The 121,896-nt window shown below is 43.6% G+C and overlaps 6 protein-coding genes and 1 long non-coding RNA gene across 13 annotated transcripts; 3 read left to right on the top strand and 4 right to left on the bottom strand.

Moving 5' to 3' along the window:
• Positions 1-8,205: 8,205 nt before the first annotated feature.
• Positions 8,206-14,736, bottom strand: hadhb (hydroxyacyl-CoA dehydrogenase trifunctional multienzyme complex subunit beta). Its single transcript, XM_030110617.1, has 16 exons — positions 14,651-14,736; positions 13,602-13,674; positions 13,347-13,388; positions 13,163-13,259; positions 12,939-12,983; positions 12,078-12,177; positions 11,911-11,998; positions 11,300-11,487; positions 11,015-11,195; positions 10,699-10,820; positions 10,533-10,612; positions 10,086-10,133; positions 9,856-9,943; positions 9,517-9,591; positions 8,756-8,920; positions 8,206-8,632 (listed from the first exon to the last, which is right to left on the bottom strand). Exons 2-16 carry the CDS (start codon positions 13,666-13,668, stop codon positions 8,597-8,599), a joined length of 1,422 nt encoding a protein of 473 aa, XP_029966477.1. The 5' UTR covers positions 13,669-13,674; positions 14,651-14,736; the 3' UTR covers positions 8,206-8,596.
• Positions 14,737-19,235: 4,499 nt separating this feature from the next.
• On the bottom strand, positions 19,236-33,724 carry gareml (GRB2 associated, regulator of MAPK1-like). Its single transcript, XM_030110429.1, is given in 8 exon segments — positions 19,236-20,581; positions 21,386-21,431; positions 21,434-21,554; positions 24,030-24,880; positions 25,437-25,602; positions 25,703-25,833; positions 29,684-29,824; positions 33,469-33,724. Coding segments are annotated over 8 exon segments (2,151 nt in total). The 5' UTR covers positions 33,581-33,724; the 3' UTR covers positions 19,236-19,998.
• Positions 33,725-36,962: 3,238 nt separating this feature from the next.
• On the bottom strand, positions 36,963-38,921 carry atp5mj (ATP synthase membrane subunit j). Its single transcript, XM_030110431.1, has 4 exons — positions 38,803-38,921; positions 38,021-38,144; positions 37,630-37,650; positions 36,963-37,108 (listed from the first exon to the last, which is right to left on the bottom strand). Exons 2-4 carry the CDS (start codon positions 38,142-38,144, stop codon positions 37,095-37,097), a joined length of 159 nt encoding a protein of 52 aa, XP_029966291.1. The 5' UTR covers positions 38,803-38,921; the 3' UTR covers positions 36,963-37,094.
• Positions 38,922-54,528: 15,607 nt separating this feature from the next.
• Positions 54,529-60,651, top strand: LOC115402298 (nesprin-2-like). The gene is made up of 13 exons (XM_030110810.1): positions 54,529-55,400; positions 55,506-55,664; positions 55,753-55,903; positions 56,016-56,174; positions 56,310-56,477; positions 56,555-56,656; positions 56,837-57,040; positions 57,212-57,417; positions 57,565-57,672; positions 58,578-58,869; positions 59,631-59,809; positions 59,919-60,234; positions 60,469-60,651. The coding sequence occupies exons 1-13, from the start codon at positions 54,529-54,531 to the stop codon at positions 60,649-60,651; spliced, it is 3,099 nt and encodes a 1,032-aa protein (XP_029966670.1).
• A 984-nt stretch (positions 60,652-61,635) lies between these two features.
• On the top strand, positions 61,636-62,405 carry LOC115401406 (uncharacterized). Its single transcript, XR_003932950.1, has 3 exons — positions 61,636-61,756; positions 61,976-62,146; positions 62,238-62,405. It is a non-coding gene; the product is annotated as an uncharacterized LOC115401406 (long non-coding RNA).
• A 3,635-nt stretch (positions 62,406-66,040) lies between these two features.
• LOC115401404 (nesprin-2-like) lies at positions 66,041-105,251 on the top strand. 6 transcript variants are annotated; one of them, XM_030109559.1, is made up of 66 exons: positions 66,041-66,171; positions 66,753-66,908; positions 67,108-67,349; positions 67,446-69,474; positions 69,586-69,920; positions 70,014-70,158; positions 70,496-70,696; positions 70,820-71,079; positions 71,165-71,315; positions 71,689-71,832; positions 71,918-72,049; positions 72,178-72,360; positions 72,481-72,618; positions 72,744-72,929; positions 73,061-73,183; positions 73,261-73,443; positions 73,572-73,685; positions 74,474-74,572; positions 75,039-75,101; positions 75,927-76,349; positions 76,489-76,586; positions 76,666-76,801; positions 77,692-77,772; positions 77,988-78,137; positions 78,231-78,431; positions 78,647-78,739; positions 79,148-79,330; positions 79,585-79,755; positions 79,912-80,046; positions 80,894-81,093; positions 81,766-81,898; positions 82,050-82,232; positions 82,819-82,968; positions 83,117-83,293; positions 83,382-83,537; positions 83,649-83,804; positions 84,112-84,282; positions 84,475-84,608; positions 84,735-84,918; positions 85,823-86,005; positions 86,106-86,219; positions 86,309-86,463; positions 86,703-86,850; positions 87,154-87,248; positions 88,807-89,038; positions 89,149-89,343; positions 91,290-91,391; positions 91,796-91,951; positions 93,958-94,116; positions 94,372-94,538; positions 97,736-97,898; positions 98,198-98,391; positions 98,599-98,749; positions 99,065-99,247; positions 99,333-99,470; positions 99,786-99,977; positions 100,097-100,388; positions 100,501-100,572; positions 101,554-101,669; positions 101,759-101,885; positions 101,977-102,179; positions 102,335-102,511; positions 102,629-102,757; positions 102,971-103,162; positions 103,265-103,347; positions 103,463-105,251. In XM_030109559.1, the coding sequence occupies exons 1-66, from the start codon at positions 66,058-66,060 to the stop codon at positions 103,668-103,670; spliced, it is 12,639 nt and encodes a 4,212-aa protein (XP_029965419.1). In that variant the 5' UTR covers positions 66,041-66,057; the 3' UTR covers positions 103,671-105,251. The 6 variants fall into 6 exon arrangements, with proteins under 6 accessions (XP_029965419.1, XP_029965421.1, XP_029965422.1 ...); XM_030109561.1 differs by having other exon boundaries at positions 85,826-86,005; XM_030109562.1 differs by having other exon boundaries at positions 78,231-78,413.
• Positions 105,252-108,593: 3,342 nt separating this feature from the next.
• Positions 108,594-117,069, bottom strand: esr2a (estrogen receptor 2a). 2 transcript variants are annotated; one of them, XM_030109567.1, is made up of 8 exons: positions 116,677-117,069; positions 116,383-116,549; positions 116,129-116,245; positions 114,888-115,196; positions 114,139-114,277; positions 113,029-113,162; positions 112,024-112,207; positions 108,594-111,901 (listed from the first exon to the last, which is right to left on the bottom strand). In XM_030109567.1, the coding sequence occupies exons 1-8, from the start codon at positions 117,066-117,068 to the stop codon at positions 111,649-111,651; spliced, it is 1,695 nt and encodes a 564-aa protein (XP_029965427.1). In that variant the 5' UTR covers position 117,069; the 3' UTR covers positions 108,594-111,648. The 2 variants fall into 2 exon arrangements, with proteins under 2 accessions (XP_029965427.1, XP_029965425.1); XM_030109565.1 differs by having other exon boundaries at positions 116,371-116,549.
• Positions 117,070-121,896: the final 4,827 nt, after the last annotated feature.

The following is a 121,896-nucleotide window of genomic DNA, read 5'->3' on the forward strand; positions in this document are numbered from 1 at the left end:
ATTACTCACAGCTTCAATATAAAAAACTATCCTTTTGAAATGTTTGAAATGCACGTCATTTAAGAGGATCACAACAGATACTGACTGCCTTTTCAAAAGTGTTGCGTTTATATATTTTTGTTCAGTCTATTTTTCCCTTGGATATTTTTCCAACATTTCTCACTTCCTGGTTACACATGAAAATACAGGAAGCTGTTATAAAGCCGAGCACCAGGGAGGCTGTGATTATCGTTTCTTATTTTGAGTATCATTGTCAAGGTCCTGCATGTTCTGCAAGGTCCTGCTCTAACACTCCTGATTGTCATGAGGTTCTCAGCAGAGCTTGATGACCAGATGGAGACATGTTGAGAGAATAACACGCTTTAAACTTGCAGCTGTTGACACCACTGCATCACTGGGCTCCAGATTCACCCATTGTTTACCTTTTCATCTACCAGTGCAGAAACCTGCTGACATCTCCCTTTTTTCCTAACCCTAACCCTGAGGAAGGGTGTCAGGACTTTAGGCTCTCCGTGAGCCTGCCCCTTGGAGGGACGACAACCTTTGACCTCCTTTTAGAGCTGAGCACCTGGGAGGTGTGGCCCGCTGCTCAGTGTGTGCTCTCATTGGCCAAGGTCATTGTGCAGAGCACAGAATGCAGGCAAGAACAAGAGCTACCAACACAGCATGAGATGGATACAGAGAGAGAAGGAGGCTGAGACGAGAGAGATGGATGGAGAGATGGGAAGGGGAGAGAGAGAGAGAGAGAGTGTGTGTGTGTGTGTGTGTGTGTGTGTGTGTGTGTGTGTGTGTGTGTGTGTACACGCCACAGAAAAGCCCAGATAGCAGTGTGTCAAGAGTGCTGTCAGTCACTCATCCATCCAGCTGGCTAATTGGCTCCTTACCCTCTTTCTCCCTCTTTCTCTCTCCCTCTCTCTCTCTTTCCGCACTCGCTCTGTCTTTTCCCCTCTCCCTCTCTCCATCCCTTCCTCCCTCGCTTGCCCTCTCTCTCTCCCTCCATCAGGCGTTGCTCCTAACTGCGCGCCGGAGGCCAAAATGCAGATGAGCTCTGCCTCGCGTCAGGGGGAGCTTCTGCTCTGCTTAATTATCTGTGCGTGTGTGTGTGTGTGTGTGTGTGTGTGTGTGTGTGTGTGTGTGTGTGTGTGTGTGTGTGTGTGTGAGAACGAGAGAAAGAGAGAGAGTTAGCTTATCAGCTCACCGGCCCACACACATAACGTTCATGGTGCTGCTGCTGCTGCTGCTGTTGCTGCTATGCTAAACAGCAAGGCATCCTGGGAATTGCAGTGACAGCTCATTTTGGTTTTTTTCATACTCTGTGTATGAAAGCTGCTGAGAGACAACCCTTCCCCTCCCTCCTGCCTCCCAACTTTCCCTCTCCCCTCACAACCCACAAACACACACACACACACATTGAAATACACACACACACATACACACACGCACGAAACCTGCTCTCTTTCCCCGGTGCTCATGGGAACGGGTCCGGGGCCTGTCACTAACCCTCCCCCACTCCATCTTTCTCTCCCCCCTTTGCCTCCCCTCCACCTCACCCTCCCCTCATCGCCGCGGTGACAGGGCTTGTTGACAAACGCCAGCAGTCATCAGGGCACCATGGGAAATCTTCTGCCACCATTTTGTCAGCAGAATGACAGAAGTTGTTAATGTCTTGCCTCTCGCCCTGACACAAGGCGCTGGGGCTGACAGACTCTGACACACACACACACACACACACACACACACACACACACACACACACACACACACACACACACACACACACACACACAACAGCACACTGCCCTCCACACACACACACACAAACATTCAGATACACACAACAGCACACTGCCCTACACTAACACAAATGTCATGCTCACTACAGACACACACACGAACGCACGCACGCACGCACGCACACACCACCCACATACACATTTCATGACCACATTTTGTTCCCCCATTCTTAACTGTCCCCCCATCACTCAAGTAAATCAGTCAGGGTGTGTGTGCATGTGTGTTTGTGTGTGTGTGTACACACACTATCTGACAACTGGATGTGTACCGATGTTTAGTGTGTATGACGAGGAAGTGTTAATGAGGATATGTCTATGAGTGTGTACGGTCTGTAATGAGTTGTACTCGCGTGTGTGTGTGTGTGTGTGTGTGTGCGTGTGTGCGCGCAAGTGTGAGAAAACTGTGTCTCAGCTCTCGTTATGGATGCGGCGCCGTATGCATCTGATCAATAACATTTACAATCCCGACAGGAGATCGAGCCTGGCGGACAACCCTAACTGACCGTTATGAGAACATGATGAACTCCGAACAGAGTGTGCTTGTGCGCGCACACACTCACACACACACACACACACACACACACACACACACACACACACACACACACGCACGCACACATATATGGGATGCTTCTCTGGACAGCCAATTACCGTTCCTCATAATCCACTTGCTCCGCGCTCGCAGTCTCTGCCATCCACCTGTGTACAGCTGGTGTACAAACTGGCAGTTACCGAGGTGTGTGTGTGTGTGTGTGTGTGCACGGTTTGTTGAAGATACCAAAGTTCCCTCCAGAATCCTCAAAAATACACCATGTGAAGCGTGCAGGCCCCCTGATCAGATCAAGACTGGTACAGTTCGGTGCACAAGCTGCACCTGTTCGGACTACTGAGTCTGCTCTGATGAAGAAGGAGCAGTGTGTTTGTATCGTCCGTCAAAATGTGAATTAGAATGAGCCTGGTCACGTCTGAAACTCAGGAAGTGAAAGTAATGTGTTTAATCTGAGGATACAATGACAGTTACAGTAAAAAACAATCTTGTGCCTTGAAAAAAATCTGCATTATATCATGGGTGTCATTTTAACACAGCGTTGTTTAAAGGCTGCTTGGAAAGCTAGTTTATCACAGCTTGGATATAATTATGAGCATGGTTCATTACTTTGTTCATTTAGATGTATTTTCAGTCTTTGGCAGCAATCACACCCTGCAAACATCTCATATATGTATCTGGAAGCTTATCTCTTCTGCTTGCTGTTAGTTTTTGATATCCTTCCACTGTGATAAGTCTGACTCTGGTGAAGCTTGCGGTTAGTCTCTTTGAAGTTGCAGATTTTGTCTTACTAAATATTTTTTAAGTTTTAGTTTAGGCCCCACTTCTTTCTACTTGAAAGCAGTCAATGGCTTTTCTATGTAACATTCCTGAGTGTTGCTGGGTGTTTGTTCGCAAAGCAGCCCATTAGCTTGATGATACCTCCCCCGTGTTTCACAAAGGTCCTCTTTTCTGTATTGGTTTAATTTAGTCCCAATTAAAAACCTAATATATTGCATTTTCAAAGATCAGTTTTTAAGAATATTTCTCTGTTTGACAATTTCCTCATTTGTGCCCTTCTTAGCCTTGAAACCATTCGATCCTGCTTAGTTGGCATGGAGCACAGGATAAAGCTGTGCTTCAATCTGAAGCTCCTTAGATGTTTGTTTTATTTCCACCATCTGGACCAACTGTCAGCTATTTGATTTCTTCTGCTCACCAATGAAGATACTTCATTTTCATAACTGTGAAACTTTCTAAATAACATCACAAACTGTTAAAACTGGGATTGAAAGATGTTTGGTGAACATCTTGTAGTCTTTGGAGTTGTTTTCTTTTTTGATAACAGTATTTCTGATGCTCTTAGACAGCTCTCTTGTCTTCACTATTGTGAGAAGGAAAATGGAAACAACCAGCCCCTTTTTCATGTACTAGATGTCAGAGAAGAACAAACATTTTCAGCATTTCAACCAGGAGCATTTCTGAGTCGAGGTGGATCATGATTCATGGGACAGAGAGGGAGGGTGTAGCCTGCCGGAGGCCCTGGAGCATGAGCTGTTGTTAACAGACAGTAAGAATGCCCAGGATTTACAGTTCCACTCAATAAGAGGTCAGTTAATATTTTACAAATTGTTAACGGCTCCCATTTCACTACAGCTGTCTTCATTACATGCAAGTAAAAAAAGAAACTAAACTGATTTCCTGTAATGACTTTCAGTTGGATTGTGGAGTTCACTCACTTCCTCTCACAATCCATTGGCATGCATTTGGGGGAAATGGTGCCAACAACCCTTTTTCAAATACCAGCAAAGATTTTCTCCAGTTCCCTGTGCCCTGTAGTTGTATGAAGCGGTTATGGAAACAAGATAGGTAAATCATTGGGACTGGGGGATAGCTGACCCACTGAAGTGGAATGCTGCCTTGCTCGAGGAGCTGATATATTTTTTTACACTGACAGTGAACAGATGAGAGTCAGTCCCCACGCACTCTGGCTCGCTGCTTGCTGACCTTTAGGAAGTGATGTTCATTGCTCCAGGATACATTATGAGAATATTCTGTTGGGGAAATCTTGGGTCCTGTCTTCCATGTTCCTGTGACACTGTTCAGAAGTCTGATGAAATGACAATACTTCCTGTCATCATATGCACGGGATGATTGTGATACAATAGAGCACAAAGCACTTAGGTAGGCTGTGATTTTTAAATGATGCTTGATTAATAGTACGAGGCTTCCACGCCATCACACCACCGACACCAGACTGAAATGTCGATACATGGCAGGATGGATCCGTGTTCTCTTTTTATTTACATTGTGCAGGAAAATCCCAGTCAATTAGCAGTTTAAAATAATTAGACCAACTCATGTCAAGTCCCATAAGTCGCCTTTTTTTTAATCTGTAATTTCATGCTTGTTTTAAACTCCTGCAGATAATTTCGACCATGTCTAAATACATAATTACACTGAATTGATTCCATGAGATTGGCTGATTAGATTTTTGCATTAACAAGCAGTTGAACAAGTGTACCTAATAACGTGGGCAGTGTTTATTCTGATGGAATACTTAGTGCATTTAGACTTTGTAGTCTGATTACATTTTTAGCATGTGTTAACAGCAGAATCAGAAATTCTGAAGGAATTTTAAACAGCTCCTGCAGTCCCGGCCTAAAGGAAAGCTGTTTTCTGCACAAACTCTTGTTTCTTAAATAAACAACCCAAGGTTTGAATCCAGGCCTTTCTGGGTGAAGTTTGCATGTTCTTCCTGTGTGTGTGTGTGTTACTTTTCCCTCGGTTCCCTGGGTATGGCTCATTGCTAACTCTGAATTACCTGTGGGCAGAATGCAAAGTATGCAGTGATGCACCAGGCCCGATGACCACCGGAGGGCCCCCAACAGTATGGACATTTTTGGAGGAACCAATAAGGTTCATGATGATAAACACACTTGATGAGAGGTAGATGTAGAGCTGTCCAATACCAGTATGTGTACATTTAAATTCCTGACTTACCTCTCAGAAAGTCAGATAGATGAGCTTCATCCAAATTGTTGAGTTGCTCTCAGGATTGACTGCATTGGTTGCTTATGTTGAGCTTGAATCCACCAAGTAATAAAATAAAATAAGCCCCTCTGATCATCAAAGACTTGATGAACTTGCAGTTATTAGAATTAATAACAAAGTTGGCCAAGAGACAATTACTTCATTGATGATTTTTTTCCTACAGAAAAGCAAGAAAACAATGATTCTGAGAACACTGAGGCAGTTGAGAGGGAGATAATGTGTCTGTCTAGAGCTACAGTAGCCCAAGATCTGAACTTGGACATAGTTTACCAATAATTCATTTCATTATTGAACCCTCATTTTCAGATTTCTCTGCTTTATCTTATTATTTCAGTATTTCATGGATGTATTGTCAAAACTTTTGGAAAATGTTTTATTTTCTTTGTTTAGAGAAATCAGCATTATATTTGTCAGTTTTTCTGCCTAGTCAAAAATGTGTCTAAGCATTAAACATCTCAAGTTCTTGACGTGATTTTGTGGTTGTTTGTTCAGTTGAAGTTCTGCTTCCATTTTTTGCGAGATTTCAAAGCAAAGGCCACTAAACAGGGCGACTGGTTTTACAGAGTGCAATGTCTGCTTGTGTCTTGATAGTTTTCTTGAGCAAGTTCAAATGACCAAAGGCTTGACAAAGAAAAGTATGGCATTGGCGCAGCATTACTGTACGACGCAGCGACTGAAACTTGCTCCAACAACTTACACACGGAGAGACGCGCGCCGTGCGCTCGTGGCGCGCGGAGCGGGTGAGGCGAGCGCGAGTCAAGTGGAGTTTTTTCAGCAGGTGCCGCCCCGCGTGAGCCGGCTAGGACGAGATGAAAAAGACGCCGGTGCACCGCGAGCCTCCCTCCTTCCCTCCCCGCTCCTCCTCCCCGCCTCCCCGCGCGCGCGGTGAGGTAGATTTGTAGTGACAGCAGCGGGTGCATTCGCCAGTCATTCCCCATAAAAGCTTCCGTCTGATCAAAGCCCCGCTGAGGCAGGGAGGCGGCCCGCGATGTCGGTGTGTGTCTGCGTGTCTCCGGTGTCTCGCAGGGTTGAGGCGGTTTTGAAGCTCTATAAACACAAAAAAAAAAAAAAAAAAAAAAAAAAACCTCTCTGTCTATCTCCCCGCTATTTACATTTGAGCTCCGTTTTGCCTTGGCAGTAAAACATTGGTTTTATTCCCCCTGCCTGTAGCCCGCGTGACAGCCAGGCGCGGCTGCATTAATCAGCTCCTCCCGCTCGGAGTCAAGGATTCCTTAAACTGGAAGAATTAAATCTTTAAATACATTTTAAACGCGACTGTCTGACTGAAGCTGTGTTAACAAGCCCTCCAACCTGAGAGGTGCGCGTGTGCGCGCGCGTGTGTATGTGTGTGTTTTTGGCGCTGAGGGGATCGAGCGCGAGGAGGAAGAGAAGCGGCGTGTTGATGTACATTTTTACCCATCCGCCGTCAATTAGACAAACACTTTAGCGGGTTGTGAAAGTTCAGTTCTCTCCTCAACGGGAACACCCAAATATCAGGGCGACATCAGTGCAGCCTGAACCTTTAAGTCACCTGCCAGTCATATTTCCAATTTTCCATATTCATGTTGTTCTAAATCACCGGGAAGCCCGAGCTTCCCTCTTTACCTCCTCATTAACATCAGTCGTCTCGTCACGCGCAGACAGCATTATTCACCATCAATTAAGTGCAGAGGAATCCAGCGGCAGCCCACTGCTGACACATCCGGGCTCAGGGCCTGGATGCAAATGCTCAAAAAAGAAGAAGAAGAAATTTGGCAATGCAAATTTTGCAAGACTTTTAAGAGCAGACTCCCTCCCTCTCCCTCCTCAGATTTTGTTGTTGTCTGCAGCACAAAGCTTTCTATACATTGATCTTCTGTCTCTCAACAGTTTCAGTCTCTGAATAAAACATAGACCATCAACACTGCTTGAAGTTGTGGTCCCTGCATCATCATCATCATCATCACTTCCCCCTCATCACCAAACACTGATAGTCCATTCAAAATATAACTCAAATTCGTCCTCCAGAATGCCTGTTTAATGTAAGTATGCCATAATTGCATCTTTTATTATTGGAATATATCTTTATTGTGTCTATTTGAAACACGTCCAAGCCTGTATCTTTTAATAAGTTACAGAAAGCAACTAGATATTGACTAACATTTTGAAACAGGTCATTTTTTTTTCTTTTATGACAGTTTAAAGAAGTGTACTCCTGTTGATTAAAATAAAATCAATAATGGAGTTGATTGCTAATGTTGGCTGCATGCAACTGATCTATAAGTGTATCTCAACATGCAGCCTGAAGGGCTACAAGCAAAGCTTATCGATATATATATTGGAATCAATAGGCAGTAAATATTAAACAAGAAATACTGAATGACAAATATTGCAATTAATAAAATATACATTAAAATTTTGATTACGTAATTATTCAATTATATTGTAACAGTTGATGAAAAAAATAATTGTTAAAGAATATTACAGTCTTGAAATCACACCATTCTAATGAAACAGATCATGTTTAGGGGTTTACTCTGAGTGGAAAAACAGCCTAATAGATAATACTGGACATGTTTGCAGCACCAACGTCCTGTATTAGAGCTCATTTTGCAGATGTATAACATCGTGCTTTGGTGAATGTGGAACGACTCATAATTTAGCGCTGTCACCTCAAGGTAAGGAGGTGCAGGTATGATGCCCCACTGGCTAAAAATGTGTTCTTCCACACATTGGTATCATCTTATTACATGTTCACTTGATACTGTGCAGCCCTCATTGTTAACAGTTTTGTTCGTCTGACATGGAAGAATAAGAATATATGCTGTGGATCAATAAAAACAGACCAATAGATGAGCGTTAGTGTGGTTTCAATCACACACCTTTATTCCAATAGTTTGTATGAAAAAAAAAATACAGCTAATATAAACATTAGGATCACTGAGGCTTCTCTGCATTCTTTAGTTTTACTATGTTACATTAGATTTAGAGGCACTGCAGATAAGACGCAGCTGACAGTCAACAAAACAAAGTCAACTTCCCTCAACAATAGTCTGGTCTGTCGTCATTTAAAAGCCTCAAAGAAAAGCTGAATTTACACGAGATTCATCAAACATTCACACACTGCATCTGACTCGTCTCCGATCAAGGCATGGTGGTGCTAATATGTACACTCTGTCTGGATGGTACCGTGTGTGAGTTCAGCCGTCAAGATTGAGATCTGGGATTATGTCCTCTGAATTGGTTACTGTGGGTAGGCCTCAATCACCATAGCATGACCCTGGAAAAGAAAAAAACAAAATGATGTGACATATAGATGATGCTAAATTGCTCAGCATTACTTCAGATCTCATAGCGTTGAATGTGAGGAAAAAATAGACAAGACTGGAGAGAGTGGTCTTACCTGTCCTCCTGCAGCACAGGCTGCCACCAGTCCATACTGTCCCCCCTCCTTCTTCAGCCGGTGGGCCACTGTGGTCACCAGTCTGCACCCGGTGGCGCCGAACGGGTGGCCCAGAGACAGAGACCCTCCCCACAGGTTGAACTTCTCCATCGGAGGAACGCCAACCTGCACGCAAAAAAGGGTTCAGATATATAAAAAAAAAGTCACACTGCAGAGGTCAGTACAGGTCAATATAATTCAAATTCATCAAGGTTTCCTGGACCTGCGGTTAAAATGTGACATTTGATTCCACCGACATGAACCTAAAAGCAGGAGTTGTTCTGGTTTCCTGTTAAAGGCCTCAAGGTCTGAAAGCAGACGGCATTCTGAACACTTTCACCCTTTGACCAAGAACATTTTGGTCCTTCTTGTCTCCTGGAGGAGGAGATGCAGACTGAACAACTGCAAATAATGCAACAAGCAGAAGAGACAGTCGCAACAAACTGGCTTCTGTCACATTTTGAATGTGACGCAACTTATTGTTCAGATAATTGTACGTCACCACAGTGATACTGGGGAGGATGGTTTGATGGTAACTGTAAATACAGACAAGAATTTCAGCAAAATATATCAGTAAGTAAGAAAACTGAAAGGGGGGGGGGAGAGGCAATATAGAACTCCTACTTCTTTTCTAACATATCTGGGACTATAAAATTGTTTAAGATGTTTTCTGAAAAGAAATGAATCAAAAATGAAAGAGTCAGTCCAATAATTGTCTTTACCTTCGACTTCCTGCCCATGTATGTTTGGGCAAACCAGTCCGAGTCCATGGCCTTCAGGTTTGCCATGATCTGACCCTGGAAGACACGGACGTACATCCAGAATTAAACACACACCAGCCTGAGGACTGATTTCTCCTGATGGAATAGTGTGAAATATAAAGCAGACCGCACATATGCATCCAGTGTATACATGACAACATGCAGAACAGCACACATGTACGCCGACAGACTGAAGTACAGCTATGTTAAAGAAGGAGCGAGTATCAATAAAAAAAAAACAAAACAAAAAAAACCCAAAGTACAGTTGTTTTCCCTCTAAAATGTGTTGGGATATCTTACAGCGAATGCTTCGTGGAACTCAAACACATCAATATCACTCATAGACAGTCCGGCCCGCTCCAGAGCTTTGGGTGTTCCGTAAGTTGGACTGTAGGAAGATATGAAACAAGAAAAATACAAAACAATTACAACCTTTTGAAAAAGAAACATTTCTAAAACATACAAATTATAAGAATACAAAGGATTGTCTCATCAATATGGAAATATAGTATTAGAGAGGAGGAACTCACCCTAAAAGCAGCTGATCTTTCGGGTCCTGAGACACGTACACAAAGTCTCTGTCAAGATGAGGAATAAGAGATAAGCACAAAACAAAAGAGCAAAGGAAACGTAAAACATATTCCCCATGTTTGAGTTTGTCTAGGAGATAATCTGCTGATCTGTGCCAGACAAATGTCATAAAGTGATTTCACAAGACCTTTCCTCCCTTTCCTCTAAAATGGGGTCAAATGTTTGCACACTTGTTGCACACAGAGTGTTTATTAAATGCATTTAACAGAGATCCATTCCAAACAGCAACGGCAGCTCCAGTGATTGTCTTGAACTTTTCTGTATTAACACTTCTCCTGCATTTGTAGTTAAAGGTAAGTTAAATATCACTCAGGCCTTTGAGGAACATCATGAGGGAATTTAAAGCTGCGTTACCAAACAAACTCCAGCAGAGGTGTGTTCGATACCTGAGGTAGGCTTTAGGTTTGTAGCCCATAGCCAGAGCTTTCTCTTCTGACATGATGAGCACTGCAGAGGCACCGTCCGTCTACACACACACACACAAACAAATTTACTATTGGCTGCCATATTGAGCCAAGTAGAAGTTGAGGATCGTGGTGCGAGTGTGTTTACCAGGAAGGATGAGTTGGCGGCGGTGACTGTGCCGTGAGGTTTGACGAAGGCGGGCTTTAGCTTTGCCATTTGCTCCATGGACGATGGACGGATGCCGTTATCCTTTGACACTATATCACGACCTGGTGAAGACATGAGGCTTTCATTATTATGTTTCACGAGCTATTCAAAGATGTAATGCAATCTTTTTTCCACGTCTAAAACAATGTTATGCTACAATTCTGTCAATGGCAGTACTACGGAAATGTTTAATAAAGCCAATCAGTTGAACAGAAATCTTTCTTCGATCTTTTAAAAAGAATCAATGGGTGCTTACCAGGCACTTTAAAGGAGATGATATCCTCCAGCAGCCCGGCGTCTTGAGCTTTCTTGGCCAGCGAGTGTGATCGCAGAGCAAACTCATCCTGCTCCACTCTGGAGACGCCAAACGCAGCAGCCAGACGATCGGCGCTGTGGCCCATCGTTTCCGCGGTGGAGAACTCGGCCACAGCGGGGAGCTAGACAGAGATGCCGGAGTATTCAGGAGGGAAGTCAGTTGTGATGTTGTGAACAGCTTTATATTCATGTTTAACAAACTAGAAGACGTAAAGTGAGTGTGGACCTCTGGGGAGAGGTGTGCCATCCGGATGCTTCCGATCAGACTCAGCCTCTGGCCCAGAGTCTTTGCCTTATTGAGGGACAGCATGGTCTTTCTCATCTTCCGGCTGTGGCGGATTGGGACGTCCGACATGAACTCTACCCCTCCCGCCACAACAGCGTCACACTGGCCAGCAGCAATCAAACCCACCGCTGGAGAGACGGACGAAAACAGTCAAATTAGATTAAACAAATAGGGGAAAAACACAAAGTCAAGTTGGGAATTTTTTTGCTTATTCATGTTTTAACTAAATATGCACGTCTTCAGTTTTACACACTTATTGTGGTGTATGCTTTATTGTAACAAGAAGAGACATCTCGTCTGAATCTCTTGCTGTGATACTCCCATTGTTTTCTCATTGTCATAAAACATGCATACAGATTTTCATCTCATCGAGAACCTGCCCCAAATGTAGAAGTATGAAAATACGTTTTGAAATTTAGCCCTTGAAATAAGTTATGAGCTAGTTTTGTCATAATTTTTTACAAATCCTTTGTTACCTTCCACTTTTTCACGTTTCTATAGTGCTGAACACCTCACATCCAAGTTACTATTTTTTTTCCCCCTTGACGTACCTGAGGTCATTGCCTGGTTGGAGGAGATGCAGGCCATGGTGACGGTGTGAGCTGGGATCTTGTCTGAGAAACCTGCACCAAGCGCTGCCTAAAATCATAATGAGATCAAATGAAACCCCCTGACGTCACAAACAAAATGTTGCACGTGTGTGCGTGTGTATACACACCTCTCGTGCTACATTACTGGTTTTGACTTCTTGAATGACTGTTCCATATATGATGTAGTCGACTGCGTCCTTGGAGATTGCCGTTTTGTTCAGCAGACCCCTGGACAAACCCAAGAGGAACAATTGGCAATCAGATACCACAATTTTGTTTTAATTGACACAACCAACTCAACCAATTTGTAACACGTTGACAAAAATGTCAGCGGATGGGACTACTCCAGAGTAGCAAGTGGAAACAGTTTGATGGTCACTTGCAAAATCATGAGTTGAATGCATCGGAACGTCGTTCAATATAACCAGTTTGATGCCACATCTAAAAGGCAACTGACGTTTGTGCAGTCATTACATAAAACATAACCATCCTGAGCTTGACAATTACAGAGCGCAGTAAAAATAATTTTATTCCCTTTAAGTTTCCAATCATTCTTTGACACTGAAAGTGGAGATTTAATCTGCTCATTCAGTGCTAGTTGAAAGAAATATTCCTACAGATGATCAAGCAGTAAAGAAAGAATGAACAGACACAATGAATTACATATATAAAACACTGCTGAAATTGAATTACTTATTGGAACAGAACACTTGCAATTATCCAGGATTTTGATCAGTGTACAATATAAATGTTTACGTTTCAGGGGTTTGAAATTATGAGAATGTACTTATTTATTCTAGCAGGGAACAAAACAACTTCTCTTGTAATGATTGTATTTCACTATAATCAGCTGTTACAGTTCTGTGTTTACAATTTCATCACATTCAAAACAATTTACTGTGTATTGAAAAGTAAACCACACAGTCTGCTGACAATTACCACATTATCAAGCGTGTAAATAGAAGTGCTAAATAAAGTGGCAGACTTACTGCAGAGCTGCTCTGGCCAGGTCATGGGGCATTAGGTCTGCATACCTGTAAACACACATGAGAAAGGTTTTCCAATTGAAAAGCTAAAATGATGTTTTTAGCAAGAACAATAAGAATATCCTTCTGACCACAATAACATACTCGTACTTTCAAAGCGGTGTAAATGTGTTGTGACTACAGCCTACAGACAGTAATTTAGCTCTAAGATATGAGCAGAGACGTACGCTGTTCCAGACAACAGAAAAGGGGTTCGGACCCCTTCCACCAGGACTATGTTCTTCACACCAGGTCGAGCCAGTGTCTTCTTGCTTTTTGTCTGAACTAAAGGAAAAATTGAAAATTAAAATCAGACATGGTTGAATTCTAGATTAGGATGCAACTATAAACTGTGATACAAAATGAACTTACCCTGTGCCTGAAGCGGTGCCGTTGAGCTGAGAGAACGTGCCCCTAAGACAGAGAGAGGAAAACATTACTGATTTAAATCAACAATCCAAAGTTTACATGTAACAAATGTCTCCAATGATTATCATAGCCATACTGTAAGGAATACAACAGATGTAGTTTTATTTCACATGTATGGACTTGATTTTCTTATATACAGAATATTTTTAATTTTGCTAAGAAATATTTAGAACTTGTTTGAAAATAAAAACTACATACCCAACCGCACAGCCCAGGAAGGGCTGACAGGGCAGCTCCGCATCGAGTTCAGCAGCATGGAAGCCATTCTGTTCTGAATGAGGAGTAAAAGAAGTTACTGCAAGGTACTCAAGTGAAATGCTGTAAAAACATTTTGATGTTTTAGGGTTTTTTTTTAAGACTGTGGAATTATAGTTTTTCTGTTATCTTCATTAATACCCACGAAGTTAGGGAGACACATCCAAGTTAGAGTTTTAGGTTGTAGAATAAATGCTTGTTTACACTGCTGCTGAAGGCTTGCTGCCATTAAAGCAGGACTGACCTCAATCGAATCTAGATCTACGTGTGTAGATGAAAGGTCATCAAAAGGTGCACCTATGCATTTATTACCTAATTCACACGGGAAGTAATAAGCCTTCAGCAGTGACTACGTGGTGAAGCCTCACTGCTTATATTTAGCCCACTTTGCAGTATGAATAAGCAGAATGTAACATAATAGTTGATTTTGATCAAACTTAATGTGCACTGACAGCTGGCGTAAACTAAGTGAACCCTGGAACTGCTGATCACAATGTTCTATCGGTAACAGAACAAGGCAAAACTGAGTATAAACCACCAGGGACAATTACGAGCATACGATACAAGGTTATTTCGGGCTTTATGTTGTTCTGGTTTTCGTTATGTGGGTCAATATGACAGATTTGTGACGGTCACCCTGTCCAACCCACTGTGCTCCGTCTATGACCCTTCACCTACATTCCTCTTCTGGAGAGTGGCAGAGGTAGAATGACAGAATCACGGGACTAAACGTAGATAAAAACCTATCTGCATACTGGCAAATCCACAATGTCCCCAATTAAAGGCCTGAACCATTCAAAATATCGTCACCATATAAAACATAAGAGGAAGCTACAGGGTTCATGCTAATCAACCTAGCTCGTTAGCTCCAGTTTAACCGACCTAATTTATCTCGTAATGATTTGAAACAAAGAATAAGCAGGCAGAGGTTAATTGAAGTTTTTAGTATTTGCAGTTTCATAATAGAGAAAGGCAGTGGTGTTGAAGCTTACCTGTGTGTCTTTTATTCCTCTGCGCACCTCGACTCAGACGAAAGCTCGACCACCGTGGACTACAAACGCCGCTTTCAAAGAGCTGGCCAGCAATGTGCCGGAAGGAAATTCAAATAACAACCGCTTAAACTTAAAAACTAACTCATATTGAAGCAAAATTCAAACTAGAAATTATATGATTATATATATTAATATATTTTATCCCTAAAATACAGGGTGAATATTTGAAAGAAAAAACATTTTTGGCAAAGGCGGGTTTCAGTATGACTTTGAGGTCCTCATCATGTTATACACTGGCGCTCCCTGTGGTCTTTCAGGGAATATTAGCTTCTCCTCTTTTCAAACTTCATTTTGAGGTTCAAGTGGATAATATGCTCGTTTTGAAGCTTCGTACGAGGCTTCTAATTCACAATCAACAAGTGTCTTGATTATCTGTTACATGATATGAAATAAACAGTATATTAATAATTATTTATTTTGTACATGCACAGTGATGATCAGGATTATTGAAGTTGGATCTTCATGGTGTCAGCAACCAGCTACAAATTTGTTGTTGATCGGAAGACAATATTTTCAAATATTTATTCCTGTGGTTCACAGAAAATATTTTTGTTTGTTAAATCACTGAATGGCAATTTAGAGAACACCCATTTATGTGAACTTGCAGATGGGTGGATCAGTGTTTAATGACTTTTCCTCACAGCAAAAAGGTTCAATACCAGCCAGGTCTTTCTGTTTGGAGTTTGCTTGTTCTTCCGTTTTGTGCATTGGTTTCCTTTAGATACTCTGGTACTCCTCTCAGTACAGGTTAATCTGCCTGTAACAATGGGCGAAGGCTGTTTACAATTTGAATCACATAATATCCTCAGATGCATGGTTTTGTACTGTGGGAGGAAACTGGAGTTCCCTGGAGGAAACCCATGTATGCATTGATCAACACAGAGTGATCCATCCAACCTGCAGTCAAACTCACAACATTCTTGCTGTGAGGAATGATTGTTAACAACTGTGTCATCCTACCGCAACCAGAAGGTTTTCCATCCATCCATCCATTCATCCATTCATCTTCTGTGCCACTTCATCCTGTTCAGGGTTGTGGGGGGCTGGAGCCAATGCAAGCTAACTGTTAGCAAATGCAGATACACCCTGGTCAGGTTGCCCAGTCCATTACTGGGCAGACAAAGAAAGACAGACAATCACACACTCACATTCAAACCAGTAGGCAATTTATGGTCACCAACTAACTTCACATGCATGGTTTTGGATTGTGAGAGAAAACTTCAGTGCCCAGATAGAAATTCCAGACACACACAGTGAAAAGATGTAAACTCCATACAACAGTCAAACTAAAAAGTTACTGTGAAAAAAAACCTCCTCACTACTATGCCATCCCACAGCAACCAGATCATGTTTTAGCAAATTCTTTCTCTCTGAGCTTATGAAGTGCCAGGTAAAACCTATAATATTAAAAAAAAAATGCCTCTGTGATATTATAGATAAATCTTTCAACTCTCAAAGATCAAAATATTAGAGGTGGGTATATTAGTCAGCTAGTAGCACTGGCACCTCTGGATTGAGTCTCCTGGATAACAAGGCCTTTCTGTGTGGAGTTTAGATTGTTGCTGTGCCTGTGTTTATTCTTCAGAGACTTCAGTTCTCCAAATCAGCTTTAGATATGAATGTATGTGTTCTGTTAGTGTGTTAGTTCTTCACTATTGTCTCTATCAACCAGGAAGAGATGTGAAGTGTGAGCTTCTGGATGATGTGGCGGCTGTACAACTCAATGAACCAAAAGCTAAAGTGTGTGGGGGTGGGGGGTGGGGGGGGGGGGGGGTGGGGGGGGGGGGGTGATGGTGTATGTGCAATAAAATGTGAGACAGTACATATTTGTCAAAGAGAGAGATTATGTTTGTGACAGTTTTGACTACCTGTCTCTGACATGATCTCACATTGACACCTGACATGGTAATTTGTGTGTGTGTATTTGTGCAGGTGAGCTGAACACATGTGTGCAGTCAGAATAAAACAATATTTTGGGTTTTGGCAAGATTGATTTATTACCCATCCTCAGTATTGCTAAGAAATTTCACTTCCAAAACTGAGTAAAAGAATACAAAAAAAAATGTTTTTGCTTTTACAGGCAGCAACAGGCCACAGGTCAGAAATGCTAAAGTAAACTGGGAAGAAACTATGAAATCAAACGGTTCCACATCTGAAACGCTCCTAGTCAATTAAAAAAAAAGGAAAAAAGGCATCTTAAGTTGCATCAAGTTAAAATTGGATTTGAAAATACAAATCTGTCAAAGACATTAATGTTATACACTAATTGCTGATCTATTGCAAGTCATATTGTGATCGCAGTGCCCATCAACACTGTTGCATGTTAAACTAATGTCAGCCAGCCCCTGTAAAAAGTTGAAAGCTGAAAGTTGAAAATGATCATTTCATAGTATTACTATGTGTATTTCTGAATGAGATGTTAGGGTTTTATAATGAATCATGTCTTTCTACACGTGACGTTTAGTCTGTTTAGTCTTTTACCAACAACGCACAAACATGAAAATTCAATTTTGTGTAATATAATCATCTAAAATAAAACTGAAAATCAATGTTTTTCAAAATTTCAAGAGACTTTGAAGGTGCGATTTTAGACATGTTACTCTATTTCATCATGAAATAGGATAACATAACATAATTTCAACAAATGCATGAATTTTTCATTCATATTTTGAAATTATGGTGTACCAACAGCTCAGTCCCTTCAGTCTTGATATCACTAAAATAATGTTTTACCAATTATTTGTTTTAATGTTATTTGTAAGTGTAACTAGATCTCTTGACTTGCTTATAACGCTAAATGCATAGTTTGAAATTTGACCAAGAAATAATCACATCATGATGTCTTCGCAACTTGCGACAGTCTGCTTTTCCCAAATCACCTTTAAAAAAAGAAAGAAAGAAAAAAAGTGGGGACTCCAGAGGTCATGCGGGGACTTCTGCCCGGAGCAGCGCAGCACTGAGAGACTGCCTAAAATGGTATACATGCACACACTCATATTAATCAGTCGCCCAGCAAAAGGCTTGAAAGCTGTGCCACAGTGTTGTGCTGGTGGCTACTGAGGTCCACTGGAGTATATTAAGGTCAGGAGGCTCACTTGGGCCGACGTATCCGCTCACAGTATCTGCATTCAGCCTGTTGCACATGTGTAGGTGGGTCTCCCCCCAAGCGCTTGACATGATGCTGACAGGAAAGAGCTGAGGATGGGTCTAGTGCACCAACTTGTGGACCCTCAAGGTATGTTCTCCATGTGGCATTTCTTTATTGCTGTACTTTATGTAAAATAGATCATATTTGGATATAGCTCTTGTGACTTTGCCTGACCAATCATGTGTTTTTCTCCCTTGACATGTATGAATAGAAAGATTTTTGGCCATTTTTGGATTATTTGTTTTGTCTCGTAAAGCTTTGATCTGAATCCATGTGAGGTCACCATTCATATCTCCACCAAAGGAAAATAATCTGTTACAGAACTCTGCATACTTTGTCAAATAGGACTTTTATTGCTCTGTAAAATCCCTGACAGTATCTACGTCACATTCTTGTTTCTTGTGTTTGATTTCATGCATTTTTAACAGTGACAGCCAGTGTTTTCAGGTCTCCACCACATAAAATCTGCATGATACGCCAAACACTAATAACATTTCCTGAAAATCTGACACATCATTACTCTTGTTGAGCTATGACCATTCCATTATCATTTCCGTGATGAAGGCTCTTATGTCACCGTTACCCAATTTTAACAGAACTTTTTGAAGAAAGCTGACATTCAGTATCTTTTACATTTTTCCCAGTCTTGTAGACATTATCTGCTGTTAAACATTATCAGTGTTTTTACTATTGTAAAATACTCATTTGACTTGAACCTGTCTTAATTCATCTTGTATTTGGGTTCAGTTTTACAGTTCTGGTCATGAAGCTGAAAACTGGAAGTGTTCAACCATCTCCTGTAGTCTGTGCTTTCTCCTTTCTGTCTTCTCTCAGCGGGATCTCCTCAAAAGTCGGCAAACTTCCCAATTTTTCAGACCCAATTTTCAATCCCCGTCCATGTTTGCAGAGTACATTGGTTTATGTGAGTGAGGTTCTTTAGTTGGCCACAGTTCAGTGAATTAACGGGGAATTTCAAAGAGACAGTATGATGTCAGACGTCATGAAAGGGAGGCAGTGTTTGGCTTGGCGACCAAGGAATCAAAAGAATTACCAAACAACTTCGTAACAACGTAAATTGGATTTACCAAGTTGGATAACACAAATTGGAGGACTTCAGTGCAGCTCAAATAACGTCACTGTCACTTCAACCAGAGTAACCTAATCATGTGTTACATACTGTTATATAATATAGAGCAATCAAGCCTAATTAAGTGGGGCAGTTTTCTAGAGCAAGGCTTTATTCAGTGTGTGTGTGGAATTAAAATAGTGAGGCTTTCTGGGAAGCATTAAATGCTATTTTTTCTCTTGTGAGAGATTCAATCTTTCTGCATGCTTCCGATACTTTAAATTTCAGTTAAAAGAAGGAAAACAAGTGGCTCTTTGCACACAGTACCAAGTGTGATTACATTTATTATTATTATACAGGACTAAATCAAGCATATCTGAAGAAACATTCTGAGGTACATTTTGAGAACTCCTTTTCTGAGGCAGACAAAAACTTTTATTCTAGCACAACACATCTGTCTGTTACCCTGAAGGGGGGATTGTTAATAAAAATGTCACTGCTGCAAAGCACAACATGACCCTGATAAATAATTCTGCATATTCAGAGAGAATTCATCGAATAGTTGATCAGTTCCCAAATCTCAGTCATTGCATGGGTGAGCTCTAAGATTTCTTTCTCTCTGTCATTTGTGCCGGTTGCATGTCCCAGAAGCTCCATAGAAGAGGCTGAGGCAGAGACTGGTCAACAATCGAGGTTGTGAATCCCTTAATGTACCTTAAAAGGAGAAATTCCAAACAAAATGCAGTTCATTTTCCATGTGTGACCAGTCACAGCTTCAGGGCGACGTGCTGCTGTTCAGAGTTAGCACGGAGATGGCTGACCTTCTCATCAAAACAGGGCCATTTCTTCTGTGTCGTAGCCTTTTGTTAGTAAACTAGTCCCATTCTGATTCAGACTAGAAATGTGTCGTCAGGGATTCTCAGCGCCAGTGTCAGTTCTGCAGTTCCGCCACAGTGTGGCGTGGTTTCCTTCAGCTTCAGCAGCCGGTTGGTCACAGTGGAAGGCACATTCAGGACTGGGTGGCTCCGGGAGCCAACAGGCACGTTATCAGGACAAGATGTGTGTGTGTGTGCGTTAGATTTTGGGTCTCCAGCCCTGTATGAACTGTGTGATCTTGGTCACGTGGAGACGGCTCAGGTGGAAGTCGTGTGACAGGATGTCCTCGGTCAGCTGCACCAGGAGGCTGCCGTCGATCCGCTCCCGCTGGAACACGGCCACCGCCGCCTCCGACAGGCCGATGAACCGCAGGCAGGCCGACACCTCCTCCAGGGACAGTGCTGACAGGTCGGACGGAGGCCGCCAGGTGGGGTCGGGGGGCGGGGATGCGCCCTCGGTGGACGAACCGCCTCCCTCTGCTCCCCTGGAGAAATCTGTGGCTGGATTGGGAGCAGGCTCAGGCGAGGGACAGGGGGACTGACGATTGAAGGGGTTTAGCGCCCCAAAGGGAGCAAACCGGCTTTGTGGAGGGGGCGGCCTGAGCCGAGGCCCGGAGGAGGTGAAGGAATCCACCCAGGGCTCTGCCCAGGTGGCCTGCGCAGGCTGAGGATTGGCTGTATTGTCTGCAGAGACTGGCCCAGGGCTAGCGGGGTTGGGAGCAGGGCAGTCTGCCCAGGAGCAGGGGTAACAGTAGAGGGAGGTGTCCGGAGAGGGGGAACAGCTGAGACACAACAGGACAAAGCAACTTTAGCTCCTCAGACGAGACACTTGAAAATTCAGTGAGAAACTTTAGTTTTAAAAACGTTAAAGATGGCCTTTTTCTAGCCCTTTTTTAGCTTTTGTCTTATCATACCGATCCCACTACCCAAAAGCCAGCTTTGAAGATCACCTTTGTAAACTTCTCTTTGGACAGCAGCTACATTATATCACCTGCTGATACTGTGTCTTATATCAAAACAACAATATTTTGACAATCTGACATCAGCTTGGGCTGAGTCTAAACAGTTTGAGAACACCAGCTTCGTTAAAGAAGTTATGTAGAAAGCAGGATGTCCTCAAATGTTGACATTTGTGCCGAGTAGATTGTAACACTGTTGTGTAAGTGTTTCAAAGGGGAGAAGAAAATCAGCAAATTGTTATAGTCACATTGAAACTATCTAAATCAGAGAAAGGACTGTTTTCTACATAGTAGATGCTCTTTAGCTTGAACTGATAGTACAGTTTCTTTTTTTGTTTGTTTGTTTTTTTTACATTTGAAGATAGCCACAAGCATTTAGTTCACTGACCTAATATTGATGGAGCTCATGCAATGTGATAGAAAGCTAAAGAGAAGCTGCTAAATGGAGGTTTTTCTGAGTGACATAGGTCAGCGTACTTTAGGGAATTTTCCCATTTGTTTTCTTTTCTCTCCGTACGTGATCTATGAAATACCAAATACCAGTCACAATTGACCAGTTCAAGTGAACAAGAGAACCACATTGTTACATATGTTGCATAAACACAGCATGATATCCACAGACTGTACCTGTCCTGCAGTCCAGATGAGTAGAAAGACAGGTTTGGTCTTGGGAGGTGGAGAGTTTGGGAAAGCGTGGAGGCACTGGAGGGCTGGGAGCCGGGCTGGAGATGGAGCCTCCTTTGGAGCAGCGCGGGGGAACTGGGGGGGCGATCAAGTAGCGGCACTCCTCTCTCACCTACATACACACACACACACACACACACACACCATGGCAAATACGCAACAGCAAAAAAAAAAAAAAAGTTAACTTGTAAAACTCAGGAGGCCTTGAGAGTGTGTGTGTTCTGCTTGGTAAATGTCAAACTCTGTGACCTTTACACCTCAAATAAACTCCCTCTCACACAGCAGCAGCTTTACACACACACACACACACGCACGGGGCGTCTTGGCAGGCTAAATATCAGGGAATGAAGAATGCATCGTGCGACAGGGTATAATCCACTCCAGCAGATATCAACACCCACACAAACTTTCCCAATTGCTGCCCTCACTTTGAAAGGAAAAACTTAATTGCACCACACAAAGGCGTGATAATGTGACCCTTACAAACCTCATACGTGAGAGCATGTTCACTGATGCTGGGGAAAACAACCTCATAACAGCAACTAGAAACAACCAGAAAGCCTTTTTGGAACCCAACTTTTAAACACATCCTGTAAAAGAATGGCTTCGCATATCTGCGTACTGAATGTCTAACAGCTTCAGAATGAGCATGAATAAGATTTAGTGGGAATGCATGGGTGACCTGTCCTGGGTGTTCTCTGAACTGGGTCGTAGCTGGCTGGGATCAGCTCCAGTGCCCAGCAGCACCCGTGAATAGACAAAGAGGTAAAGGGGATGGCGTGATGGGTGGTTGGAGTGTTGAGAATAAGCTTTTACATCAGACCCTGCAGTTATTACTATCTCGAGGAAATATTCAATCCATGAAAAAAAATTATTTATTTTATTATTTATTTTATTATTTATTTACAAAAAATATACTGTGTTTTACACTTCACTATGATTGTAACGTTACACAAAAGTCCTAATTTGATTTGATGATGCTGTTGCATGCAGTGTCTCCATGTGGTTCATAGTATATAAATCATTATATGTAATAAATGCAATGAGAAGCACCACAAGGAGCAATTTTATTGATATTTTGTTAATTTCTTACTCAGTATTGATTGTGTTAACATTAATCGATTAGAGAGTTTTTATGTGATGGCTCTGGCTTCTCTACTGCAAAAAATGGAAATCTCAAACATGTACTAATCGTTATGGCGTTGGAGCTTTTTTACAGAAAATATGTTTGGGCTACTCCCATGCGGGCTTCCCCCGGTGGATCATGTCGTCTCCATTTGGTACATGTTTTAGGCTCGAGGCCCCCCCCCCCCCCCCAAGGCAAGCTGAGAAGTTAGGGATGAAGAGCCTTGCTCAGGTACCCCCAGCGGTGACCCATCGCATTCGGATTCAGACCAGCAAATGTCTAACCTCTGGGCCACCACTGCCCCATTTTGCAAAAATCAATGCCTTGTTCATAAAAGACCTTATGATACAAACTTGCAGAGATGCAGTGGAGCCTGCTGTTAATGACCTTCTTCAATATGTACAAAGTGGGTAATTTTAAGATGAACCCAGGTCACATTTTGAAGAAATGGCTGCACTTCACACGCAAGATGGATCATTATGTATCAAGCCAAAACCTTGAGAATTGTTTTAGCTCTATCCTCAGCATCCGTTTCCCTTCATAGACTCTTCAACTGTGCACTGAAACCTCAACTCCTGAGCCCATTAGCCAGTGAGTTGACCCTGCATGAGAAGATCTGAGACTCAGACTCAACCTCTACTTTAACAACTGCACTGTCAATTCACTCATCATCTTTAAATCAATGTGCTCAACAATATGATCTTTTTTTCTTAATACAGTGGAATCATAGCCTGAAAATGAGCCAGGTCTGTTTCTGGCTACTGCGACTTCATCAACTTTTTTTCAGATAAAAAAAATAACAGAATCTAAATCAAAGGTCTCGACTGCTGTTTGGACAAAACCAATGACAACATAACATGACACGGTACTTGAAAATGAGCATGTTGATTGAATTCTCAGAATAGATGGCAAATCTTATTTGAAAATTGAATTATTTAAATGGATGACAATTCAAAAAAAATCCCTTTAGAACAAACTTCTTTCAACAAAGTCATCCAATTCATTCTTCATCATTTGATATGTTTTGCTTGTTGCTTTTGGACAATATTCTACGTTGAAGACTTTGTCAGATCTAGAAACAATGAAAACTCCATCACTATTATACTCAAATACCCATGAGAACAGATGGCTCTGCAGAGTACAGTGAATTATTGTGTCCGTGTTTCCTGTTCTCTGGTTCCTGCCGGGCAGGCCCTTGACCCCAGGAGACACAGTGACATGCCAGCGCAGGGGAATGTATGTTTTGATGCGCTCTAGTCGTAGGGGCGTTAAAGGGCTGCCTTTCCAGGAAGTCACTGTGTATTTGTGTATGTCAGTGAGGTCTGAAAGCTGTAACGTATGAATAATTCAGGCCGGGCATCCTGACTTTTAATAGCCGGATGCTGTCGCGGACAGATAGGAGTGATGGGAGACAGATGGACGAAGGTAAGAACAGGACAGGAGGTGAGGACTGAAACTCACAGCGTCGGATTTTGGAGGTACGGGTGGCGGGGTAGACACTCTTGCCACCACCGTACCGACTGAACCGTCCAAAGAAGACGACGAGTGGAAGGATATGAGGTTCGGCTCCTTTCCCAAGCCCTCCGGGTTCTGATTGGTCCAAAGTTCCTCGTAAGGAATTTCCTCACTGGTCCTCATTTCAGCCTCAGTCCACTCAGGAGTCACATATTCCCGCTCCTCGCCTGGCCCCTCCCCCAGGCGCTCTCCCAGAGAGTCCCTGCAGCGCTGCGACACGCCGTCGGAAACCCCGCCGACGTACCCGCACATGGAGAGGCGCTGCAGGGCCGGCACCAGCGAGTCCTGGCCCGACACGCAGACGCGGGAGCGCCGCGGGCTCACGCACTCCTCTGTCATGCACTCCAGCTCCGGCCGGGTCTCTCTGACAGCGCGAGAGTAGGCGTCCGGGTCAAAGGCGTGTCTGAGGAGGAGGCTCTCCAGCGCCGCCGTGTGGACGGAGGCCTCGCCCACGTTGAACCGGGGCATGCAGCGCAGCAACAGGAAGTGGGAGGGCGAGACTTCCTGTCTGCGCAGGACCATGCACAGCACCACCGTCTTGCTGACGATGTTCAGCAGCTTGTAGCGGTGGCCCTCCCGCACCGCGTGGCGGTCGTAGGGGTTCCGCGGCGGCCGCGAGGGGACCGACACGTTGACGGGCAGGCGAACTCTCTCGATGATGCTGCGCACCGTGTGCTCCCCTCCCAGCATGCCTTGCTCCAGAGGGGAGCGGGTGCAAAAGCGTCCGCGGCAGCCGAAGGGCAGGCTGACGCTCTGATTGGTGCGGTGGTTCATGCAGACGAGGCAGGGAGTTTTACCTGAGGAGACAGACGCAGGAGGATCAGTGAGAATAGAGGGCGAACTGTGTGATCGCACTGGAAACCGTCCTCACTCTTGGTATACTCTTAAGTATTTTTCAGCGTTTGACACAATGTCTGCACTGCTACTTGCTGTCAGCGTTTACTTTAGCCGTGCTTGTGCGTCACAGACAAATATTATTGCAAACTGCAAGATTCGAGGTGGTTATTAGGCAGAAACAATTATGGGATAGCCAAATCTCCTGTTTACGGTAAATACTGAATCGCTCTTATCTTTGTTGATCTGCACCCAGCAGCAGAGTGAAAGTTAAACAAACTGTAAGTCTGCAAGAATCAGATGTTTTCATGAGCTTTAGAATTAAAAAAAAAAAAAAAAAAGTTTGTTTTTTATGGTAACCACCTCTTTAAAACATCCAACCACTGAAGCTTCAGCATTTGACAGAATAGATTCTAATCTTACGTGCTGCAATGTCAGAGATTTTTTTATTTTTGGTTATCATTTGAATGTGTAACCATTAAAACAATTTTGCTTGACAGAACTTTAAGTTCAACTTACTTCGAGGAGTCTTTCCGAGGCGTCTCAGGAGCGCGGTCAGTCCCGTCTTTTCCTTTGAGGGCGTGGCACAGAGAAGCTCCGCCTTCCCCATAAGCGACAGCTCATCTCCAGCCTGCAGAGTGAAGCTGTAGGGCTCGCTGTCCTCACTGAACTCCCCGGAAACCACCTGCAGCACACAGATGCTCAGAATTTACACCCGATACTTCACGTTTCTAGATCGTTTTATACTGTGCTAAATGAAGGTAAAAAGGTGACCGGGTCCTGACCTTGACACTGAAAGTGATGGTCTCCATGACGAAGACCCGGTCAGGGAAGACTCCAGCCACTTCCTCCACACTGGAGAAGTACTGGACTGGATCCCGGACGTCCCGGTCTTCATCCAACAACTTGAATTTGCCTGCAGGGAGGATAAGGGTGACCGTGAAGGAATGACGTAGGACAGAAGACAAAGAAACTGGAAACAAAGTAGGTGAGAAGGTTTTATTCAGTCCTAACATTTATATTTCTTACTGGCTACTGACTCACTGTGGAACTGCACATACACCCACAGTTGGACACCCTGTTTGTACGAGAGGAAAACAAAGACACCTCAGTGACCTTTGACCTGGCAGCAGCAGCTCTTGGCCAATCGACAGTTGACGGGGTTGGCATAGCAACCAATAAAAGACCCCCATTCTCACGCAGAGCAGAGACACATCACCATGGAGATACTCACACACATACTGTCACGCATGCACACATACACAACTCTCTCTCTCCCCCTCGCTTTCTCTGACCCTCTTCTTCTTTCGCTCATCTCCTGCTCGGTGAATCCCTCATACACATATGCCCCCGAATTGTGTCCAAAATTATGTTTTTTTTTGTCATATTTTCATCCCGCAAAATACTATATCCAGGCTCCAATCGTGCCTTAAGACAAAATACCTTCTATACCAGGTCAGTGGACTAAAACTGAACAGCTAGAATGCTCCAGACATCCTCCTTGTCAAAGAGGGAGAGGCAAGAAGAGACAAGCCGAGAAAGTTTTAATGTCTGAGAGGAAGAGAGGAATACCAAACTTCACCGCAATCTACGCCAGCATCTCTCTCTCTCTCTCTCCCTCCCTCCACAAACAACTCCTTACAATTCAAACGGAGCCCCCAGAACAGCTTCCACACACCAGACAATATGACCAAATGTTACTTTTTAAACACAACCCACCAAGCTCCTTCCCTTCCCCCCTAAAAAAACATGCCAGACTGGCTCTATCACGACCAGCAAAGGTTTAAATGACACGGGGTTTTGGCACTAAACTTATAAACTTAACCAAGTTGTGTTAATCAGATTGTTCGATTAGCGATAGCCTCTAAAAGTTACAAACATAACTCACAAAAAAAATCTAGCATTGTTCTGACAAGCAGCTGTTGCTGTGTGATAAATAGAATCGGATTAAATGTTTAAATGCAAACACAGCAGGCGTTTGGCTGCTTACTCCGCATTGAAAGTGTAACTGAGGCGCCACTCGCTTCCCATTCACGATGAGGGATCATTCAGCTTTTTTATCCTCTACGCTCCTGTCATCCCCGTCCCTCACTGACGGGCAGAGGAGGATTCACACAGACCGGGAGGAGGAGGAGGAGGAGGAGGAGGAGGAGGAGGAGGGCGGCGGCATCCTGTTGTCCATCCCCAGGGGTAAACCTATATTGCTCTCATCCTAAGCTTATTTAGACTTCCTGTGTGAGGTCACCGTACAGACATGAGCTCATCGCTGGTGACGGCTTCTGATTTCACACCGACGCACCTGCAGCATTTCGGGAGGCACAGAGATCGTCCTAAAAGCATGCATACATTTTGGATTTGGACTTGCTTCTGTAAACCCACTGACATGCATCATTAGCTAGAAAGGAGGTCAGGACGATTTATCGCGAAAGGATCGAGGAGCAGAGCTGCCCAGACACATCCTTTATCTTGTCGGATAAACAACTGAGAGCACTGAGAGCTGCGCAGACAAGGGTGTAACTGGGGTTTCCTGGAGTCCCATTTTCGTTGTTGCTAATTAGCTGCACACAAGTATTCAGGCCTTTTCCAAAAAGAACAGAAAACTAATTTAGGGTAACAACAGTTAAAGTGAAAGGTTGAATAAGAAATGTATCTGGTTGGCTTTTCAGGAAGTTGGGATTTCTCTCTCGTTCATACTGAATTGACTTGTCACAACAATGGTGCTGAACCCTGAATGTAGATGATGTTGATGCAAAAAAAAAAAGGGAAACTGTATAGCTGCAGTTTGCTTGATAATTTCTATTTTACGAAGCATAGTCAGTTATATTTTTGTCACTGCACAGCCTGAGACGAAAAGCTATATTTTCATTGTGTAAAATATTGCGGCTGTGCCTCTCAAATGAGCTCGCTGCGGTTTATGAAAGATCACTCCTCAAATTCTTTTGACAGCGGGCATGTGGGAAATCAGACTGCGAGCGCTCCCAAATCTCAGCCGATGCTGCCAACCAAAATGTTTGACGTGCCAGAACTACATCTGATCATCTGACAGCCTGATTGCTGAACACTCAAGGAAATGAATCAGAGGTTGTGAACCTTGTAAAACTGCATATCAAACAGCTACGGCTTTGGCCAGATCCTGAAATTAGCCTTGGAGGGAGGCTGATTCTAGTGTGTGCCTGGCAAAAATAAAGATCTGAGTTTGAGATACTTCAGTGCAGGGTCTGTTTCATTATGATTTCTTTTCACAGTCTAAACACAGCTGGCTTCAGTCCATGAGACTGTGACCTGGATGAAGTGGATATAGACCATGGATGGATGAATGAACTATACTCCTGTTTAATACTGAAATATCACAGTGACAAACCTTCCCCCCTCCTCCTCCTGACCAAACGGCCTTTCATTCTTCCGAAAAAGGAGCCTGAGAGGCGGCAGCATATGAGGTGACATCAGCTCTCCATCAGAGGAGGAAGCGATGGGAGGGCAGGCATTAAGATCCAGTTACACAGCGAATAATGTGACTGGGCTAAAAGTCGGAACAATGGGATTGTGGGGATGAGCTCCGGTGAGATCATTCTGACGAGACTCATTCAGCAGGAAGGCCATGAGTCAATGGGCGAGAGCAGTCAGTGAAGGTCACGTGGGCGTGTGGTTGGATGTGTGAATGGAAGTGGCTGCTCGCTTTCAAATGGATGCAATTAAGATAGTTGAAATCAAATTAATCAAAACTGTACATCAGCGTGTTTTATCTCTACGTAACATTGATAAAAATGTTTGAAGACATTGCACTGAAGACAACAAACTAACACATTAAAGGTGTCTTTGGTTCATCATGTTATACACAAGTCCCAGGAATGCCACAACAATTTCTGCATGCTCTGCAGGTTGGAACACAGTTTGGGTGCACAGCTTGATCTGTGCTCGTTGGCTCACAAGTGGCCAACTGTGTGTAAAGTGCCTCTCGAGGGCAAGCTCATTGTCTGGGTGAAAACGATCCGAAATGATTAGGAGCTCTCGGGACAACGCCGTGCTTTCCCCGGGAATCGAGCCGTGTGCCAAGTGCTTTGAAGAAAATACAAGGCTGGGATACACTTAATACCTGGAGTAGGAGTTCGAAATGAAAAGCAGCCAGTGGAAAATTACATGGGAAAACACAAGTCTTGACTTGACAAAGAACGGTACCGGTTAGCAGCTGTGAGGTTCAAACCCACACGCCTGCATGATGCAAAACATATGACCTACCTGATGGAGCTCAATTTATGAGCTGTTTTGTTAATTTGTGAGATGCAAAAGTCTAAGAATGCTGTGCAACATTTTAGAAATCAAAAGGTACATCAAGCATTGACTCTGAATTGTTGTGGTTACATTTTTAAAGCTACGCCATTTATAACACAGCTCCAACACTGTTATTTAGAGGAGAGATCACCAGATGACGGAACATGTTGTTGATGAAACAATCAAAAATAATATTTATAAATCAGTTTAAAAACCAAAGTTTGGTAGGGCATTTTAACACAAAAGTCAATAATGAGAAAATTCAGTTTGCTGCTACTCTCAAAGAAATACTAATACCTCACTAAAAATAGAACAGGTGGAAAGTTTTGACCTTGTGACAGAAATGTGCGTGTATATTCATCTCTTGAGGAAACCAGTTTTTGAGAGAAGACTGGTATTTTTTTGAACATGGATCATATTTTTTGCAACTATCCCCTTAATTCCTGTCCTCACTACTGCATTAAAAAAAAAAAAGCACACGTGTGATGCGAGCTCACCCTGGTACTGCAGAGGGATGTCGATTTTAGGCCCGATTACGTAGTGTCCTTCCTCTAAGCTGTGTGCCGTCACTGTGGTCCACTGCCGGCAGGAGTGCAAGAGCACCACATCCTCCTCCGACAGGCCCTCCACACATTCACCTGCAACACACACACACACACACACACGGGTTAGAGTATGGCAGCCTCAGGGGTCATGGACTTACTGGTTGTTTTATTTAATTTTCTCTGGTCATATAAAGCGGCTTGGCAACGGCAAACTCTAAAACACCCTCACACACATGCACACACAGGCACTCAGGATTCACTGTTCATAATTACCACCATCAGTGACGGTTCACCACCCTTAACCTACTCATCAGTGCCCAGTCTGCAGCTGGCAACCTACTATTACACAGCCCCCATACGCACACACACACACACACACACAGACACACACGCACAAACAGCTCTCCAGCTTTCACAACAGCATTGATTTCTGCTGATAGCACTGAGGTACAATTCAATCACACAAAACACAGCTGTTTCTCTCAAGCCCCGATGCTGAAGCATATGTGTGAATATAAGCACAAGGAATACAAGCAGAAAGGATAAATACGTAACCTGCGGACGGATAATTACCCGCAAAAGATTTCAGTTTCAATGTCAGGGATTAGAGCAAAGTCGTAAATGGAAACACGCTTTTATAGAAGTTCTGCTGTGCTACTTTGTTTCCTTCAAACTGGCATGTCTTCATCATATGCAGGTATAATTATAGTGTTTCCAGCTGAGATGTCAACACTGTGTGGGTCAGACGAAGGACTGAGTCACTCTTCATGTTTTGCTGGAGTTTCATCAGTTAGGACATCATTCATAATGCCGTCTGAAGACTGAGTGAGTTCAGGATTGATGAGGAGCTCCCCACTAGTCAATGACAGAGTAAATTATAAGGGATCAATGATACAATAAGCAGGACAGTGAGACACAGCAGCATGGCAGGATTCCAGCTGAAAAAAAAAATAACTGCAACTAATTGCATCAGAGCAATCAGTGAAACAGTAATTCACAGCATGGACCAACAAACTGCTAAAGTTAGTGTTTTAACAACATTAAGAGATGGGGCTAAGTTTTCAAAGGTTAATCAATGTTGAGATGGGTTTTTTTTAATTAAAGGAGACATTTTAATTATGGATCTGACCCATGTAAACCAGTTTGTTTCAACATAGACAAAATGAGAAATGAAAAGATTATTAGAACTTGGTGCACACTACATGCATTTGTTATAAGTCAACTTTATTTAAGGAACAAAAAAAGTCAATAAGCAGGAATGTTGTTTCTATCTCTGAAAACTAGCATGGAAAAAACATAAGCTTGGGTTATTCAGTAATTTTATTGTATGTACATTACACAGTTGTAACTGTTTATTTTTTCTATCTTGCTTTAAAATGATTTGATTTGATTAATGGTGGTGCTTTAAAAGAAAAGCTGCTACCTTAAAGTCAATGTTTCTAAATCCTGTGGAACCATTTATCCTGTTCAAACAGTTTGGACAATTTTATGAAGAAATCTATTCTTTTTTTTTTTTTCTGTTTTCATATCAAACAGTGCCAGTACTTTCATGTGGAAACCGCAATTTAGCTTATCCTCCTGCTCATTTAACTCCTGTGTCTGGGCAAGTTGTGCTGTGAGACCAACCTGTCTCCACTCTGTCCTTGTGGTCTCACAAATAACTTTTTTGGTTTACATAAATACTGTTGCTGTCTCTAATCGGTTCTGCAAACTACAGTCAAAACATGAAAACCTCTTTTATAATTTCAAATGAAATTTCACAATATTAATTCAGTGGAGGATCACATCAGATCATCCAAGTCTGCCTAATAAAGTGGCCAGTCAGTGTCCCTTTCTGCAGCTTTGTGTACTCGTTACCATGCAATCTCTTAGGCTACTTTGACAGCAAACAATCTGGAAAATTGATATTGCAGCATATCAGGAAAACCCCCGCTATAATGAATGGCATCCTTAGCTCCACACAGACACACTTTTTTTCCCATTCAGATTCACTCTTGTTGTTGTTTGTTGATGTTTCTATGAAAAGGAGGGAAAAAAAACAAGCTGCCTTGGTGTCATGAAGCCCTGTTGTAAATAACTGACTACTGGCTGTGCAAACAAGGAGGCATCTGTGGGGTAACTACAGTGCAGTTAATAAACACCTCCAGGTTTGGGTTTTCTTCGCTCTCTTGTCTTTTAAAAAGACGCGCACAGGCGCTTCGCCAACAGTAAAGGTGCGTAATTTTCCGGGATCGTGACACTGTGATGGGGCGCGCGCTTTTTGTGCGCTGGAAGTTTAGGGAAGGCTTTTTTCCCCCCCTTCTCGTTACCGCTCGTTAGTATTCACCCCGTTCGCCGACAGATTACAGCATTTACATATGAAAAGAATTGAGCAGCACTTCAGCAGCACAACAGATACTTTGTGGCTTTCGGGGGGCCTCGCTGGACTGGAACAACTTTGGCCGTGACACCCGCCGCCGGTTCCCAAAGTACAGAACCCGAAATGTGGTGGAGCCGGAGCGCCGTGCGGGATGAGCGAGGTGTCAGAAACACGCTGGAAAAAAAAGACGCTGAAATGCTCCATCAGACGTATCTGAGACGGAGCGGCGGAGTCGGTGGAAAGTAGAGAGGCTGGAGTTCCAGTTTAGATGCGGCAGTGAAGTCAAAGCAGCAAGATTTAACTAAAACCAGCCCGGATATGGCGCCAGGAGGGTGTCAAAATAAGAGCTCAGCGAGGTCCGCCGAGTAAAAACATCCCAAATGGGCTGTTTTTATACTTTGTCAAGCTATAACCGTAAGAATAAAGTTGTTGCTGATTTATTGTGTCGGATGAGGTGTATTTGCCTGATTTGTATGCAAGCAACATGTAAAGCTTTAATCCAGATTCACTGCACCTGTCAAGGATAAAAGAACTTTGCTGATACTAATGCAAAGCAGAAAACCAGATTTAACTATTAAACTCTAATTTGATGGTGCTAAGATAAGATCTTGAAATTTCTTTCGATTGTTGGAATAAGCAGTACAAGGAATGTCTTCTGAATAGAACTACATATAAGTGCTATTAATGAAATTCATTTTCTTTGGATTGAAAGCGATCTAGATAGTTTTAGAGGTGGACATCTGGTTTAAAAGCATTCCATATATTTAAACGTTTCCTTTGGTTCAGTGCAGATCACTGGAAAATCATAGATTGATTATTAATAAATTTATCAGTTAAAAGTTGGGCAACAATCATAAACTAACCGTCTTTAGTAAAAGTTGAATAAGGGGATTATCACTCCTTAAATTAAAGATTCAGTCTGCTGTGTTTGCATCATCTCCTGCCCCTGACAACCTAAATGTGGTGAGATATTTGGCAAGATTACACTCTTAAAATACACATCCATTCCTGCTGCTCTGGTGTTTTATTTTGAAGCGTCATACAGGAAGCAGTATTTCTCACTAAAAACTCTTTGCTCCACTTTTTTTTTTTCTTTTTAGAATATTTCTACACTTGCTCTCAGAACTCAGAACTCCGCAAAGTTATTCTCATAAATACAGGGTTCAGTGTGGAGTCTAACTTCACGCATGTTCTATTTTTTTCCCCTGACAGTTTAACCGCCTCCATCGCGGCTGCTGTCACGTCTCCCCCCCTCACTGCTCAGACACGGAGAGTTGGCGAACAACACTTGAAGATGAGGAAAAAAAAAAAAAGAAAGTTTGTCGGCCTTGAGTCGGTGCGCGGTGCGGACACCTGGGGGAGGCTCCGTGCGTCTTACCGTGCGCCAGGCGGACCAGGGTGGGCAGACGGAACTTGCTGACCACCGCGTCCAGCGGCAGCGCCAACGGGCTCCAGGTGATCTCCGACAGGCTCGCCGACAGCTTCTCCATCCTCCCGGGGCATCACGGTACCGGGGATAACGGTGATGGTGAGGGCCGACAGGAGGACGCGGGGGGCGGCGGGGTGCGGGAGGGCGACGGCGACGGCGGCGGTATCATGGGAAAGAGTTTCGCCATGTTTGAAATGTAGGAGAGAGAGAGAGAGAGAGAGAGAGAGAGAGAGAGAGAGAGAGAGAGAGAGAGAGAGCTCGGTGCGCAGGAGGGAGGGAGCACGAGTCCTCTCCCGTGCCCCCCCCCCCCCCCCCCCCCCCCCCCCCCCCCCCCGTTTGTCCTCCAACACACATGCATCCAAAATCAAGTTTAACTTTCAACACAGGGTCACTAAGATGAAACAAAACATTTAAATTATGCCCTCTCTGTATGTCACTCAGTACTCAGTTGGCCAAATTTTTTATGTGTGTGTATATATATATATATATATATATATATATATATATATATATATATATATATATATATATATAAACACCTCAAAAAAATAATACCTTCATCCATGTTCTCAAGCAGTTTATCCAAGTTAGGGGTCAGAAGGGGCTCAAGCCAGCCTCGTGCACACACGCACACATACATAGATGTCTGGGAGCAAAGGCAAGAGTCACCGGTTCATCTCAAATGAAAGTCTTTGGAGTGTGAGAAGGAACCTGTGGAGAGGAGACCAGTGCATCCACAGGGACAACATGCAACCCCCCTCCCCCAAAGACTCCTTATGAATGGAGAGCGGTAAGCATTACATCTCTGAAAAAGTGGTATATGATATATTTTTGATATGTCCCTGTTCCTGCTCTTTATCAGTTAACTGATCTTAGTTTACTTTGTCAAAAGCACAGTGAGGATTTGTTCAGGTCCACCCACAAACTTGAATGATATACACTCGAAAAGACTTGGTTCAGGAAACAGAGTTAAAGCCTCATCTGGGCTACTTGACCTGAGATTGAGACACCAAAGCAGGAGCCAAACCAAAATACAACATTTCCATCAATATGTTTTACACTAATGACGTTCTTTTGAAGGCTTCTGTGTGGATTTAAGAGCGTCAGTGCTGGAGGACCACAGTCCTGCATGTTTTGATGTCTTCCTGCTCCACACACTCAAATTTACTGAATGTCTCATCATCACCCTTTTCCTAGCTGTTGCTGGGCAAAGAGAAATTGGTTTGAATCTTTATGACAGACGTTTTTCCCAGCTTGTGTCCCATGCAGGTCGAGTTTCTGATCATGGACAATGCGTGCTGCGATCACAGCAATCAGAGCTCCTGCAGACTGTGAGGACATTCTTGAGCTCTTGGAGACCTCTCGTTGTATCAGTTGCTCCACTCTTAGCCTGAATTCACCTGGGATGTCAGTCTCAGGCAAAATTACATCTGTTTGAAATCTACCCCACTTGTAAATGATTTTCCTTACATTGGAAAAATTGATGGCGCGGGGGTGTACACACTTTCTCACAGGATCGTGAAAACGCCTTTTCTTGAGCTCAGTATATTTACCCAAGTGGCGTTCACTGAGGCGGCAGCTCCTTAGCTGGACTCATGTACCCCAAGAGCAACTTTATCTATGAATGATGCATAAAATGAACCTTTAAAGAAGAGTAACTGTCTTTTAGAGGTTATCATCAGAATAACTGTTTTTACAATTTGAAGACTTTTACACACAAAACCAGGATTCACTGATTCGATGGTATCGAGTTCAGATATGTTTCGGTCAGATACAGTCTTGTGTTTCCAACATCTCTTCATCCATCTACTGTACTGCTTCACCCAACTTAGGTTTGTGAGGAGAAAACCATGCACGCTTAAAAAAAAAACACGTTAACTCCACACAGTAAGACTGACAGCTGGGGATTTTCTTGCTGTTAGTTGAGAATGCTGACCAATACACCTACATGAAGCCATCTGTTTCTTCTGTTTGTGTCTAAACTTTGTTGCGGGTGATTCCCCTCCTCAGACCTTAGTTATTTGAATGAAGAAATCCGAAGAGGATGACGTCACATAATTATCACCTGGTGAAGCTGCTAACAGTATGAAACAGTCAAATCTGACTCCAGTTTGACTTTACGTGAATAATATTAATTTCTTAATGTATGTAAAATACTTAATTCATCATAACATCAACTAATTAAAAAGTATCGGTACTAACTGAGCAGGAACTACAATGTCTGTTTCCTTGGACATTCGGACCAGGCAGTGTGTTGTGGAGGTGTAACGTGACAGTAGAACAAAGTCCTGACAGCGTACAAACCAGACTAGTATCTCACCCATCGGACCAAAAGCAATTGTTTGATCTCAATCCCAAGAGAGTGACTCCACAAATAGACGACTGCCTCCATGACATCACCATCTGTCTTTGTGCGAATGTTAAGTTTATCTTGACCTTCAGCCAATCCCAGTGGAACAGCATATTCTGTTCAGCACGGTACGGTTGTCTTATCAAGTCCCTCGTTTCCGTGCCTGTAAGGCGTTTACACTTTTAAGCATTAATTCCATAAGTGACACATTCATACATCTCCTCGCCCAGCATTAAATTTGCAGCCTCAGGCAGGGCTGTACTCAACTCATTCAGCTCACTGAACCAAACTGTACACAGAAACCGATCCATTTGCTATTGATTTGTGTCCACTGATCAGCTGTGATGCGGCAGCACTTCAGCGGCGGATTATATAACCCATGTCGACTCCTACCAGCGTGAATTAGAGCACCATTCAAAATGTTTAATGCAACAGGGTTAAGTGTGTGTCTGACTGTAGGGGATCATATGGCCCCGTACCATCAAAAAACGATTTCTTTTCCGCAATGACTAACCGTACTGACACCCACTCTGCACCAAATATGGCATTTTTCCCCTCTTCAATAAGTTAAAATGCAAACCCAAACTGTGATTCATTGGCTATAAATAGCTAACTCATTCCAAGTTTATTTTTCCGTGAGTATGTAGCAAACTGCAATGAGAAAGCATATAATTGGCCACAAGGAAACTGGCCTTAACTGACCACAGGGCCTCAAGTAACGGTGGAACATATTGGTTACAGCATGCTCGTTCTGCCTCTAAAACAGATTTTTTTCCCACAGTGTAATTGTTACTTTTAATTCCTGTTTTTTTCTTTATTTTGTGGTCAACAAAAACATGTAAAGCATGTCATCTAAAAAATGAATTTAGGGGGTTATGATAATAGGGAGGGTATGAAAAACAGTTAAGGCCTTAACTGTGCACCAGCAGCAAACACGTACAGACCATATTAAATGGAAACCTTAACAGTAATAATGACATAACGCTAATTCCACTTCTCTGTTTCATCATATCTGTCTGTGGAAAGTAACCACCTGCATTAAAAAGTCTGATTATTGTAAGTGTGACTAAATGAGTAGACAAAGTCAAAAGACTTGAGTCTCGGATAGCAACTTTATTTCTTCCATATTAACAAAAGCAGAAATATGAAGCTTGGACTTCTGGACCTGGAACAGGGGGCATTTATTTAACAGCAGGCTGAGGGGGGAGTCAGAATGGTGGAAAACTCAGTGGGCTGGCTCTGCAAAAGAAGACGAGGAAAAAGAAAGGCCACTGAGAATACTGCATGATGACATATTTCCTGTTCAAATCAACAAAGTCAGTCATGTCAGTCAGTTTACTAAAATACAGAAAAAAGCCACTGTGTTGGCTAGAAATGACAGTATTCAGTATATGAGCTGTCAGTGACCTCCAGAGGAGGATGTGTGTAACTGCACATCTGACGCGACCTTTGACTTTTCCTCCAAATGCAATGGGCAGAGTTTTGTTTCTCAAAAGTAAAGTTCCATTTGATACAAATGAAGGCACAGGTTAGTAGAGATCACATAAAGTTAGTTGACAAAACATTTGACTTTTTGAAGGTGAATATAAAAATAAACCAACTATTAAGCTGAATCTGGAACTGAATAAATAATAGTTTGGAATTTTCACATAAAATCACTTATTGATTTACTCTGATGATTGCACCTGTACCTGGCATCACATTATGTATGCTGTGGTTTAATTATTGTTAATCTGAATAAAATATTCAGGGATACTCACTGGCCTTCACAGCCTTCTTGCCTGGAAAAGAACAAAAAAAGGACAACATTAATTGCACTGAATTACACAACTGAACTAGTGCAGTCAGTCTTGTTCCAATTTATTCGACTAAGCAAAACAAAATTTGCTCCACAAGTTGTCAGATTTGTCTTTATACCCTAGTACGCTTAATAGAAAGACAAAGTAACACCAATTTTACTTGATAATGTGATATTTTTCATAAATGTTACATGACCCCACATCCCACAAAGAAGTCCAAAGATGGATGAAATTGTCTTGTATATGTTCCAACAGATTTCCATGTCTCAATCCAAGCAACTTAAGTAGTGCACATCTATTTTACAGAGACAAATAACCACATAATGTAATCATCAGCTTGCATTATACTTACCCCCATAGGAAACTTTGTAGTATAGGTATGTCATGATACCGACACCCACCCACATCTCCTGGTAGGCTTTGGTGTAGTAGGGGCTCATGAGGGTCCACCACTTTGTGAAGGCGCTTCCAGCCATCTGTTGGACAAACAGCAGCCATTAATACAATTTAAAAAAAATAAAATAAAAATAACTGGCAACATCGAAACACTCAAAAAAACTTTTAAAGTCCTTCCACAGTTTCATTTTTAATTCATCCAAATCAACTAAGTAGAAGTTCAGTGAAGTTAACCATGACAATCAGCTGAGCTAGGTCAGATTAGTGACTGAGGTCACCTCTAAAATAGACTATGATGATGTGAAGTGTCATCGCATTTTGAAACTGTGACAGATTAGTTTTGATCTTGCTGAAAACTGTTGATCGATGTTTCTGGTATCGTTGTTAAGTCTCGTTGGCTAGTTATGCTAGCTTGTTAGCATTGAATGAGTGCGAGGCGAGCCCAGCAGAATGTTGAAGACACATTCACATGCGTACGTGTAAAAAGTGAGACTACACTCCTTCAATATAACTTAACTAGTTCTTTAAATGAGAGAAAGGCTGAATGGTGGCACAGCCGTCTTCTCCGTGTTACATTAGCATTAGCATGAAGCTAACTCGCATTGTACGCACTGAAAAGCAGCACATACAACCATAGAAAGGGAGCTGCTTCGTTGCAAACTGCTCTGCGTGCGCAGCGAGTGTTACACTGTTGAACTGAAAGTCATTCAGCTGAGAAAACAGACGTATTTTCCTTACTTTTCAGTTTGTCACGCTGCAGGAGGAAGGTCAGACAGCCTCAGCACCGTACGTCAAAGTCGTAGGGGGAACAGCGTCTTCTTCTGCTCTCAGCTGTTCAGTACGTCACTGATAATTTAGCACGGAGCGCCCCCTGCTGGATCGACACAGCGACGCCTGGCTGTCTGTTGGCTCCATCTGGAGGACTTGATGGAAAACGTCCTTTTTTGTTTTGATGTCTTTTGTATAAGAGACAATAGTTTGCCCAGTCTATTTAGGCATGAGCTGATCATTAAACAGCAGGCTCTTCGGCACACCCATAAAAACATGACAGGATCCCTGCATTTTTTAACCTAGTCATGCATAACTCTTTAACAGGCAAATGACTATAGTTGTCTCTTTTTTTCACATTTATTCCAAATTAATTGCAATAAGTCTGTGACAATCAAATAATGTATTCACAAATGATAGTATACAGTAATAGAGTATTGCTTCAAAGCAACTTGCACTTTTTAACCTCTAATTATCAAACAAGTGGCGTGTTGTGTCTCTTGCTTTGACCACATCTTTTTTTGAGGATATTAAACATTTCTATCACAAAATGTTTATATACCATGATTATGATAGTGTAGTAATGAAAAATTAAATTATTAAGTCATAATAGAGATGGATTTTTGTGAATGACACAATAAATTGCTGTAAACATTGACTTTCAGTAACCCCATATAATAATGTAGCAATAAATAAATCCATCACCTAACATTTTATTTTCTATTAATAAATCTAAAAAATAAGTGATTTTGGTCAGTTTCACATTTTAAAATTAATTTCTTACATATTGATGTATAAAAACACGTTTACAAAGTCACAATAGTGTAGACAAAATAATCGTCCTAAAATAATTTACCAAAGCATTATAATAAGTGAAAGGGTTAATGGTATGTCACCACATTGGTCCAGATCCATCAAGCCAGAAGCATAAATCTTTCCTAGCATTGATATGAATGACCAAAATCCTCAAATTGGGCTGAAACTCAATCAGCCTCTTGGGCCGTAGTGGATCTGGATGCTGCTGCATTTGCCTGATCTCAGGCCAGACTGGCCCATATCCACGCATCCAAAACTTAAATCCAGCAGCCACTGCTTAGCCACAGTTCGGTGAGTTTCAGCTACAACAAAACCAGCTTTATCACTATGTGGGAAAAGTGAAAGGATCCGTACAGATGGATGGTTGGTCGGACAGAAATTCACATGTGGTTTCACTGCATCAGCATCAACACCAGCCTGCGTATGCAGATGATTAAACATCACTCAAACAATGTTTTGCAGACAACTGATTGATGTATTACATCAGGCATTTCAGCATAAATGCCTCTTTCTGTCTTTCTTCTGTTTCAGTCACACATTTTCCACTTGAGAGGAACTAATCAACCTTCTTGAATGAAGCCTTTTCTGTTTTTATTTCGGGTCTTGTTCTGCCGCTGCCATGGCAGAGGTAGGAATCTGAGGTGAGGGTGCAGCTGCCACATGGCGCACAGACAGTCCACCAGCTCTGTCTGCTCACCATAGTGAAACAACAAATAAACCACTGGCACTGCTCTCAAGGGTATAAAACGACACGGACGACATGCAGGTTACTGATAAAAATACTCACTTCCTCCACCAGGTGAAACAGATAAATGATATGGCAGGTTATTAAGCTCCCCTGAATGATTCAGCATTCTTTTTCAATGTCAGTTCACACACTGGAGTGGTATAACCTCGAATAACCCTGGAAAATAACTTTAAAGTGTTTCACATTCGTGAAGCCAAGTGAAGGTCTTTCCAAGTGTCCTTGTTTTTACATCTGTGCACAAGCAAATGAAAAAAAAAAAGATCAGAAAAAGGCACTTTAGGATTTTTTTTTTCTTATTGATGAGCTTTGAAACATGGAGCTTGAAAACGAAAGACGCGAACTCCAGGATTTGCCACAACATGACTACTTTTGAGCCAAAGGGTGCCAAGTTTACTTGAGAGTGCAGCAGTGGAGTGAAGTGAAGCTGCAGAGGATGTGGGCGGGACTTTCCAGTCATGTCCGTCCTCGGGCTACCATTGGCAGGAGGCACCTTGCTTCATTTATGAGCACCTAAAGGCCAAGTCCTATTTGAAGTCTCTAAACAGTTAGAAAACAACACACAGTTGGGCCAATTTCAAAGGACACTGCCGAGGAGATTCACAGTCCACTGTCCGTACTCTGCTGGGTTAGTTGCAGTGAAATATGTCCTAACAGAAGCTGTCTGCAGTGACCTCAGTCCTGCTACAGGTATGTGGGAGATTTATGACAAAGGCCATCTATTTTTACATATCTGCATTACAGCAGCGTGTTGCCGGCTCTTTCTGAACAGCTATTATTCCACCTCTCTGAGCTCTTTATTGTAGTGTGTGCATGTGTGTGCCTGTGTCTTCACAGTAATGAGGGTGTGTGTGTGTGTGTGTGTGGGTGCGAGCCTGATATGACTAATCAGGTTGTACAGGCAACTTAGTGTTTAGGAAAAATCCCCGCAGGATTCAGTGTGCACTTCATTATGTTTTTGGTATGCTGTGGTTTTCTGTTGAGTGGATGATTTACTAAACTGTCTCCCGGAGCTTCCCGAGGCTGCTTTGGAGCAGTGCTCGGAGTCTAGATGGCTTCAGGAGGAACAGAAGAAGACGATGGAGGAATTCCATTGGATATCGACAATGTGCACATGCTCCTTCAAGGTCAGACTATTTCTGTAGTTTTGTCGATGTGATGAGTGGGGAAACGTGGCATTAACTAGGGGAAGTAAAACTATATTTGATGGGTGATTTTTATTTAACACTGCTTCTTCTCCTTATGAATGTGTTTGAATGTGTAAACCATAGAGACGTTTGAATTGTAAGAAAAAATACTACTTTTTGCTGAAAGGCCTTTCTTCAAGTTGATGTAATGCTGGCTTTAAGTTTGTGCACCACACAAATATGAGTTTACTTTAGGGTGAGTATCACATCAAACTAAATTTTGATGTGTTATATCCTTTTCCGACATCTAATCACCTCAGATTTAGATTCCTGCGTTTAAGATAGATATTTCAGATGCTGAGCTTGCAACATTCTGCACTATATGTTACACCAGAGGAACAACCAGCTACACTAACTTTTAATAGAAAATGACTTGAAAGTTTAGAATGTTTTTAAGATTGTAACCGTTTTGGGCTGTACAAAGGTTTCAGTTTGACTGAGGAAAACTCTTTTGATTGATAGCATTTTAGAAACCGACGTTTGTATAGTGGGTGCCAGGTAACTTGGGTGGAGTTCAGTGATTAAAGCGCTCAGGCACTGCCTGCCTTGGCAGGTTCCTGAGCAAACAGCAGAGTCCCTGACTCAGATTCGTGGTCGGGGTTAATATTGTAACCAGGTTCATGAAAAAAAGAGTATGCCTTTCAGATGCTCTTTGACTTTGATACCACAGTGTATTACACAGTGAGTGTTTGTCTCAGCTGCCTGTTTGTCAACCCAATTTAGTGAACATGAAAAAAATCAAGAGTGTATGTATATGACTTGGGGCCAACAGTCATTGAATTGTTTGTAATGCATTAAAATGTTTCAACATAGATTCAGTTATTGATATTTTTTGTCAGTAGTGACCCACTCTAAGCCAATAATAACTGCTCGCACCATGCAGTTATGCTCTCAGTGTTAACAGTTTTAAGCAAACGCTGACAACGTTGATTTAATATACTTTAAAGCCGTTCATCAGGTTCATATTACTATATCACAAATGCTATTTATAGTCAAAAAAAAGTCTCTGCTTTGGCAACAGGAGCTTGAGAGATGTGGTCTAGTACCCTTTAGAATCAAACACCCAGTGAGTGTCTGTGTGACAGAGTTCATTATAACTGTGAGCATGTCTGTGTGTGTATTTACAGTGAGTGTGTATGTGTGTTGGAGTATCTATGTCTTTGGCTGTCTTGGAAGCCGTCCCATCCTGTAGCCAGATCCGACCCCTCACTTTAGCCTCAGGAAGACGCCTTCAGTCCCTTCGGAGCGTCTTGCGGGAAAAGAGGAGAGATGTTTCTGCTCGTGTGTGTGTCCTTCCTCATTATGCATGGGTTTATTGACTGCTGGTTGTGAAAATGGACGGTCAAAAAGTTGTGCAGTTTTCAGATGTTGGTAAGTAGTTTATGCTGCTGCTGTCAGAACTTGGTGCAGTGATTGTTAACTGTCTTCTGTAGTGACTGATGTATTGTGATGTATTTATTAGTGTTTTCCATTTTGTCAATTGGTTAAAAGGATGCGGTCAAGCTTGATTTGAGAATGAAACTATTTACTTCAAATTGTGAGCACAGCTTTTCTCTGCAGATCTGTTTTATTTGAGCCATTTTTATTACAGCCCTAGTTTTATACGCTTGTAAGTTTTTCATCTGCTTCCCTCAGTCTCCCCTCATGGTTCCTTGTGTTTCTTGATCCCATACTTTATTTTATTGTTTAGGGTTCTGGTTTTGTGATCAATGTTCTTGTTTCAAGTCATATTGATGTGTTATGGATTTATATTCATGGTTTTCTTTGCACATGTTCATATGTTTATATACAGGTCTTTTTTTGAGGTTTGCGTTAGGAACGTATGTGGTGTGTTTCCTCTTCCATCCCATCTCTTGTCTCGTGCTGCTCTGTGATGCCTCTCTTATTATTTTATATTTGTTATGTTACATTGTAACCATGACTTTTGATCCCTGTGTTTTCCTCCTTATTACTGTTGTTGATCTCTGTATAAATGTTTTGTTTCCACGTGTTTTGACACATCCAGTTTTTCCAGCATTCCCCCCTCCCTTGTCCTGCATTACCGTCATTTTGTATCTGAAGCTGGTTGTGTATTTGGCTCCTTTGTCTCTGCTCTTTATCAATATTTTACTTTGTTTCTCTGATAAAAAGCCCACCAACACTAAAATACACCCTGCTTATGAATAAACAATTTCTGCTTTTTTTTTCTGACAGTGGAGCAGGAACAGATTCAAAAAAGGACATTCACCAACTGGATCAATGCTCAACTTGCAAAGGTATGTCAGAATGTTATAAGTGAACGCAGTGTTTGCAGGTTTGAGAAATCTTGGCTTTTAACCCATTCAGGTTGGCAGAGTATCCCCGCAGGGCAGCTGACACCACTGTTGTGTGTGTGAATGATTGGATGAGGACTCCTCATTGGGGGCTGCTGAAGCAGTGAAAAACGCTATATAAATTGAATTCATTTATTAGTCATATCAAACAAGGCTTATGAGTTGGACTTCTTCTTCAGAGCTTTTCAAAGCTGTAATTTAAATCAGAATACTGTCATAGTGGATTGTGTAAATAGGTAATTGATTTTACATGTTTAAAATATATTGATGAAGTGTGGCTGGTTTAAATAGGTGATTCTTTCATGCAGAAAGTGTGACAAAATGATGTCTGCAACATCACATACATTTATTCAGACATGTAAAGAAATGTGATGTTTTTTCCTCAATATTCAATTTATTTCCAACTTTAATTATTGCTTAATTTATTTCATAACCTATGCTATATTTTTGTAATTTTTTCATGAAAAATCTTTATGATAACATGCAAGTTGACAGTAAAGAAAGCATATTGGGCATCATCAAGGATAAATGAAAAAATATATAACTTGTAATGATGCAGTAATTCTTCACATTGTTTTCTGTGTTTGATCTGCTTTATTTGCTAAACCAGTGGTCCATCAGCAGTGGAAGTGGTTGTTGTAACATGTTTTGGTTTGTCATCTCAGAGCAATACGATCAGGTCGAGCAGACTCGGTCATATGTTGTGGATGACGATGTTTTGCTCCAGCGGCTCAATCAGTTCATGCTGTTCCTTTGACTGGGTAACATCATCAGGACACATGACCAAGTCCAGTTGACCTCATTCAAATGCTTTGAGATGAAACATTTCTCAAAACATGAATCCTGCAGACATGCATTCTGCCTGGCTGTGTTTGAGTTATAGATCGGTGAATTTGAACTGAAGCGCAGAGTGAAACGTGCTGACTCACCGGTCAGCGTGCAGCGAAGCAGCTCACACTGAAACTTACTGGAAAGAAACCTTCATCTGACACGGGCCTAAAGTATAAATAGTGCTTCAGTGGAGCGGAGCAGCACGTAATCCGAAGCCAGCAGCCACTTCGTAACCTCATTCACGTCCATATGACTGCTCCGACGCCCAAGTCATTCGTTCATAATGTGCCATCTGTCACGCTGGTCCCGGCCAACTGACGACCCCCTGACCAGAGAAGCATTCTTAATGCGGTCTGCAGATTTTATTTAGATTAAAGCCCCGATCAAAGTCTGTTTTGAATAAAAGCATCACTGTGTAATGACATTAAAATAGGAATGGGGCTATTATAGGATTACTGGACTCTGCCCTTTTGTGTAGTCTGTATATTATATGATGTTATATTAGATTAGATTAGATTATTTTTTTGATATTTCTCAAAAGAATTTTCACATTTCTGATAGATCACCCACTTTTTGCAACCTTTGGTATTCAGGAAGGGACTTTGCCAAAGTTAAATGCTTTTTGAAACTTGATTCATATTACGGTATAAGAGAAACCCAGCTGTTTTGAAGGAAATCCATCAACTTTCCAACCATTTTTGTTCCAGTATTATTTCACTGGATGTCTTATTCATGCCTGATATTGAATGGATGACAGTTTTCACAATGACTCAGTGAATTTGTCTGCCACGCTGGTCTGATAAACTGCTCAAAATATATTTTCTTGCAGAGATGCCCTCCTTCATTTATATCAAACCTTTTCTCTGATCTGAGAGATGGGTCACAGCTGCTCGACCTGCTGGAGGTGATGAGCGGCCAGTCGATGGTGAGTTTGACCCTAATGTGGTGTGTTGAAAAAGAAAATTCAGTTAAGTTTATTACTTTAATGTTGTGCAGCTCATTATCAAATGTTTTTGGGGTTTTTTTTACAGAAAAGACAAAGAGGCCGTGGAGTTTTCCAGCAGAGGGCGAATATTGAAACAGCTCTGAACTTTCTCAAGAAAAAGTCTGTATGTTTCCACACACACAAGCATATACGCCATAGCTGCAACGTATGGATTGAAACAGTGTTTAACATTGTTCTTATGCTTGTTTGAGATCAAACTGGTGAACATAAACATCCCAGACATCATCGATGGCCGTCCGTCCATCATCCTGGGTCTCATATGGTCCATCATCCTCCACTGTCACGTCAGTATCATCATAACTTACTTTCCTTTTGTACCGTCAGGGAAAATGAATCAGATGAAGACAGTTAAGAAAATGTTGATGATCTAAAATTGTCTGTATGTCTGTCTGTTTTAGATTGAGGAGCTAGCCAACGCTCTGTCCTTCAGCTCTCGCCATTCCTCCCTGGACTCGCTGTCCAGCCTGGACTCCTGGTCTGGAGGCTCCGTCCCTTCCAGTCCAGTCCCGTCAGGTCGGACCTCTCCTCTCCACAGACGCTTCCGCATATCCGCCAAGAAGGCTCTGCTCATGTGGGTCAGGGACCAATGCCAAAAGTGAGATTCTGCAAAGTCATTTGAAGCAGGCTGCATGTGGCCTGTAGGTCGCCAGTTATCTGTGTTTGCTGTATTTGATTTTAACACTTTAAAAATGTCAATCTTTTGCCTTCCTCCTTCCAGAGTCCACTGTTCGATCAGTGTGAAAAACTTTAAGTCAAGCTGGAGAAGCGGAGAGGCCTTCCTCGCTATTTTGTGTTCTCTTCGACCACAGCTGGTCGATCTGTCGCTGGTTCAGAGCAGAAGTAACCAGGAGAACCTGGAGGAAGCCTTCCAGCTGGCTGAGCGAGAGCTGCACATCCCGCGCCTGCTGGAGCCTCAAGGTGATCAGAGCTTCACGTAGCGTTTCAGTCTCACTTTTGTTGTCAAAAAAATCTGCCTGCTTGTATTAGATAATGTATTAGATCATGTTCTTTTTTTTTTTTTCAAATTAAAAAGTGTTCGTGGACTCTGAAATACTGAAAAGTAATAACATTTCATTTCTACTGACTCAGATGTTGACGTTAATGATCCGGATGAGAAGTCCATTATGACCTATGTTGCCCAGTTTCTGCAGTATTCCAATGACATGCCGGCGCCTGATGACCACCTGCAGGTCAGCAGACACTTTAACTGATGTGGATTTCAGTGAATTAGGCACATGAGTCTGCAAAGCTGCTTCATTAACTTTTGAGGTTGAAATGATTCAAAGTGTATGAACTGCAGAAGCTTTCTTTAACTTTTGCTCAACAATTTCCCTCAACTATTTCCTGCATTAAATCAAAGCTGATCAATGATCTTTACTTCTTTCTGCTTCGTCTCTCTTTCTCCCGCTGTGATCTGGTGGCGGTGCAGCTGTTTCCTCCGGTTCAGCCCTCCAGTTTCTCACCTGTGAATTTGCCTGCTCACTTCACTCCGGCTATCGCTCTTTCGCCTTTACACCAGGTACACCACGAGTCAGTCACGATGCCCATTTTTCCAGACTCGTGTTTATAACATGCAGATTTCATTTTTCTGTCTGAAACGTGGATGGTTCATGTTTAGGTTTCCTCAAGTGAGCGAGCACAACAGGTGACGTGCTGGCTGCAGCAGACATATCAGGACCTGCTGGAGGCATGGACAGCTGCAGAGACGTCAAGTTATGCGGAAAAATATCAGGTAAACCAAATTTTCACAAGATCATTCAGTATTCTTACCTTTTGCTCGGCTATGGAATGATTGAAGGTTGGTGTTGCGTTGGATTTGAAAGGTTTTTCAGAGCTTTGGCAGCTCCTTCGCTGAACAGAAGAGACCGGTGATGACCCTTCTAGCTACCCTCAGACGGCGCGCTGAGCTGAATCAAGAGGAAAGCGCTCTCAGGACAGCGCTGGAATGTCTGGAAGAGGAGGTGAGGAACTCGTAGACTGTGTTTTTCTTGCTGGAATCGCTCAGTGCATCCTGTACGATCTCTGTTGGTTGTTTTAAATGTGTCTGTTCAGTTGCAAAAGTGCCAGTCTGACCTGGACCTGAGTCTTCCTCATCCCCTGGACTCGGTACTGGTGTGGCTGCAGCGAGCAGAGGCGGCGTTAACGGAGGGAGGCGAAGGAGTGACGGGTCACGCTGACGCTGCAAAAGCAGCGAGAGCTCAACAAGACGCCCTGAAGGTGACTTCTCTCTCCCAGCTGCCAAACAGACTTGATCCTGTTGTTCTCATGATCATGTCCGCTGCTCTTTTCAACAGACTTTAAATAAGGAGCTGGTCCACTATGACAACATCCTTGACACTTACCAGAACATAAATGACTCAGGAAGTGTTGTGGTGCCGATTGAAAAGTTTGACGAGATAAAAAAGCGGTAGGTGAAATTGTTCAAGCTCAATAACTGTATTGATAAGCCTTGTGCTTGGTTGGCAGCTCTATGACTGTAGTAATGATGAAACAAAACACTTTTATCGAAAAACAGTTTGACCACCTTCAGAGTGACGGCCAAATATCAGGGAATCAAGCTGGAGTACGCAGAGTCCCGTCACACCACTCTGGATCTCCTGAGTCGCGTTAGAGCCAAGGTCCAGAGCTGGAAAGCTGCCTGTAGGTCCCTGGAGGACACAGATGCTCTTCTGCAGGACTGGCATGTGAGTAACACTGACCCTCTAGCAGACTGCACTGAGCTATTCACTTTCCTTCACACTGCTTTTAAAATAAGAACAGGAAAATTACAACAGCTGCAGGATTACAAGTATTATTCAAATTTAAATTAGTGAAAAAATGTGAGAAATTACAAATCCTTGATTTATTATTTACATTGTACACATTAAGCTTCATGACATTTTCAAACTTTTTAATTATTCTTTCCCCCCAAAAAACTGAGGCGCTTTAATGTTTTTAATTTGCTCTTCTAGCAAACTGTTGAACGTGAAAACCTGGTTGTGACTCTGCTGGACGCGGTCCAGAACCTGAAAGAGAAGGCAGCTCCGTACACCAGCAAGGCAGCCCTCGGTACGAGCTGCGTGCGCTCCAGTTCTGTGTGACAAATACAAAGTCCCCGCTCGACAGCTGATTTTTATCGCTGGGTTTTGAGAGGACTTTGATCTCCACTCCTCAGGGGAAGATTACCATCTTGTTTCCCGCCAAGTGAAAGAAGCAGAGAGTGAAGCGGAGCTGGTCACACAGGCCGTGGCGGCCAGCAGGAGGACGTTGGAGAGAGCGATATCCGCGTGGGGGACTTACAACAAGTGCCTCGCTTCTCTGCAAGAATGGCTGCCACTCAGTCTACAGACCCAGCCTACAGCTGGGACATTTCAGGTAACCTCTGATCATTTCTTCTGAATATTGTCCTGACTTGTTTTTAACTTGATTTCTTTTTAAATTGAATACCACAGGACATGAGTGAGTGGACGTCGTGTCAGGCGCAGTTAAATCAGGCGGGAAACTTTCTCATCGAAGTGACAGAAGCCTCCACGAGCCTCACGCTGGCTGAACAACTCAGCAGAGTGAACATGCAGTGGGCAGAATGCATGAAGAAGACCAAATTTGTAAGTGTTTTTGTTATTATGGATGTTTCCACTTCATAGTGGCAGAATCTTAATTTATGTTGTGTTGAATACTACCGTGTTATTGTAATTCTTGGATTATTTTATTTTTGATATGAAAGAAAATCCACTGAAAATTCAATGAGGATTGTTTGAAATAAAGGATTTCTTTCTCAGGCTGTCTCATCGGATCGCAGTGCAGGGGATTCATGTGTTCACACGGTGCATTCACTGACCCAGGAAGCCAGCTGTCTGCTCAGACAGCCGGTGGAGGTGGCCTCAGTCCCACTGAAGGCTGTCAGGCACCAACTCCAGGTAATCAACACTTTAAACGGTTGAACTGATGCAAAGAAAAATGTGTATTTGTTTATTGCACTGTTGTCTTTTTCTCTTTTATCAGCTGCTGAGTAAAAAGATGGCGGAGGTTGGCTTGTCCTCTTCCAGCCCTTCCTCAGAGTCAAGCCACTTAGAAAAACTGCAGCAAGCTCTTCCATCGGTACTTTAGTATTTTATTTTCAACTAAATGCAATTAAAAGTGTTTAGTCAATCTGTGAGGTGATCGTCGACACTCTCCATGCAGTCTGTTGAGTTTTGGCAAACAGAGAACAGTTTTCAGCCTTTTGTATGTGCTGTGTTTCTATGGCAGACGCTTGCTGAAGCAGAGAGGACCTGTGGGGAGCTGCAGCGGGCTGCATCAAAGCTGGAAGGCCATCTGGCTGAGCTGGATCACTGGAACACAGACGCTCTGGACTTTTACAGCCACCTAAAGGAGAAACACAGCGGGCGCTCCCCATCGGACGCTTCAGCCAAAGTCAGCGCAGTAAACACACGGCTGTAAATAGAAAGCCTGACTTCACTGTATGAAGCTGTATAGCTTAAAGCTCGTGCTTAAAGTGCTTGAAGTGAAATATTACAGATTTCAGAGTGATCTAAGCAGGCCGTCCCACTTTCTAGGTGCTGATCTCTCGAGGATTGCAGCTCATGCACACAGCGGCAGCCGACGGACAGAATCTGCAGGAGTTTGTGACAGAGGTGAAGAAGACCTCTCCTCTGCAGTACCTCAGTACATCGGACATACAGAAGAGGCTCTCGCTGACAGTTTCCCACTGTCAGGTGAACTAAATCAGTCTCATGTACTTTTTTCACTTTAAAAAGTTTGTATGCTAATTGTACGCTTCTTCATTTTTATAGGAAATTCTAGAAATGTTTAGTTCCATTGGGTTCAAACTGCAGAAAGGTGATGAATTTCCCGAGAATCAGCTCTCATTTGACACAGTCTGTGAAACTCCAAAACAGCCCAAGACAGCATTACTTGTTGTGGCCAAAACCAAGCATGTAGAGCAGATCGGGAATGTTATGCAGCAAACTCTGGATCCAGTTCAACTTTCCCCTCAGCAGAGGGCGAGACGTCCCCAGGGCTGGTCTCAAAAACAGCAGAAGAGCGCACAGCAGGACAAAGACATCGTTATACCTCGTGCGGTAATCCAAACGAAGTTCCAGTTTTCGAAGGAACCAGTACCACCGCATGTCACAGAGGCTGAGTCAGAGCTCCTCATGCAGCCCCGCTTATTTTCTCAATCCTCTGAGCAAGTTTCGAGTGTCAGTCAGCAGAATCAGCTTCTTCCTGCGTCACGCCAGACTCCCACTGGCCTCAAGTGTCCGTCAGATCTGGCTCTAACCGAGGATGAAGGGGGTCTTCTCACAAAGGAAAATAAACTCTCATCACGCTCCCAAACGGACAAGATGAAGCAGATCCAGAGAACTGGAGGGCAGCCTGGAAACACGTCTTCACAGCCGCCAGTAATGATCCGCAGTGAAGTCCATTCAAAAGCCCAGTCGATGGCGAAGAGCAGGCTGGAGAAGGCCAGGTTCCGTCTGCAGGGACGCATCCAGCAAGCAATGAAGCTGTTTAGCGGAAAAGAAGTTTCAGAGTCACAGGCAAAGAAGAAGCAGGTAGGTTTGTGTTGTTGAACAAAAATAAAGAACACAGCCGTGAGGACAAAGTCTTTTGTCTTTTTCTTTGTAAATTTCAAATGAAATTTCAATTCTTGTCCTGAATTTTTGTTGCTCATCGAATGCCTCAAACAGAAGCATGTTGATATGAAAGTTTTGCTTTTTCATGCTACAACATTCAGACCTTGGACAGTGAAATTTTTTTCTCTAAATTCGTACGCACTCTTTAAAGGTCTGCCTTGTTGTGCGTTGTGTTGCTGCGAGGTTTTGTCTGTGCCTATTTGTCCAGCTGTGTGCTTTGTTCTGTACAGAACGCATTAAACATTCTGCAGCCTGCCATACTTGAGGAGTTCCTGGGTGCAGTGGAAGGTTTTGCGGCCTTCTGCTCCGGGCCTCAGCTTCAGGACTTGATGCTCCTCTCTGACTCAGTCAGAAATCAGTGGGAGGTACGAGAGGAAGGATGATTAAACAGTAGAAAAAAAATCTTATATTGTGTTTTGAAAGATTCAACCAAGCAGTTAAAATCTCTTTAATGTGGTATTTTACAAGTCTTCAAATGATCACTACCTCCGTTAACTAACATGCTTAAGTGGTAAGTTTGTGCCTGCTTGTCACTCTCAGGGTGTACGGAGGGAAATGGCTGAGTTTATTCCCCTCCTGTGGTCAAAGATTAGAGAAAGGAAGCAGTGGTTTTCTGTTGCGTGGTGTGAAGTGCATACTAACGCCCTCCGTCAAGCTACTGACCAGACTGACCACGGCTCCCTGCAGCCTTTGCAGCAGGTACACGCATCCTGAAAGTGCAATAATGACATTAACATCTAACTCTGCTGCATGGCAAGCTGTCTGAAACTTTCAATTTCTCAACGGTTCACGTTTCTCTCAGGCTGTCGGTGAAGGAGCCGCATCCATTGAGGAGCTCAGGGGACTGTGTGAAACACTGGACCCAAGTCACTCCTCCCGCTTTGCGTCAGACCAGCTGAAAGAGCCCGATGGAGTCAGAGAAACACAACCCGGTTCCACGGCGCTGCCAGGCGAGGGGTAAGATAGCGCCAGTGCTGGGAAGGAAACAAACCCCCGTCCTCATGTGTGGTTTCACCCTGAACTGATTTTCACACGCTTGAAATTGACACACAAAACTGAAATGTACGTCAAGATTTTCAGATTTGTTTGAAAATCTTCTTAATAACTAACAATAATATCTAATATAGAAGCTTTTTGCATCAGAATTTTCTTACTGACAGATTTTACTTTAACAATTCTCACTCTGCAATCCTTGTAGTCTATTAATCTTAAAGAAACGGCCTTTTGGATGTAGTGATTGGGACTGACTGTGTCTAATGAACATTTCTTATCTCAGCGGGGGGCGGCAGCTCAGAGGAAACACCCCGCTGAGAGCGGCCGACATGTCGGGGGACACGCAGCTCGACAACAACGTCCCCCTCAAACAAAGCTTCCACATCTCGTCTGTGGTCTCTCCCCTGCGGCTTCATGGTGACATTGTTCAGCTGAGGGTTCAGGACATCCCAGACAAGAGAGAGGACCAGCTCACGCAAAGTCCAGGCGGTGGGCCGGAGCGAAATCTGAAGTCTTCACTGCGAGCCAAAGAACAGCTGCTGAAAGCTCGTCTGCTGGACGCGGAAAACAACCAGCAAACCCAAAGTCATGTACAGGTATGAAGAGGTGAAGAGATCATTCAGTGTTGTGTGTTTTAATGCATTATGAGAAGAATGGCAACTTCACTTTGATAATGGTGGGGGTCTTAATACCAGAGAGCCACATTGTCCAACATAATTTATTGGACTGGAGCCACTAATTCAGCATAATTCAGCTTTGTGTGGTTATGAATTAAGTTTACTGTATATAAAAGGCGTTTGCAGTTTGAGAAATGAGCCTGCCTGCTGCAGAGACATCAGACTGCGTGTGACACACGGCCAAACAGCTTCTTTAATCAACCTAAAACTCAAAGCATGTACTTAGAAAAAAAACAAACTAAAACAAACGTTGCACTTTACACTTTATTTTATTTTTGTTACTTAATGACATTGCAATTAGGATAAAGATAAATCAAACTGAAACTTGCATGTGTTAATCACATATAGCTCTTATTTACCCCGTACGCTGCATTTAAAGCAGCCTTCCTGATGAAAACCCACCCCAGGAGCGTCAGTGACTCTGGATGACCTGCACAAGCCACAGCACCAGCTGTAGAACACTAATCCGCCATAATTGGATGAGATCACTGCTCCATTTATTTTTCTCCTCCTTTCCTCGCTGGACCGTTGCGGTGCATCTCTCTCATCTGCAGGCAGTTGTCAGGAGCAACACCGTGGAGACCAAACAGGAAGCAGAGAGGACCCTCATCCCAGAGACCGCTGGCCCATCACAGGAGGAGGAGGTACAGAAGAGGTCAGGTTTTACCACACACTTCATGCACAGTAACTGAACGCCACACACTGTCAGTTTATCCATCCACTCACAGAAACTCTACATTAATATAAAACGGAAATGTGCGTTCCAGGTTCAGAGAGTCCTGCTTGCTGTTTCATTGTCAACTGAAGAAGAACAAGTTGCATTTGGAGCAGTTTGTCCCACATCCAGTCACCTTCCTTACTTTGGAGAATCAAAAAAAGCATCTACAGGCAAGTTGAAATATGATCAGGAGGCACTCAGTAAAACTATATTTCACTGAGGCCTTTTTTGGCTACATGGTCAGTGTGAGAACAGAAATCATCAGTGTGACTCTTTTGCCAACATGCTTTGCAGACTTTGAAAAAAGAGACGGAGGCACTTTGGTTCGACGTTGAGCTTCAGTATGCGCAGCTCTCCACGGCGCCGGAGTTAATGACCAGGAAACAAGATCAGGGTGAAGTCAAACAACAGCTGATTCAGCAGTGGAGAGAACAACAGATGATTCTACAGACCAGGTACAACACATTTCTACAACACATGCAGAATGTAGAGTTATTAAAAGCAAAAAATCTAAATCGTTGGTGTTTGAAACAGGATGGTGTCGTTGGAAAGTGTTGCTCACCTGCTGAAGTCTGCTGATGATCTGAGGCTGCTGATCTCAGAGAAACTGAACCAGATTATCAGGGAGCCTGTCAACATCTCCTCTTTAACCCTTGTTGATCCTACAATGCTGTCTGAGTTAAAGGTAATGTGTTCCTGTGTGTTTATAGAATCAGACAAAGCCTGAAGTCTGCACATTTTTGTAATTAATGCTTTATTTCTTCCTCAGGAGTTGAAAGATCGACTGGAGGCCGAAATGAGAGAGATCTCACAACAAAGTGCTGCAGAGGAAAGACAAATGTCGGAGGCCACATCCCCTCCGTCCCTCTGCCAGGCAATCCACAACAGTCTCCATCATCTTGAGCGGCTCAGACAGCAGTTGGAGGAAGCTCAGTCGGCCGTGCGGGCGTTAGATCGCTTCCTGGCCACAGTGCGAGAAGCTGAGGCCGAGATCCCAACCCTGCTGGCAGTGAAGGACTCGGGCTGGCAGAGAACCGACGCAGAGCGGGAACGGGAGAGACAGTCCTGGCAGGCCGCTTTGCAGAGGTTGCAGGCTGCTGCAGAACAGTCTGATGGTGCCGACAGTCGTTTGAAGGCGGTGGGGATGACTGTGACTGTGGACGGTGAGACTGCGACATGCCAGGATGTGTTGAAGTGTGTGTCCAAGCACGTCGTGGAGATGGACAAGAGGCTGATGATTGCCGAGAAGAAACAGAGCGAAGAAGTGATAGTTCTTAAGGAAATGGATAAAATACACAAAAAAGAAGAATTACACCAAATAAGGACTCTGCTTCACTCTTCACAGCAAGATGTGACTCAGAGGATTCTCCCGTCAAGTGCCACAGATGAAGAGTTGAGATCGGAGGCCAAAGGAAGCATGTTGGAAGGAGAACATGATATAAAACCTCCTGCAGAGGAAGAAGACAAACTTCAAACATGGCCAGCCAAAGAGGATGCCTTAAAAACCAGAGACCGGAGACAAGGGAGGGTCAGCCCGGTCAGGAAGGAGGCCGAGAGGAAGGTTTTGGTGAAGAAGAAAGCTGCCTTGTTAGCAGCACTGAGGGAGACGAAGGCGGCAGCCGAGAAGCTGCGGCTGCAGGAGCCAACTTTACCTGCACTGCAACAGAGGTAAATAAAACAAAGATCAAGTAAAGGAAGTAAAATTACTGATTTCTCTCTACATATAATATATACATTTAGCTTGTTTATCTGATATTATTGAATGATCTGCAGGACTCGTGCCTTGACAGAGCTGGAGAGAGCTCTCGCTGGCCTCCTGTCGGAGGTCCAGTATATCCGAGGTGCTTCGTCACAATCAGAACTACCTGAGGAGAGAGAAACAGCGGAGGTGGAGGATCTGTGGGAAGAGACAAAAAAAGCCGTGACTGAACGGTAAAGACGAGCGGAGTGTTTATCCTTTGTTCTAGTTTTTGCAGCATTCTGATGTTGATTTGAGTGTTATTTTATTCGTCACATACAGGTTTGATCAGTGCTGCGTCCTCACAGAGCTGCTCAGGAGCTTCCAGAGCCTCCGCGCTGAGCTGAGTGGGACCCTGCAGAGAGCTGAAAGCACCATCGGCGAACAAGCCTCCTACATGGGCAGAAACAACCTGCAGAGGCTTCACACCAAGGTGAGTCACTCTGCTCAGGAAGAAAGACACTGATTCCTGTCATGATCTGGGAATTGATTTCATTTTTATTTTTATTGTCATTGTTAATTTTTTTTTTTTTTTTTTTTTTCAGGTTCAGGAAGCAAAGGGCGAGCTGAATGGCCTCGGAGACGCCATCGAGGCAGTCCGGAGTGTCTGCAGGCAGCTTCACTCTCACTTACGCCAAATCCCTGATTGCACCTCGGTCCCCTTTGAGAATGAGGCAGACACTCTGATGGATCGCTGGCTGGATGTGGGTTCAGTAGCTGCATCACTTTTTATTCTGTGATCGTGACGTTATTTTTAATTGAGGTCATAATGCGTGTGAAATAAATGTAAAATATTTATAATTCAGCGGCGTTGGTTTTGTCATTGTCTTTTTGTACAGCTATCAGAAAGGACAGATTCCCACCTGGAAAACCTACGTCTGGCTTTGACTTTGTGGGACGGGGTCCTTCAGCTGGGGACAGAGGTGGAGAGCTGGACAGACGATAAACTCGCAGCTTTCACTCAGTGTCCCTCCTTTCGGGACGAGGATGCCGTCAAGACTTTGCAGGTAAAACCCGTCAGCTCGGGCCTCCACGTTTTCGCCGTTGCTTGGAATAACGTGAACCTTCATCACGCTGTCTTCAGAGCGAGATTGAGACCCAGGAGGAGAATATTCAGCGCTTCCACCGGAGATCCACTGAGATTCAGCTGCTGCTTCAAAGCTCTGAGTTTCCTCTGGAGCTGCAGGTGTGTCTCTCCTGTACTTTCCTGTTCAGGTTGAAGATATTTTAGATTGAAATACCACAGAGATGGACTGATGTGCAAAACTGCATTGTTATGATTTCATCTTCAGTTCCAGTCGAGGTTACATTGTCAGCCATAAAGACATTTTCATGTTTTGCAAAGGCGTTTCATTGTGTTCTGAAGGTGGTGGAGACGCAGATCAGGAAGAAGATGGAGCAGCTGAAGGAGCTGGTTTCTGAAGCAGAGGATGTTTACAGGCAGATGGTGGCCACCAAAGAACAAATGAGTGGAAGGATAGAAGAGTGTCTCAGCAGCCTCCAGCAGGTCCAGGACTCCCTCCGCTGTCTGACAGGCCCTGATGTCGTCACGATCCTTACAAAACTTAAGGCAAGTGTCTAAAGAAGATATATTTCTCAACCTAAACAAAACTGCTCGCTTTGTTTTTTTTAATCTTCTTTTATTTCAGTGCCTGAGTTTTGTAATCAGTACCGACTTATTTATGAATCTGTAAATGCATACTAACGCTCAGCACTTTGCACAACGCTTCAACGTCTTCAGGAGCTTTGCTGGCAGCTCCACAGCCAGGACGAGCAGGCGGAGAGTCTGATGGAGGATGTGCGTGTCATGGCCTCCATAGCCGGCGCAGATAGCCTTCGCAGCCTGGCTGAGAGCGGCGCTCTGCTGCAGGAGCAAGTCAGAAAGACCCAGCGGCTCTTCTCTGAAGTGGAAGAACAGACTGACAGGAACATCCAGGACCTCGACAGGTCGGTCTGCAGCTCCTGAGATCATGTGGAGACCTACCTTTTTGTTTGAGTTTCATCCCTTTCATCACTTGGAACAAATTGCACCTTGTTTATATCTTTACACAACTATCACTCACATGTTTGTGATATGAATATTAATATCCGCAGGCTGCAAGTGGAGAACGAGGGTCTGGAACAGTGGCTGCGTGCTGCTGAGGAAAAAGCAGCAAAGGGGGGAGATCTTCATCTCCTGAAAGAAGAAACGCTTCAGCAAAGGTAAAGACGTGTAATGTCTGATGTGTGGTTCTTTAAAGAAGTTGTGTCGGCATTAGTAGCAGTAGTTGTAGCAGCTCCTGTGAGAAGAATTGCTTTTTTTGACTGTCAAAAAATGGGAGAACATGAGAAATGTTGTAGCAGCAATCTTGATAGAACTGGTATTAGTACCAGAAGTGATGCAAGAAGTAATTGGAGTTTTAATAGTGACTGGTTGATTATTTTAAGCACTGCAGTGCCTTGGCCCTCTAGTGGTTTGCAGAGGCATTGCAAGCAAGCCATCGGAGACAAAGTTCTTTAAAAGTTTGAGATTTCCACAAAATTTTGTCTGACCCAGTTTTTTGTCAGTTATTTCTTCCACGGTTACTATTGCCGACTGGGCCGTGTAGCGTTCCCATGTCCTCCCAGTGTGTGTGTGAGTTTCCCTCCACAGTCCACAAACATGCATGTGAGGTTAATTGCTGACCCTGAATTGCCCCAGGGTAGGAGGGAGGGTGTGTGTGATTTGAGAGGACTTACTTTACTTTATATGATAATCAAGTAAACAAACAATGTCAAACAGTCTAAACAAGAAACAGTTAGTGGGTGTTGTGATTGTGACTGATCACCAGGAATGTTGAATAGCGACCCATTCTTACACGTGAGTGCAGCACTCACACAAAAGATCAAAGTATACTTCATGACCCGGTTGTCGGTTTTCCCATGGTTGATATTTGCAGGTGTGTGCAGCTATTGTAAGATGCATCAAATTATTCTCAGACTGTTCAGTGCAATTTATTCATAGATGTAGTGTTATATTTCAGTCTGAACTTGTATGGGTGAGTTTTTCAAAGTTTGTAATGGTGGAAATTACAAAGGTGTAAGGATTAGCATCTCATGACATACTATCTCTATTCTGTGCTTTGCAGTGTGAGGACCGAGCTTCTTAATCAGCACAAGACGTCTTTACAAAGCAGCAACCTTCAGCAGGTGGCACTGCTCGAGGAGAGCGACCGACTGCTGAAGCGATATCTCAGCTTCCACGCTCGCATGCTCGGCGACTCACAAGAGACGGGGCGGTCTCTGAACAGGGACCTTGACGCGTTTTCAACTTTGTCGACGTCGATTCGGTCGCGGGTCAAGCAGCTGAGGCAGATCGCTGAAGCTTCACTGGCTGGAAGCCTCCTGACTCCTGTGGAGCAGAAGCTTCACTCTGCACAAGTAAGAAAACTTAACTCACTACATATTTAGTCATTTCCAAAAAAAAGAAAATCTGTGTTGTTCTCTTTTCACTGATGAGGCTGAGGTCGAGTCACACACCTGGGATAAAACAATTGCACTATTTAGAAACAATATAGAACTTAACAGCCTCATAAAAAAATTCAATAGATGCAGGACTATGGATGCAAAATTTGTGTGTTGGTTGTCCAGAATAAGAAAATAAATGTCAATATGATTTAAAAGAAAAAACTTTTATGGGAATTCATCTGAGTCATTTGAAAAAAAAAAAACAAAACTAGATAAATTATTGTTTTCTTTAGTTTACAATAAACTATTGGTGACTGGTTTATTGTACACTAAATTGGTGAATGAGGAATGAGCCTGTATAAATACTTGGAGATCTGCTCCTCTTAAACATGAGTGAGTTTATAAACTGACATATTTGTAAAATAGCACAGAAAAGATAAACAGTGGCTTGGGACTGGACTTTCTTCGCCACTTTGCAGGTGAATGCCTGTAAATCCTGCGTACTTGTCCTTTAAATATCTGTTTTTTGTTTTTGTGTAATTATGAGATGGGAGTGACTTCAGTAATGTGGCATATCACATCAGGGTGTGGTGGAGCTTGATTCTTTTTGTCTACTTTTGTTCAAACTTGTTCCAAACTAAGGAGTGTCCATTTAGTGCGCCGCTCTGAGCTCTGTTCCGCAAACAGACTCAGTTCTGTACCTGTCTCTAACACGTTTGCATGTTCATGTTTAGGCTGTGCTCGATGCCACGGCCGAGGTGGGGGCTCGCCTGGATGAGCTCAGGGTCGCCGGAGCCGGTCTGAGCCACAGACTGCCGAATGGAGATGAGCTGAAGGAAGAAGTGGAGGAGACCGTTCAGAAAGCAGAGCAGCAGTGGACGGACCTGTTGGAGTCAACGGAGCCTTATTACGCGTGAGTGGAGAAAGTGAATAGAAAAAAAAAAAAAAAATCAAAAGGTTTTAGGTAGACGAATTGTTAGAATAAGTAATTTTCCACATGAATATAATCTTTATCCTTCCAGGGTGCTTAAAGCTGAACCAGAACTCGCTTCTTTCTTCCTGAACCAAAGACGGGAGGCTTGCAGACGAGTGGAAGAGCTGCAGCGCCAAACGGAGAATCTTGCTGCTCTGCTATCCCGGCGTGCCACCGCTGAGCGCACACAAGCCCACCAACTTTCCCAAAAACTGCTGGAGGAATGCGATTCTGTTCAGTTAACCCTAAAGAGTCTGGCTGAACGGAGGAGTGAACTGGCCGAGCGGACCTGCAGCAGCATCTGGCAGGACTCCTCCTGGGCTGGGCTGGACGTCCGAGGGTCAGCAGTGATGGCAGAGCTACAGGTAAAGAGGAGTTTTGCTACTAAAGAGATTACTGAGAGATGCAGGGACTCCCAAAAATATTTTTTTACCCTATACTCAGGATACTGGACACTGTGGAGTCTGAATGAAATTAGAGATCTCTAGGAAGTTGCACTATCAGGGAATATTGTCCTGTACCTCGTATGATCACTGCTCGTATGTTTGGCTGAAAGCGAGCAGTCTGACTGTTTCCCGGTGTTCCTGGATTGTCCTCAGGGTGTGTGCTCTCGCCTCGAGGAAGGTGTGAGCAGCGAGGATCAGTTTGGCCGGTTGCTGCAGGACTGCCAGCACAAACTGTCATCCCTGCAGGAGAGGATGTCGCTCTGTCAAACACTGAAGGAGAGCTCAGCTGGACCAAACACTGCTGTGTCTCCTCTGGAGGTCAGCTTCGTTAAATGAACTCACCTGCTGACATTTTCATTTCACATCTCATGTTGAAGTATATGTGCTTTTCTTTTTTTTAATCCCTCTATTTACTTTTGACTCATTACACTCTCCAGGATTTGTTACAAGAAGTGACAGACATGGAGAAAGACTTCTTACAGCTTGCAGCGCTCAAAGACTCGATCGCAGTCAGCTCCGCAGACGAGGCATCGACGAGTCTCTCCCAGGAATTCACTGATCTGAAATCCCACAAGGGCGCGCTGGAGAGCAGCATCAGAGAAAATCTGGCTCTTCTCGGAGCGAGCAGGAATCAAGCTGTTCAGCAAATTGAAGCCGAGGCCTCCCGCCTGCAGACAGCAGCGAGAGCCGTGGCTGAAAATGTGGGGAACCTGTCTGGAATCCATGAGGTGTTACCTGAGATCAGCCAGCTGAAACAACACTTCTGCTCAATTCAGGTAGTCTGAGAATGCGTCCTCCGTGGATGACAGGGATAAAAATGACAACAGGTAGTAATTTAATTAAGTATTTGTTTCCCTGTTCCCAGGACTTGGATGCTCAGCTGACAGAGTTGAAAACCAGAGCTAATGATCTACAGAGGAGAAGCGACTGCAGCGTCGAACAGCAAACGCCTCCTTCAGACGTTCTTTCAGCAGTCAGTGCAGTTCTGAGAGACGCTGACAGGTATGAGAGATGCACTCCTACAATATCCATGTAACTTTATACATGCAAATAGTTGTATCTTGTAACAGTGATTAATAAATTCAGATATTTCACACAGTGTTTGATACAATATGTGAGGGAATATGAGCTCACAGCAGAATTTGTGAAGCACCACACACATATACAAGTTTACTCCTCAGTGGCAGTGCTATTGATGTGATGCACAGGTAGTACATTTCAAAAAGGAGTTGCTGTTTTGTTGTTGTTATTGAAAGAGTTATCTTCACCATAACTTTTTTTTTTTTTTTTTTTTTTGCACTTTCCCTGCAGTCTCAAGTCCGTTATTCTACAAAGGAAGCAGGAGTGTGCAGACAAAACGGCTGACAGAATAAGAGAGGTCACCGGTCAGCTGCAGCGATGGAGCAAAGCAGTGAAATCTGAGCCATCATCGCTCAACCAGGTGGAACTTTCAGTGTTTTATATGATCTGTAACACATTCCTGACCGTTATTCAAACAATGTATTCTTATAAATATACAGTACTTTCATTTTTCAGTTGTACTTTCATTCATTTAAAAAAAAAAAACATGCCGCCTTGATACTGAGGAGTCTCAGAAGAGTGTTTTAAAGGCAGAAAGACATCAAACTGAGAAGGCTTGTGTCTGTGTGTGTGCTTGTAGGCGGCCATGGATGAAGGTCTGCAGCATCAGCGAGTGCTGGACGAGCTGCTGTCGGAGCAAATCTTTCTTCTGAATTGTCTGGGAGCTAAAGTGTCAAAGAAACTGCGGAATAAGGCTTCAGGGGCTCTGAAAGACAGCAGACCTGCATTTGAAATACTATCTAAATACCTGGTGAGTTCTTCGTGTTACACCTATTTACACAATCAGTTGCAAACCTCTTTCAAATTATGTGATTTTTTTTTTGTGTGTGTGTGTGTCTCAGTTGGATGACAGCTCCAGGAGAGCACAGATGGAAAACAGTGATTTTCAAAGTGGAAGCAGTGAAGACAGACCTCAATATTCACCTTCATCTGAGGAGACTTACCTCCAAACACCTCCTGCTTCCACGTCTTCTTCTGCAACAAGCAACAACACTGAAACTCAGAGCAGTCTCTCCGTTTCAGAAGAACATCCTCCTTCTGATCCCGTCACGGATACATCAACTGAAAGAAATGCAGCAGCTGATCCAGCAAAGCAGGATCAAACACGTTTTCTAATGAAAAATCCAGATGTTTCTGATGTGTGTATCACCAGTGCCCTCATTGGAAAAGCTCAACAAGATGCCCCCGTTCCTATTGTGAAGTCCAAAACCCAACAAGAATCACAACCAGAAACATCAGATCCATCAAAAGTAAACTTGGAGACTTCCAGTGAGTCCAGTGACAGTGGTGCACTGTGCACTGATGCCTGTCCTCTAAACAGTGAGCAAAAAACACTTTCTAGGAGTAAAACTGAGCTGTTGATGCCTGAATGGCTTCTGACTGCCAATAAAAGTCAACAAGCAAAATCTCAAACACAGAAGAATAGAGACACCGCCTCAACCCGGGCCTCACAGATCTCAGCAGACTGTGTCACATCTCCAACAGGATCAGCAGCGCCACGCTCAGAAAGCACCCCCATGTCAGGACAGGTTCCGACACAAACAGAAATACATCAAGTCGTCACAGATGCTCCAAAACAAGACAATCAGGGTGAGGACAGTGGCACGAAGAAAACGTTTACGATTGTGTTGGACCTGGAGCCAGAAGACGTGATGAAGAAGGAAAGTGATGCCAGCGGTCAGGAAGGAGAGTTGAGTGAAGCCAAGCTTCCAGAAATGAAAAATACAGGAATCAAGGAGAACAAATCTGGAATTTTTACAGCGTCAGAGAAAACAAACTTGAAAAGTTTTGATGGAGGATCAGAATCAGAAAAGTTAGAGGTGGATCTTGAAGCTCTAAAACAAGAGATGCACTGCGACGATGCCATTGGTCCAAAGAAGGTATTCACCGTGGTGTTGGACCTAGATGCACAAGACATGCTGGAAAATAACGCCAGCCATCCAGATGAACCTGAATGTCCACAGGGAGGAGGACTGTGTGATGAAAAGCCCACAGAAGTTTCAAACAGAGAAACCTGTGAGAAACAATCAAGACCTTTGACATCAGTCAGTCCCGAATCAAGTATGAAAGAAGTGAGACATTGTCCTTCACCATTAGAACAAAAACCCAAGGAATGTACTGACGCTCAAGAGCAAGAGATGCAGGATGGAAGTGGTATTGATATTGGGTTGGACACAAAGCTGCAACCGAAACCCATACAGGAAAGTTCAGATTTACTCCCATGTTCTCAGGGAGGAAAGCTTTGTGATGCGATTGCAGATGTTTCAAATACAGCCTCTCCTGAAGCGAAATCAGACTTTATTACCTCATTAATCAGTCCTGAACAGGATAAAACCGAGCTGAAAAGCCACAACGTCTGTCCGGGATCAAACCCTTTAATGACTCCAAATACAAAACACGATGAGGAAGAAACCAGGAATGCCAAAATACCAAATGAGGACAATCACGAAACATACGAAGTGTCATCTTCCCCCCGGTCTTGTGTCGCTGCTGCTGAATGTCTGCTCACTGGTACACATGAGGTAGAAACAACACTCCCAGATGTCAAACACGAGGAGATTTCAGAGCTCTGTCACTCCAGAGAGCAAACAGAGAGCTCATTGTCGCTGTGCACCGTGGAGGATTCTCCGCAAACAGGAGATGACCTGAAGTCACCTGCAGCCGACGCTGACCAGGTGACGGCTGCTGACCTGGCACAGTCCACAGGCTCAGCGTGTGAGGCGGCGGCAGAAGGAGAAGACGCAGAAGAGACAAATAATTCCAAATGTATAGAAATGGAACACTCAATAGTTCCACGAAGTCAAGACGGCGCTCCGCTGCCCAACGTAGAATCTGAATCGGAGTTTTCCACAGCAGTGAAGAACTCCGCAGTCACACAGGGAGAGGTGAGTTCCAATTTTAGTATTTAGCTTTTTTACTAACGGGATTGAACAATGCATAAAAGCAGCATAAAGTTGTTTATTATTCTTGACTTATACAGCTTTAATGTGACATTTAGATCACGTCAGTGTGAAATAACACATCTGTAAATTTACTCCATTACTATTGTTTTGATCTTTTGGTTATGGCAGAAAAATACTCAGTAATAAAATTAACCTTTGTCCCTATAGACTGTCGTTAAATGATAAACAACAAGTTCTCTATCATTAAACCTCAGAAAATGTCTTAACATTTTTGATTTTCAACTTTAAAAACCTTTTCAAATGTAGCACTGTTTTCTTCTAATCTGAATATTTTACTCTTGTCTCAGCTGAATCCACTTCCTTGAGTTTTTCTTAGAACTTTTTTTCAGACTTTTTAAACTTTTTTAATCTAGAATTTGTCAGTGGAAAACCACAGATCTGATAATGTGCAACTCTAATTTCATACAGAGTTTTGCTCCAAATTTGATTTGGCAGAAATGCATTTGCTGGATTTGCCTAGATGACAATTTCTCAATATTACTGTATGCAAATGTGAAACATTTTCAGAAGTCCAATCATGCAATTCAAGGGTCTCATTTTACTTTTTCTTCATTTCTATTTATTTATTTATTTATTTATTTTTTTGTGGGTGAAAGAGACCATTTTTCACCAGTGCTTGCATTTAGTATGCAAGAAAACATCAAACTGAACTTTGAAAACCAGTATTTTCAGCATAGTTCAGGTGTAAATCATTTGCAGTGTATTTCATCCATCTTCTAAACATCTTGCTCTCAGGGTGGTGCTGATTTCAGCTCACTCGGTGCATAGAGAGGGTTCACCGGACACATCGAAGTCCATCTCAGTGCAAACAGAGACATGCATAAATACGACAAGCCATGACAATTTACTACTGAAATCCCAATAGGAGGTTAAAAAAAACTAGTTTGCTGTCCTGACAGCCGCTGGACACTTGCAGCTGCTCTCATGTGTTCAAGAAATTAGACACGAAAACATCAGCGATCAGAAATGTATGCCGATGATGCAAAATTGAGTGTATTTCCTGCGCTGACAGCTGGAAACCTGAGAAGGTCCCGCTCTGCCACCACACACTCGCCACCAGGTTTGACATTGTTGCCTACTGTTTTGTCTGCATAACATAACAAACTGATAGTTTCTTACATTTTCCGCATTCCTCTTCGAGACGGTCTCTCAGTGAGACAGCCTGTCATCGGTCTGAGTAATAACAACATGCCTCCTCGCAGTAAACAGCTGCTGTTTCTTTCCAGTGTTGTAAAATGTTTCTTTTCTGACCACACAACTGTTTGCACCTGCAGAACAGTACATTTGTAGTTTCAGGTGACACAGATCTCCCCTGTTTGTTTTTTTTTTATTTATCACAGCAGCTCAGTTCTTGCTATGTTTTGGTGTTTGTCCCATCAAGCCAAGTTCCAACAAATCATTTTGAAAGGAAGCGGGAGATTCACCACTTTGTACATGAATAAAAGGAGTCCCTCTCCCTCGGGGCAGACTGCGCCTGACTCAGGCACATTCTTCTGCTGACTGTACTGACTCGCTGGGCCACCGTCAGTCCTCTGACATTCACCACCGTGGAGCGGGAACAGGAAGCCGTCATTATCCGAGAGCAAACACGGGCGAAGAAGAGGGCTAAAGTGTGACACCACCCCTGCGTTTTGTGTCTCATCTGCAGTGCCGAGGAGGCGCGGAGCCCGAGAGGACGGCGCTGGGCGCAGCAGCCGACATGGCCGCTGAAGATGCAACAGGTGGATCAGTGGAATCCTGCAACAAGAGCTCAACCATGCAAGATATTGTGGCTGAGGTGCAGAGCTTAGCGGAACAGAGTAACATCATAAATGTGAGTATATGCTGATTTTGACGTTAAGAATGCTTTTCTGCATTGTTTCAGATGTGTGTTTTTGCCGTTTTGGAAATGCTGAAGTGACTAGAGAAATAAAGAAATAAAATAATACTGGATTTGTTTAAAAAAAACAAAACAACTTATAGTCATATATAATACAATTCAGCAAGTTGGCATTCAGTTCAGTTTTTTTTAATAAGTCGATCCAGAGCATAGGCATGTGTCCAAATAGGTCAAGAACTTGTAACTTCACGGGACAGTGACCAGATAAGTGCTTTGATTGGGGTTTGTGTTTTCCCTGAAGTCGACCAGCGCGTCAACAGGAAGGATTTATGTGATACAGTGATTTCCTGTCATTAGTGGCTCTAATTACCTTCAGTATACAGTCCCTGGCATGCAACGTCATACTCTGAATTCCTTTTAATACCAAGTATCTGACTGAGATGAATAAAAGTGTAGACCTTTTAGTCCCGCTATTAGGAATTTCCATAACTATGTGAACATAAGCTTGAGCTTTTTTTTAACCTCAATGTAAATTTCACTTCAGTTTCATACTGTTTGCTCCTTTCACCTCACAGAGAACCCCTCACCTTGATTTAAACTGGTATCTGAAGTTTTCTCCCGGTGAGCCAGAGATCCGATTGGTACGAACTGTTCAGCAAGTTCTGGCTTGTCGATACCAACCAGCTCAGCTCAGTGTCAGAGCTATGGCCGCACAGCTGGAGGAGGCAGAGGTATGTACGGCACTACCGTAAACCATTCCTCTCTTTATCACTAATGCTCATGTGCACAAGATTTTAATCAGGAAATTGGGAAATGAATGTTAAAAATCACTTTTCATTCACTTTTTTTGCAAAATGAGACCAAAAAAAAAATCAGCCTAGTTTTTTCCATATTCCACTAAAGAAAACAATATAACTGATCTTTCTTCAGGAATACAGGCGCTTGGTGCAGGAACAGGTGGCTGTGATGAAAAGCGCCGGCGCTACGGAGGCTTCTGGTGCAAATGACTCAAAAAGCGCTGAAGGACAGTGGACCGCCGCGCTGCTGGATGCTTCTGCTACAGTGCAGGTCAAAGTGGCGCAGCTGGATCAAGTCAGGCAGTATCACAGACTCCTGAAGATGACTCGAGCTTTCCTGGAGGTTCTGGCTGCAGAGAAAGAAAAAGCCAACCTGTGAGTCAATAAAAACATGAATTCAATTCATGCTTGTGTATGTTTCTTGAGGTGTACTTAAATATATATATATTTTTTGCTGTGAATTTTTGCCAGGAATGCTTTGGGAAGCAGTGCCCTCCAAGCCAAACAGCTCGGCGCTCTGCTGCAAACCATGGAGCAGAAGAAACACGTAATGGAGGAGCTGCTTCTGCTCAGTAGCCAGCTGTCAGTCCACCTGAGTGACGCTGAAAGCTCGGGCGCTCTCCTGGCGCAGCTCGGAGACGTCCAGGAGGAATGGAGGCTTCTGGAAGGAAGTATCAAAAGAGCTCTGCGGCACGCCTCCAACTCCACCTGCCAGTCCTCGCTCCTTCTGAAAGAGTCCCAGCTGCTGAAAGCCAAACTTGAAGCTCTTCAGATATCCAACTGTGAAAACCTTGACAGCAAAAATGTCTTAGAAATCGTCTGTCTCACCACAGATCTGAAACTGTACAACCAGCTTTATCTGCATTTACAGTCGCAGTCAGATTCCCTCATCAGTTTTTCTCTGGGTCAAAAAGAAAAAGATGAGATCAGACGCAGTCTGCAGGGTTTAGAGGCCTTCCTCAGCGTCACCAAGAACAAAGTGGACTCTCTCACATTTGACTGTGGCGTCAATCTTTCGACTAAACTCAACAAACAACTTCAAGACTTGATCATATGGGCCAAACAAGCAGAGAACCACATCTCTGTAGGGGAAAGGTTGGCGCTTTTCCCAGAGGAGGCTCGCATCCAGATTGCAGAAATGAAGAAATTTCAGACAGACGTTTTGTCGAGAAGGTCCAAAATGCAAGCGCAGTTTGAGCAGCTAGCTTCTGATATGGAAAAAGAGGAACGTGACAAAGTGTTCAAAACGATAGTAGACCTGTACGACGCCATCGCCGGCGGCTTGGATCATATTCTTGACACCATGAAGAAAAATCTGACCGAGAGAGAGAAACTGTTGTGTGAGCTCGCTGGCATGGACGCCTGGCTCGCGGAAACCCATGCTGAAAGAGATCCCTGCAACCACGTGGAGAACGTCTCAAACGCCGACATCAGGAAGCTGGAAAGTGAGCTGAAGAGTCACAGGATCGCCACGGCGAAGCTGGAGAGCTCCCTCAAACTGGTGGAGTCGTTGTCAGATGCCTGCGAGAAAACATCCACGGGGTTGAGTCCGGGAGAGAGCCGCTATCTCGTCAACAGAGTTTCGGGCCTTTGGACAGAGTTGGATGGGTTGCTGGCTCATGAGAAGGCGACCTGCTGGGAATTAGAGGAGCTTCTTCACGAGCGGACCTCCTCCGATCAGGAGCTGTCTTCCATCCAGGCCAGCTTGAGGCAGATTTCCGCTGATCTGGAGCAGCAGACGTTCCCTCTGACAGAAGCGACCCATTCGGTGATCGCGCATTTCAAACACATGCTGATGGAGCATCAGTGTGAAGCGCAAGAACTGAAGCACTGCCAGCAGACCAAGAGAGACTCGCTGCTGTGCTCTATTGGGGAGTTACAGGACAGGTGCAAATCTCTCAGCGCAAACACCGTAGAACAGCAGAAGTATCTCCACCTGAGGAGACAGATGACTGAATCGAGGGGTATTGCAGAGAAACACGTCCAGCGTGCCAAAGACAAAGCGGTCAGTGTTGGAGAGAGGTTTAAAGTCTGCCAAGCACTCCTGGTTGAACTTCCTTTGATCAAGACTCAATGCCAGGAGGCGGCAGACCAACTGGAGGCCATAGCGCCGGAGCTACAGCCGTCTGATCTCCAGACAGAGAAGGAGAAGATTCACAGCACCGTGGAGACTCTGGTCTCCTGGGAGCGATCTGCCACCGAGGACGTCAGAAACCTGGAGACGGAGCTTCTGCTGGATTTGAGATTCAACTCTGAGCTTCCCGCCTTTAAAGGATTCTTAGAAAACACCAGAGCTCAGCTGGAAGAAGCTAAACCAGTGAGTCCGAGTGAAAAAGCAGTAGATATTGCATTACAGCAGTGTTGGGTCATTTGGAGAAACCTGGAGTCAGGGATGCGTGTGTTGGAAGGCCTGGGATGTAAAGAAAACATCGACATGAAAGAACACAAACAACTATATGCTCTGAGAGATGCAGTGACGCACGAGTGCCTCTCGCAGATGGTAAGTTCAACTTCCTGGCTTAGTTTTTTTTTTTTTTCTTGTAAATTTGTGGAAATTTGTGTCATCATTTTTCAGATATTTTCTTGATTTTGTGTTTCATGTGTCCAACAGGATAGTTTATCTCTGGCTAGAGAATCCCTGAAGGATTACCAATGGGCTGCTCAGGGAGCTATTGCCTTCCTTCATAATGCCGAGGCGACCTTCCTGTCAGCCCCCGGAGGCTTTTTGGATTGTACCGAGGAGCAGCAGCAGACCCAGCAGGCCTTAGAGGCTCTTGAAGACGGCTTTCAAGCTCATATTCTCCACCTGATGGAACGCGTGCCCCAGCAGCGCTGCCTCTCGGCCTCAGAAACCGATCAGCTGCACATCGACGTCCTCAGCCAGCTGCTGGTGGGAAGAGCTGTGCTGGAGGCCCAGGCTCATCTCAGGCTGGAGTCTTTAAAAAGGTAACGAGACATCAGTTAATCAATGTTACTCTATGCACTTCTTTTTTTTTTTTTTAATTGTTGTCTTATTCATATTTTTTCGTTGTGACATAGGTGTGAAATGAGGGAACAAACCCACAGAAAATGTCACGAGGAAGTGCGTCAACATCTCTGTGGAATTGAAGCCCGGCTTACAGACTGCGCCGGACAGCAGGTCACGTCGTATGAAAAATGCATCGCTCAACAAAGACAAGCTCAGGTAGATGACAGCCCATGCTGTCCTGTAGCTGTTGAGCAACATATGAATTTGAATTTAGAATTGGATAGTGTTTTCAGATTATGCAGTTTCACTGAATTCCCACCAAATTAGTAATTTCATGACACTGCCAGGTTCATTTTGGCTTTGAGATTTTATTTAAATTATTACATGGACATTTGAAGACATGAAGACTTGAACTTGAAGAACTGGCAAGTTGAAATTAGTTATATTTTTTGGTGATTACAACATTGTATTTCCTCGTGCGCAGCTCTCTCTGATGGTTTGAATTGTCACGTATACCACAGTTTCATTTCTGACTTCCTTTCATCCCACGAAGCTTCTGATGGAAGATGTCGACGGCCTTGCTGTGAAGATAGAAGAGCTGAGGGCCGGATGCCCGATGCAGGGCTGCGGGGTGGGAAAAGACGGAGAGCTGGGCGCCCTTTGGAGGCGCAGGATGTCTTTACGACGCGGCGTCGGCCTCTTGATGGCGCACACGGAACAGAGAGGAGAGGAGTGGAAGGACATCACAGCAAGCGTGAGTTTTACTGAGCGTGTACTTTACGTTTTGTGTGTTATTTTTAATGTTAGACTTAAAATGAAAAATATCAGGGAAATGTTTTACAGAGAAAATAAATCAGGTTGCTTTGTTTTTAATCAGATGGAGCAGTGTTGCAGCTTTCTGGCGAGTCTTCAAGCCGATGTTCCCGACTCGTCTGCTGTGAGCTTCAGTCAGGATGAACCGCAGGAACTCCTCGCTCAGGCCGAGATGCACCAGGCGGGTCTGGAGCAGGAGCAGCAGGCCTTGGCCTCCCTGGAGCATCGTCTGGAGCACGCCCTGAGCTTATCCGCCTCCCAAGAGCCCGCCAGCCCCGGGCCTGTTGGGAAAACGCTGGTGAAGATCCAGGAGAATGTCAGGAGGTGAGATTTGTTTATTAGATAAGTGCAGAGTGAATTACTTATTCATATCCATCATGATCAAACTGTGTTTTTTACTCCCAAACAGCTTGAAAGAGCGAAACCTGCTGGTTGTAGCTGCAGCACAGGCAGAAGAGAGGGAGAGACAGCATGTCCAGGAAGAGATAGGAAAGGTGGAGAAACACGTCCTCACTATTCTTCACTCGCTGGATGAATGTTCAAGTCCGAGCAAAAGACAGGTGGGATTTTATTTTTTTGTGTCTTAAGCTTAGAAACTGGATCTGTTTTTTTTGTTTGTTTTTTTTTTAAGAAGGAAATAATTAATTCTATTTGTGTGAGTTTCACTGGCTTCTTTTAAAACCAGGTTACTGTATTTTGTAATAACTTTCACTTCACTTTCAAAGTTCAACACAACAGTAGAAAGTTGAAAGATATCTGAGTCTCTTGATGGAGCAGTGGTGACCTCCAGGTTAAAGAGGACTTGTGCAACCTGAATAAGATCTTTCAAATAAGAGACATAATTTCCCCAAGGAGACCAATAAAGTGTGCTTTCTTCTCATTTCCTGTATTCCTTCTCTTTCCCGTGCTGCTCCTGTGTTTTCACGCTGACAGGCGCTCCGTAGGGACTTGCTCTCCCAGAGGACCAAACTTAAATCCATCGCCGACGGCCTGCAGAGCCGATACGCAGAAATCCCTGCCGATATTGGACGGACCATGCAAGACGTTCATCTGTCACTGCAGCAAACCGAGGAGAAGGTGACGAGAGACAGACCAGAGCACATAAGTCGTGTCCCACTCAAACCTGTAATGTGTTTTGCAAATGTTTGCGTGTGTTCCACAGCTGATGGAGAGCAACAGCACAGCGAGGAAGCTGTCCAGCAGAGTGAAGGAGCTGGATTCTGGCCTGGAGAAAGTCAAGGCATTACTGGAGAAGGGAAGCCCGACACTAACAGAAGCTCAAAATGTTCTCAAGGTTTGTGAGCAAAGTGTCAAATTTTCACAAACAAACCAAACAAAACTGACACGTTTAGGCCACTGAATCTCAAACTGTTCAACATCAACACGGCATTTCTGCCATTTCTTCCATGGCTCGTCCTTTAGTGTGTGTGGGATGAGCTGGACTCGTGGCACAGCAGCCTGATGCTTCTGGAGAGCGAGGTGCAGGATCTCGCAGGGGAGCAACCGGATCAAGCCCAGCTTCTCATCGACCAGCTCACGCAGCCGCTGCAGCTCTACCAGAACGCAGCGCAGATGGCCGAGCAGCGCACCGCCTTCCTCAACAGAGTCAGACTCACTTCCTTATAAATCCATGCTGCGTGCTCCTGAGGTCTTTGCTCCTCATTGGTGGCAGCGACACAAAACCTCCATCTCACATGTTTTTGTCTGTCCTTTATTAAATGTTAGATCCCAGCCTGCCTTCAGGAGTATGAAGACCTCCTGTTTCGCGCCTCCTGCTGGTTGGACGAGGCTCAGTCGTGGCTCGGCAGTCCCTGCTCATTCACAACAGCCAGAAGCATGCAGAACCATGCCAAGTCTCTGCAGGTTAGTGAGCAACAGATACACAAAGACAAGTTCATCGTTTTCCCACTGTCTTCATGCTCTTGCTGTTTACCGTGAGCAATTTGTTCAGAATAAAGATGAAATTAATGCAAATATCTGAACTGCAGCTGGTCATGGACGACTCAGAGAGGCTCAGGCGCAACCTGCAGGACTTTGGGTCGGTACTGGAGGAGATCTCTTGTGTGTGTGACATGAGAGCCCAGAAAAAACGACTGGACCACAATGAACAGCAGGTCCAGAAAATGCAGAGCAGCATCCTGGAGCCGCTGGAGCAGCTCCTTCATGCCGTTGGAGTAAGACATTTAATTCATTTCAGATTTCAGCATTGTGAGGTTATTAGAGAAAAAAAGATTTTAGAGTCAAACTGTGTTAAAAATAAACGCTTTCAAGTCAGTGATTGGTTTTGTGGAAATTTCTATTTCAGATGGTGGAAGCAATGGAGGCTGAAATAAAGCCTGTCGAGAAAAACATCCCTAAAATCAGAACGATTTTATCCTCCATGGACATTTCCTACATCCCTCTGACCGAGCATCTTCACAATCGACAGGTAAAGCAATGCAGACATGAGGTTTTACAGTCCTGTTGTCTCCTTCTTCACACCAGTAACTGGAGTTTCATGTTCAGGTGATCCTGGCCAACGTGCAGTCCATGCGGAAGACATTGGAGGCAATAGAAAGATCCAAATTGGAGTTTTTTATGCCAAAAGGAGCAGAGCAGAGCTTGCTGGTCTTCTCCAGGTGCAGACAGCTCCTGCAGCCCCTGGAGGAGCTGGAACAACTGGCCCAGCAACAAGCCGCTCAGCTGGAGGTACAGCCTGAAAATACGCCTCATTAGTTTCTGTTACTGAACTGAAGTTCTCACTATGGCAGGACAAACAGTTTCATAATTTAACTCACCAAACTTTTTTTTTCCACTCATCTTCTTGTCTGAACTAGACCAAGATCAGAGAAGAGGGAGAAACAAACCAGGATCCTGGCAGGACGAGCGGCTCTAATGCTGCGGGGGAAATGCAGCAGCTGTGTGGATCTCTGCACCGGCGCTTAGTGCAGGTAGCCGTCCTGATCGCAACCAACGCTACAATCTACTGTCTCATTGCAAGACCTGATCCATTGAGATTGTTTTTTTAATTACGCCAATTAAAATTTTGCTTTAATCACTCCGTGATCACATTTTGCAGCAGTTTGTGATTCGTGAAATAACACCTAACAAAGAAATCAAATGTAACCCTCTGAATTTGTATCCCTTCCTTTTTATCTGGGATTAGTTGAGCCTGCCAGTTATGGTATCATCCGAAATATGAAATTAAATGTAAAAAGACAGCAGAAGGCTGGAGAGGCTCAAGGAAACCCCAAAATCAATTTTTTTGGATAATTTTCTTCATAATAATTGAGTTTCTTGCACTGCAGTAACATTTTAACAACCATCCACCCTAATGCTTACTGAGTCAGTACAGCCTGTTTAATCGCAAACTAAAACCTTGAAAAGGTTTTTTTAACCCACTTGAATAGAAACATTTTTTGTCAAAACATTACAAATCCTTTCAGCTCAGTCTGTTGTCTGCAGATCAACATTAAGACCTCCTTAAGGACCCAGTATTTTAACATTTCTTTCCTGTTAGATATGCATTTTTAAGCTGTAAAATTCAGAAAATGAGCTTGCAATTGGAAAAGAGCCTTGAAGTATTATGAGAAATGTTAGTGAATGGATAACTACGTGGATTTCAGTAGTGCTGAATTGAACTGATTACACCCAGAGATGCAGAGATATACAGTTACTGTAGTACATCTGCTTAATTTCTCTTGAAATCAAACTTTTGATCACATATTTGCCCTAAAAGCAGGAAGCTTTTGAGCGGTCTAATTCAGAGGAAGAGGAGGATGAGGAAGACGAGCGTCACTCGTCATCCTCTGACACACTAACATGCAGTATCCCGGAGGTAAATCTCAGAACTAGAGGAAAGCATGTCTTGGGGTATTTTCTGTCTGTCGCTCTGATTTCATTCCAAAACGCTGCGACTCATGAAGTCGAGCATCAAACTCTCAGAAACACACCTGCAACTTTTTTAGCACCGCAGCTCAGTGTGTTTTGGAATGAAACGGAACATTTCTTCACCTTCTTTGTTGTATCTTTTCCTCCCTTTATTTCTTTTTTGAATCCATTAAATAATTCCTTGCTTTAACGCTGCCTAATTTTCCTGCTTTGCGGAGGCAGTGAGCAGATCTTTGCATGATATGAAGCCGTGTGAGGCAGCCGACGTGCCTCTCTGATGAATCCACTCTGCCAGGAGCAGCTGCTCCTCAGAGAGCTTTGCTTTCGCACACACACACACACCTTCAGAGCGAACGGCGTGTGCCTGCATGGACTCACCTTGCATTTTGTTCATTTATCCAACAACGTGTTAGGACCTGGAGGAGACGTTCAACAGTGAGGATATGGCTGAAATTAACACTGTGTCAGATGTTCAGGTAAATTATGTTCAACTTCAGTGTACTGGTTTAAAAACATTTGATTCATGTCTTTCTGTAGCCACGTCTTCAGTTCACAGTGTTTTTAAATTTTAAACTTTAAATTTTAACTTTAAATTACTTTATTTTGTTGTTTTTTTTCAATCCTTAAATGATCGGATTATTATTTCTGACATTTAGTCATGCTCTTGTTTGTTCTTGTCATTGCCAAATAGTTACTGCTTTTTTTCCTGAAAAAAACAAAAAAAGAGTTTCCACTTAAGCTTTTAGAATGCTGTAGTATAACTAAAAATAATATTAGAATCACAACCAAATTCATCATCACTGCTTTAAGTACTCCCAGTGAGCAGTACAGATTGAATACAGCTTCAAATATACCAAGTATATATTTATAATAAAAGATATATTTTTCCTATTGCATGCATATCACACATTGGTTTGTTTGAGGAGGCATGAAGTTAATCTACTATTGAAGTTTCCTTTAAAAACACCTAATTTTAAACAATTGCTCCTGCGATACTTGATAATGCTGTCTACACTTTTAATATTCAACTTTTTTCGATTCTGCCTATACGCTTCAGCAGTTCTAATTTCATTGATATCATTGCTGTGATGTAAATACATTAAGTTTTATTCCAATTAATTTATTACAGTATTATTAACATAAAAGTGTTTTTAAACCTGAAAGAAACAGTAGGCAGAACATGTGTGCACATATTTTGAAATCAGTTTTAGATTGAGTCTAGTTTTGTTTTTTGATTCACAAAATTATATGATTTTAACTTTTTACCAGTAAAAGTTTCTTCTTTTTTTTTTTCACTTTAGGAGTTGGAGCATCCAGAAAGAACCAACCAGTTTTCTTCTTTAGTGGAAAAGAGCTCAAAAGTCACAGAGGCAAAGGTTTCACCTGTAAAGCCTGAATTCAGTATCAGCTTCGGGTCTGAAAGTGCAGAAAAAGAACTTAAAGCTGATGCAGACAAAGCGTTTATCCCCAGAGCGGAGCCACTGAACGGCTCGGCCGGTCCAGCCGTTCAGCAGCAGGTTAAATCTGCGGAGGCGGACCGGCTCGATTCACCGAAACATGAAGCCTGTGACGCCGGCGCTCGGACAGAAAGCTTTGGGACCGCAGCCGTGGTTGAAGACACCAGGCTGATTCCCTCCAGACCCGTAAATCCATTCAGTGCCGAAGCAGCGTCGGAGGAGGAGGAGGAGGAGGAAGACGTTTCTCCGTCCACGGCTCCGCATCCAGTGAGTGGCGGAAAGTGCAGAATTGTTCAGGTCAGCCTGAACAGTGAAAAAGGATTTTTTTTTTAAAAAAAAGGTCTGAATTTAATGAGCTTGTGTGCTTTTCTCTCTCTCTTTTTTTTTTTAACTCTCTAATGTCCAGGATGTTTGTTTGAGACAGCAGAGTGAGGTTTGCAGCGATCCCAGCAGTCTGACGGACAAATCCCAGCAACCTCTAGTGTTTTCTGAGGCGCCATCCAGGTAACAACCTGAGAAAGCTCCAGTGACTGGAATGTATGCGTATACTGTCGACTCAAAGCTTTTACAATTTGTTCCCCAGCTTTGCTTCACACAAGCATGATGATGAGGAGTTCCAAAGATGGAGTCAGCTTCATTCCCAGATCACAGAAAAACTGAACACTTTGAAAAAAGTGAGCACGGAGCACCAAACGGAAGATGGAGGGGATGGTGTAAAGGTAGGAGGAAAAAAAATAAATAAAAACAGGATGATCAGAGGAGAGCTGAAGAGGAAGGAGATTGGAGTTCAATAATAGCAACATTTTTTGGGGGAGACGTGGATGCGAGGAGGCCTCATCTGTTACCAGGGAAACCTGCTGCTCAATCCGTCGCTCCTCCATGTCTGTAAAGTTGTCAGTTTTTCACAATGAAAAGAGCCATTAGCAAGAATGGAACATGTTCCTGCTCTACAAGAGTCTTGCCTCAAACCAAAAATATCCCTGGCTTGAGTCCAGACTTTAGGTCTTTGCAGCGTTCTCATTGTGCTTGTGAGGGTTTTCTCCAAGTATTCTGGTTTTCAAAACCTGCATGTTTCACTCTTCCCGACACGTCACAGGGGAAACCTGTCGCTTTTGTTTTAAGTTGGCAAAAATGAAGAAAAGGAAAGATTTTAGAAGCCAATGATGTCCTATTGAATAATCAGGTCCAAAGTGTTAAACTGACCATAATTACACTTATTTCAGAAGTTACAGATGAAAACTAAATGTCATGTCTTTCTGATCTTTGTTTATGTTGTATATTAATTGTAAGTCCAAAAATATTTTATTTTACAAAAATATTTTAATGTAATCCACTTTCCTCCAATATCTCTGTGTAAGTAGTCAAGTATTTTAAGAATTTTCCATACTACCACACGTATGCATTTAGTGTTTATTAATATCCTACTATTGATGGCTTTGAGGAAATGTAAAGATGTTACTACTTATGATCACTTTCACAATGTAGGATTAAATGCCAAAGATTCAGTATTTACTCTAAAGATTGCCCAATTTTATCTATTTTCTTGCACTTTCGGTGCATTTTTTTGGACTCTCACAACACAGCCCTGTGGCTTTTGTGTCTTTTACAGGCTGCAGAGAAGAGTTCACCTGAAACGTCCTCCTCAGTGCTGCAGCAGACGGACGAATCCATCAGCAGGCTCAGAGAGATAGTAAGTGTTATAATTCAGCGTTTAACTGTGTTTCTACCTGATGGTAGACAGTCAAATTCAATAAGCGATGATCAATAATGAGTCAGGTTTGATTTGAAGATATGCTTGGTATTTGAAGTAAAGCAATGTTTACATTTAGAGTATATAATCTGTTTTTCCTGTTATTTTCTGATAGTGTTGATTAAAAGTGTTGATGGTTGATTGGTATTTTGCAGGTGAAGCAGGCAGACGGTTCTCATGCTGGCGTGAAGGCTGAGCTGTATGAAGCTGTGCGCAGCGTTCTGCTCAGTCTGGACTCTCTGACCAACTTCGCTTTGACTCCCGCCGATGAAGACAAACCTCAGATGAGGCGGCTTCAGCAGGAGGTGATTAAACTTGACACACGCACGATTACCAATTTGCTAATGGGTTTCATCTTCATAAAGTCTCGTCTGATTCCGTCTACTTCTTCTTTTCAGTGCGTTTCAGCTGATCTGGCCACTCTGGCAGAGCTCATGAGTAAAGTGGAGTCGAAGACGAGGTCCGCACTTTCAGAAGAAGACACAGACGCTCGCAGCTGTTTCGCCGGCCTGCAGGACTGTCTTCATACTGTCCAGCTTGTTCTCACTTCATCTCGCGATCAGCTCAGTCAACAACCAGAGGTCAATAACGAACAGAAGGTTTGAAACGAGGCTTTCAGTCTCCCTCTTCCTGTAGTGCTTTGATCATCGGTTTGATTAAATCTACTGCTCTCAGTGAATCTAGGTATCAAAGTGGCAAAGTGACTTTGGGCCAATTACCTTTTGACTAATAAACTAAATTAACTGCAAATGCGAGTCTTTTAAATGTGATGCAATACTTGATGATAACACCGTCAGTTTTGTTTCTCATGTAGGAGCTCTCACCCGATCAGATGTGTCTCCTAGAAGAGCTGGAACTGGGGCAGAACGAGGTCTTTCCAGGTCTCAAGGACGTTCTTAGTTTGGAGGTAACTCTTTCTGTTGTAAAGCTTTGTTAGTATAAGCACATTTGTGATCAGGTGATTTTTTTTTTTCCCTCCTTCTAGTCTATATGTATCGTTCTTAATCATCCCTCTCTTGTCGTGATTGATGCTACTTCACATGTACACACATAGCATTTTTTGATTGAATCCCAAACTTGATTTACCTCTCCACTTATAACATACCACCCTACAAAAACAATGCCGTCATTGATAAATCAAAGCAGACACCATCATTATTTGATAGCAGTTCATCTCCCTGAAGACAGCTTTCCTCCCAGAGCGACCTCGCCCACAGTAAACCCTTATAGTCGGCTCCGATCCTTATATCTGTGTTCCAAAAGTCTAATGATATTCTCAAACTGTGCGCCTCCGTGCCCCTGTCTGCCTCTCCAGTGTGTGCTGGGCAGACATCTGAGGCAGAGTCCAGGGGAAAAAGCCCAGCTGCAACACGCCTCTCGGTCCTTGCTTCAGGGGATCGCTCGCCTCCTGGCGCTGGGCGAAGAATGCATCAGAGAGCGGCAGACCAGCCCGGTTCACAGCTGCAGTAAACTTCAAGTCGTCCTCTGCAGAGATAAGGTGTCTCACTGCGCTTTCAGCAAGTTCTTCAACACACAGACAAAAGCCAGATTTGAGTCTAAGGCCCCTCGTACTTTACCGAGAGCGAGAAGAAAACTCCTGATGATTTCCCAAGTAACAACCGGCGCCGACACGAGCTCATGATTAGACACAAGCATATTTAACCACCGGTTTGTTTTCACTGCGTTGCTTCATTTTTCTCTTTGTGATCATTTAGCTTCACTTTTGTCTTAAATCTGCTCTCGTTGGTGCAGAAACTCCTCCAGGTCCTCAGATCCCAGCTGGCTTTTGTCCGGCATCTTTTCCAACACGAGCCAGAAGCGCTGGGGCGTCAGGAGGATCAGCGGGTACAGCTGGAAGTCGGGGCTGAAGCGCTGCTGCAGCAGGCTCTGGAACACGACGTGGCTTCTCAAAGGACGCTCCAGGTTTGTAGTGCACATTTGCTGAAGGCCATATGAATTCATACATACACAAATGTGAATTCCTGTGCTGTAATACTCGGGGAATAAATATCTGTACCGGGGTTTTGACGGATCAAACGCCGACGTGGATGTGTGGGTTCCTGTCTGGCCGTGCGGCAGGAGTGGACCCGCTGGGAGGACAGTCGTGGTCAGCTGGGTCGGGTGCTGGATGAGTCTGAAGCCTTCATCAGCAGCGGGGAACCGGAGGGAGACGATGATGAGGAGTCGGTGCAGCGCAGGCTAGATGCCTGCCAGGTACATCCTGTCACACTTCACACGATCCGCACCGACTTCATCTCTCAGTTTGAGTTGCTCCTCAGCCCTTCTCCTCAGCTCCATGCGTTGTGGCAGCAGTTTTGCGATTCATTAATTCATTCCATACAGGAATCAGGTCATAATAATGAAATCTGCCCCGCTTTTACATTATTTTCCCCATGAAGGAAAGAGAAAAAAAGTATCCGATCTACATAAGACTTCTTTGCTGGTTTCCGGCATTTCCCAGAATGCCACGAAGCAAAGTACAAAGATCACACCAGCATGTTGTGTTGAGTTCCAGGAGGATCACAGTTCAGTCTGGGAGTAATGCTGGTAGCTTTCACCATGTGGGAGCTGGAAGGAAATCCTTTCTTCTGTCTGTGAGGGAGCCGATCCCAGCTGACTAGCCAACTGAAACTTACATTGATATTTCATTGATCTATTGTGTTGTGATTCTTGGAATTGTTGAGCAATGTGTAGAAATAAATGGAAATTAGACACACCTTTATTAAAGTGGAAGCAATGAGGAGGGTTTTTGTTTGTTTTTTGAAGTGGATCAGTGAAAACATGTGCCTTAGTGATTAAAATTTGCATTTTTTTTTTTAACAGTACTGTTCATACATATCAATTTGCTTGAAAATACATTTCCATTGATGCTGATTTCACTTTTTTTTTTCAAATAAAAGTACAGGTTTTGATTTGACGTATTAAATAAAAAGTTTGTGTTAACTTGTGTCAACATGAGACACAATAATGCCTAAAATCCCAGAAGCCCCCTTTTTTTTACCTTTCAGACTTTATGTTTTGTATCTTTATATGTTCAACACTTCCCTCGTTCTTCTCTTAGCAAACGCTGGCGCAGCTGGATGAGAGCAGGGCGACTTTAGGACTCCTGCTGGATCAGGGGAAGCTGCTGCAGGCCCAGCCGGGCTTTTCCGGCCCGGTCGGTCAGACAGGAGGCGCTCTGGAGCTGCGGTGGAGGAGTGCCCACAAGAGGACGCAGCAAGAAATCCAGCGCTGCAGAGACATCCAGGAGAGCCGAGCCAGGTGGGACAGACCCAAAACCTCTCTTTTATATAACTTCAGGAAAACAGATCGTTGTGATATTCATCATCGTCCGGCTGAGACTGGGCTGCTTTAATTACCTCCTGTCCCAAAATATTCCTGTCTGGCATTTGTTGATTTTACTGAAAGCATATCGGACCACAGAGGCTTTTCAGAAAACCTTGAACGTCCATAAGAACAAATTTCACTAATAAGATTATTTTTTTGACCAAACATGAAACCAATCAAGAAACATTTTAAAACATGTATTTACAATATTACTAAATACACATGCCAGACATTTTGAGAAGAAATACTCAAAATATTCACACCTAAAATTATATAGAATTTATAATAATTACTATTATTATCACTGTCATCATCATCATTAGTAGTAGTAGTCGTAATAGTAATAATGATGATATTAATAATGTTTCCTTTTGAATCACTTTGAGCTGCACTTCTATGAAAACTACCCTCTCTAGAGAAAGTTAATTGGTGTTAATACTAATATTGATACTGAGTGTAGTTAAATGTACTGTATAATAATTATACAAACACCACACTTTTTTTTTTTTATTTAAGACACCGTCGGAGTGGATTCCTAGTCGTGGCGTTGCCCCTCACGTTCTGCCCCGCCGGTTGACTGATGTGTTTCTCTCATCCTCCCCTCAGATTCCAGACTGACTTCAGCTCAGTCAGCGAATGGCTTCCTGCTGCCGTCCAGCGGCTGGAGACTCTGTCCGGGCGGACAGGAAGCTCTCAGCCAAGCCTGGAGTGTGTGAGAAGACGTTTGATCCAGCTGCTGGTAAGACTGTCCTCACCCATCAGATGACCTCTGACCTTCTGAAATGTTAATAACTTGACCTGCATTGGCACATCATGATTACACTGATCTTACACGTCCAGTGTTCGTTCTGATATGATGATTATTGGGTAACGGCGACTCCGTCTCCCAGGACTTCTCCACGGACGTAGAGGCCATGTCGGCGCTGAGGGCGTCCGCCTTGAAGAACGCCACCCAGCTCCTCCACCTGAGGGAGGCCGACTGCCCCGAACTGAGGGCTCGGCTCAGCCAGCAGGAGACCAGCTGGAACCAGCTCGCCTCGGACCTGCTGAAGACACAGGAGCAGCTGCAGCAGGTCGGTGCTTCATGGTTTTTATCTTCTGCAGGAGGAAACTACATGAACACCAGTGGCAGATTTCTTAAAAAAAAAAAAAAAAAAAAATGATTGATTAGTTGCAGTGATTGGATGCAACTATTTGGTTTGTGGCTCCACTTCAACTCTAATTATTTCTGCAAACCACCAGCATGAAGCATTCAGCAGTGAGAAATCCCTTCCGGTGAAGGGAGTGAAACATAAACCCCGCTTTGGGGCGATCGAGGATAAGGAAGGCTATGAATCACTTTTTAATTTTTACTGAACATTTATCACTGATGAATGAAACCAGGCATTGGCTTTTGCAATTATTTTTTAAAAAAAGAACATACTGAAGGTTTATTTGGCTTGAGATTTTATTTAATGAGAATAAAATAAGTTTTTATCTTAGAAAAAAATGTAATGATTTCAATTTCAAAGTGTAAATGTCATCCTTTAAATGAATACATGTGTGATGTGAACTTTTACAGGAATTTAAATGACATAAAGTGATTTAATGCTATAAAAGAAACAATAAACTCCAGTAAAGTCGATCCTCCTCTCTTTCATCCTCTCCTGTGTGCCTCAGCATCTTCTGGCAGAGCAGCTTCCAGCAGAGCTGCTCTCTGATTTGGAGGAATGGCTGAAAGAAGCCCAAACTCGCCTGAACCAGGAGAAAGAAAGCGTCCTCAAGGCCGAGAACGCGGCTCAGATCAACGAAATCCTGCAGCACTACCAGGTATGGGCAGCTTTGTTACCTCCACTCGTTGTCTTCTGTACCTGTCAGAAAAAAGGAAACAAGCTCGGTAGTTCAGCATCATGGTTTTCATTGTACTAAAATATAAAAATAAAAATGCATTTTTCTAATATTTATTCTTGTTCCTCAGGCGTTAAAGGCGGCGATCGCAAATGGGCAGCTCCTCCTGGACTTCCTGAGCCAGCCCGGGCCTCAGATGATGGGAAAAGACGTCCAGGACCGCCGCTCTGAGCGCACAGCGTTCGCAGAGAAACTCGGCACCTGCAGACTGCATTGGCTGAACCTGCAGGGGGAGCTGCAGAGCCAGGTATTTACCTCAGAAACTGAAGTTTTAACTCCTGTTTTCATTCAGTTTTATTTTTTTGTGCTCAACGTGCCAACATTTGACTTTACAGATACGGGAAACTGAAGAAATGCATGAAATCTGTGTGAAAAGAGAGAGACGCTTGCCTCGTCTTCATGGTTGGTTAAAGCAGCAGAGGAAGCAGCTGGACGAGCTGAAACAACCCACCAGTCAAACTCTGGCTCATAAGAGTCTGCAGGAGTGGGAGGTAAAGTTACAGCAAACAAACTGAGGAAAAAATGTTTGTTTTTCTTTCGTTTTTTTTTTTTTTGTATTGCCTTCTCCTCCTGCTGCCCTCTGATGTGTGTCTGTCTTCCAGGACGTGGAGGGCAGAGTCGGCGAGGTGGCTGCAGCTCTGCTGGAGCTGAAAGGCAGACGAGCACAAGCTGAAAAGAACAAGGAGCATCCGTGTGACGTGGCCTTTTCTGAGCAGGCCGAGGCTGTTTGCCAAGATTGTGAAGATCTGAGTCGACAGGTAAAAGTAAATCTGCTATCACAATCACCAAAAAAAAAAAAACCAAAAAACTGGAAAAGTCAGCAGCAGATGAAAGTGAATTACAGTCCTGTTTGATGCCAGGAGCAACATTTTCTTCTACTCTTTGAAAATCATGTTTTCTAGTTGTTTTGCCTTTAAGGTCTAGCTTCAGACGCTTTTTTTCTGATGCAACATTCAACTATTTTGATCGGAAAAAGTACAGCCAAACACATTTAGGTTACTCTGATGTATTAAAAACACAAATCTTTCATTATTATTCATAATAACTTTTTTTGGCACTTTACAGATGGCAGCTCTCAGACCGGCTCTGCAGCAAACGTTGGAGGATTGGCACGACTTCCATGAAAAACTGAGGGATGTTGCTCTGGACACCACTAGGGGGCGCTGTGCCCTGCAGCATCAGCGAGCACCTCTTCTCTCACTGAAGCAGGCTGAGGAATATTCAGTCTTCCTCCAGGTCAGATAAGAAAATATTATCATCATCACAATACTGTAATAAAGAAAAAAAGAAAAGCTGCTACAGGATAAATGTTTCTTTCGATTTTCCTGATTAAAATTCCACAATTTAAAGTTTACCATGTAAGATGAACACTGTAAAAAAGGAGAAACACAAGATTTAATTTCAAAAAGTATCTTTTTCTTCACAAAGCAACTCCAGGAGAAGATTAAAAGGAGAGAGGAAGCCTGGCGGGCCGTGGAGGAATCCTCCCAGTGTGTTGGGAAGCGTCTCCATCACACAGCAGCACAGCGGCTCAGGGATCAAGTGGAAGAAGAGCAATCACAGTGAGTGGCCTCAAAGGGCAGTAAGCATTGCTTCTGAAAGCACCTTGAATATATTTAAAATTCACACATGAGATCATTCCAGCTTCTGTCATAATCCAGAGCACTGATGTTTTGTGTTTGAATCAGATGGAAGGACCTGATGCAGGAGCTGAAAGATGAACACATGAACGCCGAGAAGATGCTCCCCCTCTGGCAGCAGTATGTCGGCCTCTCTGAAAGCTGCTCCGTACAGCTGCAGCAGCTGTGGCATCAGTGGGAGGAGCTGCCGCGCTCTTCACCCACACCCGAACAGGAGCTTTCCTCAGTCAAGGTGAGTTTGTGGCTTTCAGAGTACACGCTTCACTGTGAAAGCTTTTTACTTTATCTGCTGCCAGTGAACCCAAAAGTAGAGCAACAGAAATATACGTACATGAAAACTAAGTATGGATTTCTTTAAAGCAAGGATTTAGACTTAGAAATGAATTATTAAACCAATTGTTGTTGGAAAAAGTTCAATAAAGTACATACAAACAAAAATTCTACATTTGTTTATTCTCTTCTGACATGACGAAGGATGAATGAGAAACCTTGATGCCATCAGCACGGTGAGAGCTGGAAAACATACGCAGCTCTGATGCAGTTAAATGGCGCCGAAACCATTAGTGTAATTATTCAAGGTTACCAAAGTAGCTTGATAAGAGGAATTTTCAGAACATGGTTCTGATGCTTCCCATATGATTCATCTTGTGCTTGTTGCCGGCTCAGGAGGTCTGCGCATTACATTCACAATTTGATTAAATGTTTTTCTCAAAGACCGGTCTCTTATTCGTGGAAGGGAACAGGCTGCATGCACTTACGGGCAGAAATATCAGCGACGGGCTGCTCTGTGCTGTACACCTGATCCCCTCCGCTCGGCGGTCCACGGGCTTTATTACGTGTTGTTTTGCACATTCTCACAAAAAAAGTTCCTGTATTCATGGAGCTATTTTTTCATACAACTCAACCTGCTTCTAAACAAACAGAAAATGTATTTTTTGGGGGGGAAATGTGAGTCAGAACAATCAGTGGGATTCAAGATTTCTATTTTGCAAGATGAACAAAAGCAGCTTTATCCCAGTAAGCTTCTCTTGCTAAGACACACCAAGTAAATCAGAGGAAATCAAGAAATGCTAAATAAATGTAATATTGACTTTTTAACTCCCCCCTGCCTCTGTTTGGTTCTGCTGTTGCACCAGAAGTTGCAGGATGCTGCAGAAGAGTTGCAGAGCAGCATGGGAGATGTGCTGGAGGCGTCCAAGCATCTGATTGGACGGCTGGAACCGCCGGCTGTGAATCTGGTCGTATCAGAAACCAGACTGCTGTCACGAGACGTCTTGCTCCTGAACAAGGCGATGTCCGGGAGGCTGAAACGCCTTCAGGTGAGGATCTCTGTGGCTGCACAAGATATTCAGATTTTCCACACAAAACTGGTCCCTAATGTTGAAATCCTAAATTTGTTTTACATTTCATTCTGTGCAGGAAGATTCAGAGCAACATGAGATATTTCTCACTCAATTGGAAGTCCTTGAAAAGGAGACTCAGAGCCTCCAGCAGACACTGGAAGTGGGCGTGCATGACGCTCACTCCGTTGAGGTGGGTCCAGTCCTGTTGTTTTCCACAAATAGACTTCCACGTACTCAACCCAAAATGATTTGGAGCTTTAATATTTCGTGGATTTGCAGCAGGTTTTCTCGGAGCTCAGCAGCCTGTTTCCGTCACTGGTCGACATACGAGAGACGAGCACCTGCACGACCCTTAATGAGGGGGAAACGGACAGGCTGCGCACGCTGAGCAGGGAGTGGATCAGAGGCGTGGCGCGCACGTGTGATGTGATCAGGTGAGAAAGTTCACGGGAAAGAACGAAAGTGCAAATGAAGTAAGACTGACTTCATGGAGACAGTCGAAGAGTAAACTGTCACACACACACACACACACACACACACACACACACACACACACACACACACACACACACACACAATTTAACATCATGAAATTGTGTGATATTCCGATACCATAATTCTGATTCATTACTTTTTTCTCCCTAAATGTTGATCTCTTGCTATGTTTCGTCAGGGAGCTTCAAGCCGAACATCAACATTCCCAGAGCTTTCAGGAGAAGAGTGAAAACTTGAAATCCATTCAGGAGAAGCTGGAGGGAGAATCAGAGTGTGACAAATCTACAAGTTATTCAGGCCTCCAGGAGAGGATGGCCACGCATCAGGTACCATAATCCTGAGATTCATTCGAAGAGCTGAAACAAATGACCACAAATCCAACAAACAATTAAAACCATCCTTTACTTTTAAAGCTATCACCTCAAAGAAAAGGTTCCTAACTGCTCAAACTCACAACGGTGCAATACATTTCCAAATCTCACTGAAGTCAGTGGGAGAATTTAACTTGTGTAAAAAGCTGTTATGAAACCAAGAAATAGTGATTTTGAAGAATCTGAAATCACCACATAAAAGAAAAAGAAAAAAGGGTTTGTTCCATTATTCTGTTGTTTGTTTCATTCTCTCCTCAGAGGCTTCAGGCTGAAGTCGTTGTCGGACATCAGCTTCTGCAGGGCCTTCAGCGTGACGCAGTCCAGTCCCTGGAAAAGGAAGCGGGAGAGGAAAGGTAATCGATGGTGGAAAAGAAATCCTCAAATGTTTCAGAAAAAAAACCCGTTGAATTCTTTCAATATGAGGCGCGTTGACAGGAAGCTGCTGATATACTGCTGAATGCTGGCATCGGAGTGACGTCCACATGCTTTGAAATAGTTCATGTTTGCTCCTGGAAAAAAGATAATATTGTGTACCTTTGATCTTATAATTTGCAGACTGGTAGAACTGTTTTCCTCATAAATTTTTATCAGAAGCTATTCAGCTCTGGCAGAGTCGGATCACAGTCTCACTAACCGTGACGAGTCGGTTTGAGGTCTGGAGTTTCTTCACTCTCTGTCATCAAGAGATTCATTCGCTCTCAGGTTTTCCAGTTGCTTCCCGTTTCGCTGTGATACAGTTCTGCATGTTAGGTGACAGTCACACGACACGGTGTGTGTAGACCTTCCCGTTGAGGAGATCTGCCAGTGTTGTCCAAGACGCTCGATCCTCAAATCCTTTTTCTTAAATCCGAATGGAATCCGTGGAGGAATTCCTTCACTTACCGCTGGAACGGCTTCCCACAGCTGTGAAACAGTCAGATCCTGCTGAGTTTGTGATTGTAGCAATAAGACTTGCCTTTTGAATCAGCGATAAAAGAGTTGTTTGTAACTTTGCCCTTTTGTTTTATTGCTTGTACAAATTTATGATTGTGATTTTTCATGGAAAGTATATCTGATGAATTCCAGCAGAGACAGCCCTGAATCCCAGTGTTGATCTGTTGTTATATTTTAATGTGTTTCATGCAGTTTATTTGATTTTATTATACATCTATGTATAATATAGCTTCTACTAGTTTTAATGAGGGTTACAGGAATTTCTTGAGTTTATTCTAGCTGATATTGAGCTAAAGGCAGCCTGGACGGGTCTTTCACAAGGTCAAGGTCAAAGTGACTTTACTGGTACCCGCAGGTAGATATATTCCAAACACAGAGACATAAATAATCCAGATAATTTAGCTTTCATAAAGCACTTACTAATATGTGTAATTTGAGAATTTCAACCCCAAGATGTTGTTTGAAGATAGTTCCATACTTGACAGCTTTAAAATTTGTTTAAAAATGTACAAATGCGTGACATTAATACTGTCTGTTATGGAAAATGATTCATTGTTGGGAACAATTGTCCACTTATTGGATGCGTGTTTAAAGATAAATGCTGTCACTTGCAGTAGTTTAATTTGTATCGTGCATATCTGCAGTCAGCGTTTAACATCTTATGTGTCAACCAGTTAAAATAATTATTAATTCATATCACCTGTCCCAATAATGTGCACTGCCGTATTCCACTAAATTTGAGTATTTCTTTCGATTTAATATTGGTTTAGAGGAGAAATAAAAAAGCTGTACAGGGGACCAAACATACCTGCCTAATAAGGACCTAACGTCATTAGTAACTTATAAACACGTCTGGATTGTGGTTAGTAAACAAGAACACACAGAGAAAATGCAATCGTTTAGAGATTTTTGGTCTCGAAAGCATATACTTTAACAAAAACTCATGCTCTCAATTTACTTGTGTTGGTGATTGTGTAGATTTGAACTCCTGGAGCAAGTGGCTCGTATGAAGGAGAGCTGGCGCGACTGTTTGGCTTCGACTGAGCGGAACTGGGTGTCGATAAAGGAACAGCTGCATCAGTGGAAGCTCTACCGTCAGGGATCGAAACGGCTCCAGAAGCTGCTCACGGAGATGGACTCAGTGCTGCCTCCTACTGGAATCTCTGTATTCACGCTGCATCAACTGTTGGGTTCCCTGAACGATTACCAGGTCAGTGAATCTGAACTAGACATTTTCTGAAAGGCTGAAAGTGTGTGAGATATGTAGGAACGAAGTGAGGTTGCTCAACACAAGCCCAATGTTTCCCACATGTCTTCCAGCATGTGAACGAGTCCCTGGATCTGCTCTATCCTGTGTACGCTCAAACACTGGAGGCCGGTAAACACTTGTGTGAAACCCTGACAGAGTCGGACTGTCAGAGTGGACTGCAGTCAGAGCTCCAGGCCATGACGGAGGCCTGGGAGCGAGCCTCCCTGCTGAGAAGAAGAAGAGACCACGTTAACGCAACTGTTCAGGTAAAACTCCTTCACTCCTTATTTTCGTGTTTGCTGGTAAGTCTTACATCAGCTGTACTCACAGATCGTATTATAATCATCTTATATCAAAATACAGTGATTTAATCTTAATATTAGCTTTAATATGCTTCCAGACAAACAGTACCCACAAAGTGTCAGTCTTCAATATAAAAGCCATAGTTTGCTGGTCTTCTTTTCACTCTAAAAAGTTTTCTTTAACAACTGAAAATCTCTGATGACTGTGCTTGTATTGAAGCAAGTCAGCTGAACTTACTGCACTGAATCAAAAGAAACGTTTGCCCCAGGCCAGGTATTTTGATGTTAACTTAGGTGTCACAGGAGATCTATGAAAGTCTAAATAAACACCACATTTAAGTTATTTGTTCGCCGTATTTTGGCCCGTAGAGGACGACCGCTGCAAAATTACAAAGCCTGAAAGCCGTTTTACAGTAACAGTATGAAGTGCCTGCTTTGCATGACCCACATCCAGGATCTGATCCCATCCAAATACACACACGCACACACACACACACACACACACACGAAAACTGGTGTGTAGCCCAAGCACTGAGCACCCGCCAAGGGGGATCAAAGCGCGGCTCAAATCTCTTCATGATCTACATCCAGAGACAGCTGGTTACCAGCGTCTGCCCCTTTCATTCCTTTACTGCGGTGCTGTTCAACCCCAGCTGACCAAACACCAATAAGAAAACACTAATATCATTTGTGCACACATGAAGTATGTTAAATCTCTATTTAATATCCTGTGTTTAGTGAAGGAAACATGCATCGGCTTCATTTTACTCCAAATGATGTTAAAGACATTTTGATTAAGTCCTTCTGACTTGTTTTCTCTGCATCACACTGCCGCGGTCTGGATTTTTAGGCGGTCCTCCGTGCCTCGTGAGCTGCGGCCGATTATGACATCTGATTGTTTTGATGAGCACGGGGGTCAGGGAAAGTTGTGTTAACCCCTTTAAGCTTAACAGGAACCACGCGGGGAAAGGGAAATCCCTCTGAGCAGCACGTCAAAGATCACACAGGATTGCATAAACACACTATGAAGAAAAAAAAAAACAGCGGGAGGCTGTCTTCAGCTCCATGTTCTGTTTAGTAGGAATGGGCGTGTTGCTGTGGTTTTCAGGCATTTTAAATAGTTTGCTGCTGACTTTAGAGTCCAGAGCCAGAAACACTGATATTAAATATGCTGAAGTATTTTAGCACCAAGTTAGAAACAGTTACAGTATTGTCAGTATTTCAAGTTAATAAATGAAGTGTTATGGTTACTTTTACGAACACAAAATAAAACTAAATAACCAAATAGTGCAAAAAAAAATTGTGATTTTTTTTTTTGGGAAGGTGGGAATAAAGATTCCACATCCTTGTTGAATAAAATATTCTGCATTTAACCTTCAAAATGTTTTCTCTGCCCTACACAAAGTTGTCCTTTCCCCTATACCTACAGGGAAAATGGAAATAAATTGAAAGAAAGAAAATAAAGTGGATAAATGAAACTCAGAAACTTCAAATGAATTCATTTCTATCTGCAGGAATCCACTGCACTACTTTTAACAATGAAAACAAAATATATACCTTTAACCATATAGCCAAAATGCATAAAAAAACACAAATAACTTCGCATGACAGCAAAGCACACACACTTTATGATATAAGTAGATTACAAGTAGTGCACAAGAAGACTGTAGAACAGACCAAGGCAACCATAACAGCGACACTATCAAGTGTATTTATGGACATTTTGTTTTGCAAATATAAATACAATCTGTCATATGCATATAAATAGACTCCCTAAATGAAACAAATGAACTTGATAAACCTCATACAAGATGTAATTATTTATTTTTCTTTGTAAATTGAGATCTGCCTGCTCATGTGAGTTTGAACCGAACCCTGAGATCTGCTCTTGTGTCCTGCTGTCTCCTCAGATGTGGACTTCATGTCAGGATGGAATCGACAACACTGTGTCTGAACTGAAGGAGCTGGAGCTGAAGAAACCAGACGACTCTCAGGATGAGGCATATATCCAGGTGATTCAAAGATACCCCAAGGTGCAGCTTTCCATTTGCCCTGAATGGACATCGGTTGAACAGGACGTCCGTCTCTGGACCTTGAGCCTTGGAGACCCGGGTTTGAAAGTGGCTGAAGTTTCCCCACTCCCAAACTGCCCTTTAACTACCACCCCATCCCAGAGCCTCCGAGTTTACCCCCCCTTTCCCTTATTTAATACCCCGGTGCTTTCACTCCCCTCCCCCTTTTTTTTTTTTTTTTTTACCCCTTCTACCCTCCCCCTGTCCCGTCCACAGCCCTTTAATCTGGACGGTCAGTGTGAGCAGCAGCGAGAAGGGAGGCAGAGAAGTGTGAGCACGCAACTCGTGGCCGGCGTTCTGACTGCGTGCTGAGGCGTGCATGTGCGTGTGTGTGTGTTATGCAGGAGACGGAGCTGTCCCTGCAGCGTCTGTCCGGCGGATTGAGGGAGCTGGCCACCATGAAGACGGACCTGTCACAGTACGTCGCGGCCAGTGACTCGGCTCTGCTGGAGCAGCAGCTGGAGCAGCTCCACGGCCAGTGGGAAGAACTCTGCATGAAGGTGAGGACAGAAATGTGTCTTTCGGTAGATCCAAACGCATCTGAAGAGAGAGAAAAGCCTTGAAATGAGAGAGATGATGTGTGGAGTTGCAGCTGGGACAGGTGGAGACAGAGGGTTGGGGGAGGGAGAGGCAGAGGGAGAGAAGGAGGGAAAAGTTGCTAGTAGTGCTGTATTGGCGCTGACCAGCAGGACAAAGCCTTTACTCACACACACACACACATTCATTTGTTTGAGATAGGAGCCAGCATGTGCACATTCATGGAGGGAAAACCAAATGTGTTCTTTAAATTGGCAGCATTAACTTTCTACAAGTCAGATTAACTTATTTTTGGTCAGTCTCCTTCATGCTAACGCTCTCTGGTCCAGCACAATTAAGTCTGTTTCTCTGTTATTAGTGAAAGTAGCTCCATTCCATAGGCTCAAATTCCTACAGTTCAGTCCGTTAAGCTGAAACACAAATGCACTGTTGTTCCCCAGGAACCAACGGTTATGACATACTACGGATGGTTTTGTCCGTTATTCGGGTTGTGGGGTAAACTGTGCTGTAATTGGGTCTGTAGTGAGTTGGAGTAGCTGCTTCCACCTGCTCCTGTCTTGGCAGGACTTAATAGGATTCACAGCAGCAGCTGATGTGCTGTTCACTCATTGTTTGTATGGTTGATCAGCATCACTTGTCCCAAACTGCTGAAACAGATAATATCTGAATTCATCAGATAAATACATCTCGCTGTTTGTTGAGTATCTTGAAGATTTTTTTTTTAATTTGACAAACAAAATCATGTTGTCAACTTTTACTGAAGCCTAATTTTTCTTTCCAGATCTTTTTACTGAAATACATAGAAAACATTATGCGGCCTCATCTGGTCAAACACATGAGATCACACCTCAGACTTCAGATGTTTATTCATGCCTTCCATGGCCGGGAGCTGTGGATCTGAGCCACCCTGGCTCCCGCTGCATGGTTAACAGGTTGTAGGTGGGGGAAGCCACTGGAATGGTTTGGATGAGCAGATGGCTTGGCTGGGCCGAGGGGATCCCGGGGACGGGGCTCTATTGTTCCCGGGACAGCACAAAGTCCTCTCGGGGTGACTGCAGCCCCCAGTGAACCCTAAATTCTCCACAGTCCTCAAGGCCCAGCAGCGTTAGTACATTAAAACCAAGGCAAGGCTCATTTAAATCAAATAAATGGCATTCTGCAGTAAAACACCGTTGATTCAAACATGCCCTGTGGGCATGCTAAGCCCTTTAACCTCTAAAAGACCATCAGCCCCCCCTCCTCAGCTGTTTAATGGGGTGTTTTCATGGCAGTAAGCTGTCATTAGGAAAATGGACCTTGTTAATTTTGTCAAATAGCTCGAGTCTCGCCGGGATTTCTCTCAGTTCAGTGGATGACTGATTCTGATAGTGATTAAAAACTCATGATGATTCACTTCAGCAAGAGAAAACACACAATACTGAAAACTCACGCACATTTCTTCTTCTTTAAAGTCCAAAGGAGTAAATCATTACATTTTCTTTAATAACTTACCTTTTGCCTAAATAAGCTGAGAACCAGCTCACGCTTTATTGTGTAATATACTGTATGTGGGTCAGATGCATACCACAGAGAGCATCGTCACCAGCAGTCCTGCTCCAAACTAAACTGCCACTCAGTGAAATTGTTCAATGTTTTTAGAGTGTTTGTTTTCACACAGAACAGACCTTTTCTCTGCAAACTCGTGTAGCAACTCAGTTTAAAAGAGAAAATGGCCAAAAAAATTGAACTATTCTTTAAAAATGTGACAGATTTGTAATTGTTGAATGTGATTTGTTTGAAGACTATAGTTATGAGATAATACCTGGTTCCCAAATCCAGATTTATGATTTCTTTCGCCTTTCAGGATGACGTGACGTTTACTGTTATTGCAGACATTTTGTCATGTTTTTGAAAAAAACGTTTCATAGCCATGAATAAAGCAATGTGCAAAAGCACTAAATGTCCCTTTACTCTTTTTAACCCCTCCCAGGTTTCGTTGCGCCGGCAAGAAATCGCAGACCGGCTGAACGCCTGGACCATCTTCAACGACAAGAACAAAGAGTTTTGCGATTGGCTGACTCAGATGGAGAACAAGGTTTGCCACAGCGGAGATCTGAGCATTGAGGAAATGGTGGAGAAACTGAAAAAGGTACGAGGTTGTGGACCTTCAACCTTTGAATGAAAAACTCAGTGTTTAAATTATTCACCCCATGAATACACATTACAACAAAAGCATAAGAATGAATCAATGCACCGGGAGCCCTTATGTAGGCCTGATTAAAATCCATACATGAGCGACGTGCGCTATACTGTTAATAACAGATGGTGGCCTGGAAAAGAAAATGAAAACACGAAATCAAATCTGCACTCTGGAGAAAATGGAATAACAGCAGCGTTTTCACAGGACTGCATGGAGGAAATCAACCTGTTCAGCGAGAACAAGAGCCACCTGAAGCACCTGGGCGAGCAGCTGCTGCTGGCCAGCGACGAGGCGAAGCAGACGCAGGTCCGCGGCTCCTTGCACGAGGTCAACCAGCACTGGCACAGCCTCTTCTGCCACATCGAAGCCAGGTGAGTGCCGCCGCTTCGCAGAGGCTGCACAAGACGACACACTTCAATCACTTGAGCAAATGACCAATTATGTGTTTATGTATTTTGGTTAATTATTCTTAAAAACAAACTCGTTCGGTGGAGTGACGGTGGTTTATATGTCTGTAACTGTGTGTGTGTGTGTTTTTGTGTGTGCGTGCGTGCGTGTGTCTGGTTGAGATAATTAAGATTTGCCGAGTACCACACACCAATTTCACATCATTATCGCCCCGCTCGAGCACCTTTCACAGCGAAACTACTGGACTGTAAAAAGCATAATTGAAGACTAAAAGGCTTCAACTGGACCCCTGTAATTAAACAGTAGCCTTGTATCCATCCGCCTGCTGTTGGGCTCGCTGTGCTCCGCAGCTGTCAGGAATACACAGCTCTTAATGTACAGACTGTAGAGGTTAAGCCACAGCTATGGAAGCCCCCCCCGCCCCCCAACCCTCCTATGACAGATGGGCCATCATGCTGAAGAGCAGAACATACAGACTTCAGTCACCCAACCTGCCCCCTTTAATATGAAGGAAAAAAAAAACTGTGCTTAAGTCTCAGACAACACCATATGTCTCCACGTCTGCGTTGACTCCCCCTCCCCGTGACGCCTGTCAGCAGGATGACTTATGGAGGAGGACGGTTCAGTGTTCAGTGGGAGTGGGTCTGCTGGTATGTAATGATCCTCCTTCCTAATGTGAGGTCCTCTCGCTGCTCTATTTGTCTCTCAGGAAGTCAGCGTGACTCTTTAAAAAGGCTGGAGTCCACATCAGGTCAACAAATGGTCTGCGTCACTCAGAGTTTGCTACCAAATCTCTGCTTTCGTGGCTAAAACAGTGACTTCATTTGGCTTTCGAGCCTAACTAAGCACGAAACCAAATGCCTCTTTTACCTCTGAGGGGAATTCATGCATTATACAATTTTATACATTTTTGCAATGTTAGTTGTCCAAAAAAGGCCAACTATGTTCGTTAGAATATTTCAATGCATACTGGAATTGATGAAATTAATGGGTTAAACGAAGTGAATCACTCCGTAATGGCAGTGAGAGCAGTGAATGTCAGGTGGAGTTAAGTCTGGGTGTAATGCGGAGCCCTCCTGTGGTCAGCTGGACTTCATCTCCGCCCGCCGACCGTATATCCTCCCTCGTCCTCCGGCTCTTTTCTGCTTGGTTTTTCTCCGTCCACTCTCCTCTTGTCCTCTGCCTGAGCAGGCACCCCTGACCGGGTTTTGTGCCTTTGTTTGGCCTCCGCATGAAGCTGCTGGCCTTTGTTAGCCTGTCAGAGGTGGGGAGGGAGTGAAAGGGAGAAAGGAGACTCATTAGTTGACGGGGATGGTTTGTGTGTGCAGAGCAGCGGAGTATTTTCTGGACGGGATTTATACCGAGAGTATTATGTCTGGATTACACGGCCATAAACATGAAGCCCCGTCAACGGCACACACAGGCTCCCACTGTACAGGACATTACACTGCACCACCCTGGCCGTTATCCCCAACCCTGAGGCTCACAAGTATTTATGTTTTCTTGGCTTGAGGCACCAACTTTGTGGTACAAATACCACAAAGAATGAACAACAATCCCGCAACACCGTTTTCTGGTTATTAGTTTTTTAATCCAGCTTTTCAAAAGTAATACACAACATATGACACTCTACATAATTGTGAATTTTGATAAAGTAAGGTTGCTGTATTTTGGGTTTTTGTAGTGTTAGCAATAGTTGTTTTTTTTTTGCATCTAAAAGCTAAACATCAGCATGAAGTTGTAGTCATGTGATTCTGATCAAGTAGAACCTTTTATATCTGCTTATATTCATGTAGATTTGCAGCTTCTTTCATTAAATTAACCAAGTTCTTAGTTGTACCCAAAGGGGAATAGGATTCTAGAAGATTTTCTTAGAATCCAGCAAAAACTCATTGCGTTTCAAGATTTTTTGAAGCCAGAATTAAAAAAAATACTATTTAACAGTAAAGTTAGACTGTATCCACTGTAGCTGGAATATGTTATCAGGAAAATATCTTGTTGTGTATTATTCTCTCCCGTTGCTGCTTTCTTCCTGTGATCGTTACCTGGTGAATCCGTTTGATCAAGAAGCATCAGCATCCAGATTCTAAAGCATCCTCAGACTGACCCACACAGCTCAGCTCATGGTTCACAGAAACAACAGTAATGCAGCTCTGTTCAGACTATTCAGAAGTTACCTTTCATTGTCAGTACCATAACTAATAACTTGAACACTGATGCATAGAAAAAATGAATAAAATGTATAAAATATATTTATTTATTGTCACCCCAGGGTGTAAAAAAGTAACTCAGATTAAAGGTATTTATGAGGAGTGCTCTATAAAGGGTTGTCCCTAATACTGTGGATTTTACAAAAACTTGAAAAAGTGAGAGACTCTCCTGAACAACAGAGTCTGTGGAGGACTGAAGATTAAAGCGGGTTTCATTTGAACAGATCTAAAACACCTCACTCGCTCACACACGCTCTCATCTGAAGCCGCCTGAATGTCCGACATCTGTTGGGACCCTTTCATGCAGCCCTCAGCCCGGCGCTTCTCCTCGCAGCCGTTTTTTCAGAGCTTATTATTTCAGTGGAGAGAGCGCCCCCCCCCCCCCCCCCAGCCCTGACAGGCTCCGCTGGACCTCCACGGCACAGGAAGAATCAAACGGGGAAATTAACTCAAACTTCCAAATGGGGCACACTTCAGGCTTTTAAGCCTCCGAAAAAAAAAAGCTTTTATTGTCCTGCGCGTTGCTATGACGCCAGTCAATGTGGCGCAGTGTGTGTGTGTGTGTGTGTGTGTGTGTGTGTGTGAGTGTGTGTGTGTGTGTGTGTGTGTGTGTGTGTGTGTGTGTGTGTGTGTGTGTGTGTGTGTGTGTGTGTGTGTGTGAGTGTGTGTGTGTGGAGGTCAGTTGCCATGGTGACTTTGGAGGGTCCTGTAAGAGATACCTGAGAGGGTTTTGGGTTCGCAGATACCTGAACTTCCTTTCTTTCTTTCTTTCTTTCCTTCAAGCCAGTCTTTATCCTTTTTTGTAGATTTATTTGCAAATTAAACTTGTTTTTTGTGTCGATACCGACAATAATGAATACAGATTCTTTTCTCATCCCCTTGTGGTTCGCTCCGAGCTGAGTTAGCTGTGTAAAGTTTCTGAAGCGGTGCGGGCGTCTGCGCGTCCTCAGGGTGAAGAAGCTGAAGGAGACCCTGGTGACGGTGCAGCAGCTGGATAAGAACATGAGCAACCTCCGCTCGTGGCTCTCTCGCATCGAGGCTGAGCTCTCCAGGCCCGTCACCTACAGCGTCTGCCACGAGCAGGAGATCCAGAAGAGGCTGGCCGAGCAGCTGGTAGACACACACTCAACTTCACTTCTCCTCAATACATGGAAACAAAGACTTTTTTTTCCCCAATATTCTCCTCTGTAATGTAAATCTGTTTAGTGAGTTTCTGCTGTTTTGCGCCTCTCTGTCACTCCCCCTCACTCTTTGTCTCTGTTTATCATTAATAATTCACATCTGTCCTTTGTTTAATTTTAGGAGAGGAGGACTCGCAGCGCGCCTCACTGTTCTGTCTGTGCTGATGTTTGTTACGTGGAGTCCGTCTTACGGTCTGAACTGATGAAATGCCCGCCTCTCTGTGTGTCAAGGAGCTGCAGAGGGACATCGAGCAGCACACGGAGGGCGTCGCGTCGGTGCTCAACCTGTGCGACGTCCTGCTGCGGGACGAAGACGCTGCCGGCGGCGGCAGCGAGGTGGAGAGCGACTCCCTGCAGGAGACCAGCCGCAGCCTGGACCAGCGCTGGAGGACCATCTGTGCCATGGCGCTGGACCGGAGGCTCAGGTGGGAGCGACAGGAGCATTTTTTAATCTACTGGATGATCGGTTTAGGAAGCTCTCACAAATCACAAGGGTGATCATCCTCATTCCAGTAAAAATTGTTCTATGTCTATTTTGCATTTTTTTGTAGATCTAAATTAATCTCTCCTTTTTTTTTCAACTTCTCATTTTTAACTATTTGCTGCAACTTCAACTCTGCCTGTGCTTGCAGGATCGAGGAAACATGGACACTGTGGTGCAAATTCCTCAATGACTACTCCCGCTTCGAGGATTGGCTCAAGATGGCCGAGCGAACCGCTGCCAACCCCAACTCTGCAGACGTCCTTTTCACTGTCGCCAAAGAGGAGCTCAAGAAGTTCGAGGTCGGTCGTGAGTGTGACAGAAGCTTTGTCTTGCTTGTTTCTGTTTTTTTGCACAGCCGAATCAGTGGGAGAACGACCACTTAAAGAGTTGAACTGGAATTAAACATTGTGCAGCAATGTAATATTTATTTAAATGTGTTTTATATTCACCTGATTTGCAAGAGGAAATAAACTGATTTCAGTGTTTTCAAAAAATTTTTACAGAGCGGTTAGTGTCTGAAATACTTTTGTTAGGATTCTTCTTGACTTTAAGTTACTGCTCGGTCTGAGTGTTTTTGATTTTCACTGACCGCCTGCTGTCGTTCTCCTCTTCAGGGTTTCCAGAGGCAGGTTCATGAGCGGCTGACCCAGCTGGAGCTGGTGAACAATCAGTACCGCCGTCTGGCCCGGGAGAACCGGACCGACCGGGCCAGCCAGCTCCGAGCCATGGTCCACGAGGGCAACAGGAGGTGGGACGCCCTGCACCGCAGGGTGGCCGCCATCCTCCGCAGGCTCAAGGTGCGGCGAGAGGAAGAGAAAAAGACAAAGAAACTGCTTCGATTCTCCTCGCTCCTATTCAGTCTGCCATCTTTGACTCTCGCAGCATTTCACCGGCCAGAGGGAGGAGTTCGAGGGGCTCAGGGAGAGCATGCTGGTGTGGCTGACCGAGCTCGACCTGCAGCTCACCAACGTGGAGCACTTCTCCGAGAGCGACGTCCATCAGAAGATCCAGCAGCTCAACGTGAGGCGCAGCACTTTTTTTTTTTTTTTTTTTTAATAAAACCCAAAGTCTCTTTCAACTGAACAAACAATTTTTGAAAGGTTTAATGTTCTAAAATAATAATTTTCCCATTAGCCTTAAAATATCTTGTGGAAAAACCTGTTTCAGCGGGAAGAAAAACAGCACTCAGTTCTTAACCGCCTGAGTTTGAAGGTTTCTCCTCCGGTTGACTCGCTGGATCCGTGTTGCGATACCATTAGCAGGCACGCTTTGTTTCTTTTGGGCTGCCCTCACTCGCGCTCTGTTTATTCAGCCATCCCACCCCTCTTCCCGCAGAGTTTCCAGAAGGAGATCACCCTGAACACCGAGCGCATTGACGGACTGATCGTGTTTGGAGAGGGTCTGATCCAGAAGAGCTCGCCGCAGGACGCGGCGCTGATAGAGGACGAGCTGGAGGAGCTGCACTCCTACTGCCAGGAGGTTTTCAGCAGGCTGGTCCGCTTCCACCAGCGCCTCAGTCAACCCACAGTGAGCTCCACTTCATGGATTACTTTACATGTTAAGCACTCTGAAGAAAATGGCATCACACACCCACCCGTGTGTAGGAATAGGACTGCTCTAACGCTCTGCTTATTTCTTTTCTGTAGACAATTAAAGAAGAGCCGGAGCTCTCAGGTACCAGCTTCTCCCTGGAGTCAAGCTTGGAGCTGATTGGCCGGCCGCTGCTGGGGCGGAGCTTAGGGAGCCTCCCGGCCACGCCCACCCACCTGCTGGCCTCCCCCCTGGAGCGTTCGGGACGGGAGACGCCGATGAGCGTGGAGTCCCTGCCTCTGGAGTGGGATCACACCGGGGACGTCGGAGGGTCGTCGTCACACGAGGACGACGAGGAGGAGGAGGAAGAGCACGAAGAGGAAGGGGCTTATTTCAGTGCTCTGTCAGGTGCGGTTATTAAAACTGATCTTTTAAAAGTTCGGCTGTCCCAAAAAAAGAAAAAAAAACACTCCAGATAGGATTTATTCCCTGAGAAAGTGTGACCGCTCTCTCCTCCCAGAGGTAACTGCGAGGCAGGAGGAGTTTGTCGAAGCGTCGGACGCCCCGCAGGCCTCCTCCTCCTCCTCACTGGGTAGGCTCAGAAACGTCTTCACCCTCTGCTTAATAAATCCACCCGAAGCTCCACGCCGCGCGCCGCTCCCTGTGGCCTTCAAGCTAAAGCAAACAGCTTGGCTCCAGCATCACCCTCATCTAACTGCTCATTGAGCTGTTTGCTGCACTTCTGCACTCGTGGTTTAGAAAATCCTCCCTTTCTTCGCCACTGAGTTTATTTTAAGCGCGTTAACTCGTGAAAAACTGCTAACTTTGTTTCTAACTCGCTGAAAGGTTTTTTCAGGCGACCTTCAGCGTGGCAATTGCGTCGCATTGTATTCTCTGTGTCTGTTATGATTTACTTATGGTTTATTCATGTCCTTTGCCTCTTTTATTTATTTAAAGAGTTTCACTTCCTTTGCTTGGCGTTGCTCTCCGCTGCTTTATTGAATGTTATATTTGTTGAATGTTCTTTTGCAGGGTTCTCCACAGTCCGGCATTGAAATTTGTGGTGTAGCCTTTGTTTGCAGTAACACTGATTTTTCTGTAACTTCAAGTGGTGTTTTCAAAAAGGCTCTTTATAGTAATTTCAGCAAGAGAACATTTATTATTCATTCATTCGAATGGAAAAGGGGTTGAAGTTCGTAGCTGTCATTTCGTTCTTGCTTCCCAGAAACTTAAAAACATAATTATCTTCTTCAGGTGCCTGGGTGGCATTATCACTTGGTTTGATTTATGAGCTGTTTAAGATGGAATTAAATCTGCATAAAAGTCCAAATGCTGCATCTTGGGAGTTTTTCATCACTGATTAACATAAATGAGACTGAGCCGATTCTGCTAATGTGCCTCGTGCAGCAGCCTGGTGACAGTGAGTGAAGATGAAAACTCCCATGACGAATAACAACAACCGTGTGCCTAAAACCTGCAGGTTTATTCATATCAGTGCTTCATCATCTGCACTTGAGTTTTTTTTTAACCTCATTTGACTCACACAGAGCACCTCTTTGGGTTTGTGTTTCAGTCCCAAGCAGGTCGATGGCCGTGCACGAGCCCCCAAGATGGCGCCCGTCTGGAGAGACTGGCGGCGACCCCGACGCTTCACCCACTCTCACCAGCACCCCTCTGAAGCCGGGCTACGTACGTCTCACACTTTCCTCCTGTTAACTACTGTGGAAATGAAAGTTCTAAACACAACGGTGGGTGCTGAATCCTTGCTGTGTTTGCAGCTGCGCCTCATGTCGCAGTGCAGCGGCAGCATCGAGAACATCAAGAGACTCTCACTGATGCTGGACGACGAGGAGCCGCCGGAGGAGTTCGGGTTGACGGGCCTGACTGCGTCGGACAAACAGTCAGGTGAGAGTCCCTCCATCTGCTGCTGCAGGGCCCGACACGCCCCTTCACGTGTAGCAGCGTCGCCACAGCAGCTCCTGTGCTTTCCTTCCAGGTGTGATCGAACGCTGGGAGCTGCTCCAGGCTCAGTCCAGGCGCGTCCAGCCGGACAGCCCTCAGGAGCCTCCACAGCTCCAGGCTCAGCTCCACGACGTCACTTCCTGGTTGGAGAGCGTGACGCCGGAGCTGGACCGCCTGCAGCGGTCCGAGCCGGCAGCCAGCATCCAGGACATGGAGGCCCGAGCCAAAGAGCTGAAGGTAGGATTCAACACCGCATATAACCGACGTTTGTTACAACCTGGTTATCTACTTTATTGTAATAATATAATAATTATTGTACATTGTAGCTGTTTTTCTACTGAGGCCTTCCAGAAGTTCTGTTTTAAATCAGCCCTGTGTTTTACTCTTTGCAGGAGATGCAGAAAATGTTTGCACGCTACAAATCCATCATGCTGTCAGTCAACCTGCGGGCCGAAGAGGCTCCAGAGCTGCAGGAGAGGCTGACGGGCGTGAACAGAGGCTGGAGCAGGGCGTGCACTCGCCTCCAGCAGTGGGACACCGGCCTGAGGAAGACGCTGCTGCGCTGCCAGGTGAACAAAACTCACCACTAGTACTCGCTTCAGTCAGGAAAAAGTACCGATCAAAGGAAGTTTTTTTTTTTCCTCTTCACAAAGCTGAACGGATGAATGTTGACTTTCTGCCTGCAGGAGTTTCATGAAACGCTCCACTCTCTGCTGCTGTGGTTGGCTCACGCAGAGAGCCGGCGCTACGCCGTGGACATCAGCCACCCGGACACGAGCGCTAGAGCTCTGCAGCAACACAGGAACACGCTCACTGTGAGACCAACATGTTTTCATCTTTTATGGCTGCTAAATGGTGTTTTGTGCTGGCAGTCGGAACTACAGAGCTGAAACCCAGTGGGATATTTTCACTGACAATGCGAACAACTTTCTGACTGTTATTTTTTTTTTTTTTTTTCCATCCTTCATGACTGATCTCATCTCTGATCAGTCAGAAATGGTCACCGTGTTTGCTGTTGTGGATTCCAGGAGCTGCAGGACGAGCTGCGGAGCCGGCAGACCCAGCAGGCCTCCCTGCAGGCGCTGTGGTCTCAGCTCCAGCCGGCGGACGGGGCGGAGGAGAGCGACGAGGCCCAGGAGAAGCTCCACGTGACGGGAAACAAGCTGAAGCTCCTCCTGAGGCAGGTGGACCAGGACCTCAGCAGCCTGCAGCAGCGCCTGGTAAAACATCTAGATTGATAAATCATCCAACAGCACGTTTAGTCTGCCAAACACGTTATATTGAAGAAGATAAAAACTGAACGAACACCATGTTTTCTTCAGGATTCGGCGTCGGCCGTCCAAAACGCCCCCGCAGATCCTTCTCAGGAGGCTGAACTCTCACAGACGACATCTTCCCCTCAGAGGTATTCCTTCAGTGGCTGCTGGTGTTTTGAAATTAGAATTCGCTGCATGTTTTGCAGACACTCCCAGGAACGATCCCCATTTGAATTTCCTGTCTGTCGTGGATGTGTCGTGCAGGGAAAGGCGAGAGTCCTCGCCGCCTCGCTCCTTCTTCTACCGGGTGCTGCGCGCCGCCTTCCCCCTCCACCTCTTCCTGCTGCTCCTGCTGCTGCTCCCCTGTCTGATCCCCATGTCGGAGGGCGACGCCAGCTGCACCGTCACCAACAACTTCGCCCGCTCCTTCTACCCCATGCTACACTACACCAACGGGCCGCCGCCCACCTGAACGCTCCGTCCGTCAGCCACAACGTACAGAACACACAGATAGACACGGGACGCCTTCTTCTTCTTCTCTTGCACTAAAACGTTTTGACAAATATCACAGATTTTATCTTCCAAAGTCCGTAAATTGTATGAAAGCGTCTGTTTCTCAAGAGTTGATCCCACAGCTAAGTTCATACAATCTCTCATTTAAAAAACACATTATTTTAACCAATAATTTGAAAAGATGAATTGTAATAGTTTTTTATAGAACTTCCGCAGTGTCTTCAGATGAGGGACGAATGAGTTTAATTTACCACTAACAGCGTCAAGTAAAATAGTTTTATCAGACAGTGTTTTATGTCAGAGAACGAACTAATATATTCCAGCGAAGTGCAGTGGATTCCAAGAGGAGTGTTGAGTTATCATGAAACTCACTGTTTTTGTTTTTACTGCTACGTTATCGAGTTCCTACTAACAAAGTCACTGCTTTGCTTCTAATTTCTTGTTTCGAATTCGTAGGATGACAGTCACTGAGCTCAGTACTCTTTAGATTTGCATATTCATACAGGTGCGTGTTAAAAAAATTAGAATATCATTCAAATGCTTTCTCAGTTATTTCCACACTCATATTAAAGCCTGATTATGCGCCATATTTAGCGTTTTCCAATATTTTACTCATGAGATATAATTAAAAATCAGGCCTAAATTGGTTCACGAAATGTAGAATAAACAAAAATCTAAATAATATAAATACAAGTTTCACCTTTTGAACTGGATTACAGGAATAATTAAGTTTTCATTTGTTTTTTTGAGATGCACCTGTATTTATTTTATATGAACATTTCATTTTGACTGATCTCACTGTTTTTACAACAAAAGAATGACACTGGATGAATTTGAATGTACTCTGTAAAAGGCCAACAGAAGAAAAAAGTCATTTTTATACTTATATATATTCATATTTTTGTAGAAATGAGTAGATTGTGAGCAGAAATTTCCAAATCTCCTGGTGCACTGTTGAAACATTAGATCTAGCTGGATGTTTATGTACAGATTGTTTTAATATAATGCTTTATTTATAACTTCAGTGGGTGGATTTATGGTCAAGAGTTTTTGGTAGTAAATAATAATTGTCTCTGCTTCACTGCGCACGACTTTTTTATGTTTTTGTTCCCTGGCAAGCAGCCTTTTGAAACATTAATACCAGAACATACTGAAGTAAATGCAGCTCAGATTTCCAACCTGAGTTTGAATAATTGCAACTGTATTCCTAAAGTCAGACTTCAGTCTGTGGTGGAATTAAAAGCAGAAATTTGGATTAAGCTCATTTGTGGAGTTTGCATATTCTCCATTTCCTTTCTCTTTGTACTTCATGGTGAAAAACCTTATCTGAGTCAGTCAGGATCAACTCCAGCACGCCATGGGTGACATCTAAAAACCCACAAAATCCTAACTGTAAAAAAAATCATATTTTACCTTAATTTTTACTCAAAATCTGATAAATGACTGAAGAACAGCCACGAGTACTGGGATTTCCACAACACAGACTATTCTAAGCCCGGGTTGTTTTCCAGCTAATAGTGAAACAACAAATGATGAAACTGCTACCAGTGCTTTTGATTTGAACATCACCTCAAGATGTGGAGTTGCAGGTTAACCTGCTTGAACTGATGTCTGCAGTCTCTGCCAAATAAGTTCTGAGTTCTCCAGCTGCCTTTTGATCGCAGTGCTCATGGTTTAAATTAAATCATGCCTTTGCTGCATTGGGTAGTTTTCTCCACTTACTTTGGAAGTGCTCCTGCAGCTGACTTTAAGAGTTCTGGTTCTTTACTTGACAGTAACGGGAGTCCGGATCACGCCCATTGGGTCCAGGATCGTAAGCCGTCGTTGTCTTAACTAGTCTTCCAGCTGCTTCTTGAAATGACTCAATACCATCCTGTGGTGCAAAACCTGTACTGACTGAGGCAACCTGGAAACCATGCAGAATTTCATAAATGTACCATCAACGTTTCACAAAATCATCTTTGAAACAACATCAGGACTATAACTGTGCTTGTATTAGGTGTATTATTCTCATACACACAGCTACATTTAAATTAATTGACTTTTGAAAAATTTAGTCAACAACAAAAAGTATTTTGATACTTTAGTTTCACTTTTCCTCAAAAAGATGTCACTGTTTCCACGAAGTCTTGTCTTTTTGATGTGAATGTTACAAATACGTTGGAAAATTTGACAGGTGAAAAAACAGTGGCGATGAGCAAAGTATAGGTATAATCATGACAAGCTGAGAGGAGGGCTAACGGTGTCTGGTCCAAGTTTTAATTCTGACAGTAAAACGGTCTTCGTTGTTTATGCTGAGGCTTTGAAAAGGCAGAATCTTCAATATGTCTCGCAGCCTGCAGGTCGGATGATTTGGGTTTGCACTGAAATCATGGGAGGGATATCTGTAGACAAAATGGTCCAGCACTAAATCAGTCAGGTGGCACTACAGCACCCACCACGGACCTTTAAATCCATTTTGTAGTGCTAACAAACCTGCAGCAACAAAAGACAGCAAGGGAGCTGATATTACCAGTTAAAAAGTATTATTTTACTTTTACTTTAGTTATTGGCTTTATAAAGCCAGTCTGATGCCTGTCTATTTACAAATGAGTCATTCCAACATCCGTCTGATGATGCGAGGACAAAGGATATGGCATTAACAATGACAATGGTTTGAAATATGCATGAATTTTCCATTAAATTTAAACAATTTTGATTGTTTTTCAATAAAGAATTGCTGAATGTATGCATTTCCGGTTCAAATATGGGAATAAAACACAATAGCTTCTCATGTCTTTAACAACCATTATTGAAAGAAAACATCTCAGGAGACTAACCCTTTTATTCTTTTGGCCAGACAGTGTATGTTAACAGTCAAATTATTTTCCGAATTGGAATTTCAATCAAAGCAGGAGGTGATACTGAAAGGATTTTTTGTCTGGAAGGATCTGCATTAGAACATCAGATATAAGTGAAGGTAAGGATTCAGGAACGCTGCTATGAGTTCTGAAACAACTGCTGATAATCAAATGTAGATAATCTACTTATTTTTATCTGATTTTATTCATTTCAGACACATGACAGAATACATACAAATCAGAAAAAAACCCCAAATACATTCATTAACACTGCAACGGGACTGTTGGGGTTGTATATTTGTAAATCTGAGTATATTGGAATCAAATCCTGACCAGCCATAAACCTCACCTCATGTCACTGAATTCTATATTATAAAGCACAAACAATCCCAAAGCGTTGAAGATTAAAAGTCAAAAGTTTGAGGAAGCCATTTGGGATTCCACCAGGATTAAAGGTTCAGCATCAAACTGGTTTTATTCATATTGATAAGACAGGGTTCACTTCATTCATGTTATTGGCGACTCTTCAGCTCAGACTAAAGTCAAACATGGAGTTCCACAGGGTTCTTTCTTCAGCACTATACTTTTTACATAATATATGCTTCCTCTGCGGGGAATATCAACAGGAAACTCTCCATTCACTTCCACTGTTATGCAGATGATAGACAAATCTATTTATCTATGAAATCAAACAATACTGATCAATTTATAAAAAAAAAAAAAAAAGTAGAAGCTGGTCTTAAAAACATTAAAGGTGCATTAAGGAGTTTTACAACCTTAAAAATACTTATTTTCCACCATAAATATGTTACACATTTTTAATGATGTGTACAATGTGCCCTGACATATTCATTACAAGAACCTCTAACAGCGCTAAATTGTCACTTAAAAGTCACAGTGCCGGTCCGGCACCAGCATTTTTTTGGGGAGAATTTGAAAGGAATGACGTAATGCGCGCTCCGGCTGGTTAGGTTTCATTATGTCCGCCATTACTCCGCCAGATGCTGAGTGAGCAACAACTGAGCAGGAGCTTCCAGAAAGTAAGAAAAGACTGGCTTCTAGCACTGCCACAGCTCCAGCACAGACTCCACCAGGTAAAAGAAACTTAAATCTTACTTGAGCGCTTCTAAACGAGCGAAGACGGAGTTCCCCTCTTCCGTGCAGTTTTTCACTAAGCTGCGTTACACCCAAGGCCTGCAGGGGGCGCTGTTTCGCATAAAACGTGCAAACTCCTTAAGGCACCTTTAAAGACTGGAGGAGCTGGAATCTGCTTCTGAAGGCAGATAAAAATAGAAGTTTTAATATTTTCCCCAAATCAGCTGAGACACAAATTATCTAAACATATATGTAGCAGCAAACTATCAGAGAAAAGAAGAGAAGATGAAGATGATGGAAGATATTAATACTGGCTCCTTTAAGTCATAACAACATACCAAAATATTAAAGATATAAAGACTTTTTTTAGATTCTCCAACTCAGTACATACTTTAACAAGATTAAAGGAAGATTGTGATGCAGAGCTAATCAACACTATGATTGATGCATATTGGTCCAAGCTCAACAGAAAACTAAATGCCAAACTTTATTCAAATTGACCTTCCAATCTCATCTCAACACTTCATATTAAACCCAAATGGGAGAAAGGAGCTAAAATCACTATTTCTGAGAAGGACTGGTTAAATGTTTGTGAAACTCAATTTAACACCTCACGTTCAGTTCTAATTTCAAAAGTAAAACAATCACAGGGGGTCAAACAAGGCCAGAGCAGTGCTGAAGAGAATGAGGAAACCCCCCAGGCTGATCATTTCCATATTTTGTGGAACTGAAAAAAAAAAGCAATAATCCAGAATTCATTCACAGGCAGTCGTGTCTGTACAATACTTTTCCTTTATTTCAATGTGTAAACCAAAGAGTGGGTAAACAAACAGAAATGTAAGTGTTCATACATTGACCGTCCTCCGTCCTTGATCATTTGCAACCCAGACTGACGCGCTGTTTGATGACCGACGGAAAAAACAACTTTTTTTGTTTTTCTTTAAACTTTACTTTGAATTTTACTAGTTTACACATTCAATATTTGAAAGGCAGAAATAAGCAAAGACCTACATTCCTTTCAGGAACAAGGAGTACACTGAAAGTACACAGTGATAATATAGTTTGCTGCGCGGTGACATTGAGTGACCGGAGGAAAAAGCACAAGGCAAACAGAGCGGCTGCAGAGGTACAGAAGTCCAGAGGCCTGCAGATGGTGAACGACCAGAAATCCTGTAGTAGTCCTGACTGTCTATGCTGCATCGTGTGCCGTAGTGTAGCAAGGTACAAAATACAAAAATAGCCTCTTTTTTTTTTTTTACTTGGCACAAACTTGCCAGTTTAAGAGCAACTGAAGATATGTTTCACAACCAACAGATTGGAGGTGTTTTACTTTACTTTAAGGGCAGGCAGGTGTAAGCATGAGATGACTGAAAGCACCCTGTAGTGGTCGACCAGAGACTCGTAGGAACAGCACAACTGCAAATAATACAAATCACTGCCGTCATCTTTTTAGATTCTTCCATGTGTTTCACTAAATTATACACTGCTCAAAAAAATTAGAGGAACACTTCGAAAACACATCAGATCGAAAACAGGGAGAAAAATGATCTTGAATATCTTTCCTGATAATAAATAAGTGATGTATTAGTAACAAAATGTTGCCACACAATTTCATAGAAATGAAAATGATCACCCTATAGAGGGGGAAATCAAAGACAGCCCTAAAATGAAAGTGAAAAAATGACGCAGTCGGTCCGTTTTGCCAAAATGTCATTGTAGCAACTCAAAATGATTCTCTGTAGTTTGTGTGGCCCCCACGTGTTTGTTCGCATGCCTGACAACATCGGGGCATGTTCCTAATCAGACGACGGATGGTGTCCTGGGGGATCTCCTCCCAGATCTGGACCAGGGCATCATTGAGCTCCTGGGCAGTCTGAGGAGCAACCTGGCCGCGCCGGATAGACCTAAACATAATGTCCCAGAGGTGTTCTATTGGGTTTAGGTCAGGTGAACGTGGGGGCCAGTCAATGGTATCAATTCCTTCATCCTCCAGGAACTGCCCATACACCCTAGCCACATGAGGTCGGGCATTGTCATGGACCAGGAGGAACCCAGGTCCCCCTGCACCAGCGTAGGTTCTGACAAAGGGTCCAAGGATTTCATCCTGATACCTAATAGCAGTCAGGATTCCATCATCTAACCTGTGGAGGTCTATGCGTCCTTCCAGGGATATGCCTCGGCAAATGCCAATCGAGCCCTACGGTGCAGGGCAGTGAGCACAGGGCCCACTACAGGACGTCGGGTCCTCAGGCCACCCTCACGGAGCCTGTTTCTGATTGTTTGGTCAGAAACATTCACACCAGTGGCCTGCTGGAGTTCACTCTGTAGGGCTCTGGCAGTGCTCATCCTGTTCCTCCTTGCACAAAGGAGCAGATACCGATCCTGCTGAGGGTTTAAGGACCTTCTGCAGCCCTGTCCAGCTCTCCTGGAGTAACTACCTGTCTCCTGGAATCTCCTCCCTGCTCTTCAGACTTTGCTAGGAGACTCAGCAAACCTTCTTGCAACGGCACATGTTGATGTGCCATCCTGGAGGAGTTGGACTACTTGTGCAGCCTCTGTAGCGTCCAGGTACCGCACCATGCTATCCACAGAGGTGTTGATCCAAGCCGAATGAAAAACTACAGCAGTAGAAAGTCAGTCAGTAAAAAAATCAGCCAAAAGAGATGAGGAGGGGAATCTGGAAAACCATTCGTGTTTTGGGGGCCGTCTCATTGTTGTCCCTCTGTTGCACCTGTTGTTGATTTCATTAACAACAGAGCAGCTGAAACTGATTAACAAGCCCCTCTGCTACTTAAACGCCCAGATCAATATCCCAGAAGTCTGACTGCTAGGTTGCTGTACTCTGATTAAAAAGTGTTCCTCTATTTTTTTCGAGCAGTGTAGTTATCAAACATTGATATAATGGTTTTAACCTTTGTGCGAGAGGAAAACTGTTTATTCATCGGGTACATTGATAATCCTACATCGCCTTTAGGGGTCAGTGAGTGTGTGTGAAGGTCTCTGGCTCTGTGTTTTCCCTGTGATGAACTGGAGTCCAGGGTAACTGCTGTATGCTCAATATGGACAATTTACTGTCTATCGAATGCAATGGCGACACAGGGTTGGGCAGTGTTGGCATAGACGTTTGTTATGGCTGATTTGAATCCTACTGCTTACCGCTGTGGGTCCCTGAGCAAGGCCTTTGACCCCAACTGGTCAGGCTGCATCAGAAAAGGGCATCTGGTGTAAAAGTTGTGCCAAATCGAAACAGGCGGATCACACGATGTCTGCACGGAAATGCACAAAATCATCACCACCAACAACAAATGAGTGTAAAAAGCCATCATAGATGACCTGAGAATAAGATGAAATATCAACAAACTGCTAAAAATGCATAAAGGCAGTGAGCAGGTTAAATTCACAGTTTAAGTTTATCAAGTTAACTTAAACATGCATTTGTATTTTTTTTTTTTTTTTTTAACCAAACCTCTTAGATCTCAGACAGCCTGCCTGCTCCTACGTGATCTGCCTCACACAACTCCAGGATTGTACCAGCAAAGGATGAGAGATGTTTCAAAATTCAATAAACGCCTTTGAACACCCCACAGTCTTTGTTTGCTGCCTTAAAGTTTCTGTGGTTCAAGCTGGATCCAAACCATTACGAAAAAAAAAAACTGACATAAAGACGGACAGTAACATGTTACATGTATATTTAGCAAAACTATTAGCATGACAGCACTTCCTGTAAGTGTTTGTGTTGCCCCGATATATAATAATAAATGGCAGCAAGGCGACGAATCCTACAAGTTTTTACTGAGCCTGCGCTGCTTTTTAACTTTCATGATTGCAGAAGTTCACCAGAAATAATGCACAGTGTGTGTTTGTGTGTGTGTGTGTGTGTGTGTGTGTGTGTGTGTGTGGTTAACCAGTGACATCGAGAATCCAGCTCTCAATCCAGACAGACCGTCTCATCACTTCTGTGATCTCAACTTGTGCAAAAGCAGAGTTAAAATCCATTGCATTTCAATTGGGATAGGACTGCCTGGGTTGACCTCCGGCCCCGTGGCTGCTGGGAGTCCAGGTGTTGGAGGGGCCGTCTCCGGCGGGCCGCGGCGGGGCGGGAGCTTCGCTCTGGTCCGCAGACTCCTGAGGCGGCGAGCGCCGAGGCAGGCGGGAGCTGTGCATGATGTGGGCGTCCAGCATCTCCAGCAGCAGGTCGTACAAAGGCACCATGTTCTTCATTTTCATGCAGTGGAGGTGATCCATGCCTTTGTTGCTGTGGATTTTTAGGAAGAGGCGTAACAGAGAGCGGAATATTATCAGTGCTGCGTGAAGAACTGTTGATGATCAACAGTACATGAGCTTCATTTTAGTTTATCCAGACATTACGAGTATTACCTGACATGGCGGATGTGTGAGAGCAGCATGAGCACGTGGGCAAGGCGGGTGTACTGCTGACGAAAGGTGAGGCCGGTCTTGGCGATGGCCCACACCAGAGCGTCTGTCACGGCGTCCAGGAGACGCAGCAGCTTGGAGCGACTCTGCAGCTCCTCGCTGCCCTCGGAGGAGCTGAGGCACATGTCTGGGAACACATGATTTACAGATTTTAGTCTCATCCTCATCCTATCAGTTCATGTAAAATTTGAAGTTTTGACCTGCTATATATCTTGGACAACCAATCATCTCCAATATTTTTTGCTATGCAAATAAAATTTAATTGAATTCAAAGATAATTTTCAACATATGAAAGTTAAGTCGACAACATAACTGAAGAAACCAGACCAAAAACAGAACATTTTCATGTAGGATGTGGCCTTCAAATAAGCTAAACTAATAAATATTCATTGCTGGTGTTACGGAGTCAAAATCAAGTGTTGTCCTTGTCTGGAGAACCATCCTCTCTCTGTCTGGTTTCACACTACGGGGGTGAAAGGTCAAACAGGTTTTATTTTCAACAAACGAGAGTCAATTAAAAAGTAAACGAAAACCTCAGTGGCCTCAGAAGAGGGACCCTGACCGCCTTCCTCCTCACAGGTACGGTCTGTGGTGCTGGTAAACTAGACACGGCGTTCCCTTCAGGGGTTTTTATAAGTGAATTATTCTGCCGCTGACACCAATCACACACATCTCACCAATCTGTACACACATCTCAATAGTTTCCTTGCTGATGTGAAGAGTTTCTGAGCTCCTTTTAATTATTCTACCAAAACTGACTGTAGTTCTGTAAAACAGGCCTACAGCCTCATTAGGATGTAAAACACTGTGAGACTTTGCATTTTGGATTCCACCAGTGCAGCGCGCTCCCAGGTCCCACAAAGAGAGAAATAAAAGGACGCACGCACGCGCACACACACACACACACACACACACACACACACACACACAAGTGTTCAGCCCACTCACTGGAGTTCAGGAGGATCATGGCCTTGAGGCAGACGTACTCCTCTCTCTGCAGCTTGAGCTCTCTCACTCTGGATGTCGCAGCCACCAGCATGTCAAAGATCTCCACGAAGCCCTGGACACAGCTTCCCTCTTCTCTGCCATAGAAAGACAAATCAGAGCAAGCCTTTAACGGGGACAGTCATTTATTTCCCAAACGATCACACAGTTGGAAGTTTCGCACAATTGACTGTAGCTGAGATAAACCATTCATTCACTGGAAAAGACAAGTCTTGAACCTGCATGATCTTTTAGCTGAAGGTAAAAGAAAACGATTGCAATAAATTGGAAACAAAGCGGGGTAAGAAGCTGCACATGTTACTCATCAGTGGTATGAGATAATTCAGATGGCTGCATTATATTATGGTCCATAACGTCAAAGTTTTATTACATACAAAGATCATTAACAGGGCACGCTGCAAAAAAAAAAAAAAAAAAAGAAATGGTATGATAATCTAATTTTCAGTTATTTATTGATTGTGTCACCAGCAAATGAATACAATGATGCAATAAGCACTTTGGTTTAAACAACTTTAGTTTTGTCTCTGGGTGCATTTATGAGTAATGAGAACGGCCCCGCTTCAAAACGGAAAAACAGCTAAAAATGGTCAATATGGAAACTTCAGCTCTGCTCAGAGAGGCTGATGCTACATCACTCAACACGAAAGCATTTAAGCATCAACACGAGAAATAACTTTATTTTATGACGCACTCTACGATAAATGAATCACAGTTAAAGTGAAAGTCTTCTCGGCTTGGTTAGCTGGCAACAGCAGTGTTTTCCCATGTGTCTCTGCGATGTCCATGAGATAATATTGACTTTAAATGAGTCGTTTGATTCATATGTTCTGAAGAGTTTGATGGGCCGGACTTTTTTTTTTTTTCTTGTCCAAATGGAACATTGGAATTTCCCAGCTTGCAACGTTCTAGGCTTCTCAGTGCAGAAACGCACCATTAGCAGTTTGTTCATGCTCGCCATCCTGCAGCCAGTCCTGTGTAACATGGAGCTTTAGCTCTCGCTCCCTTTTCATCATTCCAGTCAAACAGAGAAAGAGGAGATCTTGGAAGAGGTACCTGCTCAGGCTGAGGTCAGGGGAGAAGATGAGTTTCCCTGGGTGGTCCACTGACCTCCACATCAGTCCGATCATCAGCACCTCCAGCCAGCAGCACTCCAACAGGTGCACCTGGTCCAGGAGGCTGAGCTCCACGAACCCTGACGGCAGGACAAGACCCAACAGTTCAGCAGAGTAAACACTGTATTTCTCCTCAGCCTGGCCTTACGGAGCAATGCTGCTGTATCCACTTCGATATACAATGCGCGAATAAGCAGTCGGGGAGAAGTTGACGTTTATCCCCTCCCTTGAGGATAATTGTTTGGTCACAGCTCATTGCAGGAGTCCAACTGCAGCACCGCTCTCGGTTTTACAAGGCCGAGGCCTGCATGCTAAATGAAGCCGAGACAATTAGTTCGTCTGGCCGCGATAAAGTCATTAACTCAGTTTCTCTGGAGGCTGAGCCGCTTTGCTGGAACCTTCAAAAAAGAAGACGCTTAAGAAGTCACAGATGTGTCAGTCTGGGTTTCATTAGAGCGGCTTCACCTTGATGTTTCGCAGCAATGTTTTGTATAATCTCAGAGAAACATCAACTCAATGTTCTTCAATATTCAATTCACTTAAAAGCAGATTTCAATACAAGCTCTAAAGTTCAGTCTTGATGGGATCTCACGACAGCACAGTTTGTTTTTCTCAACTTAAAATAAAAATAGTTCATATTTTCCATCTAATATGATCACGTCAATTCAGAACCGTCTCATGAGCACCCACCTGGGATCTTCTTGGCCCAGCTGATCATGTGAACCAGCTCCTTGTCGGCCAGGTTGGTGAGCGACATCATGACGTTGGCCTCGGTCAGCGGCCGCTTCATGTCCTTCATGAGGTAGATCTCGGGCGGCTCTGCCTCCATTATCCGCTCGATCAGCTGCTCGGGGCTCAGCGCCGGCGGGGGGGGCTCGCTGGCGGGACCCTCGGCCGGTCCGGTCAGCGCCTTTGGTCCGCTGGTTCTGCTGGGGGAGGAGAAACGGGTCACTCGCCTCGACTGGGAGCTCCTGAAGCTGCCACGCTCCTTCCGGATACCTGAGAGAAGAAACAAACAAAAACCCAGATCCATCCACATTTCAGGACACATTTGCGAAATGTGGTTGTTTCCATTATGTGGTGTGGATTGATTCTCCAGTGGGCCCCTTCACCGCTAACCCCAAAAGTCTTGCATTTCCAAACAAACGTAAGCTGCGAGCAGCCTGGACAGGCCTGGCTCTGCCTCAGTCCCGTGTCCAAAACATGAATCAGCTGCATTTCCCCACAGCGAACGGCAATCAAGCTGCAGTCAAACAAACACATTCTACGTGGAATCGATTACCCAAGGCCATTCAAGGCTTTCAGACTGAGGCTGTATTTCTGTAGAAAATACTGGAACCACATCAAGTTAAAATGGGATAAAACCTCTAAATGCTCGCTGAAAGAATGAGGACCGTAAATCTTTCATCTTTCAATAAAGCCAGAATATTGTTTGTATTCTATCCAAATTACATTACTATTAAAGTTCACAAGAGTACACTGGGAATAAAAATGCACTGAATTTAGTATAATTTCATGAGACAAAGTGCTTTCAAATCATTTTCTCCATCAGGCTGAGACACAATATTCAGCGACAACCAAAATCATGTGGAATCTATTAGTTTTTTTTAAGTTTTTGCTCACATTTTCCATCTGTTTTAAGCCTACTTAAGGGCTGTGAATCCTAAACCATGCCTGGTACATCGAGTTCATCTACATCTGTCACCAGGAAGCAGATCTTATCACTTCTCAGAACAGCTCATTCAGAATATGAAGACATACAGAAACATTCTAAGAGCTTCCCGACTGTTTACTTTTAATCACAGCTTTCGGTTTGGCCCGGTGTCGCTTGGTTTGAATTTCTTGTTTGCTGGAAGAAGGAACATCAACAATCTCTGACGGGGAGCAGAGGTGTAACAGTAACACAATAAAGACAATGTCAACAAACTCACCGCATTTGGTCATGCCAACTTCGTAGCATTTGCGAAGGCGGCACGCCTGGCAGCTCTTACGGCGGTTTTTGTCTATTGTGCACTGGTTTGTCGCCGGACAGATGTAGTCGTTGTGTCCTGAACAAAGGCAGAAGAAGCTTCATCAGTCCGGATTTTCACCGACTCCATATTTAAGTTACAAAGACGATCCCCGCTCTGTGAAGACACGAGGCTTTTCCATCCAGACAGAGTCTACTGCATACTTTGCGTCTGACCTTGGATGCTCCTCTTGAAGAAGGCCTTGCAGCCCTCGCAGGACCAGACGCCGTAGTGGTATCCTGAAGCGTAGTCGTGACACACAGCGCAGTAATGGAGGTCCGTTTTCCCGCCCGATGACACCACGGCCTCCTCGCTGTCCTGGGAACGTTTCCTCACACTCTTGCTGACAGGAAAGGTTGGATCACTATATAACTCCCTATCATGGCTATGATAAATAGTGTTTATTACTATTAGTGTCTATGAAAGGTAGTAAACCAAAGAAATGTGTGAAAAGCGGTGCACTCCATTACCTGGCGGTCAGGACAGTGTCCCAGGGACTGTGGACGGGCTGGTCGTGCAGCTGTCGGGCCTGGGAGCGGTGCAGCGGGATGGGCGCCCCCACGTGGCCGTGCCCGGGCCAGAACAAGGAGGCGCTCAGCGACTGGTGGACGGAGGGACACTCCGAGATGCTCTGGCCCGCGTAGCTGAAGATGGCCGGGCTGTAGAAGGGGATGGGGGTGAAGTCGTGGCCGAGGTCGGTGTAGGGGGACGGGATGCAGATGGGCTGGCTGCTTTCTAGAGACAGGCTGGGAGAGGAGGCGCTGGCCCCCGGGGAGATGACGCGATTGATAACGCGACTGGAGTCCACTTCTTGGAGCTGCAGGAGAGGCTGATGCTTCTCTGAAGAGGAGGCAGCAGCCATCACGACAGCAGATGCTCTTAAAGTCATTAAAAAAAAAAAACTACATCATCGACAAAGAGCGAAGGAGTCTGCTCATGTTTTCCCCCGGAGTCAACTTCACATATCCAGTTGCACAAAAATAACAACAGCAGATGAACCTCCACAGTCCAGAGGAATTGAACGCTATTTATGAGCTCACATGGTGAATTCCCAAAACTGCCGTCAAGCTAAACATATTTTCACTTGTTTCAAATCCTCTCAGAGAATGTAGGATGTTCAGAGCTCAGTCCAGCCATGAGTCCATCACCAGGTCAGAGTGCAGCGGTTTCCACCTGAGAGGGAAGAATAACAGCACAGGATGAAGTAATGACAGACTGAGCATCGTGTGCAATGGTGAGAACGTTTTTTCAACAGCAATCACAAGTTTTCGAAGCATCTTTTCTCTTCCTCCCATATATCAGGAAATGTATTTGATCATTTCTGCATCTCTTCCAGATACACCTCATACTTCTAATAAGTCCTGCCTGCAGCAAATCAAATGTTGATGGAAGGACAGCGGTACTGATAGTTTAAAGGTAATCTCTATCTGAATGATCAACTTCGTAAAACTAGAGACTTTTCTTTGCACAGATCATGAAACATGTTTGATTTTTGTCAGTTTTTTTATTTTCATCAGAATATTTCATAAAAAATGGTACATAAGGTAGTTTATTTACATTTTACACTTGTATTATTATAAAATTATATCATCCTTTATTAACAAAAAAAAAAAAAAGAAAAGTTGGCCTAACAAACGAACTGTAGCATTGATCCAGCAGACGGATCATGACAGGACAGCTGGGTGGACCATGAGGTAATGTGCTCTTTGTTTGTGAGCTTCCTGCTTGACTTTGCAGCTGTTTGTTTTGGGGTTTTTTTTATAATGTGCGTGTCCTCCAACCTTCGGGACTATAGGCTGTGTCAGTGTCCTCCCTCCTCACTGAGCAGCATATGTGCTCACAGATATGCCGCAGATGTGAAATTGTATTTGCACTTTGTGTAAATTTGTTTGAAGGATCAGCAATGTTTCATTAAAAACATTTTATCTCTTCAATGCAAATAAAAACTGTCAAAACTTTTAAGAAAACGTCACACACAGATACAAAATGTGGCACGGAACGGCGAGCTACTAAAAGTTAAACTCCACTCCGTGAGCTGTGATAAAATATTATTACTGGAAGGTAAAATTTTATTTCTTTGTTTCAGAGCGCAGCAGTCCTGATGAGAGGAAGTAGGGATTAGGATTTATGACGTCCTGCAGACTGAAGCAGCTGGTAGATCAATACATACACGCACAAATCCCGGCGCTGTCTCCGGACACGCCGGTTCACTCTTACAACACAAATCCAGCGGAGTTAATCATTCCTGGGTGTCTTCACTCAAAGGTGAGACACAATGTCTCTACCTTTCTGGCACGAATCCCTCCTCCAAAAAGTCACTCTCCCAAACAGAAAAGAGACCAATTTTCTTGCCAAATAGCTGAAAGAATTTGTGGTTTTGGCAGGCCGTCCCAGCTTGATAGTCCACAGCAGTAGCCGGAGTCCTGAGCTGTAAGCGTAAAATGAGCACCGCAGAAAACTGGCAGTAATTAAACTCGCTGCACTCCGTTACTGTTAGAGGCGGCTATTAATTATCCTGCACGCTGTGGAAAGGGCCAAAGTTAATTTTCACTTTTTAACATATCAAGTTACACCGCGCAAGAAAAATAATTACTTTTACAGCTGTGAAAACACACAGAGAAGCGAGGCTTTTGTGGGAACACTTAACGCAACAGCGACTGTCTGCAGCCTTTAAGTCAGCATGGAAATCACCGAGCTGCTCTGCTCTGGAGCCGTTTGCACGATGAAGAAAAGAATATTATTAGTAGTTACCGCTGATGATGAAAACTATTCTTGGTCAATGTTTGCCTGAAGGTCCAACATGTTTCATGTAAATCTATTATAAGGATCCTCAACACGTACTGCTAGTCGACCTGCTGAAGGTTTTTCAATTTGCCCCTTGGAAAACAAAAGGTAGGATTATTTTTTCACTATAAATTCAAAGGATATCAAAATGTTTGCGCTTACCTCAGTGAGTAAACTACTGAAAACTCTAAAAATCATATCAGAAAACAATAACGTTGTCCGAAGCAGGCATCTACTCACACACACGAATAAGAAACTGTAACAAGCAAGTCAGACTGACTCAACACTGCAATCTATCGTACAACAGAGGAATTAATTCCATCAGAGCCCCTTTAATTTTAGAGAAGTGCAGACAAATAAAGCAGCAGGAACTTTATGAAACAACATGCACAAAATCGTGTTTTCAACACTTGTGTTTTGTTTTTAGGTTTAATATTGAGATTTTTTGTGATTTATGTAATGTTTTCAAACTACCTTCTGGTTGTGTTTTGCCTTTTATCATATTTTCAAATCTATGTGTTAATATCATGTAATCAAAACATTCAAAAAGGATGCATATTGACATCTGTAAAATAAATATAATTTATTTTCAATTATAAGCCATTGAAATTCATACACTTTATCACTTGAACAAATTTGTAGCTGAAAAACACTTCCAGAATTTTTAGTTATTTTTTTTTAGTTGAGTGCACATATCGGAATGAATTAAAAAAAAAATTGTACTTGATGGTCTTGCTTGTTGTACCGTGTCATCGGTAGCACATTTTCTCCGGTGGTGCAAACTGTAAAACATTTGAGAAGCACTGATCTAGTGAGTTCAACAGATCCAGTTTATCTTCACTAATCGGTTACTTAATCAACAAACCACTGCATCTCTAAATGTTTGCGCAGAACAGACAAAAGTTGCACCGGTCGATATTTGTATTCAAACAAACGCTGATAGTAATGCCAAGTCCACATTTGCGGATACAATGTTGCTTTTGTCTAATTTATTCAATACTGAATGGGAATATCCAACCAGATGCAGTGTTTACAAGTGGAGTGTCCCTTCAGTTTTTTGCCGACCTAAACAATATTAAATTTTCAGTAACAGATCAAATTCCAAAAGGTCACTGTGGTAAACCCACCAGGAATGATCCTCCAGCTCTGCAGAATTTCATTTCATTTATAGTTTTGGTTTTACAGCCCACAAACTCACTTTTTAAGATTCGGTGGCACGTTTGAGTTCGACGCTGCATCCAAGCACACGCCACGGTTTCCAGTGAAAGACTACATAAAGCCAGTAAATTATAAACACATGAACCAGAGTAGCTGCTGGTTGTGGTGGAGTCAGAGACCAAACCTGTACAGCCAAAACGTGACATTATCCCAAAACATGACCCCAAAGAAAGGTGAAAAACCCCGGAATATAAAGACTCTAAGTGAATCGTAAATTTAGATCTGAAAATGTATTTAGTGCAGTCTGGCAAATACATCTAAATCCACTGTAATCGAGCCTGCCATTAACTTCTATGATGTCCTGCTAATGTTTTATACACACTGTCCTTCACACACAATAAATTCCACGGAACAGGTGTGTTGAATAGTTGAGCTTTTTTTTTTTTAAGACTTGTGGTTGAACAAAACGATCTGTTTCTGGCTCTAAAAGGCGAGTGTGTGCTGGCAGGAGGAAGACCACTTTACTTCTTGCCCTTTGAGCATTTATTCTTTCAGTTTTGACACCTAAACTTTAAAAATGTCAAGGAATAAAAAGAGTTCGAGCTTTTCTTCTGTCTGAAATCTAAGTGCACCACTTGCCAGCTCATCTGTTTCCACTTCCAAGGTGTCGAGTGATTTATGAGCTGCAGTTTCAGAGCCGTTCCAATGACCACATACAGCCCAAGTTTAAATTTAAAAAAAAAATAATAAAGGGAATATGATTTTGATTACATTCAATGTGGAGAGCCATCCATTTTCAAATCCTGCTGTGGGTTAGAAGAGCCTGAATGCTTTCCAGGCTGACGGAGGTGAAAGACACACCACAGGGATAACACAGCGAGAGGATTTCACACTTACTCTCCCACCCACACAGCGCCAAACAAGCCCCGGGAGTTCGCTGGAAGCTAGAACACCCTGGGAGGAATCACACAGGCACAGGGAGAACATGCCAACTCCACACACAACAACCCATCTCCTGTGATACGGCTGCAGCAAGGTGGTATCCTGTTGGGGGGTTTGGGGTCATTGTGTTGTTGAGAAATCAAAGATGCTCCAAGTGAACAGGATGGCGTGTCGCTGCAGGATGCTGTGCTGGATCAGTGAACTTTGAATAAATCTAATCTGACGTTCTGCTAATCTGGGATTTCTGAGGCTGCGATTCAGATGAACTCCTCAGCAGCAGAAGAGACTCCTGGTCTTTGGGACATATTCAAAATATTTGCAAATTTCTGGACTGACTGACCTTCAGTTCTTAAAGTAAACATGGACTGTTGTTTATCTTTACTTATCTGATTGAATACATATTATACCAAGAATCAAACAGGAGTCAAAAGGGGCTGTCAGCTGTGCATCAACCTGAATTCTGAACAACTGATGGTTATAAACCTGTTAAGAAGGAAAGAAATTTCATAAATGAACCCTGACAAGACACACCTATGGAGTGAAAACCGTTTCAGGAGACGACTTCATGAAGTTCACTGAGAGAAGGTCAAGGCTTCGCAGCACTGTCAACAAAGCAAAGGGTGACTGCTTGGAGGAATCTAATATATTATCAATTATTTCACACTTTTACTGCCTAAGTCCATGTGTTCATTTATAGTTTTGATGCTTTCAGTGAGAATCTACAATGTAATTAGTTGACAAATAAGTAAAAACCTTGAATGAGAGGAAGCCCAAACTTATACTCAATTAAATTTACTTAATTGGCA

This window comes from Salarias fasciatus, chromosome 15 (assembly GCF_902148845.1).
Source record: "Salarias fasciatus chromosome 15, fSalaFa1.1, whole genome shotgun sequence".
Taxonomy (NCBI): Eukaryota; Metazoa; Chordata; class Actinopteri; order Blenniiformes; family Blenniidae; genus Salarias; species Salarias fasciatus.

Excerpts from the sequence above, each read along its gene's own strand:
- LOC115401404 (XM_030109559.1), top strand. The coding sequence starts at position 66,058 with ATGGCCGCTGAAGATGCAACAGGTGGATCAGTGGAATCCTGCAACAAG. Across the intron at positions 66,172-66,752 it reads AACAGAGTAACATCATAAAT|AGAACCCCTCACCTTGATTT; the intron begins GTGAGTATATGC and ends TTCACCTCACAG. Across the intron at positions 79,331-79,584 it reads TCGTCCTCTGCAGAGATAAG|AAACTCCTCCAGGTCCTCAG; the intron begins GTGTCTCACTGC and ends TCGTTGGTGCAG.
- esr2a (XM_030109565.1), bottom strand. The coding sequence starts at position 117,068 with ATGGCTGCTGCCTCCTCTTCAGAGAAGCATCAGCCTCTCCTGCAGCTC. Across the intron at positions 115,197-116,128 it reads AGTTGGCATGACCAAATGCG|GTATCCGGAAGGAGCGTGGC; the intron begins GTGAGTTTGTTG and ends TTCTTCTCTCAG. Across the intron at positions 114,278-114,887 it reads CTGGGCCAAGAAGATCCCAG|GGTTCGTGGAGCTCAGCCTC; the intron begins GTGGGTGCTCAT and ends TCCTGCCGTCAG.
- LOC115402298 (XM_030110810.1), top strand. The coding sequence starts at position 54,529 with ATGAGAGAGATCTCACAACAAAGTGCTGCAGAGGAAAGACAAATGTCG. Across the intron at positions 55,401-55,505 it reads TTACCTGCACTGCAACAGAG|GACTCGTGCCTTGACAGAGC; the intron begins GTAAATAAAACA and ends AATGATCTGCAG. Across the intron at positions 56,175-56,309 it reads TGATGGATCGCTGGCTGGAT|CTATCAGAAAGGACAGATTC; the intron begins GTGGGTTCAGTA and ends CTTTTTGTACAG.
- atp5mj (XM_030110431.1), bottom strand. The coding sequence starts at position 38,144 with ATGGCTGGAAGCGCCTTCACAAAGTGGTGGACCCTCATGAGCCCCTAC. Across the intron at positions 37,651-38,020 it reads CTACAAAGTTTCCTATGGGG|GCAAGAAGGCTGTGAAGGCC; the intron begins GTAAGTATAATG and ends GTTCTTTTCCAG.
- hadhb (XM_030110617.1), bottom strand. The coding sequence starts at position 13,668 with ATGGCTTCCATGCTGCTGAACTCGATGCGGAGCTGCCCTGTCAGCCCT. Across the intron at positions 9,592-9,855 it reads AGTTCCACGAAGCATTCGCT|GGTCAGATCATGGCAAACCT; the intron begins GTAAGATATCCC and ends CGTGTCTTCCAG. Across the intron at positions 8,633-8,755 it reads CCTGTGCTGCAGGAGGACAG|GGTCATGCTATGGTGATTGA; the intron begins GTAAGACCACTC and ends TTTCTTTTCCAG.